Source organism: Genypterus blacodes, unplaced genomic scaffold (assembly GCF_046128005.1).
Source record: "Genypterus blacodes isolate CSIRO-AG114 ecotype Tasmania unplaced genomic scaffold, CSIRO-AGI_Gbla_v1 ptg000017l_1, whole genome shotgun sequence".
NCBI classification, from domain to species: Eukaryota; Metazoa; Chordata; class Actinopteri; order Ophidiiformes; family Ophidiidae; genus Genypterus; species Genypterus blacodes.
In genome coordinates this window covers 525446-668742 of record NW_027466831.1, presented here as the reverse complement: position 1 = coordinate 668742, position 143297 = coordinate 525446, and the positions used below count along the sequence as shown (strand labels likewise).

At 42.6% G+C, this 143297-nt stretch overlaps 7 protein-coding genes across 11 annotated transcripts in view; 4 read left to right on the top strand and 3 right to left on the bottom strand.

The window, feature by feature from the left end:
- The window catches only part of slc12a5a (solute carrier family 12 member 5a), a 108266-nt gene extending 90694 nt beyond the window's left edge, over positions 1–17572 (top strand). The window contains exons 5-25 of the mRNA XM_076141158.1: positions 5016–5070; positions 5846–5976; positions 8621–8868; positions 9073–9284; positions 9454–9621; positions 10234–10332; positions 11375–11432; positions 11587–11761; positions 11940–12058; positions 12682–12780; positions 12901–13020; positions 13519–13623; positions 13997–14165; positions 14267–14462; positions 14603–14772; positions 14857–14988; positions 15227–15334; positions 15689–15814; positions 16374–16570; positions 16973–17106; positions 17450–17572. Coding sequence (XP_075997273.1) covers positions 5016–5070; positions 5846–5976; positions 8621–8868; positions 9073–9284; positions 9454–9621; positions 10234–10332; positions 11375–11432; positions 11587–11761; positions 11940–12058; positions 12682–12780; positions 12901–13020; positions 13519–13623; positions 13997–14165; positions 14267–14462; positions 14603–14772; positions 14857–14988; positions 15227–15334; positions 15689–15814; positions 16374–16570; positions 16973–17106; positions 17450–17541 — 2913 coding nt within the window. The 3' untranslated portion in view covers positions 17542–17572. The remainder of the gene's footprint in view (positions 1–5015; positions 5071–5845; positions 5977–8620; positions 8869–9072; positions 9285–9453; positions 9622–10233; positions 10333–11374; positions 11433–11586; positions 11762–11939; positions 12059–12681; positions 12781–12900; positions 13021–13518; positions 13624–13996; positions 14166–14266; positions 14463–14602; positions 14773–14856; positions 14989–15226; positions 15335–15688; positions 15815–16373; positions 16571–16972; positions 17107–17449) is intronic.
- A 5331-nt stretch (positions 17573–22903) lies between these two features.
- Positions 22904–33026, bottom strand: ncoa5 (nuclear receptor coactivator 5). 4 transcript variants are annotated; one of them, XM_076140936.1, is made up of 12 exons: positions 32899–33026; positions 32000–32060; positions 30656–30930; positions 30332–30439; positions 28146–28209; positions 26150–26386; positions 25947–26065; positions 25477–25612; positions 25132–25334; positions 24840–25044; positions 24577–24668; positions 22904–24435 (listed from the first exon to the last, which is right to left on the bottom strand). In XM_076140936.1, exons 3-12 carry the CDS (start codon positions 30822–30824, stop codon positions 23639–23641), a joined length of 2130 nt encoding a protein of 709 aa, XP_075997051.1. In that variant the 5' UTR covers positions 30825–30930; positions 32000–32060; positions 32899–33026; the 3' UTR covers positions 22904–23638. The 4 variants fall into 4 exon arrangements, with proteins under 4 accessions (XP_075997051.1, XP_075997053.1, XP_075997052.1 ...); XM_076140938.1 differs by having other exon boundaries at positions 22904–24432; XM_076140937.1 differs by having other exon boundaries at positions 25132–25331.
- Positions 33027–33696: 670 nt separating this feature from the next.
- LOC142991234 (F-actin-capping protein subunit alpha-1-like) lies at positions 33697–37544 on the top strand. Its single transcript, XM_076141287.1, has 10 exons — positions 33697–33827; positions 35387–35450; positions 35559–35610; positions 35704–35764; positions 36064–36270; positions 36365–36444; positions 36533–36611; positions 36709–36780; positions 36966–37028; positions 37103–37544. Exons 1-10 carry the CDS (start codon positions 33792–33794, stop codon positions 37241–37243), a joined length of 855 nt encoding a protein of 284 aa, XP_075997402.1. The 5' UTR covers positions 33697–33791; the 3' UTR covers positions 37244–37544.
- Positions 37545–39211: 1667 nt separating this feature from the next.
- On the top strand, positions 39212–49540 carry mov10a (Mov10 RNA helicase a). The gene is made up of 22 exons (XM_076141212.1): positions 39212–39586; positions 39675–39780; positions 39873–40039; positions 40119–40360; positions 40454–40700; positions 40787–40927; positions 41028–41190; positions 41695–41846; positions 42870–43040; positions 43164–43311; positions 43399–43560; positions 45447–45550; positions 45644–45741; positions 46269–46367; positions 46517–46625; positions 46722–46839; positions 47099–47290; positions 47378–47449; positions 47638–47763; positions 47893–47981; positions 48449–48567; positions 49118–49540. The coding sequence occupies exons 1-22, from the start codon at positions 39465–39467 to the stop codon at positions 49180–49182; spliced, it is 3012 nt and encodes a 1003-aa protein (XP_075997327.1). The 5' UTR covers positions 39212–39464; the 3' UTR covers positions 49183–49540.
- On the bottom strand, positions 49302–62621 carry LOC142991181 (rho-related GTP-binding protein RhoA-D-like). Its single transcript, XM_076141213.1, has 5 exons — positions 62473–62621; positions 55635–55792; positions 53903–54023; positions 53451–53581; positions 49302–52525 (listed from the first exon to the last, which is right to left on the bottom strand). Exons 2-5 carry the CDS (start codon positions 55788–55790, stop codon positions 52355–52357), a joined length of 579 nt encoding a protein of 192 aa, XP_075997328.1. The 5' UTR covers positions 55791–55792; positions 62473–62621; the 3' UTR covers positions 49302–52354.
- A 1021-nt stretch (positions 62622–63642) lies between these two features.
- On the bottom strand, positions 63643–76167 carry ppm1j (protein phosphatase, Mg2+/Mn2+ dependent, 1J). 2 transcript variants are annotated; one of them, XM_076140959.1, is made up of 10 exons: positions 75529–76167; positions 69581–69695; positions 68108–68437; positions 67386–67498; positions 67187–67271; positions 66099–66217; positions 65919–65982; positions 65665–65772; positions 65285–65436; positions 63643–65036 (listed from the first exon to the last, which is right to left on the bottom strand). In XM_076140959.1, exons 1-10 carry the CDS (start codon positions 75786–75788, stop codon positions 64889–64891), a joined length of 1494 nt encoding a protein of 497 aa, XP_075997074.1. In that variant the 5' UTR covers positions 75789–76167; the 3' UTR covers positions 63643–64888. The 2 variants fall into 2 exon arrangements, with proteins under 2 accessions (XP_075997074.1, XP_075997075.1); XM_076140960.1 differs by lacking the exon at positions 75529–76167 and adding an exon at positions 75356–75476.
- Positions 76168–80338: 4171 nt separating this feature from the next.
- On the top strand, positions 80339–141487 carry tafa3a (TAFA chemokine like family member 3a). Its single transcript, XM_076141194.1, has 5 exons — positions 80339–80749; positions 115710–115822; positions 132606–132755; positions 133486–133610; positions 140799–141487. Exons 2-5 carry the CDS (start codon positions 115711–115713, stop codon positions 140808–140810), a joined length of 399 nt encoding a protein of 132 aa, XP_075997309.1. The 5' UTR covers positions 80339–80749; position 115710; the 3' UTR covers positions 140811–141487.
- The last annotated feature ends 1810 nt before the right edge of the window (positions 141488–143297 follow it).

Below are 143297 nucleotides of genomic sequence, written 5' to 3'. Positions count from 1 at the left end.
TTCATAAATAGTGTTAAAAGGAAAGAAAAGAAAGAAAAAAGCCTCTTAGATCAAAGCTGGTTCAGAAGCAGTGGGACAGCGAATCATGCAAACACACACAAGCACACACGGTGAAATTGCTTGCCATTCATACTGTTCCAATGCTCCTCAATCTCTCTCTCTCTCTCTCTCTCACACACACTCACACACACACGCACACTCTTATCAGTCACGCCGAGCTCATTGTAGAGCCCTGAGGCGATAAGCTTGAGCGTGAACGGTGAGTGAGAAACCCCCACCTCCCTCCTCCCGAGCTCCTTACATAACACATAACCACCCTATCCTCTGGGGGTTGCCTTCTCCATACCGCAGGAGGAGTGTGTGGCTGCCCGCATGTGTGTGTGTGTGCGGGTGTGTGTGTGTGTGTGTGTGTGCGCACGGGCGAGCGTGCATTCGTCGAGGCTTGAGCCGGCTCTTTCCCTCGCCTAAGTCAAATCCACGGGACTGAAGAGCAAAGAATCACGCACAGAGCCCAGATAATGTGCCGCACAAGTCCATGTTTTATTCACATTAGTGCAAGAAATGCTCATACATAGGTAATCGCACTCTGTTCAGCAGATGCTCCATCACAGCATCATGCATCTCAAGCTCTCCTCCGCTCCTGTTATTTTTCCCTCAAGCAACATTTAGACAGAACATTAACTAGCCGTCCAGCCCTCATATGATCTGGGAAACATTATAAGATGAGGAATGTGTTTCCATGCAGAACAGTTCTAATACGGGATGTCACCGAGCATGAAATTATACTCACAATCACCATTTTATGTCGGCGTATGGCTGCAGCGAGCATTGCGTGGAGCTCTGCGTCTTGTGGTATATATTCAACCGTGAAACATACACTGTGTATGTGTGAGCATGTGCGATGTGTGTGTGTGTGTGTGTGTATTTTTAGCCCAGATAATGAATGCAGGCTCGTCACCGGGCTAAAATGAGGTTTAATATTCCGAGATGGAAAATCGTCTGTTGTTCAGCCTTCCTCATTACTTCCAGGTCTCAAGTCCAAATGCTGTAAAAGGGAGGTGGTCTGCCCTCTGTCCTGACTCATTTAAATGCTAAGGATACTTTTCTCCCTTCATCTCTTTCATTTTGTGCCCTCATCTCTTTCGCCTCCCCAATTTCCCCAACCGTTCTTATTCTACTGTCTCATTATATTCTCTCTCAAAGCTCTCTCTTCATCTACCACCCGTGTCTTGTCGTGCTTTGCCATCCCCCCACTCTCCCTCTCCCACTTTCTCTCTCTCTCTCTCCAACAGCTGCTTTTCATCCTCCTGCCTGATCCCCGATGCATTTGCCACATCAGTCTGAAAATGAAAGCGTGATGTCGACAGATTTTGGGTGATTTTGAGCATCGTCATTAGCAGTATCGTTGCATGGAAATCAATGAACTTGAACCACATGTATGTGATGAAGAATGCTAATGAGGCAGGCTGATGAAGCAGGCTGATGAAGCACGCTCTCAGGCCAGGGGTACAACTCTGTTCCTGTCAAACCAAATCTCTGCTCAGGTCGACCAAAAGCCAAAACAGAGCCTGACAGTAGCTTTGGGATGAAAGAGACCTAAAGTGTCCTTTACAGTCAGCGTTTGGGGGCAAATTATCTAACACACTGTTCTGTTAGATAAATTATAAATTAAAATGAAAAAAAGTAGTAGCAAAGTACAAAATATAATAGTTGGAAGGCGGTGTCTAAATCCTCCGGTTCTGTTGTAAATCCTTACCTTTTAGCCATCATTCGTGCCTTGCGAGCGTTCAGAGCGCTTTGGAAATAAAATGCCTTTGTCTGATCTGCTGTTGTGCCTCACATGGACCGCACAGATGGCGAGGCGGCATAATATGAGGTCTTTTACTGGCAGGCACGGAGGCCAGAGGGTGTGTGGGTACATGTGACTTTGGAGGTACATTTGGAGATGGCACTGAATCTTGGCTTTGCGGAGAGAAAGAAAGGAAACCAGACGAACCTCTTAAAAAGGAGTTTCATATGCAGCTAATTAGCAATAAAGGTTTGCCATTGCTTTACATTACTTTACAGTTTTTTGCACATTTACTTTGTACAGCGGGACCATGTGGTGTGCAGTTATGTCATATATGAATATGTTGAAAGGCCATATAGCTGTATATCTATATGGACATATAGTGGAAACAGGATGTAACGCACCATCGCACAGACCATCACAGTTTTAGGTCACCTGCATTGCCTGAAAGTGGGACAATTAAGCGGGTCACAGGCTCTGGGTCACTGGGAAAAAATATGCTGTACATCCTCCGCCTATAGCAGAGCATCGTAAGCTTCAGAGCCTGTCCTCCATTCAGGCGCTGATTTAGACATCAGGTCATCAGGCGGTTTTGCTTTTGGGCGCATTCTTGTTAAAGTCAGATATTAGATCCACAGATTCATTTCTATTTATCTAAAAGACCAAATGACCAAATGAAATAAGGTTGGAACCAAATATTTCAGTTTTTCAGTTGTGCCTCTGCAATCAAAACAAGCTGACAGAAATGACATGATCTCTAAACAGAAGCTGTTTCTCACCCGTGACAAAACACTAACGGAGGTTCAGTCACTGAGAAACGCCATCTGTCCAATTTATAGACTCAATCAACACAAATATGACATTATCTTATCATTTTAAATAAACCCCTTCAATGCCACTTTACTTTCCTTTTAATGTGCTGGGTAAGACTTAGTCTATAAGAGGGGCTGATTGAAATCTTCAAGGTCAATTATTTGCTTAAGGTGCACGTGGCAAATCAGTGTGTTCGGGTAAGTAAGACTTTGATTTCTGGTCATATTATCACATTTCACCTCACAGTTGCTGGAATAAACAGTTGTCAGTTCTTCCTGGTAGAAACCATGGAGCTGTGGTCTTCCTCCAGGTGCGGCTTTGCCATACACTGGCGTGATAATTTGGTATGCTGCTGTCGACCTCTGGCTGCTGCCCACATCAGATAAAACACTTAAACAATTACTGTCTTATCTGCTGTGGTGGGAGAAGAGCTCATGGCCTCATTATGCCCAGATTAGAGACAGAAACAGAGCACAGTCCCACTCACCCTTCACTCCTGATAGTGGGTCCAGCAGGCCCTAAGGTGACACCACATTAAAGTCTTCATAGACATAGACACAGCAGCAGTCACTCTTCATGTCAATGGGACTCTCTACTGTCGTGTTTCTCACACTGTGGTTTTGTTTAGCTTGTCTAAAATATGAGAAATATCTTTGGTTTTGAATTAATGTCTTGGACATGCAGTACAAAATCACTACACCGCAATAAGGATGTCAAGATAAGAACATTAAAGAGATATGTTGCTGTTGTAAGACTAGCTGATACCTTTACTTGAGCAACATGTTGATCATGTAACATAATTAACATGCAACACGTTTGTATTCACACACCTACACGCCTGGTTAGACACGCCCACCAAACGCGAGGTGAGGGAGCGAGTGTTTAACCAGCGGCTGCCAGCTTGCGGCTGGTCGAGCAGAACAAATCAGGCTTTTTGGAGGGAGGCCAAAAGAGACGGTGGCTAAAATGATCTGTTTTCACCAAGTGTGTGTGGTGGTGCTGCAGCAAGGGAGAGTAGAATTGGAATTTTCAATCTTTAAAAAGGTCACATATCATCATTAGATAATTGTCATTTGTGTGTATTCCTCTCAAAATCATCAGTGTTGCTGATGTTAAATAGAAAAAAAGTGAATAAATAAATATACTGAAATATGACAGAATCTATAAACATAGCCACAAGAAATATCACAATGAAAAAATAATCTTTGATAAGTAACAAACTATAATACCTACAGCATTGTCCTCATTGTAGAAAAGCAGGACGTGTTTTTGTAGACGTTATTGATTTTTGTGTCTGTGTCGCATTCTCTTACTCTCTCTTTCTCTCGCTCCTCTCACCCTCTCTCTGTCGCCCTCTTTCTCTCTCTGTCGCCCTCTTTCTCTCTCTGCCTCTATCTGTCGCTCTCTCTCTCTCTCTCTCTCCCCCCCCTCTCTGTCGCCCTCTCTCTCTTTCTCTCGCGTGCAGCCAAAGTAAAAAGGCACGCTCAGAAATTCAACAATAGCGTTTGAAAGAATGATGAAATCTTAATGCTCATTGTGCTGTCACACACACACACACACACACACACACACACACACACACAGACACGTTGTTTCTCTCTTTCTCACTCACTCTCTCCATTTCTCACTTTGTCATATTCTATTTTTCTGCTCACTGCCTTGCATCTCTCCTCTCGCTCTTCCTCTCGCTCTCTCTGTTCCTCTCAGGACAGTGAAGGCTGGAAGCTGTTTATTGTGGAGTAAACTCGTGATCTCCACTGTAGCATGTCTTTACATGGCCTCCAGTGGGTTTTTTTTCATTCAATAATGGAGTTATTTTCACACAGGGAGACTGACATGTGATCATCGGCCGTCTGAATGCTCTCTGACAGCTGCTGACAGGCCCGCTGGCGTTATTATTTATCCAATCATCAACCAGTCAACTTTTAGCTTTGTTGCATTGTAGTAAATAGCTTTTGTCCTTATGTCCACTCCATGCCAAGATGTGATAATGATATTATTAAACACACATCTGGTTATTATAATGGAATTATAATTCAACTAGATTTTCAATATCTTTACTTGTTAACTTTTGATTGTTTCCAACTATACACCTTGTTAGATTCACTCTCTCAACATGAACCAAGCTCATGAGCATGTGCCTGGTCTTCAGGGCTGGGACCGGCCATTCAAAATAGAGCACGGTACTTGAGTGACAGCATTAAAGAGGCAGACCCCAACTGTGTTCAATCAGTGTGCAGAGCGGTGCTGCAGAAAAGGAGCGTGGAAGTGGATCAGTGGGATTTTTCCACAGTAATAAGTATTTCTGTATGATTCGCCTCCATTTAATGATTATTTGTGGAAATCCACTCGAACAAATGCATAACTTGGGAAATGTGTATCTAATTTTATCTTCTCTGTTTTCTCTATGTAGACCATGCTGACTGCCATCTCCATGAGTGCCATCGCTACAAATGGAGTAGTGCCAGGTGGGTGATCAGACTCTGGCACCACGCAGTCATCACTGTTTGAGGCGGTCCGCTTCTAAATTCCTCGCCTCGCTGATTGCTTTTGGCACTTTGTACTGAACGCAGTGTGATACCCCAAGCAACATGAAAAGACCAAGTCCAGCATGTCGTGGGTTCTAACTTCATGGTTACTTATGTCACTCAGCGACAAAGAACAAAGAACACAAAGAACAGACCTTCGTGTTCGCGCTCATGTGTACATTAGACAATATAGCTATTGTATATTTATGTAATATGAGTTTGGATCGTAATGGTGGCCTTTGTCTTGATAGTTTCTTTGTGTACAGTGGAGGTCAGAGGAAATTACAGGCTTGTTGTGAAATAGGAGCACTGTGTTGTCTCTCTTATAACTCCTAAGCTGCAGCATGCCTGTTAACCTATCTATATTTACTATATATAAACAAATACTCATTACAAATGTATTAACTGATTATTTTGGACATTTGGAATATCTGATGAGTCATTTGATCAAATAATAATTGCTGAATGACACACAGGACATCATATCGATAACGGTGATGCAATGAAATTCAGTCAATTCCATAACAAATGTATTTTCTTAGTTTCTGAGATTGAACTTTCCTTGAATAATAAATAGCATGACAAATGAATGTAACATACAATTGCACTGACATTCCAAGAGTATTTTATGTGACTTTCATATCAAATTCCCACAAAGATACACACCTTCTCACACACCTTCTCCACGTGTTTGTGTTGGTGTTGTTTCATTTAGCTGGAGGCGCCTACTACATGATATCTCGTTCGCTGGGCCCTGAGTTTGGGGGTGCGGTGGGGATCTGCTTCTACCTGGGGACCACCTTTGCTGGAGCCATGTACATCCTGGGGGCCATCGAGCTCCTCCTGGTGAGAAACATCCTCTGCCTGGCTGTGCTTGTCTGTCCCTCTCCTGTTTGGATTTTAACCTTGCGGTCACTGTCAGTGTGTCTTCATCATCAGCTATATTTTTGGTACTGCTGTAATGTCGTCGCCAGCAGTGCAGAGCGCAAATGTGCTGGGATAATGAGGAAATACTATCAGTGGATATGGCTGGTTATGCAAAAATACACTTTCCTGAAATGCTTACTGTACTGAGCAGTGGATTCTGCTGTGTCATTTGACGCCTCAGTACTTAATCTCATCATCAGTTGTACAAAGCATTAATGTCTCATGTAAATTGGATTTTTTGTGTAACATTAAAAAAAACGTCTTGTTCATGAACAGGTATCAAAACCAAACTAAGCAGAGTATTGACACGAGAACAACCGCAACTTAAACCCTGACTATGAACTTGGGAGAGTTCACGTTGATGTATAACTCAACTATTGGATCAGCCACCTTAGAGTGATACATGCAATCTCAGCCAATTCATCCATGACACTGCTGGATGACAATGAATGAAGGAAAAATGATGGGTTAGTTTTGCCAGGCTGGTAGAGGCTGGCCTCCGTCACTCTGACTCAAATCACCTCCTCTCCTGCCCTAAAGTACTGTGGTGCATTGACAGATTTGTGATGATGATGATGATGATGATGATAACAGTGTTGAGGTGATCTGCCAGAAAAGCGTCTCTAAAGAGGAAACCTTGTATATATAAGATGAATGAATCCGACACCTTAAATGTAGATAATTATGGTGGGAAGATATCAAACATGTGGCAAGTATGTTGCTCTGGTGTAAAGAAGACAGAATTTGGGGCATTCACAAATATGCACAGAATGTAAATATTCCCACAGAATACAAGGCTATTGAGGGAGAGTTTGGCCATGTCGTGGTTGGCCAGTCAGAGAAGCGATCATTCTTAGTTTTCTGGCATGTGACAGCTGTTGGTATTATGGGGTAATAACAGCAGATTGCCACACAACAAATCCTATAACTGAGGATTGTGTGTTTATAATGGTCAAATGCATCAGATGTAGAGCTATTTAATTTTGCTATACTGCTAGTGCAGTGACAATAAAGGCATTAGATTTGATTCCATTCTATTCTAAATGTAGCTTCAATGAAAATAACATGACACTTCACATATGGAGTTTGCCAGTAACACGGTGTCCTTTTCTTTCTTCTGTGCGTCCCTGGTTGTCATCTTGCTCCATGTGCCTTTGACCGGCACTGAGCAGGTTTACGTCCCAAAGTGCCAAACCCTTGTAATCCTTGACACCAACAATCCCTTCGCTGCTTGACTGCTGCTGACAGTCCTCTCCTCACCACCGTGTGTGTCCTCACACTTCAACCCAGTAAACTTCATGGTGAATTGGCCCGTGTGAGAAAGCGAACCGACGGAAATGCAGCTTTGTGCCTTCACAGAAACGGAGCACTTTGTGTCTCCGCCATGCCACTTTGCTTCTCCCCTCGTCGTGCTCCGTCTTTTATTCCACACTTTCCACTGCTGTCCCATATTCCGCTTCAAGTATTGGGTAATTATGCAAATACTCCATTAGCGAGAGATCAAGACACTGGAGGAGTAACAAGTACTGTTCCTTGAAGCTGCTCTCCTCACTTTGGTCCACTGTTATCAACATACCAAAGTTATTTTCCCTCCATTGTTCTCCTCCTGGACGCTTTTATTAGATATGCAGAGTTTGATCATGCCTGGAGGTTAATTCTGTCTTCTGGGTCAACGCTGGCTTAGTTTCCATTGTAAAATAACAATCCCTGCAGAATTGTAAGGAGCGGATCTGCAGAAGGCTGATTTGAATATGTTTCATCCTTTCACCCGAGCGGAGAACACAAACTGATGCTATTTTCAGAAGCGCCAACAGTTCACGGTGAAGCAGATTTGTTTGCCTAGTGATACGCTGTTCTTAGTATCATGATCAGTCTCTCCAGCCATACGATCGAACCCAGTTAAGACTCGCTACTTGTTCTTATTTTGGCCTTTAAGGTGAATAAGTTGTAAACCGAAACCCCGATTAAAACTCCCTGCTGCACCATGAATCATCTAAAGCCAACCATTTAGTCACCATTTTATAAATGATGGCACTATTCTTAGATTGACCCGTAATAAGTGTGTAGTAATGGCAGTTCATTTAGAATATTAATACCATGCTTGAGTTCTTTAATTAAGCTGAATTAAAAGGCAGCCACTGTTGTGTGTGGCGCTTCAAGCTCCAGTAGCGTCTCGTTGGTGTGGGCGTCACATTATGTGTTTCCACACATCACAGAGTTGTCCTCCTCTCTCCCTCCCTTCTTCTTCTCTTGTTTTTTTCTTTAATTCTTTGTCTCTTCTACCCTGGGTAAAGTTTTAATTAATTCATGCCAGCAGTAAACAAAAAGGTAAGAGAAGCTGCTGTCTGACCCCGATGTCCGCTAGTTGAAATCCCCTGGCGGTTTGAGGAAAAGTGAATGAGTAACACTCTTTCAACTGCTACCATCAAGTTGCCCTTGAGCAATGAGAACGTATGGACGTGAATGAAAAACGTGCTTGTTCTCAGTTGACATTCCCTTGATAAATTAGGCTGGAAAATAACCTTCCTCATCTACTTTGCACTTCCTCCCGCCTCTCCTGCAGATCTACATATTCCCTAAAGCGGCCATCTTTCCCCTGGAGGGTCTGGAGGGCGCCGAGGCCGAGGCGGCCCTGCTGAACAACATGCGTGTGTACGGGACCATCCTGTTGACCTCCATGGCCACGGTGGTGTTCGTCGGGGTGAAGTACGTCAACAAGTTGGCGTTGGTGTTCCTGGCCTGTGTCATCCTTTCCATCCTGGCTGTCTACGCTGGGGTCATCAAGACGGCAGTGGATCCTCCTGTATTCCCGTAAGAACCTGCACAAACACAGTCCTTCAGACCAGGTTTAGAGGTTCACAAGCAACTAACCAGATCATACGTTTTCATTCTTATTCAGTGAATCTGCCCACTTTTTGCATTTGTAGAGGGATGTCAGTATCAGAATGAACTAAACTGAATCAAATCAACTTGTTGATCAACAGATTTAATGATTATGACTATTTCTTGTTCCAGGGTGTGTATCCTGGGAAACCGTACATTGGTGTGGAAGAGCTTTGACGTATGTGCCAAAACCATTGAGTCGACGAACGGCACCATCACCACCCAGCTGTGGCGCATGTTCTGTGACTCGCCTTTACTCAACGCCACCTGTGACAAGTACTTTGAGGCCAACAACGTGTCTGAGGTCCAGGGGATCCCAGGGATCACCAGTGGAATCCTGGCAGGTGGGTGAATCCACGCAACTGCACACACACACAAGAACAGATATCTTACTTATAGGTTCTGTATAGTCTAAAACTATGCTGATTAGAGGGAAACTGGCACAAAAGCATGTCTGCACCTCTGTTTTAATTGTATACTTAATGTCGACTCTGCATTCTTTCTTTCATCCAGAGAACCTGTTCCCACACTATTACGAGAAAGGGGACCTGATCGCTCGGGCCGACATGGAATCAGTGGAAGGAGTGGACGACCCCCTGACCAACTCTAAGAGCTACGTGCTGGCCGACATCACCAGCTTCTTCACACTGCTAGTCGGCATTTATTTTCCCTCTGTAACAGGTGAGGCCACGGCTGGAAGAAGCAAAATGACCAACCAGAAGCCAAGAAAAAAGTTCAATGTACAACAAATCACATAAAGAGAAAGTGCAGTTTCTGGTGTTCAAGTGTTCTGGCTGAAAAGTGCACAAAAGTCATGATTTTGTTTTAAATCTATGAAAAAAACCCAATTGGAACATATTTGAGTGTAAAGTCTAAAAAAAGAAAAAGAAATGAAGTTTAATAATTTGGGAGGAATGAAAGCGAAAACAATATCATAAAATTAATCTTTGGCACCTTAATTTTGTAATATATATTGATGCATTGTTTCATTGAATCAAAATGGAATCACTGCTGGATTTGGATTTGCTTGTTAAGTTCTAAGACAATGGTTCTCAGATTGTGGTAATGTGGTGCAATTCAATTTTGTCAAAGAATCAAGACAATTAGAAACATATCAAATTTGGTTATGTTATCATTCATAACAAAACAGGTCAATGTTTCATTATGAGGAGGTTCTTAGATGTTTTGTACTCGGCTCGACTTTTTTTATCTTGCTCCTTGGGAGAGAAATGCAAATTCTGCATTTTAACTGTGGATCTGATCCCTTCATCACATTTGCGTCTGTGTATTTAGGGATCATGGCTGGTTCTAACCGCTCTGGTGACCTGCGTGATGCTCAGAAGTCCATTCCCATCGGAACCATTGCAGCCATCACCACCACCTCTGCTGTCTGTATCCTCTTATTACACTGTTGGCACACTGCTGCCAACAGTCTGAAAACAAAATTCTCTGTAACATTTTAATCTCCTCAAATCTGCCCTGGAGAGGTGAGGGCACCACAGGTAAAGGTCGGTCTGTTCACTCACCAAGCCCCCCTGCTGCCCGCACGCTGACAAGGTCTACGTGTCGTGGTCGATGAAATATAAAGGTTGACAGAGTGTGAAATTTCCCAGGAGTGTCTGTCACACAAATCCTAATTATAAATTTTTTTACACTGCGCATGTTAAGAGTGAACCAGCATTCTTCTTGTGGTGCAGCATTCTGTCCATTTCAGCCACATATCCAAAGAAATGGCATTTTAAACTCTGTCTATCACTGACACCATTCGCCCAAATTTAACTTGGAGGCACTTTGCTCTGCTGGTAGAAAAACACACTGATTAGCCCACAGCAAGCACCATAATTAAAGGTCAACATCTTAAAATGTGAAAGGCCATAACTGCTTCAACACCAGTCTAACCATAATGAAATTTGGAAGAGTAATGCATTTCATTTATCCTTTTTTGTGTCTGGAACACTTACCTTCGTGTTCTCTCACTTACAATGTGAGAAAGTCAGATGAACTTTGTATCCTAAAATATCAACTGACCGATTATTTGCCAGGAACATGCCAGGCCGATGCCGTAGCAGGGATCTGCCGCTGTCATTTTCTATATCTGCCTATGTCGCAGATTAATCAGCTTGAAGTCGGCACAAATTTGATTAGGACTTCTAATCACATCATTGTGCTGCCTATGCAATCATAAGCTAATAAAGCAATGAGATATTAGTCACTATGCCATTGATCTCTTAGATATTATCCTCAACCACATTGATTGATGACTTTTTTATGCGAGTTTATTCATTTATTTAGTGCGCCTTTAAAGGAAATGATTGGTGATCAATCACAAATCAGGTCTTGTCTTAGAACATCCGAACAGCTTCAGAGGTTACCCAGCATTGTGAACCATGAATGAATAAATGTTGTGTTTTTTCCTTAAACTGCACCTGCTTAGACATGTCAAGTGTGATCATGTTTGGTGCCTGCATTGAGGGTGTGGTCCTCACTGACAAGTAAGTTCATCCGTTGTCAGCCCAGATGATGACATCAACTCAAATGACCCTGAGAGTAATCACTTATCCCTGTCATAGTGTCCCTGCTATTAATAGGGCATGAAACGAGTCTGGGTCCCTGCAGGTTGAAATGAACCCTGACACTCTCCTTTAGGTTTGGCGAGGGCGTCCACGGGAACCTGGTGATTGGCACTTTGGCTTGGCCATCACCGTGGGTGATCGTGATTGGCTCCTTTTTCTCCACCTGCGGGGCAGGTCTCCAGAGTCTGACAGGAGCTCCCCGACTCCTGCAGGCTATCGCCAAGGACAACATCGTGCCGGCCCTTCGGGTCAGTCTGTTCTCTCTGGTCAACTTCTCATTCACTTACATTACCACTATTGTATCAAATCACATTCCCCTTCCATTCAAATACTTGTTATTGGCCTTCATGTGCGTGAAACAACCTCCTGATGAATGTACATTTGAAAGTGAGTTGTGCTCTAATGATTTCTATGTGATCTGTGCAGATCTTTGGTCACGGGAAGGCCAATGGAGAACCAACATGGTCCCTCCTGCTGACAGCCTGTATCTGTGAGAGTGGCATACTCATCGCCTCCCTGGATGCAGTGGCTCCCATCCTCTCTATGTGAGGGCCGCAGTAACCTCTGTTTTATTGCGATCTTTAACAAACAGCTGTGGGGCCGTAGAGCCGCCTGCACCCTGCTATTCCTTGAATGATGCAAAGGCCAAATTTGATCGATTCTGGATTGAGCTCATAACACAGAATGGCATCTGTATTTTCTGTTTTGGTATTGCACATAAAATTCACATCAGCATTTGAAGGACAGATTGTAAACATGTATAAATCTGTGTATTTATTAACACTAACTCAAATGACACTGTGTGATATGAATGTGTTGCTCGGAATGACCATCCCGACTCCGCACTGCAGCTTTATGAACATTTTACAATCTGATACCGCCCACATTTACACTGCATTCTTCCCTCAATTGTTCTCATCAACCCTCAACTTAAAAACAGAGCTGAAGGAGAGGGAATGTTGCACGTAAACACATCAGGTGGATATACATTTAAATGAAATCATGCCCGTAACGACCTCAGAAGCTCATGGTTTGTTAAGGAGTGTATATTTCTGTGTATTCTAGAGTGTTTCTGCCCCCTTGTGGCCAAAAGTAATGCAGCCCTAAGACTTTTTTGACATCACGGCTTGGATCAAAAGAGAGTTTCTGTGTTCTCTGTGTCCTGCAGGTTCTTCCTGATGTGCTACATGTTTGTGAATCTGGCCTGTGCCTTGCAAACACTGCTGAGGACTCCAAACTGGAGGCCCCGCTTCAAGTTCTACCACTGGTCAGTTTGACAGAATAGCAGACAGAGACAGAACAAGCCATTGAAACCAGCTGTGTGAGAATATGTCCTTCAATCTGTCTGTCTTCTTCTTCTTCTTTGCACTCTTCTCATTCTCCACAGGGCCCTGTCGTTCCTGGGGATGAGTTTGTGTCTCACTCTCATGTTCATCTGCTCCTGGTACTACGCCATCTTCGCCATGGCAATTGCCGGCTCTATCTATAAGTATATCGAGTTCGCAGGGTGAGTGGAGCGCAACCCCAGGGAGAGATTGGATTCGCTGGCTGCTCCTCACGCTGTCTGTCTGGTGCAGGCGTGCGTGTGTGCTTGTGTGTGTGTGCGTGTGTGCGTGTGTGTGTGTGTTTTGACATTTCTCCATTTATCATCTTTGTATAGTGTTTAAATTGAAGCTAGTTCTTGGTTTTAGGGTCCACAACTCTTGTCCTTTGTTATCGTGTCAGAATTGTCATTTCTGTGTGAGCCAGTATAATACATACACACATATGGAGCATAATCTTCTTCTTATTGTGTGTATTTGTTAGTTCAGTGCTGTTTAAGCCGATTGCTTTTGGGTGAATGACATCATGTTAACTTGACATTTAACAGCCTAAGCCTTAATCATTGTGCGTTATGTCACTCTGACATATTTGTACACTTTTAGAGATGAATGCATGGCTGTCATTTTCTTTGACTTCTTACTGGAGCTGCAAACACACGGTTGATGTTTTAACTGTGTCACAGGGCGGAGAAGGAATGGGGTGATGGGATTCGAGGTCTGTCTCTGTCGGCGGCTCGTTACGCTCTCATGCGGCTGGAGGAAGGGCCGCCACACACCAAGAACTGGAGGTATGAGCCACACACACACACACACACAGATAAACAGACAAATGCCATCTGCACAAAGCTCATCAAGCTCTAATTAACAGCAAAATGAACAACAAGTCTGTGCGTGTTGAGATATTCTCTCTGTTAATGTGATTCACTGCATCACAGCTGTCAAACATCCATTGTTTGTCAATTTATATTAACACATGAACCTTTCTACTGTTTTTCTTCATCTCCTTCCCAAATAGTACTTTTATTCAGCTCACTCTGCTGTTTCCTTCTTAATGCCTCTTCAGGCTCCTCTTCTTCTTGTTGCTATCATTGTTACTCCCCTCTCTGTTTCCCTGGACTTTATCTTCCTCTCCCTCTTTCCTCTGCTTCCTTCCGTCTCCAGGCCGCAGTTGCTGGTGCTGGTGAGCACAGATGGCGAGCAAAACGTGGAGCAGCCTCGTCTGCTCTCTCTGACCAATCAGCTCAAGGCCGGAAAAGGTCTCACCATAGTCGGCACGGCACTGGAGGGAACTTACCTGGAGAACTCTGACCAGGCCCAGCGCGCAGACCAGGTGGAGGGTTGCAGCTAAATAAGATGCAAATGTGCTGTTAAATAGAGAATCTGATTAAAGGTTAAAGGTTCTCACTCTCCTCCTCTGTCTCACCTCTCCAGGCACTTCGTAAACTGATGGAGACTGAGAAGGTGAAGGGCTTCTGTCAGGTGACCGTGTCCTCCAACCTGCGCGATGCCACCTCGCATCTGCTGCAGGCCGGTGGGCTGGGCGGCCTGAGACACAACGCCGTGCTGGTCAGCTGGCCTCGCAACTGGAGGCAGGGAGACGAACTCCAGACCTGGAGGAACTTTGTCGGTTGGTCACTGTTGTTTTGGTTAAAGCAACTTAGCATCTGAAGAATTACTTCATTGTCAATCTGCAGCAGGCGTGTCATCATATTAACGCCTCTGTCCGCTCCCCGTCCTCTTCCCGTCCTGCTGTTCTTTGTCCTTCAGAGCTGGTGAGAGAGACCACAGCCGCCCACCTGGCTCTGCTCGTCCCTAAGAACATCTCCGCCTTCCCGTCCAATGGCGAGCGCTTCACTGAGGGTCACATCGACGTGTGGTGGATCGTTCACGATGGAGGCATGCTGATGCTGCTGCCCTTCCTCCTCCGCCAGCACAAGGTACCATGCACCGCTCCCTTCCCCTCTCAAACAGCAGAGACGCTGAAGCAAACGGCCACAATAACGGCTTTTTGTGCCTTTCAGGTTTGGAGAAAATGCAAGATGCGCATCTTCACCGTGGCCCAGTTGGACGATAACAGTATCCAGATGAAGAAAGACCTGACCACATTCCTCTATCATCTCCGTATCGACGCTATGGTGGAAGTTGTAGAAATGGTGAGACACTAGCCAAAGAACAACCTGTGGTATTATCTATCTGTATAATATAATCCTATCTTATCTATATACTACTTTAATTGGAGTGTGTGTGTGTGTGTGTGTGTGTGTGTGTGTGTGTGTGTGTGTGTGTGTGTGTGTGTGTGTGTGTTTTGTGAGTTGCAACAAGCACCATTCCTCCAATCGTTTGACTAAACTGGGAATAAAATGCTTGTTTTTGTTTTCTTTTTTGTTTTAGCATGACAGCGATATCTCTGCTTACACTTACGAGAAGACCCTGGTGATGGAGCAACGGTCCCAGATGCTGAAACAAATCAACTTGACCAAGACTGAGCGAGAGAGAGAGGTAGGAAAGAAACAGCTCTGCACTCGCTCGCTCACTTTACTTCTTTTCTGTTTAGTTTTGTAACATTTGTGGGTTTTTAAATGTGCTCAAAGAAGCATGAAGCGCTCGACTTGACAGGCTGGCTCGGTCAGGCGTGCTTTCACTTGATTTAACATGACACATAACCCCTCTGGACAAAAGCATATGTAGGGATAAATCAGGAGTGGGACACATTTACCCACTCAACCGGTTTGAGCTTACAGCCACAACGCTTAAAACGATGTTGGATGGAAAACTAAAGCTTCAAAAAATTTTGCCATCTTCTTTCCTCACTCTTCATACTCTCCTCTTCCTCCTCCACCTGCGTCTCCACAGATCCAGAGCATCACCGACTCATCCCGCGGCTCCATTCGCCGCAAGAACCCGAGCGGCGTGACCACCCAGCTGAGTGTGACCGAGGACCAGCCAGGAGGCAGCAAGGAGGAGAAGCCTGAGGAGGAGGTAGAGCAGTTGGTAGTTGATGTATGAGCTCACGTATCCAGCCCGCGGTTAGACGCAAGGCGAGCGGGTCGGGGAGGAAGTGAGCCCCCCGGGGGGAATTGTAGAGATACAGGATCTAGATCAGATCAGAGAAAAGCTGATAAATAAAAACAGGGTTGTTTACCTGAGGCGTAGTCTTACCTGTCCTCACCACTAGATGTCCTCATTCATCGTGCACTGCAGGAACGATGAATCAGGTTCATCAGGGGATAAAGTCTGTGTGAGATGTTTGATTAAACTGTTACAAATTCTGGTCAGAAAACTTGTTAGAATTGTAAAGGATTCATCTTCATTTACAGGCTGCTCAACACTTCACACAACCTATAATCACACTTCTGTTTCCTCTCCTTCCCTCAAACGCTGTGGCTTTCTGTGCCTTGACCTTGCATTCCTACATTTCAACTGTGACTCCGGCGACCTTTTCTATGTAACTCCACCTGGGCCTTGTATCATGTCTGTCCTCTTCGCCCCTGTCTCATAGTCAAAGTCGGCCTCTTCCCCTGTCTCCCCCCCTACCCAGGTCCAGCTCATCCACGACAACACCAACCCTGCCAGCCCAGCCACCCCGGCCACCCCGGTGAGCCCTACAGAAAGCGTTCAGAGTCCCGGGACTCAGGTCCAAATGACCTGGACCGAGAAGTGCGACGGGGAGCCGGCCAAGCCACCCGGCGCCGCCACACCCGAGGGGAACATCAAAGACATCTTCAACATGAAGCCGTGAGTGCTTTGACAGCTAATACAGTTGTAAAGGTGTAAACAGTTTGGCTGCTCGTTTCACACAGAGTCTTTGTGAGCTTTTGAACCAGCGAAGTATCTGTGGTTAGAGTTGGAAACAGAGAAATTCAATATTTAATATGAAATTCGATTAGCGCTGACAATGGTGTATTTCTCTTCTTGCCATGCTGCAGTGAGTGGGAGAACCTGTAAGTATTGAAGTCCCCATAAAGCTCATTCAGTCTCCATTCACACCTCATACAGATCCATTCAGCCACATGAGCGGATGATGATGAGGAAGAAACAAATTGTGTGAATGAGTATCTGTCACCTCTGCAGAATGTCTTTGCAGATCAGTGATGGTCACCAGGCTCAATCTGTGGCTCCTCTGTTGTCTTCACACAGCAACCAGTTCAACGTGCGACGCATGCACACGGCACTCCGGCTGAATGAAGTCATCGTCAAGAAGTCCTCGGAGGCCAAGCTAGTCCTCCTCAACATGCCAGGGCCGCCCAAGAACCGGACAGGCGACGAGAACTGTATCCTTCACCTGCGGATGATGATAGGAGACATGATAGCACACACATGCACTGACAAGAAACTGCCTTATTTATATATAAAGATAGGAAATCACAGATATTTTTAACAAACTGTTCCATTAAACATTTAACAAAGACATTGTTCAAGTCAAACTGTATGATGATGATGATGATGTAGGAGGGGTTGCTAAACAGATGGATAAGTGTGGAACATGGACTCGATCCGGGTTTTACTTATTGGAGTTTCCTTCATGTTCCTGCTCGGCACATTTTAGGGAGACACAAACCAGGAACCGTTACAAATGACCCGGTGTGACCTTTTCTTTAACCCTGTCCCTCCCAGACATGGAGTTCCTTGAGGTCCTCACCGAGGGTCTCAACCGGGTCCTCCTGGTCCGCGGAGGCGGCCGCGAGGTCATCACCATCTACTCCTGAGACAGCGGCCCACCGCCATCCTGGCCCTCCCCCACCCCATCACCCCATCCCCCCCCGCCCCCCCACCCCTCCCTCAGCCCCGCCCCTGTGTCAGTCGTATTCCTCTCCTCTCATTCTCACTGCTTCTTCATTACGTCGCCGTCACCATTTATTTCTGTAAGCGACACAAGCCCAGCTCCGCTTCAGCACCTCCTGATGAGCACCATCACATGCTCAGCTACTAAAATACACAGCATTCTAGTCCAATAATAAGCTATTATAACCACTGTAGGCTCTAGACTTATTTAGACGCTCTCTAGATTTGTTCTGTACAGGAGGACACTTTATACTTTGCTGGTCTGTTCTCTAGTGTTCCGCATTAAGAAAATGAGTGGCTCAGTGAGAAGGTGCAGCGGGTACGGGTTGTGAGCTGAGGCGTGCGTGTGTGTATGTGTGTGTGGGTGTGCGTGTGTGTGCGCAGATGCATGTGTGCGCGTGTCTTGGTTTTAAGTCTCTGCTGATGATCCGATGAACTTTCTTTTTAAAACACAACTCTGGCAAAGAGGAGAGAGTCTTGGCTCCGGCTGAGAGGAGCTGAGCGTTGGACGGCGTGTGAGGTTCTGCAGTGGCGAACGGACTCCAGCAGCCTGTTGTTTTGGATGTGAAGTGTAATCTTTGAACTGAAAAGAGAGACTGCTGCCCCGCGGTCGGGACCACCAGCCGGAAGGAGAAGACGCGACCTTATATACGAACTGTGAAATCAGTGCTGCAGCGTATCGCACTCTGCCGCCTGATCTGTAGTGCTCCTGAGCATGGCATCCTCACTACTTCTACCTGTTCCTCTCCTCCTCCTCCTCCTTCTTCATTTCTGTCCCCACCATCATATTGTCTTTTCTACTCATCCGTCTTTCCTTTTCCTGGTTTCTTAGTGGCTGTCTATCCCCGTGGCCACTGTCAGTGCCAAAAAACAACAAGGCTAGCTTAGTTTGTATCGACACGTACTTAAACTGTGAATAGTGTGTTTCCAAGCAGGGCGCTGGAGGAGAGCAGAGGCGTGGCCAGAGAGTGCAGCTTGGGAGATCAGCGTTGCCAGCACCCCCCCTCGACTCGAGCGTGGATAACTGTAAATAGTGTACAAGCTCTGACGCGTTGTTCAGTATGAGTGTAGTATTTTTGTGACAGACTAAAAGCTTCTAGTGAAGACACGGTTCCTTTGCTCTGAGGAACAGCTCAAAAAACGCTTTTTAAAATGTATTTATTTACCTATTTATTGGATGGCTTCGGCCCCGATCACTATGGTAACTGTTACTGTAACCTTGACAAGCACTGCACCTGCACTGTCCGCCACTGTGCAACACGTGAACTTTTAATGAATTCATCCAAGTTCATTAAATGGAAACTAAATGTTATTTTTTCATCTAGAGAACAAATACGTTTTAGGTTTATAGATGGAAGTTATACATTTTATGGAAGTAGTTCTATATCATCTAGTTATTCAAAGATATAATGTTGTTTTGCCAAATTTCGATACGCTAAATGTGCCATATTAAAGTATTTTTCAAAGAGAAATGGTGAACAAAAAGTATATTGATTAAATTGGAGAGAGCAAAGTGCTAAAAAAAAAAGAAGAAAAGCCGAGGTGTCTAAATATAAAATCGCTCTAAAGTGGATAAAGTAATAGATGTTCAACATATCAGCCAGACCTGCTGACTGACATCGGCAGTTGAGTTGAGCTTATGATATCTATTGATTGATTATTTATGGTCTAAATCTATAGTAGCTAGGAAACTCACTTAGTCCATCAGACTGAACTCTATGCAGTAGACTCTCCAGTGAGCTTTTATAACGCCTAGATTGGTTACAATTTGAGCCAAACGCGTCCCAGACTATAGGAATGACTTTTGAGGAAATCATATCCAAGCTCAAAAGTGCATTTTTGGAAGGAATGTGCAATAGTTGAAATCCGGACTCATGTGATCATGTTATTTATTTTTTTACACATATATTTTGTATATGTAGATTTCGTAAAGGCTTTCAAATTCAGAATCATCTCACTCTGACCAAGGACAGCTGTCACTTTGCTTTGATCCGTCTAGTTTCTTTTCTTGAAGGAACTGTTTTTGGTCATTTGCACTTGTAGTAGAATATAAATGAATACGTATATACAATATATACAATATAGGGAAGCAAAATAAATTAGTTTATAGAGCTATTAAAAACTATTAAATGTTTTAGTGTTGTTTGAATGTCTGAAGATATGTTGTGAATGCTGCTAGTATCTATAGATTTATTTGTACTGTAAATAGAGAAGATTAAAGGAATATTAAAGATCCAGTTTAAAAAAAAAGGGTATAGAAATACATATCAGCGGTGGCGGTTGTCTACAGAGACGAGGCTTTACCTGTAAACGTCCAGCCTGCGGTCTCTGGACAGTTTGTTTTCTGTTGTTAGAGAACTATATTGATTACCTTGACGCAATATGAATATGAAGAATTGAGGGCAAATTCCTCCAAGTGTTTTCCCCGTTTTTAAAAGAAACAAACCATCGTTAATCCCATAATTAAATATAATCTATTTTAATGGAACAAAGCGACAGTTTTACAGTCTACTTAGACTAACTGGCCGACTTTCAAAGATGTACTTTAATGTCAGTTTCCTCTGCTAAATGTTACTTTGCAGATTTCTACCACGTTGACCTTTAGCGCCTGTGATGCAGCTCCTGAGGTTGAATGTCCTCACGCTCATCACACGACTCTGATGAGAGACTAGTCTACAATTAATTTTGATTTTACAAGAACACGGCTATTTTGGAATTGTCTCCACAACATTGCCTGCATCAACTGAGCCTTTGAAATTTATTCGACAGATGAGATATTTGGTGTTTATCGGAGAGTTTATTGGAAATGAATTTATTTATTGGATTATAAACGTTTTATAATTGCTGTTTGCATGGTGATACGTGGCAATATTTGTTTCAGTGGTTTCTATAGTGTGATGACTTACATGTTCAAGGTGCAGAGTCGAGAAAGGGATGTTCTCGCTCAAGCTCATGATGCTTTGAGAACCCGGGAGTGTTTGGTTTTACCGCTTTGGTTCGACCTTGAAAACAAGTCTTTTGCAAAAAAAAAGTAAAAACTATGAGTTCATTATATTGTTACTTGTCATATTTCAATCTTGCTGAAGTAATCTTATGTAACGTATTTGAAAATTTGAGTTTTGCGAATGGATGGATTTGGTCATTTCACCTTTGTAAATATATATCACTTCAGTCGGAGACACTGTAAGCTACTAGTGTTGTCTTTTGTTGTACACTGTTCTATCACTGTGGACAAAGTCTTAGAGTTTTGTATGATTATGTGCAATATTGTTAATTTTTTTCACTTCTGTTATTATTACTGTTTTTTTAACCATAGTAACATTTGGTGTCAGCTGTCACAAATTCCATCAGAATGTTTGTGAGCAGGTCTTACGGACCATAAAGCTCTGAAGTGTTCATCCCAAATGTGGCTGAGACAGCAAAGCACTTTACACTGAAGGGGCGGGGCGAGCTGTGACATAATCAGATTGTCTGCAGGCTCTGACAGAAGCCAGCCTGCCTTGGACAGACTCTATCCCGCCCCAGTGTTCTCTGGTGGCACAGAGGTGTATTACAGCCAGTTGTGGCGGTCTGACTCAACTCGGACTATAAAATCTGATTATAATCCATCACCTGCTGCAGTTTTGAACTGCATTAAACTACCTACCTGCTGGTTTTGTTTACATCGTATCATTTGAGTGTACTTTTAGCATGCCTCACATATTCTTTCCTTCGCTTGCCAAACTTCTATAAAAGAATCACAGTAATCGTTCCATTACTAGTGCTTGTCACTCAAGTCTGTGAGGTGAGCCTTTCCCACAATCCCAACACCACTCACCCCATCTGTCCCAGATCCCTAACCCCCCCCCCATCCCAGCCACAAACCCACCCCAGCTCTGTATTTAAATGTGATTGCAGTATAATTCTGAAAAATGATCAAAGAATATAAAACTCGCGCTTCCAAATCTGGCAGTGGCTCTGCTTGAACGACATGAGGTAGCTGCTTTGTTAACCAGCACGTCCCTTTTCCCCCCAGCTGATCGAGAAACTGATCAGAACCTTCGCCTGCACAACTGTAGCATGAGACAAACCTGCCGGTGATCATTACAAAGTCTCCATCCTCAAATGGATATTAAGGGCTCTGAAACACATCTATTACCAGGTTGAGGAGGCAAGACACCAACAGAGAAACCACAGATTTGGTACGCAGGGCCTCAAACTAGCTTTAGGAGGCTGAGGTGTAGATGCAGAGTCTGTAGCTGAGGCGTGGTGTCAGTTCCTAGCAAATACATGATGTTCGATTTGATACAACTGCTGCATTTACATTTATTTACACCATACAATCTCTCTGTGAGGCAGATGAGTAACGCGTAAGAGGCTTTCCGTCCATGCTGTGCAAGCAGAGCCCCAGTCCAGTAATGTCGTGTATCTCAGTGCATGCATGCAGTTACCCTGAACAAGGTGTGTTGAAAATATATTGGGTGTTTGTGGTATAAAGTTTTTAGTTTATATCAGTTAAGCACTTTTCCTTTACAGTAGTATGTTTTCTTTTCACTTTACTTAGGACTGACCAGTGTATCAAACATGATTATTACCGTGTACAAGATTCTATTTTTATGGTAGATTTGTTGACAAAGTTCTGTTACATTGTGTCAAATATTCTCTGCAGAAACTGATTGCCAAAGTATATTTCAGTCGGAGATATAAAGGGTTAAATGGCACTCCAGTGAATTAGACACTCAATTGAAGTATTTTGCTTCATCTGGTATTATACGTCACTCAGAAAATTATTGTTAATGGGGTACGGTAATGAAAACAGTGAGTGCCAAAGTATTAGAAGAGAGAATCTGGTAGGAATTGAACTTAAGACCTTTTCACTCCTCAACTCAACAGCAATTCTAGAGTTTTAAATTTCCCTACAGTAGGAACCAACAACCCATCAGTGCCCATTTGTGCGCCTTAGGAAACACTTCTACCCTCGTGAAGTCTGCTCTGTTTGGGTTTATTAATTCACTGGAGTTGTGGGGCGACATTTTGTACGGATGCTTGAAGTGTAACAGATGTGGATAAACGATATACAGCTTATTCAAAGACACACGTGTCAAATTCACCAATATGGAGATGTTTTTCATGCAGAACCTCTCCTTACTCTTCATCGATACTGTACCTAGTCATATGGTAAAGCCGTAGTGTGTTCTTTTTCAGTTCTGTGGGGGTGTGTGTATGTGTGTACATGTGCACTTGTAACTGCTGGGGGCCGGGGGGTGGTCGTGGGTAAGGGTGGGAGGGGGTTATGTGTAAATAAACCAAATACAGTTAGTGTGGAGGTGTTTATTTTTTGTGTCAGTGTAAGTTAAATATTCTAAAATAAAAAAGACAATATGTATTATTCTCTATTGTGTTTCATGGTACATTAAAAAGAGGAAAAAGTAGTTTTATCTTACCTTTCAAATGCTTATATCTATAGCTTCTGCCGATACCCGTTCCATTTTATAGATTTGTCAGCACAAAATGCAATAAACCGATACCATTTTATTAAAGCAAATGTGTCTGGAGTTTTTATTTTAGGTCTTGCTTTGACAAATCATACACTGCTCCTAAATTAAAAAGACCAAATCACTATTTATTTTGGCCTGGATCGACTAAGCATGACGCAAATTAAATTTCCATCCATTAAATAAAAAGTAAATATGGACAAGCGGTATTTGTCCCGGTTACCGTCACTATAAAACCTTTAAAGTAAAGTTGAGCCTTCGGGTGCAGAACGTTTCAGAGATTTCGTCTGGAAAAAAATCCAAGTCCAACATGAATCCAGTTGTGTTTCATACAGGCGGCATTACCTAAATGACTTCATGGTAAATACACACCTTTAGGTAGCCTCAGTGAGCCAAATGGAACTAACTGAGCTTCAGCATGTAGAATTTAAAAAAAGTTAAAAGTTTACATGTATGAAAACAAAAAAAGCTCTTAGTATAAACAGGCGGCGAATCAGAAACAGGTGGACTTCGCTTCAGGAGAGGGAATTCATTCACTACAAACCAATCAGTAATGTCGGGGGTACATGGACATGGGCGGGGCCTGGCCCATGTTTGGTCTGGGTGGAGGCTGCTGTGACGTCACCAGGTGGTTGAGAGCTGGCCCACTCTGAATCAGGGTGTCCAGAGCTTTCTGGACACTTGGGTCTTCAAAATTGATGCCTGCGGTGGTGGCGGGGGGTCTCTGACCGCCCGGTGTGACCGGCATGCGGCTCGGCGGGCCGCCGTAACCATGTGCTGCGGGCGGGGGAGGGCCGCTGGGAACGGACTGGCGGGGCGGGTTCAGGGAGGGGGTGGGGAGGGCCGAGCGAGGGTGCTGCTGCTGGACGACCATGGAGCCATATGACTGTGGGGGCATGGAGGAGCTGGCAGGAGGCCCCAGAGCCGACGAGCCTGTGCCACTGTTGAACAGGCTGAGGATTTTAGCCTGCAGCTCCTGCTGATGGCTGGGAGTCGCTGGGGCGCTAGAGACAGGGGGCAGGCTATGTAGGCCGGGCTGGGCAACTGTGGAGTGGAGCACAGTGGAGTGGAGCGAGGAAGAGTGGAGCCCGGTAGAGTGGAGCGCGGTAGAGTGGAGCGCGGTAGAGTGGAGCGCGGTAGAGTGGAGCCCGGTAGAGTGGAGCCCGGTAGAGTGGAGCCCGGTAGAGTGGAGCCCGGTAGAGTGGAGCCCGGTAGAGTGGAGCCCGGTAGAGTGGAGCGCGGTAGAGTGGAGCGCGGTAGAGTGGGGAGGAGGGGCGAGCGGAGCCGCTGCAGGTGCAGCCTCGTGGTGAGCGGCTGCAGGGGCCGCAGCACGGGCTGAGGCTGCTGTTAGGAGAAATGAGCAGTTAGAATCACTGCTCTGTAGACAAATGCAGCCTAACAACAATAACAATTCCCCTATAGGTCTGAGTTGATAATGTTAACGATGTTTATTCTGAATGCTGTTTCACAGTGGAAAGAACTTACTTGCAAGAGGTTCTGCAGAGCTTCGTACTAGGCGAGCTCTCTTATCCTTTAGATAAGCTACCAGACCGTCCAGCTCCTCTGGGGTTACAAATCTAGCCAGAAACCAAGGACAAACATTCAACAATCCAAACGTTAAGTGTTAAAGAATGAGTTCATTTAGTTGAACATATTGATACTGTTACTGGGGCTTAAAAGAACATCAACATTCATTTTAAAAGCTCTGTAATTCTGCTCTACAGGTCCAAAGACACTAAAGGTCATACCTGTTCTCTGACAGTAATGTAATGGCGGTCAGCACAGAGACGGGGTGGTTTTCGCTGTCCGGCTCCCTCAGTAAGACGTCGTCTGCCATCTTCGCAGCCTTTCGGGCGATCTCCTCGCGCTCTTTTTCACGGTGTTCCACTTTGTATGTGTCGTAGTTGTGGGCGACCAGCATCATGGCGTCCTGCATTGGCATGTTCCGGTGCTCTGAGAGAGAACGTGCGACTATTTTAGCATGTGGTCATTATTTGCATGGTGACTAGACACACGCTGTGCAGTCTGCGCTCATGTTACCTTGAGGCGTTCCAAACAGGATGTTGACAGTACAGGATCGGTGGACCTGGTGCTGCTGGGTAATGATGATGGCAAAGGGGGTGCGGGCACGACCTACATCCTCCAGCGCCTGGGTGAGGGACACTTCTGTGTTGAGGAAGATCAGGTCCACTACCATACCCAGATCACGGACCTTCCGCCCGACAGTCTCAGCATACTCCCTACAGTTGTTGTTGAAGCAGAGGTACACACAGACAGACACACAAACACAGGAGCGATATGAAATGAAAACATCCCATAGGCCAGTCAAATATTTAGTCCAAAATTACTCCGCGTTCTCTGTCCGTGATAAGAGATTGGACATACTTTTGTGCTTTGTTGACTACAATCACAGAGCAGTCGACAGGACGCTCCGTGTCGTAGCGCCGCTGGAGTTCTTCGTAGTACTGCCGATACAATTCATTACGTCGGCGCTCCTCTGGTCGAGCACGGTCTTCTGTGGCTATGGTGGCGGGGAGAGGAAAATCCAATGTTATTATTTAGTTTGATTTTATTACACATGCCAACTTCATGAATATTCATGGGATTATAGATGTTTTGTTTTTATAAATGTAGCCTGGGTTTACAAGTATACAGCCAGAAAGAAGTATAAAATGGTGCTGCCACGTAGTAGTGCTCACGTAGTCCTCCAATTATGACATTTAACAGGTAAATCGACTTGACTGTGGTCTATTACAACCAATGTCTTTTTTACTACTAGTTATCCAGGTAATGAGTCTTTGTCCTCATTTATTAACCCATGTCTTTAAAGTCTTTCAGCAGCCAACACCACCTACCCTCTGCCTCACGGCGCCCATTCCAGGGATCTCTGTAAGTCTCTCTGTACTGCTCTTCCTTCCTCCGATAGAAGTCGTCTGCACCACTGCCACTTCGGTAGTATCGGTCTAAGTCCTCTCTGTAACAAGGAAACATTAAGTTCAAGCACATAACCTGTCCACGCCGACTGTGCCGCGTCTCTCCAGTGGTGGTCGGGACTCACCTGAAAGCAGGATCCCGAGTGTCACTCCTGGCGTCCTTCTCTCTGCTCCCTGAGCCACGGTAGCGGCTCTCCTGGTCACGGGGATGGCTACCTGTCCGGGGCTCCCTGCCGACATCCCGTCCATCGCGGCTGTCGCGGCTTTCTCTGGGCTCACGGGGCTCTCGCGACTCACGCACATACGGCGATCGGGAGCGAGGTCGAGCCTCCCTGCTGTCCCCGTAACTGCCATAGTCACTCCTGATAGAGAAATGATGAGTTAGTCCAGAGAAAGGCAGAGATCATGGCCCTTACCAAATAACGATCCCCTTTTGAATTTCTAATGCAATGAAATTAGTCTACATGTTAATATTGTGACGACAGCTGGTCGTGTTTTGCATCCTTGAGAAATTGCGAAGTAAAATTCGATAGGATGAAGTTGAAGATAAAATTCCATCCATTCAACAGTTTCCGAGAACGTCCCGTGATCCTTGTACGCGAAAATGTGGAGTTGCCAACAACTTCCGACACTCACCGACCGTAAATTGAGCGCTCAAAATGCACCAGATGTTTTGACTTGGTTGGTTTATTTTGCACCATCGCACAGATGTGGTAAGATGAACCGCATTTCATGAGAATAAAATTCATTCGACCTTTCGTACGGTCGCTTGTCTGTTTTCAGAACCATCACGACCCGACTCCCGTTATTGTTGCTTAACACACAAATCGGAACGTTTTTCAATGATTTCTCGTTAAATTCGTGGACATATTTGCCGAACACCACGGGCGTGAGCTTTTATGTTTAAAGAACCGTTGTATTCACCATCAAAAGTGCACAACAAAGAAAAGATGGACATAGAGCAGAGAAATGTGTCGTGTATCGAGGAGGTTTTAGTTCTTTAAGCGTCAAGAGAAATGTTGTGAGAGAAGGACAGCAGCACCTCTGGTGACCTTTGGTTGTCGCTCCACTTCTAACACCACTTGACCAAGGGGCCATTGCTGCCTCCTATGGTATTTGCAGGTACTGCATCTTGAGGTTCCAAAGTGGTATTTCAATGTAACGCGCACCACCGACGTTCGCACTATGCGGGCCCCCATCTTTGAGTAGTCTGCCGCATCTTTAGCATATAAATGCTCAACACTCATGCAAAGGGACCTTTTGTGATGTCCAGGTAGTTAAAATTTTCAGTCAGTTTCTTTTGCAGAAAAGCAACCAGTGAGTTTCAATGGAATTATTTTGTTTTATTCTGAGTCTAAAGTTCATTTAATTGTATGTTACGTGAAGAGGACATCAGGATACATCAATAAGATTCGGTGAATCCATTTTATATTGCAAAACAAAGACTGGTATTCTATAAAATGCAGTGAAATGTATTGGAGACACCAAAACAATGTGTTCCCTTTCTAAACAAACGAGAATGTCGCTCACCTCAATCGAATGTTTTATATTACCAAACGCAAATGGTTCTTGTTGAAACAAGGACACAAATTTACTGCTTTGCATCGGCGGCTGTGGCTCCTTGTAAGCAAGCAAGGTGCCACAGCCCAAGCAGGAGCAACAATAACAACACAAAATGGAAAAAGAAATGGATAGTTGCTGGTTTAATTGTTGCTTACACCCACAATCAGTTTTAAATGCCTCGGGTCGGGGCTCCTGAAAGCTGGTTTCTTCAGATTAGAAGGAAGCCAACATCAATGAATAAGTGGCCAGAGAGTCAGGTAATTTAGCTATAAAAATTAAGAAATAGCACAAAAACCAAAGTGTTGAAGAGCCAATACAGAAGAATCTTGACAAAGACACTTAAGAGTTATAATAATGTGACTTTTTTAAACTTTATTTCAGACCTGGAGCTTTTTGTAACTGGCTAAATATTGATCGTCACTCAAGTAAACCAATGAAATGGTACTACAGTTTCCATTAAATGGCTTCCACCAATAGCGGAGCAGCTTTTGGCTTTCTTTTTCTAACCCATCCCTCAAGAGGCGAGGTGTTCCTCACACCCATTGCGCGTTACTTTACCTTCGTGGAGGGCTCTGCTGGGATTGAGGTTTAGCATGCCGCCGTTCCGTTGCCATATTAACATCTGAAAATAAACGAATCCAAATGTTCAACATGACAGTGACATGTGACAGCGAATGTGTTGACGTAGAAAGAGCCGGCTGGGTTAACACTTCCATGATCCAAGTGAAATTGAGCTTCCAGATTGGATGAAGGGTCAAAATGCTGCACGGCATGGAGGAGGCAACTCGGCCAGAGTTTAAAGAGGAACACAGAGGACGGAAATCTCAGCGGGAGAAATTCCTAACTACAAACAAATCATGAAGGTGTAAATCACGCCGGCAAATTTATTGAGGAGCAAATCCACGATTGAGAAAATTCCCGCAAACCGGAGCAAACGAGACAAAACCAGAAATCCAAGAGGCTTTGCCGAAATGTTATGTATAGTGCTTGTTTATTTGCTTTGAAGCCAATAATGCAACATGGCTACGTCAACGAAAGGTTGAGGTAGAAAAGTCTGGTTGTCCGTGTTGGACCCTGATTTGCTTTGTCTGAAGCATAATTATCTTACTAGCTGCATCATTTACATCCACAGACGTCATAATAACTGCACTCTGACTAATGGTAAAGATTCATACAATATCTTAACAGAGCAATTTGTTATAGACAGCTGCTAGGTGCCAATGACAGGATTGAAACTTTACAAACCCCAATTCCAAAGACGCAGACTGGTATAAAACAGAATGCAGTGATTTGAAACTATGCTTGGCCAAAAACAGTAAAAACAAGAAGTCAGAGTTTTTACTAATCAATTTGATTGTTTTTTGTAAATACACACCCAATCTAAATTTGATGCCTGCAATTTATTACAAAAAAGTTGACAGGGGCACGTTTACACTGCATTACATCACCTTTCCTTTCAATAACACTCAACAATTGTTTGGGAACTGAGGTCACTCATAGTTGTTTGAAAGTTGAAGTTTCTCCCATTCTTTCTTGATGCGAGACTTCAGCTGCTCCAGTGTCCAGTGTATCCGCTGACTCATGGCACGTCTCATAATGCCCTGTGCAGGTCTGGAATGCAGACAGGTCAGTCTAGCACCATCGCTGTTTCGCTTGTCTCACTGAAATAAGCAGAACGACGTCATCCAGATGGCAGCATATGTTTTTCCAAATGGCATACGTTCTCTTCAGCGTTAATGGTGCCTCCCCAGGTGTCCAGGTTACCCAGATGTCCACTAACACACCTCGCTGGCCTTTGAACCTTTGCGATGGTAACTTGGGATCCTTTTCCTCTTTGGTCCTGAAAAGACGACGTCTACCGATGCCATCAAGCCCAGAGCAGGCGTTTCTGAACAATGACATATGGCTTCCTCTTTGTGTAGTTCAGTCTAAACTTGCGTTTGTAGATGCAGCGATGAACTGTGTTTATCCAAAGCATTCCCGAGCATGTGTACGACATCCATCACAGAAACATGCTTGTTCTTTTTGGTGTGCCGTCTTAGGACTTGAAGATCAGAGGCATTCAGTAGGTAGTTTTCAGTCTTGACCTTCACATGCAGGGTTTTCTCTGGATTCTCCGACTCTCAGTATTATGGACTGTAGATGCCGACATCCCTTGCAAATCTTGTGTTGAGAAACAATGGTCAACGGTGTGCTGTCGAATTGGTGAACCTCTGCCCATCCATGCTCAGACGGCCGAGCCTTTCATCGACGCTCAATTTATACCCAATCATGATTGTATCACCTCTTACCCATTAACCTGTGGAACATTGCATCACCTGTCCCAACTTTTTTGGAATGTGTTGCAGCCATCAAAAGTAGAATATATATATATATATATATATATATATATATATACATATATATATATATATACACACACACACATATATATATATATATATATATATACACATATATATATATATATATATATATATTCAGTTGATCAGTGAAAACGGTCATTGAATTGTATTTGTACAGTTCAATTAAGTTTAGGTAAAAGGTTCAAATCACTGCTTTGTTTTCTATTTGCACTTGACCAACTTTCAACATTTTTGGAATTGGGGTTTGCAATCAGTTTCACACTTAAGTCTTTTAACCAGCAACACTTTTAATTTGCTTGGATTTATGAATTAACATTGTTTGCTTGTTATACCTTAGCACTGCAAAGTTCAGTCAGACCTAGAGCATTAAATGCTTACCTATTTTATAACCTTTATACAGTCGACCCTTTTGGGCGACCTTTGCAGCTTCGGCGTCTTCAACGCGTTCAAATTGTACAAATCCGAACCCACGAAACATGGATACGCCTGAAAGAGGAACATTTTAAATGGTACAAACTTTCCCCTTTCAGTAGGAAAATCATTATAATACGGGCTCACATTTAAGGAAGTGTGAACTGAAGATGTAAATGCATGTAGTAATTACATTTGAAAAATGCATCATTCTGAGAATTTTGCATAAATCCAAGTATTGTGAAGAAGTAAAATGGAAAATGAATCGCTGTTATTAAGTTGATTACTGACCGCCAACCTTCCCGTATGGGCTGAACAGCTCTTCCAAATCCTTCTTCTCCATGTTGGAGGTCGGTAAATTTCCAACAAAAATCCTTCTCTCCAAATCTCGTGGATCATTACTGCTGCAGGAGCGTGAATAACGCCCTGGCGATGGGCTGCGGCTTCTTCTGCGAGACATGACTTGATCCAAAAGATTATTGTCTTCTTTCTTGGGAATGTCTCAAATGCTTGGAAAAATTATATTTCGGTTGCTTACGAGCGTCTTTAAATTGCCGTCCACGATCCTGTGAGTTAGGAATCAGTGAGAAAAGATCAATTCCATTGAAAGATGAAATACCTGTGGAGCAAAAGCTGCAGAGGGCTATAAAATTACAATTTACTGCAAATTAAAATACAAAATCTTGATTACATAGCAAAGCTGCAATCATAAATCAAGAATCTTTAACTTACATTTAACATTTAACATATTTTAAGCTGGAGGATCCTCTGTTTAGCATGGTATCATTCAATTTACGTCCTCTGGACCTTTACATTGTCTTGGATTATGAAGTTACGTGGGATAGAAACTTTTCCTGCTTCGGATTTTAAACTGCAAATACATGCTGGATACTCAGAAAAGTTCAAGCATTTCTGAAAACACCAGGTGGGAAATAGCCCATGCTTAGTCCAGTTTAAACACCATTGGCATGGTTCCGGAATTTCAAATCACGGTAAATCGTATTAATTGCATGGTTTGCCGACTTGTCCGACATATATTCGGATGAACTGAAATTGTCAGACGTTTCCACATATTAAATCTTGAGGCAAAACTTGAGCTTGCAAGATGTCATCTGGCTTCACAAGGCCCGAGGTACGAACATGTTGAGAAAAGAAGCAATACTGAAGCGATTTTCATCCCGAGAGCTCTGGTCTTTCACAACGTTAATATTAATATATGCCACCGTTTATAGGAGAAATTTCTTTAAGGACATCAGCGTTCGCGATCCACTTTTACTTGGCAAATATGCAACAATTATTTAATCCAACCGCAGTTAGGCCTGTACAGTTAAACCGTAGAGACCTCTGAAAGGTACTCCAGCATTTGTTCACATCCTCCTCTTCCATCGCGTTGATGAAATAAAATCAAGCGTTCCAACTGCCTCGAGATCCGACAAAATTCAAATATCAATTTGAAATTGTTGCATGAAATCATCGCTGAAGTTTCCCCGGCGAGTGGCACAACATCAACAAGTCTCAAGAAGGCTTCACTTCACATACAAGTAAAGCATTTGGAAGTGAACGTGATTTAGTAATTGTGCTCATTTTGTGCAACCAATTTATATTAAGCTGTTGAAGAAATAACCCCATGCTTACCTTCACTTGACCCTGGATGTCTTGGGTTCTATGTCCACATAGTTACAAAATTGCCAGGTGTCTAGAGGGAGAGAGAGAGACTTTGTCAGCATTAACACAGCAAATGACACCGAGTGATGGAGCCAAGAAATCTCTCCATTCATTGATTGATAAATTAATCGACTGGTTCTCTCGATTAATAATCAATTAATCAACATTTGTTTATATTAGTTATCAATATCATGTCCATCAGTCTCTCGCTGTTAAAGCCACAAGTAGAAATAAACACACAAAATCCCCAATCCCAAATAATAGCAATTATAATAATAAATTATAATTCTGAGAAATTTAGCAATAAGGGCAAACAAGATGCACACATACACGCATCATTTTGGACATTCTTACAAACGCCGGTGCAAGTTTGAGGAAACCGCACGGCTGCAACATATGTACGGCGACACGCAGCAAACAGTCATCGGTGCGATTGCCGTGTTTCATAAACGCTGCTTTGCTTCCCGTCTCACACACACAGTGGTTGCGCATAACCTTAGCTTTGTTTGCTAAACATGCTAGCCGTCTCTGTCCATCCATAATGGAGTCAAGGACCGCAAACGCGCCACAGCTGCTGCAAAATGGCGTTCCACGATACACACACACGCACAGCAGGTATGTGATGTGACCATACGCCGTTACCGGACATTGTGCCGGCTCAACAACGGCAAATACGAACCGCACTGTGTTTTCCCTTCTAGAAGGATCTGTTGAAGAGCTAAGAATCTACCCGAACCGTAGTTACTTCGCGTCCGTTGGCTTGTCCGATCAAGCGTAACCGGCTGGACCCAGATAGCTTGTGAACTATCCGAACAACAGAAGGCAACTCGGAGGAGCATCTCGCGTGTTTCAGAGCGGGTTCCACTCACCATCAGCTTGTGCGACTGTAGCGACTCGTCACGGACACGAACCCAGCTCCCGGTCTCCCTGACAATGCGGCCACCTAGCTTGATCCCCGTATACATCAAGTGTCTTCTTCTACTATTGTCCACGGCTATCCACTACGACTTTGCCTAATTACCTCCATCTAGTGGCTACATGTAAAATAACGATTAATAATCAAGAGGAAATGGGTCAGACATTCATGATTGATTGATCCCACAGAGACATTTGATAGTCTTCAATAAGCTGAATACAATATGAACTATAATGGAAAACGCATTTTTTTTTTACTCATCTTGGCTTATGACATAAAGATCAATCTCGTATTCATACTAAGAATTAAAATAAGTTTGCACCTTATTGAACCAGCATTACCTTTTTGCACCTGATTGTTGTATGTTTAGCTCCATATTTGGTACTTCAATGATTCGCTTTTTGTGAGACACCACTGCAAATAATATTTCAATCCACCAAATCCGTATCTTGTTTCCAGACATACAGTACATTCAGGACCCAAGTTCTCTCTTGAGCTCAGTTCTGTTACCCTGTAAATCACCTTGGTTGAGTTGACAGAGAAATTAGTCAAAATGACACGAATGGATCTGGATTCGGTTCACTGTGAAAATGTAATGTGTCATTCCTGGATCACGCCCAACCTGCTCAGCAATTTATGTGAAAATCGGTTCTTAACTTTCAATCCCGCTACCAAACAAGCCAAACACGGGAGAAAACTCAACTCAAGCTCCTCGGTAACTCAAACCTCACCGTCAAGTCGTGTGGTTTCATATTCGGGCTGACTGGCTGCCGGGCCTGGGCGGGGGGCGGAGTCTAATACCTGGCAACCCGGGCCGTCGCTTTGTTAAAGCCTCAATGAGCCAAAATGGCAGATTTCGATGAGCTCAACGATGAAGAGAAGGTATTTGTTCATTTATTTACGCTGTTTTTATTCCAATATATATATTATAAATCTCTTATGGACAATTGACCACGTAGCGTTCCGTTCCAGCCGGATCGCTGTGTATGTGTGTGTGTGCGGCGACTGGGCTAAGCAAAGCGCTGTTACAGCTATTTGACAGTTCGGGCTTGAGTTCTGTGCAAGCTGCTTCTGAGCACAAATACAGCCTGTAATTTATGTGCTTCTTAGCCTCTTTGATCAATTACATTAGTACGCGTTAGCTAGTTATAAGGACGGGATTGATGTCTGTTTTTGCGCGAATAAGAATTTGCAGCAGAAGTGCTTAGCTAACACTTCATGGAAGGAAGTGGAGCTACTTCCTGCATTTACAAAACGAGTATTGACAGTAACTCGCACCCATTTGATATTTTATGACCATATTGTATACGGTTAATATGAGAATTTACGCTGTCATGCTACCATATTACATGTTCTGTCTTTTATTTCTATTTACTCGGACTAAGTCGTGTCTGGTGCGCTGTGTTGTTGGGACTTGTACTGACAGGTTCTATGCAGCGACATGTTGTAAAGTAATGCTTCACATTCCTGAGCTCCAAACTTTTGCAAGAGCTAAGATCTAACAACACACTGAGGCTTTGTGATAGCAGTCAGTATAATGAAGAAGTTAAATTCACATTTCACATTTTTTCGAAACGCAATAGGAATTTACAATCTGAAAACACAGTGACAGCCCCAATGACTTGCTGTAGAGTGGGCACAATAAGTCTTTATGCATGAATGTAAAGATTAGTAAATGTACATAAACACTGTACATGCACACATATTTAATTAGGAAAATTGTATTTTTGTTCTCTATTTGTAGTGTCTTTAGGAATCTATGTCTTTCTAATGTTTTTTTATTAGATGTGTGGTTATATAGTGACCCATGTCAAACATTCCAAACTGGTCAGAGAGTTCCTTCTCAGCAAAGTTGGGCACCTGAATTCAATTTTAGTGTAACTGAAAGGAACCGTGACGACCCAGGAACAAAGTTAAACTGGGCCGCTCATAGGACAATAACTCAAGCCCATATGTGGGTCAGGATCATGTTTTTGGACTGTGAAACTCTGTTACACTTTTAAATGTGAAGTATGTTATCATGGAGGGAACATGTAACAGACTGGTCTAATCTATGCAGCTCTTCCCCTTGTCACAACTTCTTCATTTGTGCCTTTGACATCACCTGCTTACACACACACATACTGGCTGCTAAGAAAAGCCTTTAGCCATCACACCCTCATTGCCATGTAAGGAGTGGCCAAAATAGAACCAGAAGCCTTCAGCCAAGAAATTTAGCAGACTGCCCTCTACTTTACTTCAGTGGCTGTTTGCATATATTATCCCAAATTAAACTCATTTGGGTAGAGCTCACCAAACATGGAAACAGAGCTTTTAAGTGTCACCCAGTGCTGTTAATGTGTTCCTTTTTGCTGCTCCTCAGGCTGACGATGTAATGTAATGTACGTACCTTGTAGGCATAGTTTAAACTGCCTACTGAAAAGCCTTGTCTTTATCTTAAGGTCCGTATTGCAGCCAATTTTGTGATCCACGCCCCTCCAGGAGAGTTTAATGAAGTCTTCAATGGTGAGCTCTTTGTGCTTAAAGGACTGTTGCCATTATCAGATAACAATACATGCAGTTTAAAGTCCACGTGAAGACTTGTTAATGCTTTAAGTGTGTTTTTGTTCACAGATGTGCGGCTCCTGCTCAACAATGATAATCTCCTCAGGGAGGGCTCGGCACAGTGAGTTCATTCATTTATTCTCCATCTTGCAACATGATACTTTGGATTTGCATACAACTTAACTTGACTTACTGTATGTGTGTTGTCATGCAGTGCCTTTGCCCAGTACAACATGGACCAGTTCACTCTGGCCAAAATTGATGGCTATGATCAGGCAAGCTTTTTTCATTTTAAGGATTTATTTATGAATGTACAAAATTATACTCTGGCAATTTCATAAAGAGTAATGGTTGCATCTGAATAAAGTCGCTGAAATAGCTTTTTTTTAAGTTGGAGGATTTATGGCGATCAAAAAGAAGTAATTAACCAGCAAATCATTATGTTTAGTAAAATCGCTGGAGTACTTTAAAATTGTAAATCGATATGTATATTCTAATTTAACTACCTAAGTAAAGGGTCATAATAACAGTCTGTCTCTTTCTGTCTCTATCTCTCCCTCTCTCGTCCGCTCAGGTTCTGATAACGGAACATGGAGACCTGGGTAATGGCCGCTTCTTTGATCCTCACAACAAACTGTCCTTCAAGTTCGACCACTTGAGGAAAGAGGCCAGCGATCCCCAGCCTCACGAGGGTGAGGCGGCCCTCAGGCCATGGAGGGACGCCTGTGATGCTGCCCTCAGGGACTACCTCAAGGATCACTTCCCCACTGGAGTCTGCACTGTAAGATCCTTCTCCCAGTCTTACACCGCAGCTGCTCGTGTCACGTGTCGAACACAATCTGACTAACTCATGAATCCTGTCTCATGCGTCTCAGGTTTATGGGAAGACGATCGATGGCCAGCAAACCATTATTGCTTGTATCGAGGGTCATCAGTTTCAACCTAAAAACTTCTGGTGAGTAAATAGACTGAATGGAGTGAACTGTTGTGTCAGACGTTGTGAGGGTGCTTTGCAAATACGTTGTTTTTACATTTTCCCTCAGGAATGGTCGCTGCCGGTCTGAATGGAAATTTAGCATCTCCCAACCAACAGCACAGGTGGTTGGTGTCTTGAAAATACAGGTGTGACAAGTTATTATTACAATGTGGGTTTGGTTATGGAGTCAGTCTCTGTTACTGTTGTATGACGCCCTTGGTCTTTGTTCTGTATTTATTCCAGGTACATTATTATGAGGATGGAAACGTACAGCTGGTCAGCCACAAAGATGTACAGGAATCACTGACTGTGTCTGTAAGTGTTTTTCTCTTTCCAGATTGAAGTGTTGCACAGGCAAGATGCAGATTGTTGCTTAAGCTTGTTTTATGTTCACGTTTCTAAAATACATATCAGTGTGTGAGTTAATCATCGTAATCAATCAGGTTTGATTCATGTTCAACCGGACAAACCAGTCTAACCCATAAAACATATTTTGACAGAATGAGAACCAGACTGCAAAGGAGTTTGTGAAGATTATTGAGGATGCAGAGAATGAGTACCAGGTATGAGTGAGTGAGGCTACCATATATTCCATATATTTATAACAGGACTGAAAAGTGTCCCTTGTATTTTTCAGACGGCCATCAGTGAGAACTATCAGACAATGTCCGACACCACGTTCAAGGCCTTACGCAGACAGCTCCCAGTCACACGCACCAAGGTCGACTGGAACAAGCTGCTTACCTACAAGATTGGCAAGGAGATGCAGACTTCTTAGACTGTAGTATGTGGAGTAAGGCTGTAGAAAAAGAGATAAACTCAGTAGGGGGGATTCTGAAATGGAGGCATAACTATGTCCTTCTTAAGAACAATGTTTGTTTGGGTTATTGCCAGGGAATAATGACTTCTACTGAGCTCTAAGAGGCAAAATATTAATAATTTGCAATCATATTATGATTTAAATAAACAAATAATGCCTTGAGTGACACTGTGAAAGTCTGTCTTTCAAATTGCCACAAATCCTTTTATATACACAGATGTTCCGATCCCGCAGTGCTCGAAACGAACACATTCACCTTTGCAGCCCCCGAAAAATGACGTGTAGCAACTATTGTACACAATTTAATGTTGTGACATAAATCTAATATTGTTTAAGAGCTTCCAATGCCTCATTTCTTATTAACAGAGGGCAAATATGCAATTTATTGTGATCTGATAGAAGAGAGACTCGCCATCACCTAATTTCTAGTTGAGCTGATAAATTCCACTCTGGGTGCAGGGTTGTTATCAACAGGCATGCTAAAGCGTAAATACTTTGTCTTTTACCTTCACTTACTAGATTTTGCCTTTATTTTCCTTCGAATTTGGGGTATTATTGAATTTATTTGTTTGTGTTGTTGAGAGACATTTATTTTACTTTGGTAATCGAAAAAATCCTTTTCGACTCCCCTGAACTGGAAGACTATCTGTATGCTCATACCTGTTATTTGCCTTTAGCTTTTGCTATATTTTTATACAAATTGTAATTACAGACATTTATTATTCATGAAATAAAAGGTTGCACCAAATATTACCTTGAAGTATGTGATGGTTTTTGTTTTACATCATGTTTGAAGTTTTAAGTATCTGCAGGATTTGCTTTTTTTCATTCATTTTCTTCAAGTGGCTGCATGGATTTGTTTAGTAAAAATGTAGCTTGCAGGAACATGGGATCATAGGATTTAGCAGAACAATTTCAGCTGAGGGGGAAAAGCATTACTATGGAGTTCATGAGGGGCAAGTAGACTAGTAAGGAAACACCCCATTATGTCACAGCCTAATTTGTTTGACATCTTATTCTCATTACTAAAATAACCGCAGAGCATGTGCGTGTGTGTTCCTGTCTGTCTGTTCGGAGTTGCAATGTGCACCATTCCTCCAGTCGCCCCCAAACTTGGCAGAAACTCTCTTCAGGGGTTTGGCATCTATATAGGGTTGCTTTTCATGTCATTTACATTTTTACATTATCTTTTATTTGTATTGACAAATTTAAAAAAGGTAGGAGATGGGTTGATTTAATCATAAATGATCATTAATGATGTAACAATGGTTAATGACAACATTGACTATGAAACTTATATTGACACTTATGTCATAGCTGTTGTTGACATCATTATTTAGAGTTGTGTGTCTTCTTTCAAAGTTGTCCCTGGCACAGGGAAGGTTTAAGCAGTGTAGGGGTAGTTTGTCTTAATTTTACACATTTCTGGTGTTTCATATCCAAATATGTTGATGAAAATACACTATTCTGCCATTCCTGTGTTAAATGCGATGTTTTAGTGTTCGCATTCAGCGCATATGTGAACACGGTAATTATATGACAAGTGAGTTAGAATTGAATAATTTCAAGTACACTACATGTGTAACAACTATATTGTACATTGTGGGTAGTTAATTGGCCTGTAGGAGACAGCTGTTTTCATTCAAGGTATTGTGTGGCGTTTACACTGTCAAATGTAGTGAATCCTGCGCAGGGAGCATCAACATGGAGCATTACCAAAGAAGAGTCAACTCGTGAGGGAAGGAGGGATACGTTTTGTAGATAAACATTAATTCGCAGTTAACCGGAGATTCCACGCTGTTGTTGCTGTTGTGGAGTTGTTCGTCTAAACGGGTTGAATTCAAAGTCCCTTGTGTTTTCGGTTTCATTTAGTGCAAAACCTTCGCAGACACTCCCTGGCTCGGGCTGTTGGTTAGCGTCCTACTTGACGGCGTTTCGCGCGACGATGCGCGCAGTGTCAGATCTGTAAACCATCTGCCTGATATTTCCAACTTAAAAAAACGCCCCTGGTCAGGAGATGTCAACGTTCGCTTTATTATTTTGGCTCCGTTCAAATCAGGCGCAGAGTTACGCAAAACACATAAGACGGCCATTAAAGTTAAGGAAAACGAAACTTATGCAGGTCCGAGAGTCAAACTTCCTCATTTCAGTGCATATGAGAAGCCCATAGCTCGCCAAGATGCCGTCGCTTAGAGTGCTGCTTGAATCCGGCCTGGACTTCGTTGAATTCCTGGGCGACAGAGCATCTATCAACGATAAACAGGAACTCCGGGGCATCTATTACTCTGAATTTAAGGGCAGGTAAGCAACAAAAACACGTGTGTGGGTGATATACAGTTGAGATCGGGTAGTGAATGATATACCGCTCTGTTTGATGTTGTTGTTGCAGAGCAGGAATTAAAGACCCGAGTTTTTCCAGTATTTTATATGCCCTTCGAAGATACAACAAAGCCTACATACGCCAGGACAAAGTCTACATTCATGCCAGACCACAGGTAGGACCAATCTGTACTTTCTCCGGTGCTGTTTTTACTACTCAAAGCTAGGAAACACATAAGTCACAGTCTATACTTTTCTCCCTGTGTAGGTTCGAGTGTTTTGTGATCAGTGGAGGGGCCCCCGGGCTCCCGAGGTACTCACCTCCGGACCCCAAATGGCTGATGGGTCTGCATCCTCCTCTGTGGCTCCAACCGCTGTCTTAACCCCCCAAAAAAAGCTGGCCACCGAACTCCTCCGCAAGTTAAAGGTGAACAGGTGAGTTCATCCGGAGTGAATGAATGAGAGCAGTTTTAAAAGGTATTGGTTTTGTAGGTTTATCGTGTCTGTTTCACAGGGAAGAGTTGACAGCTGACAAGGGCGGCATTGCGATCACTTCAGACCCTGTGGCAAGTGGTGACAAAGTCCAGTTCACTGTGGATCATCTGAAGGATTTATTCATCCTTAGGTTCCATATTGAAAATATTGGGACAAACTCTGTTCACTTTACGTACTACACTGCTTTGCACAAGATCCGCTGTTTCACCCTGGAAGACAAAAGGAGAGTGACAAGGGCCTCTCCGCTCTACCTTTGCCCTGGTGAGCAAACTTCCCTTCTCTTTAAGTTCCTACATAATAATACACTTGCACAAGGAAGTAATTAATGTTCCTGTCCTCCCTTTTCTTCCAAAGACGAAACCTATGAAGTTGAGGTTCACTACAGGCTGAACCACTATGGCTATTTCCCTGCCACAATTTACTTTGAGTTCTGTCCAGATGGTCAGGAATCCAAACCCTTCTGCATTGTTAGGGAGATGGAAGCTGTAGCCATGTCTCCAATGGCTATGGAGCTGAAGCCCGTGGCCCCTTACAAGCCGCTTCGGATGCCCATTAACAAGCCCATTCTGACTGTGTTAGATGAAGGAGTCAGACCTGAGAAGTAAGCTAGATCAATTCATTGTCCGTTATGTTATTGAAATTATTCATATTCATGCCGATGACCATGTTTGAATATTCTCTGTGCAGCTCTGTTGTTCAACGTCTTAAGTTGACAGTACCTCTAGAAGACTGCAGGTATTCTAATGAGCTAAAGGAACTGGCTAAACAAAACATGGAGGACTCTGAACAGCTCACTGCTGCTGCCAGACAGTTACTTCCATCCGTAAAGTACTAGAATTAACTTATTTTCTGCAATTCATATACTTTTCATTTTGTATGTGTGTGGGAATCTCATCTCTCTTGGTATTGTGTCTGTGTTTTTGTCCAGGGGTCTCCTCATGTGTCCCTTAGAAATGAAAAACTATGCTGAGCGATTTCACCACCTGCTACACCTGGAAGAGATACAGATGGAGGTGGACATCAGGAAGTACGACCTCCGTGACCAAACCATGACTCCAGACAGCAGCAACAGAAAACTGCTCACACTTACAGTATGAAACTTATTTAAACGCACTGTCCCACCTGTAAGGGTTGATTGATCATGTCTTAGCCAAACATAAAAACAAAACTGTGTTGCAGTTATTACTTTTTCAGAATAATCCTCCAACGCTGTCAACAGTAATGGTGTGATCATCTGTGTTTCACAATACCACAATTATTTGCAGCAACAAAAACTCATGACCTTTGTCCAGCGTGTAAAACACACAAAGCTTTTGGTATTTCTCAAACTTTCAGACATCAGTGAGATCGTCCACTGAGAGAACCATTGGCCAATTGAAGAGAAGATTATAATCTTTTAGCTAAATATCAGATAATTAACTTCTATACCTAAAAGGCTGAGAACTTATCAATCAACCCCTGAACAGCTCTCACCTATTATAAGATTTCATTTTTAGCCTGTGACACTGTGTTGATCGACACAAGTGATCTTTGATTTAGAGAAATAATCAAAAATCAACAGCACAAAGTTGACCAACTAGCTTGTTCTCCATCAGGTCCCTGGTGTCGCTGAGAATCGTCCGTCTGTACTTCGAGGAGATTGCCTGAGAGCGTCCAAAAGTTCCGACACTATGCCGCCGATTACTGTGTACACAGGATACGTTTACAGAGTGGAGCTGGATCGTGTAAAGCTGGGCTTCTCAAAGAGGTGCGAGATGCTCTCAAAGTGCTGTGGTAGCATAACAACACAGTATTTTGTAAAATAAGATGAAACTGACTAAATTGTTTGGCATCCACTGTTTTTATTGCATATTAAATAGGACTGACACGTTGCGTTATGCGCACCACACTAAACAAAGAAAGCAAAGAGAAGGGTTGTATAAGAAAAGGAAGATAATAATTGCCAAACATGAGCAACGGCTACAAGAGTTTCTCAAAGCAGCTTGGTGTTTTTGTGACCATGGTTACTAATATCTGGAGGTTTACGGGCCATGGGACAATAGCCAACCTCCGCACACATGGCCAAAAGAGGAAAATTGAGCCCAGATTTAACCGAGGGATAGTTTGAATGATGACAAAAGAAGCAAGGAAATCTTCAAATCAGATACAAGCTGACTTCCAAGATCAAGGCCCAACAGTGTCTGGTCGCAGGAAGTCCAACCTTTCAAAGAGAATCACAAAAAAGCCTGATTGCAGTTTGCTAAAATGCATGTTGACAATCCACAATGCTTCTTGGGGGAGAGGAGGTGTTTGGTGAGTCCCATGACTTCTGTGTTCACAGAGGCAGAAAGAAGCTATCAAAGAAAAGAACACCATCCCTACTGCGAAATGTGGAGGAGGCACGGTGATGTTATCCGGTTGCTTTGCTGTGTCTGGAATTGAAGGTCAGGGCTCCTCCAGCAGGATGACCCTGGGAGCTCTGATAAGTGTAGACGCCTCATTCAGATCTACAGAAAGGGTTTGATTGCATTGATTCCCTCAGAAGGACATGCTACAATCTATTAGGTGGAGGGGCCCAACTATTTTGTCCAATAATTTCAAGATGAAATGTTGAATTGAAAAGGCAAGTCAAAGGAAAAGTGTCAGTTCTATTAAATATGGAACACAGAATGGTGGATGCCGATTTCATTTGTCAATTTCAATTTATTTCTGAGAATATTGTGTGTTTTGTGAAGATGCCAACACTTTTAGCAGTGAATAAATAACCTCTCGATTTGTCTCCCTGCTTCAGGTTGCTGGAGAGTTTTATCAGTAATATGAGGTTTAATGTGGAGTTTACCATCAACCGCTTCCCCATGAAGCTGCAGCATCGGGCAGTTAACTTTGCAGTCAAACATCAGCTTGGAGATGTGCTGTTTCCGTCTGCTGCTGCAGTGGCCAGCGTCCCTGTGCTTGAACTCAGGTGTGTTACTACCACACTCACCAATGTAATCAACCACATCTGTGATCTAGTTCTGTATCTAAAATGGACTTTCACAGTTTTCATATTTAGGGTGAAAAAAAAACCTTTCACCTTTCTCCTCAGGATCTTCAACCGCAACCTAGAAAGCAACCCACAACAACTCGCTGCAGTCCAGCGTATTGTAGAGGGATCATCTAAACCTGCTCCCCATCTTGTGTTTGGGCCTCCTGGAACTGGAAAAACCGTCACTCTGGTTGAAGCTATGCAACAGGTCATGAAAGTTGTAAACACAAATAATGGACTTGTCACCAATTTAGGCAATATAAAGCAAATATTAAATTTTGTTTTCCATTATCAGATCTACAAGACAGACCCATCGGCCCACATCCTGGCCTGTGCCCCCTCAAACAGTGCAAGTGACCTGCTGTGTGAGAGACTGATGCCGCATGTGGATGCTCACAACATTTACCGCTTGTACGCCAGCAGCCGGGACCCAAAGACTGTTCCCACTAACTTACTGGTGAGCATCAGCTGCCCTTTGTATACGGTATACGTACACAGGATGACCTGGCCAACCGCTAAGACACTAGAGCCTCTGCTACCCTGGGGTCCAGTCAACTATATCCATACTGTACATACTGTATGTAGTACCCATAATGCCGTGGGGCTAAGCTAAAGTAAAGTGCAGTAAGATATTTACATTACATTACATTACGGTCATTTAGAAGACGCTTTTATCCAAAGCGACTTACAATAAGTGCGTTCAACAAAGGTAGATAAAAGAACTTCAGGTCACAAGAAATCGTAAGCGCATTTCCTTCCAAAACCAACAGCTAAGAGCATAACTAGAGCTAGAGTAGAAGTTAGGTACTATGATGAATGAGAAAAAAGGACAAATTAGAAATGACAAGAAAACAAGAGCATCAGAAGAGCTAGGACAGAATAGGTGATGTCCTAAGAGGGATGATCCGGGTAGTGTTTCCTGAAGAGATGGGTTTTCAGCCTGCGGCGAAAGATGGGCAGTGACTCCACTGTCCTGACATCATTCGGGAGCTCATTCCACCACTGTGGTGCCAGAACAGTGAAAAGCCGTGACCGCGTCGATCGCAAGCAGGGGCCGCTGAGTGCTGGGGTAGCCAGCCGCCTGGAGGCAGCAGAGCGAAGTGGTCGGCCAGGGGTGTAGGGCTTGACCATAGCCTGGAGGTATGAAGGAGCTGTTCCTTTCACTGCCCTGTAGGCTAGCACCAGAGTTTTAAACTGGATGCGAGCAGCTACAGGGAGCCAGTGTAGAGAACAGAGAAGGCAAGTTGTGCGGGAGAACTTGGGGAGGTTGAACACCAGACGAACAGCAGCTTTCTGGACGAGCTCCAGAGGTCTGATGGCGGAAGCCAGGGCGCCAGCAAGGATGGAGTTGCAGTAGTCCAGGCGGGAGATGACAAGAGCCTGGATCAGCACCTGCGCTGCCTTGTTGGTGAGGAAGGGACGGATCCTCCGGATGTTGTAGAGGAGGAATCTGCAGGAACGCGTCGCCGAAGCGATGTTTACCGAGAACGACAGTTGGTCGTCCAGGGTCACACCCAGATTCCTCGCAGTCCTAGTAGACGTCACCACGGAGTCATCTATGGTGATGGCCAGGTCTAGGTGCGGGCAGCCCTTCCCCGGGAGAAACACCATCTCAGTCTTGTCCAGGTTGAGCTTCAGGTGGTGCCTCGACATCAACCCCGAGATGTCTGCCAGGCAAGCAGCGATGCGCGTCTCCACTTGGGTTTCAGAAGGAGGAAATGACAGAATCAGCTGGGTGTCATCAGCATAGCAGTGGTAGGAGAAGTTATGGGAGTGGATAACAGAACCAAGAGATGTTGTGTAGAGAGAGAAAAGAAGAGGGCTCAAGACCGAACCTTGCGGAACCCCAGTGGTGAGCCTACGTGGCTTCGAAACAGAACCTCTCAGTGTTACCTGGTAGGAGCGACCTGTCAGGTAGGACGCGAACATGGAGAGCGCAGAGCCAGAGACACCCATTCCCTCCAGGGTAGAGAGAAGGATCTGGTGGTTCACCGTGTCGAATGCTGCAGACAGGTCCAGGAGAATCAGGACAGAGGAGAGAGAGTTCGCTCTAGCAGTTTGGAGTGACTCGGTCACTGCCAGGAGGGCCGTCTCGGTCGAGTGGCCCACCTTGAAGTCGGACTGGTGGGGGTCTCGTAAATCATCCTAACTGACTCTCTTTTGAACCTCAAATGTTGTCGATGCAAAATTGGGATACTTAACTACACGTAAAACATAATTCACTACCCTCATAATCAAAGACGCAATGTTTTATTGGAGAACTGAAAATGTGTTCAGTGTTACTCAACCTTTAGGCTGAACGGTTAAGAATGTTTTCTGTGATATCTGTCATGTCTCTTTTAGAAATTCTGTAACTGGGATGATAATCAAGGGGCCTTTGTGTTTCCTGAAAAAGAGACTCTGATGACGTACACAATCATAGTAACAACTATGGTTACAGCTGGCAGGTGAGAGATGGATATTGGACGCGTATTTTAGCAAAATCTGTCAAACTATACATCAGGAGCCAGGTTTGTTACTGTGCTGCTGTGTGTTTTTAGGCTTGTGAGTGGAGGAATCCCAGCCGGCCATTTTACCCATGTGTTTGTGGATGAAGGGGGCCAGGCAGTGGAGCCAGAGTGTGTCATTGCTATTGCAGGTAAGCATTGAATATTTCATTCAGGACTAATAAACGGATTCAAATGCTTTTAGCTCAATGGGGGATCCTTATATCTGTTCATTCATCAGTCTGATTTTGAACCACCAGCTTGAGTTTGATTACATTAAATGGACAATGTATGTTGTTATTATAATCCAGTGCACATAAGGATGATAAGAATGATAGCAACTGGAATATATTTACGTTAGAATGTCACAACTAAATGTTTCAGTGTCCTGAGCTCCACTTTTATCAAAACTTTCAAGATGAGACAGTATTGTACCTGTTTAGTGGTGTTAAAAACATTACACAGCTTTTCCTGATGGGGGCACTATAATTCAACTCAAAGCCTCGACTATCCTTACAAATGATGTTCTTTTGTTTTGGTGACTGTAATTAAAATGTTCATATTTTTTGAAGGCTGATTTCAGCACCGCAGATCCAGTAACTGAAACCTTTGATTAATTTGTTGCATTCTGTTATTGATCAATCCAACCTGGGAAAATGTGTTTGACTTGTTTTCACAGGCCTCCTCTGTCCAAAGACGAGTCAGCTGGTGCTGGCAGGAGATCCAAAGCAGCTGGGACCCATCCTACGATCACCTCTTGCCCTGAAGCATGGACTCGGTGAGACATAGGATTTGTATCACTGTGTCTTGAAGTGTTTCATTAGTGTTTGTGTTTATTGAGCTCGCTAACAAGGAAATGTGTCTTGCATGCATTCTAAGCGTGGGTATTGAATGATCTAATCTGAATTCCATTACAATCATCTCCAGGACTTTCTCTGCTGGAGCGGCTCATGACAACTAACGCTTTATATCAGAAAGATGGAGACTCCGGACACTTTGACACACGCTTTGTCACCAAACTGCTGCGGAATTACAGGTGAATAGGGTTTCTCTTCTTTGATAATCAGTTGTAGCTTGATCGGAATGCTTTGGTTTAAGGTCTTCAGCTGTCATTTTTGCACTTTATACCCAGGTCTCATGCTGCCATTCTGAAAGTCCCCAATGAGCTCTTTTACGAGAATGAACTGGAGGTGTTTGCAGAACAGGGGCAACGTGAGATTTATTGCAACTGGGAACATCTCCCGAGAAAGGTGCAATAATAATGATCAAATATTAGTATTACTATTATTATTGTTTAACATTTTTATTATTTGGTCCATTATTCTGAGTTGTGATACTTAATTTATTTCTTAATCACAGTACAATTGAAGCTTTAATGTGCATGTGAAATGACAACAACAGGTTAATGATCCACAATAAGAGTGATTTAATGAATCATGCAGAATTGGTTGGTCAAAAACACATCTAACGTGAAGAACTGACCACTCCTCCCTCTCACCAATGCTCCAGGGCTTCCCAGTAATCTTCCATGGTGTGATGGGGAAAGATGAGAGAGAAGCCAACAGTCCGTCCTTCTTCAATGTCTCTGAGATTGAAGTTCTGGTTGACTACATCACCAAGCTGATGGAAACTCAAGGAAAGAAGGGGATTCCCAAACTCCTTGCCAAAGATATCGGCATCATTGCCCCCTACAGGAAACAAGTGAGCTTGCGTCACATGTATTTATTTTATTTTATTTTATTTTAAGGATAGACTCATCACCGTATTTATGCTTTGCTTCTCTAACAGGTAGAGAAAATCAGAAAAGCCTTAAAGTCTGTCTCAGCACGGAATCAGGGAATGGATCTCACTGACCTCAAGGTTTGTAATGCTGTAGACATGAATCCATCTCTCAAAATGATCTATTCAGATGGAACTGTGATTGATTTCCTTCTGACTGTGTTCGTTTTCAAGTGTAATTTCATTTTATGGCGATGTAGCTCACATTTCCTATCAGACACATCCTGAAATGACTGAAGGTAACTATAAGTAAGTCCTGTGTGCATCAGGTGGGTTCTGTGGAGGAGTTTCAGGGACAAGAGAGGAAGATCATCATGGTTTCTACAGTCCGCAGTAGCACCAGCTATGTCAAAATGGATCGAGACTTCAACATTGGCTTCCTGTCAAATGAAAAGGTCTGTTGTCCTTCTCTCTCCCCACTTTATCAGAACAACCAGCTTTAACAACCTTATCTTCATCTTTAATACAAAAACATCTTTCTTTCCACTCATATTATTTTCTCTTCTTCTGTGTCCAATCTGCAGAGATTCAACGTAGCCATGACCAGAGCCAAGTCCCTGCTGATTGTAGTGGGAAACCCTGTAATTCTCAACAAGGATCCCACCTGGGAGAAGTAAGACAAAGCAGAGTACAGAGTGATATTTAGAGTCAGGCCACGACTCTGCTGGATTCTAACTACATAAACACTCGTTCACACACATCGCTGCTAACCAGAGCACGTTATTTATTTATAAGTCACCACTTACAAGATTATAAACAAACAATCGAAAAATCTATTGCACTACTTGAAGATTTATAATTACATTAGCTATAATTGTAGGATAATCAAAACGGGAACCACGCCAATCTCTGCTGTTGATACATGTTACCATAGTAATGTAGTATTTGGTCGAGCATGTCGTTTTTAAAATGTATGAAGAAGACAAAGTTGCCATTTGAGTAAAATATGACCGTAAACATCCTTATTTTCCAAATGTAATATAAATGTTAACTATTACAAATCAAACCATGATGTCTGCCATTTATGTTATTTTGTTATTGTAAGGCTTGTTGTTTTCATTTTCTTTTTTCAATTTGCAGGTTCATCAGCTACTGTGTGACGGAGAATGCCTACAAAGGCTTTGACTTTGCAGATGTAGAAGGCGAAGACGAACTTGTGTCAAGAATTGTGTCCCTGAAAATCACCGTGGAGGAAGAAAGTTAGTAGAGATAAACGACTGGACTGATACTGTTGAATGTTTTTGGCTAAATCCAGACCACAGGGTTGTACTACCAAGCAGAGGTTGTGGCTTATTGAGTTTACTTGGGGTTCTCAAACTGTTCTGAGCAGAGGGTAAGGGATGGAAACTTGTACGAGCACCGCCCTTTCAGCTGAAATGTCCTGGGAGAATGCCGTCACACTCGACGCTCGCATCAAGAGGGTGTCTGCAGGGAGGGGGCGCTGAAATCCACTTTGTTTTCTTGATGAGGTCCTCTATGAAAGATCATGTTTCTTGTCGGAGGAAATGAGACATAAGCAGCTGATTGCTATAACATGCACTTACATTTCTTCACATGATAACAGAATAAGAAAAATGAACCCGTACAGAGTGTGTTTGGAGCTGCCAGCAGCCGTGTCTCAGCTGTTGGCAAACCTTCCTTCGCAGTATATTCAGCCGCTTAGCTAAAGTTATGAGACGTGTCCTCAGCCTTTAGAGTAAACACTTGTGTATGAGAAACTAAACTTGTGTCTTTCTGCATTGGTTGTAGGTCCGGAGACAGAGGAGAGTGCTCTCCAGCAGCATGTGGGCCCAGAATGGAAAAATGAACATTAAGGCATCGCGACCCTTGATACAGACTTGATACAGTTTACAGGAGTTTTCATTCACTTTTTCACTGTCCTGTGTGCTTCACTTTAGAAGATAGATATTCTTTCCATGAACTTTTCAAGTAGTTTTCACACTTTTTAATTAGTGAAAACTGTTTTCTCTTTTTAATTACAACAACTATTGCCAAGCACAGTAATCGTGCATTGAATGTGTTGGGTCTGAAAATGATGACCAGGTGACATTTCTCAGGAATTAATGACCAGGTGTCTTTCTAATTTAGTACTTTACAAATCAATATATCAGTTTTTACTCCTTTTACTTTCCAATCAGAGTTGAAAATGTAAGAAATAAACTCTCGACTGTTTGGGTGTGTGTGTGTTGCGTAAACTTTCCCACTGATCACTAGTTTTTGTCATATACATATAGTAATCCATACTTAATAGCATATTGTGAAAGAATTGACCAGTTCCATAGACATTGTTCTTGTCCCAAAAATATTTTATTAACAATGTTCATGTTCACTTCAAATCAAACTTGCACTACAACACTTCCTTTTTTTTTTTTTTTTACAAAGCATTATAACAATGAGCGTTTATATAAATCTGGATGCTTTATAATTTCAAATACTTCCAAAGAAAGAAGAGTGACACAACAGTGAGCAGAAGCTTTTTCCCTAAGTTTGTGTGAACTTTCCTGTAATGACCCATGATTTACTCGTGCATGCAGTGGCATAAGGACAGTTTTTGATTGAGCACAACATGATATGAAGATACATAACAGCAGTCTAGTACATGTTCTTAGTGATGTTCAACACTAAGAACAAGATCAGTGTGAACTCCTCTCCTTGGTGAGGCCCTTTAATATCATGACACAACTGAAACAAGGAACAGATGGTCGTTGATAAGGATCTGAACCCGTTGACTCTCACCTTGTTTGTGTGCTTGTTGTCCACACAGTCCCGATTTAAAGCCTAGCTTCTGTTGTCTAAAGGTTTGACGTGACGGTAGTAATCCCCTGCTCGTTTGTTTGATTTCAATCAATGCCCCCTTCCTATAAAAACATTCCAAACTGTGTCACATAACTAAAATCGTGTTTAAATACTAGTTCTCTACTGGATTACGCAGTTAAAGCATATTTGTGGCTAGAAGAGTGAATAATGTTGCATTGGATACAGTAGAACCAAACCCCTCTAAAGACTGCCAGCAGATTTGCTACCTTAGCTGTTATAATGGAAAACAAAGCGGTTGCATGTGACATTACAGCTGTGCTTCCATATATTAAGACATACATCCTTTGTAATGACCGTGAGGTGCAAACAAGGAACATGTACACACACGGACACGTTATAGAGATAAAGGAATGCTGTGAGTAAGCTGTGCCTGTGACAAGTCGATAGGCCTTTCAGGAGTTCTACTTCGAGCCAGTTTCAGGTCAGGTTCACCATTTTGAGAGAACATGTGAGCAAGGACGTGGACCAGCGGAGAGGGTTTTATATCACCAAAAGCTGCTCTGATGCAATCGAGGTTAGCATCTTCATGAACCTACAACCTTTGAAACGATACATAAAATGTCAAATATGTTCGCGCCAGAACTAATAATGTCTCCAAAAAGCTGCCTAATTTCCTTTTGAGCATAAATCTAAATGGCTAAAGGTCTGGAATTAGCCTGATGCGTAACTCCAAAGCTTCAAAGAGGAATCTAATTGCTGCAGCCAAATGTTTCCCCAGTTGTTTATAAAACATGCAGCTTTTTACATCTTGGAGTTTTCCCATCATTCATGATTAAACTGTACTGTATGTACAACAGCGCAACAACCACATCTGTCAAGATGACAAAGATGTGACTGTTCCTGAATAAACTTTAAATATTTAGGAAACTAATGACAGCTCTTGCTTCACTGAGCCTATTTCGCAATACACTGAGGAATACATGGAATATTGAACTTTGTGAAACATGTCAGAAAGGTCAATGTTGACCATATAAATCACCGTGTCGATCTAGTCTGGGAGAGAACACGAAAGGCACACAGGTTGCCAGAAAAGTGAAGGCACTAGGGGGGGGACACACAACTGGGCTGAAACATGCCTCAGAGGAAGCATGTCAAGAATGTTGCCTAACTGGAGTCATCTGCATCTGCACGCCATCAGTCCTAACAAACTGAGATTTCCACGACCAGGTTAACCAGTTCAACAAACCAATTCCAAAAGCGGGTGTGGTGAGTTGGCTTGCGTACTCATTGTAGGAGGTGATGAGCTGACCTCACTCACTCAAAAATTATCACACAAAGGAGGGTTCACCAGGCCACAGCCTCTATGCGACTTGTCGGGGCTTTGTCCTCTCCCCGTTGGTCCGAACAGCCATTGTGCATAGTTGAGTCATACCAGCTTGTGTCTCGCTTGACCAATTTTCATAAACTCATCTGGGCCCACTGCACAGTTAAATCAAATATTGCACACAGAATGGGAGGATCGCTCATTCTGGACGGAACACTGGAAAGGTCACGGGAACATGCTGATGTTGGTTGCAGACAAAAATGACACAAGCATTTGTTGTGGGTGATGAGACACCAACAGCACTGAAAGCCTTAGTTATGGCTACACTCAGGTTTCACAATGACACTGTAAAATGAGCTACAGTACATAGGAGAGGCCCTCAGCATCGGACAAACATAAGTACATGACGTACAAAAATAAAAAAGGCACTAGCTCTTATGGCCGTAAGATGTCTTCCTCTCAGTGCTGCTACTATGACGATTAGAAGTGATATCAACAGGAGATTCTGGACTGTTTGGACTAAATCTTACTTACAAAGTGTATACAAGCCAGGAAAGAATGCATGTGGAGAACATATTGCATACAAATATGTGCATCTATCGCTGTCTCCTTACATAGCAAAGAAAAACAAAGGAAACGTTCTATATGTAAAGACAGATTTAAGAACATATGCAAATCAACAAGAAACTTTAAACATCTAACCCGGGTTGTAATATAGACAAAGTCCGATACCTCATGTAGGTACGTTTCAGAACTGCTTTTGATTCATCTGCCTGCCTCTTACCATGAAATGTGAGATACAGTACAAAGATGCCATTTGGTAAAAGTCAGTCCATTTCAGCTTTTTTTCTCCTATTGGTCAGATGATTTCTTTAGTGTCTGGACAGGCCAGTCGCCTCGGCAACTCACAGCAGCAGGCAGCCGGTCTTCTTGCGCTTGCGCACCTGCAGCGCCGCTCTGGTGGCCAACTCAAACACCTCCCTCACACCCTCCTTGGTCTTGGCAGAGCACTCCAAGTATCCGAAAGCACTGATGCGGGTTGCCATCTCTCTGCCCTCCTCTGGCTTCACCGGCTCCTGCACATGAACACGTAACACAATCAAACCAATATCGGGACACTGCATAGTTTGATTAAGTATTGTCATGAAACCTAATAGCCCATCATTAGAATTTGATTTAATATTCCTCTGTTACTGAGGTGAAGGTGATAAATCTAATTTGCAGATTGAATCTCAGAGCTACAATATCACACACTGTCACTTACGTTACGCCACAATGTCAGTTTATACCATGCAAATCCCAAACACTTGAACTGATGACCTGGTTTCGCTCTTTGTCATACAGTTCCTGATCCGTTAAGAAAGGAAAAGCTGACAGTGGAGTCTGATAGTTAGAGAGCTTTGTCACAGTGTTGCTTTTATAATGGCCAGCCGGACCTGGAGACAGACAGAGACGGGCCGACAGTGGCCTGTGTGCCATTGTGTGACACGGCAAACCAGCATGACCAGCATGAAAGACCAGTGACCGCCCTGTCTGTACTGTTACTGTTTCAAAAAAGTGAAACAAAACACTCAATAAAGGAGATAGTGGATGATAAAGGCTGACAACTAGAGTCAAGTGCTTTTCTTCTAAAACATAAATTATATAAACTAATACCTCAAACAGGATTTTGAAAGTTGAGGTACGAGACATAACTAGTATATTTTAAGTCTACTAAAGTGTAAATGAGTGCAAACCTCCATGTTGGCCAACAAAAGCACAACCTCCTCTGAACCCTTTCATAGGATTCACTTTGACAGCGTGCCAAATCTGACAAACGACAAACGTAATTGCAAAAATGAATTACAATTTGTGTAATTGTGTTAGCTACTGTGTTCATTAAGGAGTGTAACCAGGCCAGTGGTAGTGGAAGCTGGATATTTGTGACCGTTGCTGCCTCTTTGCATATTTGTATCTGATTACCCAAAAATACATTCCAGTGCCATTGACTGAGGCTTGTACCTGCTTCATCTTGGCCAGCTCTCTCCGCGTGTGCTCGTCATTCCTCAGGTCCTTCTTGTTCCCCACCAGGATGATGGGAACATTTGGACAGAAGTGTTTCACCTCAGGCGTCCACTTCTCTGAAATATTTTCTGTCCCGGGAGAGAGAAGAAGGTAAAATTCTGGAGAGGGGCTAAAGACGGGCAGGTGCAGTGCAGATGATGGATAGCTCTGCAGACTGCTGGAGGCAAAGGTGCTTTAAGCTGCACTCATCCTACTTCCCATCACGTTCATTAAGCTATTCAAACAGCGTGCATACTTGATATCAGCTATTTGTATTCTATGAAGATTAGATTAATGGACAAGCTCGCCTGCCAATTACATTTCATCCATAAAAGCAGCATACTACCAACCTGGCTTATTGAGAACTATACAACAAATCAAATGATTTAAAATAGCCACCAGTGCCTTACCTAAGCTGTCCGGACTGTCGATAGAGAAGCACATGAGGATGACGTCTGTGTCCGGGTAAGAGAGGGGCCTCAGCCTGTCATAGTCCTCCTGGCCTGCAGTGTCCCACAGTGCCAACTCCACCTGGGACAGAGTGAAAGGAAAAAGTCCTTAAGAATGAATAACAATAATAATAAGCATAGTGAGAATAGGAAAGAAACCTCCATACATAATGTACATATTTCAAGCATATGAGCAGCGGGGAAATATAATTGGTAACATATGAATGAGCCTGTGTTCCCATCTTCCATCTTCCCTCAGAATAACAGGACCTCTAGACTTCTTGGACTGCTAAATGCGTATCGTGTTTTACTCATGATACCACACAGGGTTTGTATTGTGAAATGTTGTACACACATAATTACATACATACACATAATTGCCTCCTTACACTTGTTACATAGCAACTCTGACCAGACTGCTGTACTTTTACGTTATCAATGATCTGGAAAATGAACTCAGGGACCAGCACCCACCCATCAGCACACTAATCAATTCAATTAGGTAAATACGTAGATGAGAGAGCATCAAACCAGATACCATCTATCCATATAGGAGCATTAACAGACAGACATACATACGTCATTTCAACACTGTGATTCACTCTCTGTTTGGGAATAAAACTTTTTCCAAACTTCACTGTATGGTGTACTTCACTTGGTATGAATCACAACAGATCCTGGTAGGCCCGTAAAGTTCGAGCGTCAGTCAGCCGTCCCGAAATAGAGATCCACAGAGGGAAAGGGTGGGAGGTGGCTCTACACTGTTGAGAGCAGTTATGTTCCCATTGGACTCGCTCTATGTTGCAGACTTAAGGGAGGAAAAGAGTTAGGGGGAAAAAAAGTCTATTTATAGAATCTGCCCAAGCCGCTGAAGGTGAGAGTAAGAAAATGTTTTCTTCCCTCAAGGGGGGAGAGAATGCTTCCAAATTTAGGGGCTGAGAACACAAATCTAATCCAGCTGCTTGTATAATGGGCTAATTGGAGCAACCGTCCTCCGGAGGTTTGAAAAAAGGGGACTAAATGATGGAGTCAGTGCTCTTATCTTAGTGGAGATCTTTCCTGTCCAGACCAATGTCCACCGTGGATAACCCGAGTCTGAATTTCCTGTCCAGAACTCATTGCCTCCCCCCCTTAAGTGCGACCAGAACAGGAAATGAGAGACGTTTTATCAGGCAGAAGAAGGATCCTAAGGGGATGGGGATTGCCAGGAGACATCCCTGTTCCCTGTCTGAACAGGAAGCAGGGAAGTAGAGTCATTTCCTGTTTTGCCAACGGTGCTCCTGTGGTGGTGGTCAGCGAAAGAGAACAAAGCCCTTTGACAGAACAAGTCATCTACTGCTATGACCAACTCCCCATGACTCACTCACTCACACACACACACACACACACACACACACACACACACACACACACACACACACACACACACACACACACACACACACACACACACACACACAGAGGAATTACACAGTACACACTAACAGTAGGCCAGTGTTTCAAAGAAGTGGATGTGTTTAAAAACTGTAGTAGTGGTCAGTTGCAGTTTGAGGCTCATTTAACTTGGGACTTCAGTTTAGTTTGTGGCTGTTCATGTTGTTATTTTCAGAACAATGTCGGTTTAAAGCTGAGAGTGTTTCAATTTGAGTGATTACAGACAAACACATCACATCTAGTATGTTTGTACACAAACCTGTTTTCCATCAACTTCGATATCAGCGATGTAATTCTCGAACACTGTAGGCACGTAGACTTCAGGGAACTGGTCTTTACTGAAAACGATGAGAAGACACGTTTTCCCACATGCTCCATCCCCCACAATGACCAACTTCTTCCGAATGGCTGCCATCTCTGTTGGGACAAAAGAGACCAACTCAGAGAGAAAAAAGGATCACCATGAACACAGAAAGCAAAACACATTTGTCCTGTTAGGGAGGTTGGCGTGTACGTGTGTATTTCATAGCGACACTCTGGAGACAACAGGAACCCAACATGAGTCACCAACCTGATGTTATACAGAAACTCAGGGGCTTTTTTCCGATCAAGCCCCTGCAAAGCGTCCATTCTGACATCTCTGACAACACTGCGACACATCATACAGAACTAGAACGCACACGTCTCTGATCTGCAAGCTGCAGTCAAGAGGAGACAGCTGCAGTGGCAGACCTTGAATCCCCAAAGACAAATCTGAACTGCTAAACTACACAGAGAAAGGAGGAGGACAGGAAGAAAGCAGTGAGGGAAGATTGCAAAGATGTGTGTTGAGACAAGCTGGGACTTGGAGGGACGTGCTATCAGCCCGTTCTGCTGCTCCACCCTGCTTGTTTTCCTCTGCAATGTATGTGGAAAAAAAAAGAGGCGTCCAGGAAATCAGATACGCAACTGTGAAGTCCTCGATAAAGCAGACAAAACAAAACCCAGCTTCAGTCACACACCATGACATCATTTTGGAAAATGATCATCCCAGCATGAAATGAACTAAGAGGTACACAGGCTGTCCAGTCAGCCTGTAAAGTGGGCGGTAAAGTGGCATTTATCCCAGGGGGGCCTTCACACCTTTGGTCAGGCCGTACATTACATCATGCGGGCACATCATGTATATACTAACGACTCCAAAGAACCCCACCCTCCCCGACTCCTGTGTGATCCAAGTAGCCACCTGGACTACCTGGACCTGTGAATAACTCGCAGAGGATAAATGACACTTTACGGACTTAAAATCAAGATGCAACTTGGGCAAGACTAAACACTAAGTGTGCACGCTGTAGATTTGACATCATCCTAGTAAACACTCCCAAATAATGTTTAATAAGTGGACAAATATTTGTTTGTTTGGGACTTTGCTTGTATTCTGAGTACAAAATACAATACACACAATGAACTGGACTAGACAGAGTGTCTCTGCGGTTGAGCTGGTGCTGGTGCTGGTGCTGGCTGTGTGGGGGATGACTTTGCCGTGCAGCTGATGGATGAGCGGTGGAGCCCTGCTGCTTGGGAGCAGCTGTGCATATAGTCATTTGGCTCCTCACCTCATCCACTTTCCACCAGACAGTCTTGACAGCAATCCTCTTCACACGGGTACACGCTTATCTGGAGAAATTCATCTTATGGTGCCGCAGGCAAACTTTGAGTTGCATCGCCCCCTCACGCCCTCTTTTAATCACTGCCTGGAATCTGAGCAACGTTAAACACTTAACTTATTTTAGTTTAGATCATTTGCAATAAGTGTGATTAATCTCTCCAAACCTTCTATAGCTGGCTTGTGTCTAACTGTCTCTTCAAATAAGGGTGATGAATATGTGCAAAAATATCTCAACCATAAGGATCTATTTTGACATTTATAGGAACATGAACATGAACATTTGCATAGTAATAACTTATCAACCTAATATGAATGTACATACGGCATAACTGGAACTCTATTACCACATTTTTCTATGTATTTCTGGCATTAACATAACAAACATTATGAGCCAATGTACAGTCAATCTGTGTTCCATGTGTGGCATTTAGCTATAAACAAGATTAGTATGATTAAATAGAAGATAAAGATAGAATGGATCTGACCGCAATGAAATGCAATGAGTATAGATAATAAAATTATTGATAGAAAGACAAAAAAATGACAGAAAAATACTGTATAATTAATGTTTAGATCCTAACCATATACAGGTATAAGCATTATATTGTATGACACGTTTGTATCAAAAGTGTGCCAGAAAAAAAGTGTCCCTATCCAATAGAACCAATTATTGCCCAGCCTCGTTTCCATGGATATCTAGACTTGGCACATCCAGCACTCTCACTGGAAATTTTTGGTGTGTTTTCGTGTTTGGCAGTTTTTTTCTTCCTTTTATGGAAATAATAGTCACAGATCTGATCCTTTCCTTCTGGTTCTGTGTACAGTGTTTCTCCATAGATTATACAAAGACATGCTTTTAGATGTTGCAGCATTGCAGATGAGTCACTCTTGTTATGTTGTTCATTTTTCATGCACCTATTCAAACAAGTAGGACAATCCCTTGAAACCTTTGAGATAGCTGAATATAAAATCGACGAGTTGGCCATGATGCTGAAACTGCACAGTAGCCTTTGCTTTCCAAGACCGCAAAGCGGACCAGAGATTGGCCGAGCGAGATAACAGCTTCAGAGCCAAACAAGTGGGAGACAGGAGCACCGAGGCCTTGAGGCTCACCCTGTGAAACAAAACAATCCACTTCCTGTTCTGTGAAGCCTGGGAGGAGCTTTTGGCTGCAGATCTGTTTGGACAGGCCTCGGCAGAGCCGGGACAGGGAGAGGGCTGCCAAAGATGATCCAACACACACAGACACACAGTTCCTCTCTTTTCATTGCATTATAAATGACTAATAATATTGGAAGTCTTTTAATAACAATCTTGAGACTGAAGGATGAAGTCCTGTATTGCTGCAGGATGTGTTGTGTATGTAGTTGATCAATAACCAATACAGAGACGTAAACCTGGTTACTGAGCTGTCTAACCTAACGTCCTCAAGCAGGCTGTTCCAAAGTCTGGAGGCTAAATTGGCAATGGCCCAGTCACCCTTGGTCACCATCCTAGACTTAGGCACAGCCAGTAGAGCCATGACGGAGTTCAGTGATGTAGCTGGGTGCCAGATCACGAGGAGCTTTATAAGTTAAGAATAAAATCTTAAAATCAGTTCTAAATGTAACTGGCAGCCAGTGAAGTGCAGCTAAGACCATAAAGATGTGCCAGTACCAGTAATAAGTCAAGTGGCCGCATTCTGTAACACCTGCAGGCATTATAGTGAGCTACGGCTCAGACAGGAGTACAGGGCGTTGCAGTAACCTAAGCGAGAACAGACAATGGTGTTAATAACTCTGTTGAGATCGTGAGGAGATAAAAAGGATCTTATTTTAGAAATGTTTCCCAGGTGAAGCAGGCAGACTGAACCGCTCTCTTCTGTTGAGCATCAAAACAAAGTTCAGAGTCAAAGAAAACACCAAGTGGTTTCACATCCGCCAAGGCAATATACTGTGTTTATTGTAATAATAAGAATGATAGTTGATAGGTAGTTAACCGGCAAAAGTTATCCTTGTTCATATACTGTAAAACCCTGATCTCATCCTGATCAGTCACAGCATGTCAATGGTCACTGCTTATCGGCCTCAGGTATCAGCTGTCTGACCTTTGGCTCCACACTACTGCATGACAGCGTCACAACAGTCTGACATCACTCTGCCACCTTTGCATAAAAATTTGTTAGCTCACGTTGCTGTTACTCAATAAAACGGAACCGAAATCTAACCGCAGAGAACTCGCAGATAGAGTGTATTCATAAAGTATTCAATTGTGTTGAACGTTGTTGACTGAGGACCAAATACAACAGTGAGACAGCAGGAGGTCCAGCATCGGCTCTGCTCTCTTGACATGGCCCCTTCAGACTCTCACTTCTTCTCAAACATCTATAAGGCTTCAGTTGTGCCTGTGTTTGGCCGAGTTGACGAAGGCAAAGTGTTGGTAGAAGTGTGTTGAGTCAGAAGAAAACTATGCTGAGAAATACTGCACAAGGTCTGAGGTTGTTCTATGCTAGGCTCAGAACTTATCAATCAACCAATGTTGACTCATGCTTCTTCACGACCATTCAGATGCAAGGAAAGAAATAATGTCTTTTGTCTTATTCTTTGTTCCCGCCTGCTTACTCATAGATTCACATTCAAACCACTTGTGGATTACGGGTGAACCACAGCTCGACAGCCATAATCATTCTGCATATTTCACCCCCTTGGCTGCACCAGCAGACTGTGATGTGGTAGAAATGGATACTGCAAGAGTGTTAGCAGCAGTTTGTATGCTTCTATGGACAAGTTGCTAAGCAATTAATTAGACTTCATCACTGCCTGACTCCAATAATGTTCTCACACTGGAGAGACGACATGAACTTCGGGATATCCAGTGATCCAAAAACAACATGACACGGCGCAGACAGAGCGATTAAAATGCATAAGAAAGCAAAGGACCATTGCTTCCTACAACTATTTGAGCAATGCCCTGGTTAATGAACACACCACCTCACTCTAGCTGTCAAGAGGTCTCCTGTGGCTTAGGGGCCAAGAGGAGTTATGCAACAAGCTAAGCAGAGTACAGATTGGAGTGTGACCCTGCCTGAGGGGGGAAGAGCCGGTGTGCAGTCTTCCTAATCTATACAGGTTTCATATCAACGACAGAGAGAGACAAGAAAAGGATACAAAGTAAAAGCCTTTTGCTTCCATGGCGATCGCTTCTTGTGATTGTGAGTGTTTCGCTTCGGGCTGCACCTCATGGTTTCGATATTTTTAGACCCAACAGAGGTTCAGGTGAAATGATACAGCTATCAAAATGTTATTTCCTTTGTATTAGTTGTGTGATGAAGTATGCAAAAGGGCAATAGAAGTACAGATATAACATTTACCCAGAGATTACAATCCTAGCTTTGATCTCTCAAGGTACAGGACATGGCTTAGGCTTTTATCTCCACGCCATGTCCGCAGTGATGATCTCACATAGTAAACAGGGTGCTGCTTTGTACAAGAGAAATAAAATATAATTTGAAAAAATGTATTTAACCTCTGTGAGTATGTCTGAGAAATGGGCTAAAGTTCATGAGCTGGCCGAGGCTGTGGCTGAGACAGAGCAGACAACCTGTGACACCGGCTGTCTACACCCGCATAAAGCCTCAACCAGAACTTAACCGATAGGAACGACAGACAGCAGGAGGATCAGACGTGGCGGATCAGACATTTTGGTGGACTACAAACTAATCTTCCAAAAGCTTCAGGATGTTTCAAATCAAGTATGTTGTGTGTTTAGGACGTTTGTCCTGAGCACGGGTGTATAAGCTGTGTGCTACGGCTGATGTAACACTGGCATGCAAGAGACATAAAACTGATATACTTGTGAGGGGGGAGCCCTGATACAACAGCGAGAGCACACACAGAGCAGATGAAGCCAGCCTCTCACATTCTTTAGGTGTGTGTTACAAATGCACGAGCTCCTTACTTTCACCCAACCATGGATTTGACAGAACACCCACTGAAATGATCATATTTCCTGTTACACCCAGACGAAGCAAACAATACAAGCAGATATGGCACCTCGACATGACTAAACTACAGTATACAGCTATTTTAATGTATCATAGAAATTCAAATTTAATTCAGATAGAGGTTATTAGATCTAATTAATTGCCTTTCAAGTCAAGATTGTCGTCATCAAACTGGTAAAACTGACAAATGTATTGGTTTCAGATTTTCCAGTGTGAGAATTTGGGGAAATCGAAAATGAATGTCATGAAAAACTGTTGCTAGACAACAGGTCTGTGTTTCTGATACAATGACATCAGAAAACCATCTAACACCATGCTGCCCATTTATGAATGAATGGACCACAGAGGCCGACACTTCACAGATACTCTTATGTGGAACAGCACACAACTAAGGTCAAGACCCTGCTTTGACCCCCCAGCCAAACTCTGGTCAGCCTCTTTGGTTGAGATGCAGGCAAAGGATGCAATGCATTGGTGTGAGCAAACAAGCGTCTCATGACTCATGTTTGTTCAATAACTCATGGCATAAGCAGCCAAACAGGGCTGACAGGCTGGCTGAGAGGGCTCCACTGCTTCACTGCATTTTTCTGGCCCTCTTAGTTCATTACTGGTGCAAATGTGAATGTGTGTGTGATGTGCTGGTATAATTCAAAATAGTTTTAGTATCCAGTATGCATTAATAGACTTGTACTTTACCCCTTATATTAAATAGATAGATAGATAGATAGATAGATAGATAGATAGATAGATAGATAGATAGATAGATAGATAGATAGATAGATAAATAGATAGATATAGAGCTTCACAGGCTGGATGAACAGAGGGGGAACACTATGAGCCTCACAAAGCCTGGATTAAGCACAATATATGGGGGATGCGTTGGATTGTACAGGAGTGCCCGATAAAGTGATCAATTCACACCTTAAATTGAGTTTTATATGAAAACAGCTTTGCATGAATGTCTAAATACTGGCGCATAACTGCATCGCATCAAGTTCACCAAAATGTGTCCTAATTAACGCATGTTTTCCAGTTTCAGCCTCCAAATGTTTTATTAATTTTGAAAAGAGTAAATTCCACAGTGGCAGGTCAAGCGATAAGTCCTGAAAGAATCAGACGCTCCGAGATGGCACATGTAAGCGCAGATCATGCGGACTGTTGAATGAGGTCGCAGCAGTTGGACACACTGTACATTCCAACAGGATCTGGACTTTCAAACTACTAACTGTGTATCAACAGTTATACCGAAACACACCCAGACAAACTACAGCCGCACAGCCCCCGCTTACACCATGACAACACAAACAACACCGATTCGACAAGTATAAATAGGGAAAAGGCAAACACAAGCCACCGCCTTCTCCTCCTTCTTTTTTATATGGGTTAGAATGAAACTACTTATGTTGAGAATACTGAATATAATAAGAATATGTGTTTAAACTACAGAGAATAATGACGATTATTTACCTTTCGCCAGCCAGATGAGTAGATTCTATAAATTGCTATCCACGCTTGTTTTTCTCTACCTCTTGCTCGTGACACACACACTAACACACACGCTCCCACAAACACTTCTTACTGCGGTATTTGCTAATTTTACAGAGAGGGAGCTTGAGAAACGGGGCAGGAGAACAAGATCCTCCCACAAAAACCAGGATTAACAGAGACACGCTTCCGGTTAAGACCTTCAAAATAAATGGAAATTGATGCCCACTTATTGGAGATAAAACTGTTGATTTCCCTTACAAATACCCCGTATCTAATAAAACCAGAGGCAAATTCATTTTCAATTACTGCGCTGTATTGATAATGCACATTCTGTTGTTGCACATACATCTTCTATGAAATGCAGCAACACATAGTTCTTTATCCTTTCTGTTGTAACATTGTAACAGAGGCTTTTTTGAGTAAAAAACTAAATGTGTTAGTTTTATCGACCACCTAGCTTGAGTAAAAGAAATAATTGCATATTTTTAGCACGAAATGCTTATTTTCCTTTCCCCCAGCTTGTTAAAGTCTTGAACAAATCCAGTCATAAACGTTCCTTCTTATTATCTTGTTGTAAACAGCAGTTAGCCTAAGTGGATTTTTGATTTAACGTCTCTACGAATTAACACATGAAAAATACCATAGCGCTCATATTTAAAAGAAACGCATTCTTAAATAATATCTAATCTAATATCCTCATATGCAGTTTTACATCTGTACTTTGCACTGGCTGACTTTGCAGTCAAGTGCCAATGTGTCCGTTGTGTTAGTTAACTTGATGTCTCTCATTCAACTACACCCGTCTCCTCCTCACGCTACGGTTAAAGGTGACGTCATCCATAGTACAAGAAGGATTTATGCAACAGGAGGGAGGGGTGGGTGTGGGTGACTATAGGGAGATACAGACACTCGTCTGGGTGTGCGTGTGTGCTTGGTCATCGTGTCGTATCAATAATAATATGTCTGTACTCACACCCATATCAAAGGTTATAGAATAACAAAGATCTCAAAAATATAATAATAAATTATATCACTAATGACATCATGAGCCGACTTGCAATCAGCTCCTACCACCACACACACACATTTACAAACATTTTGTCGAGAGAACATGGGGTTAATGAAAGCATGAAACACAAAAGGTGTAAATTAGTTTTAAAAAGAAAAAATGATTTATTTCCAAACACATTATCCCTCTACGTTCCATTTGGTAGGTCATATTCTAAGATTAACAATCATGGATAGAGACAAAAAGCTAAAATTTCTGATACTAACGACCATAGTTTTCTTCAAAAATATATGGGCAATCAAATAACGTGACATAACAAAACAATACAAAAGAGGTATATGTTTAAGGGCATACAATGTTTCTTTTCACCTCTACAAAGATCAAATTTAGTGCATCTGAAGAAAACAAAAACTAGGAAAGTCCCTCTCATCTCTAAATAAGGCATATGTGTGTAGTTTCCATATCAGACTACACAGAGACATTTAAGAGAAAACAACATTTTTCTCTGAGGGCTGAACAAAGAAATACATTGAATGAAAGCAACAATTGTATCACGTTGTGCTGTACAAGTGCAATCTTCCCATCTTTTTACTGAAATGGCAAAAAGATGAATCATACTGATATTTTGAGCACATTCAATAGAGACATTAGTCTGAATCCCAAATCGATAAACAAGCTACCTTACAGAGCGAATACGAGAGGCTTCAAGTGCTTCAGGTGTCTTCATTCATTACATCTTTGACATAGGAACTACAGCAAGAGGGACTCAATTGATTTTGTTGATGTCTCCTGTTAACTCAGTCCATTCCCTGTTTCTGTGCGTCTTTAATGTGCAGGTCTCCCAGAATTGGATCTCACATTCTTCCTTTTTTCTTTTGAATCATTTTATTATCTATACACTTTTTACAGCTGTCACTTTGGTTACCTCACATTCTGTACTATAAACCCCTTTTAGTAAATGATTGTGATACTGTGGAAGGCTTTTTACAAAAGGGAGTCACATTTACGGTATGACAAGAACATGAAGAGTTTTTTCAATGATTAGCAAGTCAACATAAACATGAAACTAAAATTCTACAAGGGTTTAATTCTCATTGGCAACTATTGACAAAGCAGGGCGTGACTCATCATATAATGTCACTGAAAATCTGTGTTACAAACCAGCCAATAGGGGCGACTCCTCCTGGGCTAGGTTGAAGGGAAGTGGTGGGACCGGGTCTCATACAGTGGTTGATGAAAGTGCGGCTCAGACCCAAATCTTCCCTATGATGAATGTTTGTTCTTCTCCCTCTGCTCTAGTGGTCCAGGGTTTAGGGGGTTGATGGAGGGACCGTGGGAGGGATCCTAGTAAGTCAGCCCTGTCTCCACGGTGGGTACCTCACCTTGTCATGTCTCTGACTCGTACCCTGCCAGTGGGACGATGAAGACGGTAATGTCATCGCCCGAGCCCAGTTTGTCATTGGGTAGCCGCCAGCCACGCTCTTTCAGCACTCCCCGTGACCTCATCAACAGGTCCTGGGCTGCTAGAGTATATCTTTATAACACACAGAGATGCAATACATAATTACGGCACAAACGCATACAAAATAGAAAGGTCTGCAATAGTCTGCAGGCCTTCTGAATATGTGTAAACATCGCCATCTAGTGGATAAAGTGAGTTCAATTGCTGGTCGAATTACGTTCCAATGGATTTATTAAACTCTGCAGCTGTCATAATTCACCAATCGTGTAACATAAGTAACAGCCATTACATAGCACAACAGCCTCCAGCAGACTTCATACCTCATGGGATCAGTAGGATCACAGCAGGATAAATAGCCTGACACAGCATCTGCGACATCCCTGTCCGTCGTTACGTCCCAGAGTCCATCTGTACCCATGACCAGGACTTCATCTGGGCCATGTTTGTTATCATCCAAGTCATAAACCTTCACCTATGATAGAAAGACACATTATTGAGTGTATGTAGGCTTGTATGGTCAAATTTCCCTTAAAGTCACTTAAAGAACAATATTCTCACCTTGCTACAACAAGTAATGAGAAATGAAGAGGTTATTTAAGAAGGAACCTTTTCTGAACAAATTAAGGTTAAAATGTTTTAAACAATAGTGCCTAAGGTCACTAAAGCAACATGAATAAGACAACTCCTTCCTTGCACTCACCTCAGGGACACAAGAGAGGAAGGGTTTGATGTAAATGTTTGAGTTGTACACCTTTAGGTCATGATCTCCAAGCCCACGGGTCACTCCGATGGTTGCCATGACCCGTGCCTATGTACACCAACATATTCATGGGTAGGTTAGTGGTTTGGGACATGGTAGGAAGGAATACTAAGCAAATATTGAAACCCTCATAGTTAATAGTTAGAGATAGAACTGTGGATTGAGTATCAAACATGAGCTTCTGCAATGTTTACCTTTTTTCCCTCTCCGTATATCAGAGGGAATTTCAGATCATCTTCAACGATTGTCTTGTAAGCCCTACAATCGAACAACAGATAATGGATTTAAGAATAATTTGTAATTTCTCCTCAGGCAATCTTCTAGAACACCTATTACATCAGGAATAAGTAATTAACTGTGAAAAGTCTAATTACCAGCCAGTCATGGTGTGGTCCCGGTAGAGCATCTTTTTGCCCAGCTCACTGTGCTGAATCCTACGAGGGAACTCAATGTGAGTGAACTCGTTTCCCAGGAGCTCTGGCCTCAGGAAGCCCTTAAGTGACACAAGAAAATGGGGCATGATACTTCAAACTCAAGGCCAAGACAAAACAAAAATCCCTCAGAAGTAGTTGCTGTGATTGCTTCTGCTCCTAAATTTTCCCCATATGGCTCGATGTTATTATAGGTTATTTTCAGCTGACAAAATTAATTTAGGTGTATTTCAACTCACCGGTTCTTCTTTATTTTCTGGCCTTTTTGGACCATAGTACATCGCTATGTTCAAAAAGTTCTGCTTCTCACAGTTCAATCCGTTCAGATAGCAGTTTCAGTTTTTGCCAGTTGTTTGACATGTGGTTTTCAGGCATTTCCTGTCTCATATATACGTAAATAAACAATCCGCAGCTTGAAATGATTTGAGCTTTATCTGCCACTTCTTGTTCAGTTCGCTGCAGTTGTCTTATTCCGAATCAGAAGCAGTGAGGGAAGAAAATAAGTAGCTTCAATTCCATCAATACTACAAGCAACAAGCACTATGCAATACACTTATACAATAACATAAGTATACAATAATAATAACAATAATAGTACACTTATATAATAACATCATTGATTAAACACCTAAAAATACCCCGAATAGAGATGTGAGTGCTTGTAAACAATAGACCTATGACGCACACAGAAGGTACAACACAGCTTCCTGCTGCAGCACCCACACCATCCACCCACACTGTGACTCAGATCGAGAAACAGCTCTTAAAAGAGGCGACCGGTGAATATCGATTTCGAGCGATACAGGATATCCTTCCTCTTCTATTTTGGTTGGTGTTATGCTCAGCTGGAGACAGATTGTACAGAGGCAGTAAAACCTCCCTCCACACGCAAGATTGTCACTCAGCATTTTGCATTTGGTGTTCAGAGTAATAAAATCCCACAGGGCAGATTGATTTGTTGCTGTAGTGATTGGAGTGATGTAGTGATAGTGATTTTGCTTGTATTATATTATTTAACACAGAAATAGTACCAGATACTGCAGCCGCTGCCTCTCTGACTCTGGTGTGAATTCATTCGTCATGGGAATAATTTCATCATTTCGTATGATTATAGCCCTGGAGAAAAAAGAGAGAAAAAAGATTACTTTACTGCAGTTTCCATACTGCAGTGTGCAGAATGGACTCCAGATGGCACATGAAGCTCTACAACTCAATGCTGTTCACTCTCACCTGCTATCTCCTGCATTGGCTACATAGAGTTTCCCCATTAGTTGGATAGCAGCTAAGGAACAACACCCACCAGAGATGGCATAGGAAGTTTTTTCCTTTTCAATTAGATCATCCTGCAATGGAAAAGTGGATTTTGAGATCATTTTGAAGTCTTTTGTAGTTAAATCAATTATTTCACCTCTCATCACTGCAGAGCACTCAATACTTCATATTCAAAGCATATTCACTTTCAAAACAACAATGCAGTGGTTATTGTGGATAGAAACAAGCAGCAGGTTTATTTCTGAAAGTGAAGACTACAACAGAGGTGAGAGTCCCGTCAACCTCTCTAACTGAGACCCAGTAGATTCATCTTATTTTTCACAAAATTAAACCCCAGATATTGATACTCATCCACCCACAGAAGACATAAAACTCGAGGGAAATTTTGAGAAGGCAGCGAGTAAGTGCTGCTTGCAGAGAACGCTGACTCCATCAACATTCCTCTCTCCCTTTAGTTTTGCTTGGTATAAAAGCATCACAGACATGACGAGCCGATAAACATTACTCAAACAGCTTATGGACATTATCTTTCTGGGTTGAACTTTACAGGTTCAAAGAGTATTTGCGCAGCTTTCACTGACTCAGTGCAGCTTGAAATATGAATACTGCAGTCTTAACCTTGAAAGTTGCATGTGATTAAATCCTATTCATTAGCAATATCAGTAGAATCTCCTGCTCACCATCTGTCTGAATGCAGTCTCTATGACTCCCATCACCAGGCTCTCCAAACTGACAACCTTCTCCATGTGATAGCGCACTGTGGGGTCGCTGATAGCGTCTGGGTCTTCTTGTTCCTGTGCCGCTCCTTTCTTTGTCTCTGCCTGGTAAGGACTGCCGTTCTTGGCGAGACAGATGGGGGGCGGATTGGACGGGTTCTCAAGCAGGTGAAAGATTTCTCCCAAACGGTCTCTGATCAGGCGGTGCAGAAGCTTAGAGGCCATGATTGCAGCTCCAGACCCTGCGTGGCCATCAAACACCCCCCAGAAGTGAAGAGGGATTCCTGTCCCATCCTGAAATAGAGTGTGAAGTTTCAAGCTTCCAATTAATTCCAAATAATTGAGGTTATAGGTGAAATGAAGTTTCTTGCCAAGAAATGATCACGAAGACATCAAACATCTTCATCTAATTGCAAAGCACTGTGTCCGATATGACACTGTACACATCTAAAAATAGCATAGAAGAACAAACATGTTTAATGACTTTAAAAGTTATTATGCTAAAACTACATCTAGATATGAAAGGTTCTGCAATAATGTACTGCTCAAGTGATAAAAAGAGAAAAATCTCATCAGATGGCGTTCCTGCTGTGCCATGATGTCACAGGACATAAAATGTGTTTGTGTTTGCAGGTTTGTCGATGAGCCGCACTGGACCAACTGACAAACAAGCTTACCCCCCTCATGCTGGACAAGAGTGGGGGAGGGGCACGGCAAGGGATGATGTCATTTTATTTGCGCAGAATGGACCTGCGTACAGTGTGTGTATGTGTGAATGTGTGTAGGTTATTCAACACTGGGAATCCTAAAAACAGAACATATTGACCAGTAGAGACTGGTTTTTGGCCTCTGCTTTAAGGAGGTTATTCCCACCATAGTAATATATTGGCAAATACAAAATCTACGTGTGGATATACACAGTAAATTAACATAACATTATGCTCTTCCAATATTACAAAAATATTCCATGTGGACATACATTCACTTCACACATTCTCATGAAACTGTGTTCTTCCTAATTCACGTTTAAAAAGCATGCTACTTCACCCACAAAGCTGAGGGTGAAGGATATGGGATGTTTGTTATTGTTGTATTGTATTTCTGGTGTTTTGTCTGTAGGAGATTGAATGAAGACAAGGAAATGTGATTGATATATCGGACACACTTTAAGGTCAGTAAAATATGAGAAGTGCTGTTCTGAATGGATCAATAACACACAGGACAAGGAGACTAAACTGTAGGGGGTCAGGTGACTACACAGTACACACAGATGCTGTGAGGCTTTCACCTTTTCAGTGCACTGCTATTAAAGCTACATTATGGTTTTTCCTAAAGTCAAACCCAGTTGACCGATACCCTTCTGTGACATTCCATTCAGGACATAATCTCGGATTATTTATTGAAGCTGCCCGCCTCGCCTGCGTCCTCCTCACTCACCCCGTTGTCCTCCAGCAGAGTGGAGTTTCTTTGTTTTCCACTGGGCTTCTTCACAAACACCTTCTCACAAGAGGCCTGGTCCTCATTCAGCATGCTCTTCCCTGCATTGATCACCCTGGCAGAGAAAAGAGGTGGGGGAGAAGGGTGTGAAGGCAAGCAGGGTTCAGATGATTAATGATCTTTGCTCTCTATCCTCTCACCGCACCATATAGAAACATAACAGCGGTCAGAAAGACAGGGAGAGATGGAGAGAGAGAGAGAGAGAGAGAGAGAAAGTGGAACAGGATGCAGACGTGTCCCAGAGGGAACTTCTAAGAGGATTAAGTGTTTTTATTATGAGCTGATGCCGGCGAATATAATGGCTTTAGAGTAATGCACTTTTTCAAACTCGAGCAGCATCGTCTGTCCTGCTGTGCTGTGTTCACTGGCCAGTGTGCAAGAGTGATGTAAAGGCTGCAGGCAACTGCTTAGAGGGGATTTCTCTATGGTACTTAGTGCTGTATAATAGTAATAAAACCTTAATATCCAAACAATTTTGTCAGATACAATGTCATTTTAGTCTATGTCAGGATGTTGAATACATTTAAATATTCGTAATTTGAATGCTACTCCTAATGCTCAGTGGGCCTTAAATATAGAAATGAAGAAATGAGATGATGAGGTCAGACACATAAACAAAGTAGTTAATAAAAACACCGGAGTCTGAGAGGCTGCACAACAACAAACCAATTCTCCAGCTGAATTCTCTAATTATCTCCCTCCTCTCTGCTTGAGGGTGTTTTGATCGTGAGTTGTTTTCAAAAATCACATTTTGGCACTACTGGTTCTCAGCCCTGCTCCTTGTGCTCCATTTCTGCCAACATATTATTGTTCATTATCATGTGTTTCCTGGTTGCCCCCCTGGTCTTGGTTGGCTGAAATCTGCCATATCGCTCTAAGATGGAAATTCAGTGGTTTGGCCTTCTTGCAGGCATATTATATAACATTTTCCATTTTAGTTAAATATAAATGTTATGTTAGCTGGGTGATGTGACATAACACCTGCTGTGGAATTTAGGTTATTCAAGTGGGAGCATGAAGTTTTTCAGACATTCATCTTTAGAGAACTATTAGTCTGTCATTTACCGGTGCGATTAAGAGAGAGATCAAGAAGCTGACTGGAAGAAAAGCGACGGATGAAAAACAAGAGGGGTGGGAAAGTTAAGATGAAAAAATCTCTCCTGAAAGCAAGACCCATCATTACCAATACTTCAGATGATTACAGTCATTACAGGAAATAGATCCGCAAGCACCGAATATGAGTCGCAAAACACAGCTGCTACCCAATCTGGATTATAAAAAGCTCTTTCATTCTCTAATCAGCTGAAAGCCACTGCACCCTGCTCTCCGCTGCCTGAATTAGAACTAATGACAGGGAGGAATTTAAAGTTGTCCCATTGTCGTCTAAACTTTGGGGCGAGGCCACGATGCTTTCAGAGATCTCAACTTTAAGGCCAATGAGAAACAAATTTTTGTTTCAATGGAATATGATCACAGCAAATACGCAAACTTCTGCCGGCACTTTTTTCTGGCTCCCTCCAGTCTGCTGCTCGGTTCACTACAGCTTCTCATTGACTTACACCAGCTGCTTGGTTGTTTTTAGGAGGACTTGGACTGATCTGGATCTGTAAAGGCTCCCTGAAGCTATTGAGGTTTGTATTAAGAGCTCTAAAAACACTGTGTGCCTTGTTTCTGCTGGTAGTGGATGGATATATTGTATCAGCTGTAAGGACCTATGCTAGACTCAAACTCCACCACAGCATGCCATTCAATGTATTGTATTAGGTTTAAAACCTACTTAAGAGATAAATGACTTACTTTGTTACTCAATTCCGCCTCCTTATTCTGCTTGAATTCAATATGCCTACAATTCCATTACAACCCAGAAATAACTGAAGCTGAATGGAATGTCTTTCACTGTGAAATGATGTCTCATTGACTTATTTGTTACACTTCCTTGGATTTTTTTGCAGTGTAATAAAGAGCAAACCATTCAGCATCATTCTAAAGAATCAGCAGTTATTCTTTAAGCAGTCACATGTGCTCAGTGGGAGAATGTACACCTTAATGAAATATGTGTGGGAGGATGTAGCTCTTAACTACAAGCGCAAGCCTTTCATTCGTTTACGTGTTTCAGTCATATGCTTCAGCCTCTTGTGACATGAAAACCGTGGTCACATTGGGTGAAACCCATGTTTCTCTGTTCAACTGCTCGGCTGTTACACAACAAACATTCAAAAGAGGAAGGTTACAGTTCCAGTGAATTCCCCTATTTCATCTACTAGACCTTTTAAGGTAGGGAATATGATGTAACTCTTTGTATGTTTAGGGATGATTGCATTTTACTTCATTTCTCCTACTTACCCACAACACGCTATTTTTATGATTCTGTGAAATCCTGGTTCTCTAAATGGAGTCACACGGCTGACATAGCTTAGAATGTTAGATTGTTGTAGAGTCCCTGTCACAAATTTGTCCTGTAGTCTCAAACATTTGCACTGGTTTGAACATATGTGATATGATTGACATAACCAGCGATCAATACAGAGTTTCAAATGTAATCTACCAGCAGTCTGGCCTCTTCTGAGTCTGAATCTCACTTCTTGTATTAGAAACATGACAACAATTGTGTTTGTGAGAGAATGTAACATCATATTCATTAGTGGCATGAATGTATTCTTTGTAAACCATTCATCCATCCTGTTCACTAAGATCTAGTGGTCAGAGATGCATTTTCAGATATGAGCTTAAGTAGATTTATCCAGATGTAGCTGGTAGCCTAGTCAAGCCGAGAGCCTAGTAAGGCAAATATACACTCAAATGCACGTTTTGGTTGTTATGGCTGGATTTTGCACACACTGACTACTTGAGCCTCTCAAACTTTGCTCCTGAAGCTCTCTGTCATGGTCCCAGTGCCAATAATTGAAAAACCATTTCACTCAAGAGTGGTTTACAGTAAGGGCACTCAAATGTAAATGCTGACACACCATACAGCAGCGTGATAGCATCACTTAGACTCATCTTCTGTAACATTGGAAACCTGCACAGGGCCAAAATTGATTTTAGGCTCCAAATTCACTATGAAATGTGACCCCATGCATACGTCCTATTGCTGGGACAGTGACGTGGCTTCAAAACCTTGAACCCTGCTGCTGAGCTGTGCTACTGTAGAACATTCTAATGTACAAACACTGTACACAAAGACCAGTGCACAACATCAAACCCCACACTGCACAATTTTTCTGTCAATATGACGCAAAGCCAAAAGAACACAAAGGTGCCAGTGAATCTTCATCAACACCAGAGTGACTGACTGCAAACACTAATTAAGTGTTGAGGTCTGAACCAAAGCCAGCAGAGAGGCCTCCAACTGGACAGCATCCACCTACACTGTTACACCATCATTGTTCATTCTCCTTACAGCACAAGGGCAGCAAACAGCACTTAACAAAAGGGATTTAACTCCTAGATGCTCTAATAGAGCTGCAGGACATAAATCATGCTACACCAGAATTAGAGTTATACAGCTAAATTGGCTATGTTTCTTTCTGTTTAGAGTCATTGACTAGCTTGTTTACATGCAAATTAAAACTTTGATTGTACTGCAATTATTTTGTCAAGACCCATGTATACAACATAATGTGTTTGGAATCAGAATGCATCAAGGTGTGCTTATAGTCAGAGCAACAGACCTAGATTACGCAACAGGAAATCGCATCATCTAGGTCATGATGTGTTTGTATCATAGCCGGGCTAAGCCGACTCTGCGTGCATTTCCCCAACGTGTCATGAGAATTGTGTAATCCTAGTAATTCCATTCATGTACTGTAAATATATTAGACACATTTTGCCTTAACCAAAGTAAAGACAAATGATCAGAGAATGGAGTGCATGCAAACGCAATGGGTGATGGGTAATAAACTGGCATTTATCTTCTGGGAGACGTTCACAACTTGTGCCAGGCGCCTCCTAGGGTCACATGCGAGTCATCTGACAGTTGTTGAAGTCATGACAGTCCAGTTGTCTTGAACTACTACAACTTCTTCTGGATACCCAAATGAGCTGGATGACTGAGAACATTCATAGACTTAAGTGAAGACCTTCTGAAAGCTTTGACGCTGACCCAGAGCACCATCAGCTGCACAAGTGAATAAATAACACATAACTCTACATAAATGCAATGATTTGATTTGGTTTTTTACGAATGGACTTAATCAGGAAAACATTATCTAGTGTTAAATACTAATTTTCAGGAATTCAAATAATTTGTAATGAATTGTAACTTCAACAACTTGTAAGGACCATGATGAATGAACTCTGGCTATTGTGAGTGTAGAGAAAGGCGCAGTGCTGATTGTTTTTTCTCACTCTCAGTTAAATGAGTAGGCAACTGACTGTTGGTGCATGACCAAATTAGTCAGACAGATCAGGACAGCACAGCGAACACTGTCATCATATTCCAGCCACGTACATCAAAGTCATTTGCTTTAGAATGCAGATGGCAGCAGTGATGACAGTGCATGTCCCCAAACCGTAAATCAGCACCCCTTTTCACCGAGTCTCCCCATTCAACCTTTCTCTCATTCAGCCTTGTGGAAAGGGTGTCCAGCGTCCTCCCCTCGTCACGAACCTCTCCTCTGTCCCCTTGAGGCCATGCATGACTCAGCCTTCTTTCTGGCTCCATGCTGGGTCCAGGAGGACAGACGGAGGTGGGCTGCAGTGGTATGGCCCTCATGCTGTAACACTGGAGCTATGCAGCCCTACCTACCCCCCTCTGAGAGAGTGGAATGTCTGACAGTGTTTTCCTCTGTGAGCACTGGCCACACAGCACATCTTGGCTAATAGTGTGAATGAAATGATTGTTTCATGCTGCAGGTTAGTGCCTGCCTGAGTATTGCAGGTATGTAGTATTCTGACAGTATTTGCAGTAGACTTATGAAGGTCTGACATAGATTTAGTCAGACTTTCATGTGAGTGGTCACTACTTCACAACCTTTTGATGAAGACTGCTTACAAATTTGAAGTCAACAGTCAAAACCACAGACACCCACTGATGCAGATGTTGGCACCCTTCATGCATTTTGTTATACAACCAGCAAGACACAGACAAAAGAACCCGCCTGCAATCTGCATTTTTGAAATATCTATATGCTATTGGAATACTTCAGATACACCTACTCAATTAATTGATTACTAACAATTGTTTCAGTCATTTATCTGGTAAACTTCAAATACTCAGTCTACAATGTGATTATTAGAATATTACTGTAAAGTGAATACTGTGGGGGGGGGGGGGGGGTTTAGGGGCTGCTGATTAAATAAAACAAGGCATTTAACCCTTCAAAGTCCCAGCTAATGAAGGAAAGGACTCTATACAAATACAGTATGTGATCATGTCCTCCTTAATCAAGTGAATGATGTGTTGCAGTGCAGCTTTGTAGGTGATAAAGAAATGCCAAAGGCCAAAACTGGGGGAAAGTAAAATACCAAAACACAGTTTAGACACCAGAGGGTTAAAGATATCAAATTGATTTACATTCTATACAATAAATGCAAATAATCAGCAGCTTTTCAAATAGGATTCTAGTAATGATGCATTTACTTGTGGGTGAATTGCATTTCCTGCTTTCACTTCTCTAAAAAAATGACGCTTCTTGTTACCAAGACTGAACACAATAACGTCAGTGTACGATAAGGAGTTTTATCTGTCTGGTGGGAGACCCACAGATCACTTACAGCTCCACTGTGCAGCAAGAACAGGCCATGTTGGCTGCTGCAGTGCAGACTGAGGCTGCAGCAACACAAACACCCCAAAGGCCCTGAAACTCATCAACCAAACACACCAACATGCACAATCTGTGAGCTCTCGATCGTTCCCTCGTGAATGACTTGCGTTTTAAACAACTCACTCTGCGTATCCCGTCTTCCACGGGAGTCTGCTGCCTCTCTTCAGCGTGAGCACCGGCCGCGATGCGTGCTCGGTGGAGTACTGCAGGAGCTCCGGGGTGAGGTCCAAGAAATCCGGCCGGCCGTAGGGGAAACGCGGCGGCAGGCTGTCCTGCGAGCCCGGCTGGCCGCTACCTGAGTGATGGTTGTGGTGGTGGTGGTGTCCGTGGGGCATCATCCCTCCCACCAGGGTGGACATGGCGTTTTTCACTTTGCTTATCATCACTGGAAGAGACGTCCGCGCTGACAATGGAATGCGATGCGATGTGGCGTTTAAGAGGAAAAACAATCGACGACAAAGATCATTTCAGGAAGCGATATGTTGTGCTGGAGCCATGTGACAGGCAGCTGTGCGCGGTCAGACTCACCGTGTTTTTTTTCCTCATTCACGCACGGAGAGCTGCTCCACGCTGAGTGACGGCGGTGCACCGGCAGGAGGCTACATCTCCGTGAGAGGGGAGGGATTCACACCGGGAACTACACCACCTACGGCCCAACGATCAGCCCAGCAGCAACACACAGAAACACATTTACAAAGTAATCAACTGATCACGCACAATGATCACAGCCAAAAAATACTTCCCACCGTAATTGTCATACTTCCTGAAACAGGCTAGACACAATGCACACTGTAAAAACTCGTTTTGTAATTTCAATCAAATTTACATGTTTTGTTTGCAGCAGATTGTACCTGGTGATAATTTGTCAGCCAACTAAAAATGCTTTTAGTTTGTGAGAGCACCCTTGAATTAGTATGATTATGATGATGAATATAGGGTTTTACTGTGAGATTAAACAGAATGACATGCTCCATAGTTTCTTTTCTAATCTGCATGTGCATCAAATATACTTAGCAATGTTCCAACCTACTAGTATTCAGTCATATGTGGATCCTACACTACTTAAATGTCTACCAAAGCTCCTTTAAAAGGTCTAGTTTCACTTCATCTGCACATTTTGTTCTGTAACACTGCATTGTTAATTACAACACAATCAAACAGGGAGATGTTATTTGGCATTAGAGAAAGTTTGAGTTGTTATTGAACTGTTGTTGAAAAGTTGTGTCGAATTATCCCTTTTTAGAGAAGTCCAAGCAGTAAGTGATGCAAACAGCCTGCTGCTGTGTAACACAAGGACTGTATCACAGATCATAGTCCATTTTAAGCTGATAGTGAACAAGGATTGACGTCACTCAAAAGCACCTATTGATTGCTGTCAGCAGGTAAACAAATCCAGTTAGTCACCCACTATGCATTCTTACCAGGTCCGAATAAACGTGTTAATAATAAAGAAGTCATATTTGTCATATTGTCCCCTTTTTATAGCTTTTCTGTGAATGCATTCAGCTCTTTTGTTTTGAGACATTTTCTCTTGAATATCACATCTAGACTAAAAGTGAGTATTTACTCATCTTACTTCAGGACTGCCATTGTCTTTTGGGTTATTTGTCCTTCTGCAGTCCTGTGGGTAAAGTAAGGTAAAATAAAATAAAATAAACATGTTAAAAATGTATTGTGCAATCATTAGTGTGTCTAATCTGGTAATAACGGAGCTAAATGCCTGCACTTATGAATATTCTCCACAAGATGGAACCAAAGTACAACAATACAAGAAAAGCTGTTTTTTTTTAAATATGTTTCAAATAATATACTAGTCGTTTGTTAACCTCTGATACAGAAGAGATTGTGTCAGTTTATGTTAGCAGCTTTTTCTGATAACCACTTGTGTGTGACCTTTTATACAAACTGTTTCATTATTGTGAGTGACACCATATGCTATCAAGTGATAAAAGACATTTCCTTTTCTTCAAATGATGTTTTTTTTTTAAAGTTTGCTCTCTCTTCCAAAGATGAAGCACTCTCACCAGCCAGTAGCAGTGGATGACGATGTAATCTCTCTCCTGACAAATGAACCTCTCTGCAACAAGGAGCCGGCGCAGGGAGCAACAGGTTCAACATGGCTTTGAAGCTGAAGGAAACAACTGAAAAGGGCAATTGAATTGGTTTCGTTTGTCAGGTTTCTCTAGTTAAACGCACAGAAAATCCAACAAACACTATTACACTACTACAAAATACAAGATGGTGTTATGAGACACAGACAACAACAAGATAGAGCACACTGGTTAAAACTACCAAATCATTTATTCATATCATCACAAAAGCATCTCAAGAGTGAAAAGATCATCATCAAAAATCATCAAAGTAAAGGATTTATGCACAGGAGAATTGGTAGTTTCTGATTTATTGTGTGTGTGTGTGTGTGTGTGTGTGTGTGTGTGTGTGTGTGTGTACTAAGGGAAAAGAATACATGAAATATGCAGATCGTCAGGAGATAAAACAACACGGGAAAATAATACATTGTGAGAAAACCCAATATGAATACACAGTAGTAAGATATAAGGTGGAACTTCATTCATTTTAACAAAAAAATATCCTGCATGTCTGTCTGATATTTACTAAATCAGGTAGATGATGTCGGCCACAATTTGAGAATGTGTCAACCTAGTTTCATCAGCTTTAAATACCTCACATGTGACGAACAATTGATATGAGTCGATTTCCATTTGAAATATTTTTTGGTCAAATGTGTTAATGCTGTTATTTGTTCCATCTGTTATTTGTGCCCCCTTGTTATTAAGCCTTCAATGTTCTGTTGGGTTTTTCCCGCTCTCCTTTGTGTGGACATTATTTCTGTCATGCTGTCTCTATCCCTCATTATTTGAAAGAGCTGCTGAAGTTGAATCTCTGTTTGGGTGGGCCCTTGATGAAAAACCCATTAATGCTGCTCCTATCGGGGCTGAGGTCAGGGCAAAAACCTGGCCACGCAGCCACACACAAAGCCATAAAGTCTAATGTAGCAGCTTCTCATCTGGCATCTGTGGATGAAGTGACGCTTGAGAAGAATAACTGTCCCGGTGTCTGCAGACCTGTTGAATTAAAGGGGGCATTAACTGCTTCTTCCCCTGCATTATTGATGCCCAGCTCCAGTGCTGAGGCCATTATGCCTCCGCTTTTTTTCCTCTCGCAATTTTCTGGTAGACGCCCCACTGTCTTCAGACACACTTCCGTGGTGAAGGCGAGGGAAGGTTCAGGCTGAGGGCTTGCCATAATCCCTACTGGGTGCTGTTATTTTAAGCTGATACACCACAATCAATGCCTTGTTGAGGCATGTAGCGCCCACAGCTCTGCTGCCTTGTGTGAAGAGAAAGTAATCACTACATGACAAGTGCAGAATGATGATTGTTATGCAAAGAACCACCCTAAACCTTAACAGGCAGCAATTTTTCCCTCTGTAAGGTGTCAAATCGCACAATGCAGACACGTTCTCTCATTGGTGCACATGAAAGGGTCCTCTTCATGACATCAAAGAGGCTAAATCTATGTTGTCTTTTATTAGATTTGGATGCTAAAGTCAGTCACTAGTCAGGATTTCCGAGTCACTCCCGAAATCTGTCACCTACCGTGTTTGCAGCCGTTTTCTTCAGTTCTGTAACACAAACTAATAATATTGGCTTTATCTCCTCTCCCACAGCTTGAGACACCTTACCTCACGGTTGACCTCATCCTGTCATATGATTTAATGAGCTGTGCTGTGTCACAAACCACAGTGTCAGGGGTATGACAACACGGGTCTATTGAAAGCACTAAAGATTAATGGGGTCATCTCTACTCGCTGTGTGTCTGCGTGAAAAAGCGAGACAGAGAGAGAGAGAGAGAGGGAGAGAGAGAGAGAGAGAGAGAGAGAGAGAGATAGAGAGAGGGAAACTTGATGAGTTGGTAGACAATCATACGACGGTGTAAGCAGAATCAAAATAACAGCTTCTCTGTCCGTAAGCAATTATGAAGCTATGCTGGCTTCTAAAGTGATGATGCCTGGTTCAGGTCAACGTATCTGCTCAGACTTTCGCAGCACAGACTGCTCAGTGATAATGGCCTGACATTTTTTGGATTCAGTCTCCTGCGATTTGTTTGCTCTGCCCTTTGATTCTGCTTGTCTGTGTGTATTTGTGTGACTGTGTTTACTGAGCTGTCTATAAGGGAGGATGGCTTCGGGTTTAGGATGATAACACTCACTGGGTGTCCAAAATCAATCAAATCCAAACCCAAATGTTTGCCTCTCATCTCCACAGGCTATTTCGTAGCCTTGTATTGATTATTCCTCCCATTCCTCCCTTTTGGGGGACAGACGAAAGAGACTGCTTGAGAAATTGAGAGATGATAATGCAATTACAGGGGGGGGGGCTTTTTAGATCAGGCGGTAATGCTCGAGGAAAAGAGGAAGTTTGATGTTGGAGGAAACAGATAAATTATCAACCTCAAGAGTGCTCAGGTGGCTAATGCATGTCATAACACCCAAGGTCTCCTCAGCAAATCATTCTATGCAAATCCACAGAGCCCGTACAGCTTCCAGTACCCCTTCATCTAAAACCACAGTTTCCACTTCATCGCAATACATTTCCTTCAATTCATTCAATACAGAGGCCACAACGAGTAATAGTGGTTACATTTATAAACATATAATGGTCTTCAACTGAAACTGGGCCCAAGAAAGTAACGGTAATTGTTTTTGTGTCTGATGCTGACCCACTCAAGTGGACACAATCATCCGGTTATTAAGTGAAGTCGGTGTGAAAAAAACAAAAAGAAGTGGCTGATACTTTTCTACATGGCAAGATCACCGCCGACCGCTAGATGGCGCTAATACACCAGCGCAGCACCGGCTTGGCTGAGCCTCCAGTCGCTCCTCGGACGCGTCAAATCAGCTTCGAACCGCACGGAGACGTTGCCAAAAAAACGCCGAACAGCAGCAGCCGGTGTGTGGACGGATCGTAAGCCGCGTCATGCCTCAATCCACAAACTATGAGTGAAAGTCCGGCCGGTCCAGCTCCCGAGGCGCCCCGGCGGATAGGAAGTTCCGAGGAAGAGTCGAAGGAGCAACTTTTATAGACTTTCAAGTCCACTGCGTACAAGTCTCCAGCAGCCCCAGCAGCCAGACTTGTGTGACCCCGGGATTGTGCGTGTGGAGTGCGGGGACACCGGGCCAGGGTTCGCTCGCAGGTTATGTGCGGTTCGGAGCTCCACGGAGCACCGAGGAGAAGAAGAAGCGCTCCCTGCTTTTTGTGGTTGATAATGGAGAATAAATGAGAGGGACGTTTACCTGGATTAACTGACAGCTCAACGACAGGTAGGTCACGAAACACACTTTACTCTCTCCTATTAGTGTATAATTTAGTAGAAATTGTTGATTAATTTATAGGAGGTAAACATTTTTTCTAGCAATGTCCAAAAACAGCCCGCGTGACTGCGAAATAGCCAATAAACCAATTATATCAATGAACTAATATGATTAATCAGACATTAATCCTTGAATATTAACTTGAAAGACAGTGAGTGACTGGAAACTATAAAGATGACTCGCGTCCGTCTACTGTAGGCTGGCTTGTTACATTTTCAACTACAGAGCAAACAGAGTGTCAGAGCCTCTCATGAAATCTCTGCTTATAATGGAAATGAAATGAAATAAAATAACCTGAGTTTTGTGGCAATTTTTTATGGCAAAGTTCATGCACAGAAGTTAGAGAAGAGGGGATATAATCAATCTATCTATCTATCTATCTATCTATCTATCTATCTATCTATCTATCTATCTATCTATCTATCTATCTATCTATCTATAGCACATTGCATCGCCTTACATAGCAGTATATTAGATCTATTTCTGACTTGTCAACAACGGTGCATAATTCAGTCTGCACCTGATGCTGTGTTGTTGAAAGCTGTGACGGTGGCACCAAACCTAAACATGGCTCCCCCACATCAAGTCATGATGTGGAACTGGAGCGGATCTCCCAGCATGTGGCCCTATGTCCTCCTTCATTCCCTGTGATTCCGCACAACTCCAGAGAGCTCCAGCTAAGCAGCTTGTTTACCACTTCAGAAAAGCACAATGCTGGGTCTGCTTGGATTATGCAGGAGACACAAATGGTTCTGTAGAAAGGAGCGATTATGATTACGCCACCGTGAATCCTGTTCTTCTCTCCCCCCCCTCCTCTCTTTTTTTTTTATATCTCACTCCATCTCCTTGTTCGTCCCATTCTTTTATCTGCCCTTCATCCCCTTGACAAGCATTGTGCGGTCAGCTGTTTTTTTCTGCCCCTCAATTAGTGCTATCATCGCATTTCATCCTGCGGAATACAGGGATGGTAATAACCTTACCGCTCCTATTGCGTGGTGATACAATTCTGCAGTGATTAATTGAAGTCCCCTCAGAGAGTCAGAGGAGGCGTAGATCTTTCCTTTCACACTCACTGACAGGCAGCCCATTATATTGTTTTATAGATTGCCGTCAGTAGCCCTTGAAGCTGCCTGCGGCCCACTGTTGTTCTGGAGGGTTTTATTGTGCAGTGTTATTGGTAGGTATTGCTGACAGGCAGAGCAAAGGCCACCGTGGGATTAGTGGAGATGGGGTCCCCGTGACAGTTCCACTGTATTTGACAGAAACACTTGAAACTTGGAGAGATTTTCACGCTCTGCAGTGGCTGTTGTGAAAAGTGGAAAATTGTAATGGAGCTAAAGGCTTGAAATGCTCCTGCACCTGTAAGCGTTACACCCTTGCCATATCGCACTAAGACATATTCCATAACAAGTGGGGAAATGCAGCAAAACACTCAGCAGCTCTGCAAAACAGCCATTACCCAACTCACTGCTCTCACACGGAAAATAGACACATTACCTTACAACTCAGTCTTCTTTAAAGAAAAAACGCCATCACATCGATGAGGTTGCAGAAGGAAGGAAGGGTGCAGACTAAAGCCTGGAGTAGGCACTTGATATGCACGAACCGCCAGGTGAATTCCAGAGCAGGAGAACAGTGTGGATAGAGGCTTGTTTCTAGTTTTAAGGAGGCACCTCGGGCAGTATTTGTGTTCTCCGCCAGCGTTTTGCTCGCCCTGTCAGATCAATATGCCATAACATGAGAGTCTGGCTTGTGTTTGCAGGCGTGAGACAAGGCAAATGCAGGCACTTTACTTTTTTACACACTATATTTAGGTACAAGCTCGAATTGGCCCCTGAAGTTCGGAAGGTAATGGGAAACTGTAACTCAAGAGTGTTGTCCGACTCCCACCTGACCCAACATATACCATCATGTCTAGGATCTGAACCGTAAGTGTAACCTGAAAACACGCCATTCTTATTATAGCATCTGTCATCACCAAAATCAGTAAGAATCCTATAATCCAGAGTTGTGTCATTCTTTCATATCAATGCCATGTACGGCGTATTGATTGAAGTGCTTTATCACGGAAGCCCTTATCAACAGAAGCCTCATGTGTATCTTATAAATTCTTTCTGTATCCAGCCTAGGCCTGGAATGTGAAATCCTGTGGTAGTTGCGGTCGTACGAGCGAGATCACAAACTGCAGCCCTTCCAAAAGCCTCACATCTGTGCCTTCAGTGTGTTTCCGACAGTGTGGGCATGTCAGACGTGTCGCATGTATACAGTGCGTACGAATATGACGCAAAACACTGCAGCACCACGAGTGAACCATGAAATCCTGGACATTGCATCATTATAGAAACTCCATATTCGTCGCCAACCCTGCAGGTTTGGCTTAAGCGGAACAATAAAAAGTCAGCCATCTATCTACATGATTACACCCGATTTCAGCAACCTAGGATTCCCCGCTCGGCGGCGTTCACAGGCTAATGTGTTTAGAAAGCACAGTTTGTTCCACCTCTCAAAGCACCAGCTAGAGCTGCTGGGGTGAATCCTTTAAGTGTTTAAAGGGAATTTTCAAAGCCTCACCATAGCGAGTGAAATGCAGCAATGTGACGGCGGTGTGGTGCTCTGCCATGTAAGGAGGCGGAGGACACGGAGAAGAGCACATCCCATGTTTTATAGATGCCATTTATAGGAGCATGCCCAAGATAGGCTGGCTGCAATGAACTGTAACCACGACAAAACACCAAGACAATAAACAAACAAATTGGTTTCCTGCAAGCCAGCAGTGTCCCACTCACTCGCGACCAGGCTGATCCTCGCCCGTTGCGGCAAACAGTTTTTCGTCCCTTGAGAGATTAGGCCGAGAAGAAGAACCCCGTGTCTTATTTGTTTGTGCTGATTTGTTGTGTGTTTGCTTGTTTGGTCGTATGTGAAAGTGTGAGGGTGTGTTCGGAGTAGTTATGCACACATGGAAATGAGTTGGAACTTCATTGTTCCTTTAAAAAGAAATGTTTCTCAGCCTTGCACATATTCCTATAGCTATGTTACACCCACATCCTATCATAACAATATGTTTAGAGGGCTGAAAGGTCAGATGCCATCAATAGGCTGATATTTTTCATGGATTCCCATGAGGATGCAATCTGGATTTCAGCAAATACCAAAAACTATTGCTTCCAAAAATGACATACTGCTGCTTTAAGATTGTCTAAACATTTTCTTAGAATTCACCAAGGATCCAGTGTGTCTCTTGTTGAAGGGTGGATTAGGGTTGAGCACACACAAGTGTTTGAACATGATCTAGTTCACCATATGACATAGTTTCTTCTTTTTATTTTGAAATGGAATATGACAAATTTGCTTGTTATAATTTTGTTTTGTCAAAGTATAACACAAACAAGCAGACTGCTCACTTTCTCCGAGTAGATGCGAGCCTGCATGACGTGCGGCGGAAGAATCAGGCGACTCTGCCAGGGAATCTGTGGACAGCGAGGTTTGAGTGGAGCGAGCCCCTGCAGAGCTTAGGAATCCGCTCTTCCATGGAGGTGGCTTTTAGCTTTGTCTGGCATCTCGCTCCCCCACTCTCTCTCTCTCTCTCTCTCTCTCTCTCTTTTTCCCCCCTCTTTCTCTCTCTCCTCCATTCCAGCTTTCTGAGGTAGTCGGTATCTGGCAGCCTTCACTCTCAATACTGTGTCATTGCGTTACTGAGTTCCCATCAACTTCTTCGCCAGCGAGTCAGCGAGGAACTCAATCCTCCAAACCCTCAAGCATCCGCCAAGTGAAAAGGATCTGGAATTGCAGATTTTGAGGAGCCCACTTCTAAACCCTGTGTCCCATGGGAGAAAGGGAGGAAGCTCTCATTTATGCTCAGAAATTTCTCCTCCTCCCTCTTGCATCGAGTCCTTGGGAATGTGTACTTTTTTTGTACCCCTCCTGCTCTTTCCCTGGTGTTGTCAAGCTCCACCTCACACCTGCAATTATTAGGCTGCAATTTGAATATAAAATTGCAATTACAGGGTTCTAAAAATGACTCTCCTATTTTCCCCGCTTGTTATTTCTTTGTTGAGGAAGAAAGGAGGCGAAAACGCAACCGCGTCGTGATTATAATTAAAGGAATCCGAGTCGATGAAACTGGCTATTATGGTGAAGTCGCCTCCATTTGCTTCACAGCCGACGGAGGCTGAAGTTGAAACAACGTGACTTAATCAATGATTTTTCGGTGGGCTTGTCTCGATTTGGTGACCTGGTGGAGCAGTTGCCCCGGTTATTCTTTATCATCCTCATCCTCATCATCATCTTCAGATTCAACAATGGCAGAGACTTCAAAGAAAGCTTCTATCTTCAAAGAAATGCGCCCGTGTCATTAAATCTATTTGCGAGAGGCCAAGATCTGCCACTTGATCTCAATGTGCAATATAGAGAACGAGGAACAGAAATGTAGATAGTTGTGATATCTCCCTGCGAAGGAACAGCTCCAGGGTACAGCTGCAGTCTGCGCGGCTCTTTCATCCGCTCTCAAGCGCCTCCCCCGTCTGTCACACAAGTGCACTGTGTGTTTGCTCGATATATACATGCAGAAATGCTGTAATTGCTGTAATTATAGTTTTCCCTGTTTGATTGATGACCTCTGCTTTACTAATGGAAGAAGTGCAGTCTTATGTGAGAGCGGCACAAAGGAATGCAAACAAGTCACATTTTTATGCAACTGCCTAATCTTTTGTTGAGTTTAGAGTTTAGTGTTTCTTTTCTACACCTTCCCCCTTGTGACTGCCGCTGTGTGTGTGCAGTACATGGAGGCGTTTTCCCGCTGCTGCATGTCTCTGATGCTGAGATTGTTGTCCTTTTTCAGGCCACAAGAGGCTTTTTTTTTCAGCTCAACATCAATTTTCAGATACAAGGCGGAATTATAAGCCTTGGGATGGAAAACAATTTTGTTCGCTCGCTGTTCTCCTTTTCTCCTCGCACACACACACACACTCCAAACAGGGAGCACGCGCGCACAAAACACACTCCTTCGCCACGCCGCCCGGGTGACTAATTTCTCTGGGGCTTTGGACTTCGGTGCGAGAGAGGGCGAAAAGGAGAAAATGAAAGGGAGAGGGGAGGCAGCGGTGCACCGGCAGCTTAGAGGAGGCCGCCCACATCCAAAGGAGCCTGATAACTCCTCTCATCTTCCTTGTTTGGCTGCCTGTCTGTTCTCTCTCAGCACCGACGTGATCCCAGAACACACAGCAGGCTGCTAGCGTCCTTGGGACTGTGTCAATTTGATCACTGTTTACTTTCCACTTTTCAGGTATTGGAGACAAATCACAAGCAATGTGCCCGTTGCTCCCATCTGTGAAGAAAAAATGAAATCCAAGTGTGCTGTTTTTGCATCCAATTTATGTCCTCTGCACAGGATTCTTTGGAGAGGAACGACTGCTAATCAGTAGGGCTTTGTTTACGCTCGGTGTCCCGTTGACAAGTGGTTGTTACAAATATCAGCTGTTGTGGTGTCACACACTATGCCTTTGAAAAATGCATGAAACTGAATTACGCTTCGTGACATTTATGTACTACAAAGCTGCCATTTAATGCAGATGTGTATCCAGGTATTACATGGTCTGTCTGACCTGATCATTACAGGGGAGGTTGCGGCTTCTATCTCTGATATCTGCTCATAGAAACCTCTTGAAAGTGTAGGTTGCATGACGGAAAGGAGCGCCATACAAACACTTTCATGAAACTTTAATGATGAAAGCTGCTGTCTGAAATGGAAACATTTTTCACTATTAAGTCTTTAGTCTCTCCCCTCTGAATGAGCTTTGTCCTGATGTGCCTGACGGTGTGAGGCAACAGTGTGAGGGGTTCAGGTTTGTGTTTTTGGTGGGTGGGGACCCGCCAGGGTGCTCAGACTTTTTGACAGCACGGCAATAAACCTGAGTGATGGTTTGGTGAAATTGTTAATCAGTGTGACCTGAATTGTCGATGTGCAGGACATTGTGGTGTGTGAGTGTTTTTACTGGCATTATCTGGAATTTCAAGGCAGTGTGACAGGAAGTGTAAAGGTCTCATCTGTAGAGATCTGATGGTAATTCTACAGTGTATTCTAATTCTAGCTCTGTCCTGAAATGTTAAATAGCCTTAGAATTCTAATATTATGTTAAGATTATTTGTTAAAATTATGATTCAATATTAAAGATTATTATGTAAGACTACTTAAACCAGATGTTGCTATGGACACTCCCTCAGTCCCTTGAGATTTCTCTCCATTGATGAGGAATTGAGTTATGCTTGGATTTACTGTGAGGGGTATCAAAGCCAACACACACTGCATCTTCATTTGCTTGAGGTTTGAGGCAGAGAGTTGTGTGTGTGTGTGTGTGTGACCACAGGCCTGCCCACTCCAACCTAAACTCACGGTCCTAAAAGCACGTAAACCTTATCGTTCACTTATTTAACCAAATCTAATGACGCGACGTAGCAAGTTGTCCAAACCGACGCCCTCCTGCTTCACGATTAGAGACAAAATGGAGATATTTTCCCATTCCCCCTCTTGTTCATCTCTTAACACCACTTCCCTTGGCACTAATTCATTTAAACTTTTAAAACAGGGACCTCAATTATTCATGTCCCCCAGCTGTCTGCGGCCCTGGACCCCTGCCTCCCCCGCCACCCTAACACAAGAGTGTGTGTGGATGGACACATTCCCAGGCTGCTCATTAATTGATGCTTCGGTTGACGCCAGAGGTCTAATGCACTCCTAGAAGGTGGCCCCCGGTCCCTCTCTCACACAGACGGCACGAGTGTATTCACAGAAACAACACGCTGTCGTGGAGGCACGCTGGAATGGTTCACAGTGTGTTTTCACCCCACCGGCTAAGAGCAAAGTGTGGATTAGATAAGGGGTCAGATCTCAAGGAAAACTCCATGGTCATCTAGCAGGTGCCTGGACTGTTATGAGTGGACAACACACATTTATTTCTTCTGTCCTTCTGTCCTCCTTTCATTTCTCCTGAGTCGAGCCCCACATTCTCCCTGTCAGCCCAGAGTGTGGGTGGCGGTTACCTCCTCTGCCGGTGCCTAATTTAAAGAGCAGGCGCGCTGTGGCAGAAAGGGAAGGTTCAAGAAGGTCACCCTTTCTCGACGTTCGACACAGAGCAGAACATGAAGGGTGAAGCAGGATGAGAATTGAAGTGATTAAGAACTGCAGAAATCACGCAAGAAAGACTTTCTGTCGTTTCTGCCGTTAAGGAGGGGAGATGACAGGAGCAATTGGCTGTCTGCTTTTGCTCAAGTTCAGTCTGTATCATTTTGTAATTGTGTTGCAAAAGAACGATAATAATTCAGGATGGGAATGAAGCGCAAATTTCAAGAAATCGTTTTTGCTGACATGCTGAATAGAAGGGATTTACTAGTCTCTCTCATGTACGCCTGAACTCGGTTGTGGCTCGAAATCTTCTTAGGGTCTTTCTGTTTTGAATTGGTAATGTCCTGACCCTCATAACAAGGTGTGGAGAAAAAAAAGGAGTCTTCATTCTTAAGTGCTTCATTCTGAAATACAAAGCCTGAAGTCCAGAATCTGTCATGCCAGCCTGACCACTGTATTAGAACTCTGTGAGAGAGAAATCAATTCAGGAAATATAGAGGCAATTATTTTGTCTCCCACATTCGCTGACAAAGTAGCAGCGAACCGAGCCAAGAAGAAAATACAGAATTAAAGAGAAGAGAATAAATACATCTCCACTGTGGGGGTTTGGGGACTGTATATAGAACATGTGGGAGATTTCAAATCCTTCATTCCCCTGCACAGCATCAGTTATTAATTTGAACTGTGAATGTTCTGGATTTGCTCAAAACTGTACTTATATTTAAGATTCTGGACTCTGACGTGTGTGGAGTGTTGAGAATATCAGTTTACACTCGTCTGTTCTCTGTAATTCATCTGTAGATGTGTATCCAGGCCCAGCAAGTTCATTCTGAGTTATCTTAGCTTAGACCATAAAATACTATCTGGTGCCCAAATTGTACAAATGAAATTAAAATGTGTTAGGCTCGTTTCCACAATGGTGTCGGCTCATCCTGATTAATACAGCTAACCGCACCATAAATAAATAAATCGACTGACTACTGTGAAATCACCTTCATCAGTACATTTTTATTATTGAAAACACATTCCTAATTAATTTCATCTGTCGCTTTTCCTCATTAAATGTGTGAGATCTGGCATTTTCTCCCTAATTGGATCTGAAAACATCATCCCATGTAGGTCTCTCATGCAGAGCCTTTCCAGCTCTTATTTTCCTCTCAAATGAGGTGTGCCAAGATCAGCTGTAAGCCATCAGCAACAGAGGCCAAATGGAAGGGTAATATACTCCTCCTTATGCAAAGATGCACAGCTGCCATCTCTGTATTAGCATTTGGGAATGACTCAAGCCTCATAATCCTCGGGATAATTAAAAAGGGCATTTTCCCCTGTATGGCCTATTATCTGTAAATGAGGTCTATAAGAAGTGAGAAAGAGAGTGTGTGTGTGTGTGTGTGAGAGAGAGAGAGAGCAGCACAAATCGAGAGGGAGCCGATAGCTTGACAGTTAACAGTTTGTGGAGCCTCCACAGCATTAATGGTGTGTGACTTGACAGACAGTGATTCAGTATTAAGATATGGCATATCTTGGCCTGCGGGCCCCTTTTGCACAACTGGGACAACAGAGTCGAACATACAGTTGGACATTTGCATTACACAGAGGCTTATAACGGCCTCGTGTTGGAGCCCAGCCAGCTGGAGCACGTCCTTTTTCTAGAGTATATTCTGTGACATAACTGTACTATTCTGACAGATTGCAACGGCATGAATAAATCCTCTCTGAAAAGGGAAGAAAATTAAACAATTCTGCTTCACTGGTAATGAACTGGCGGTGTTTTGTAGGTGCTTGTATCTCTCGCGTGCCTCCCTTCTGTGCTGTATGCGCGTATGGTCGTACTTCTCGCAGGCACTGTGGTGCAAAAGACGAGCCGCTCATCCAGATCACAGTGGACAAAGGTTAATACATTCAGTGAAGAAGCCTTAAAACCTGCTGCTGTACATCACACTGCATCACTGTCCAGCGCTGATATGAGACAGGATCCAGTCTAAGGGGTTCAGTATTTCAAGTCGAAAAAACAATCTGCAACTTTTTCCGTGCTCGTTATAAAGTTCTTTCTTCAAAATGAGTGAAGTTGGGAATAAAATAATAGAATATAACAGAATCTAGATGTAAGTGAGGTATAGAAATAACACGCGGAGCTACAAGCTGTACTTTAACACCTCCCTTTGTTGATGCTCTCTTTGTTCTCTTTATTTTTATCTTATTACTTTCCATTTCCATAATATGGGCAGTTACGGCTTATTGGATACACGGGGAACAATAAACCAAATGAAATTAACTGTAAATCAATTCTTTCCTTTTAGAACAGAAAAAATCTGTAGGAAAATCAGTTAGAAAACCATTCGCCTTTAGCACCAATACTTATTTACTACCTACATATTTTTCATCCTATAAGGAAACTTCACATCTTGTTTACATTTACAGTGAGCTGAAATCACTGTTGATGCTTTATATTCTGCAAGATTTCTGTCTTTGTGATGGATGTATTTTTATTTTAAGGAACATAAGTGTTTTTTTCTTTCATAATTGGCCTTGGAGGCTGTGCGGTGTGTTTGCGTCGCCTCTTTCATCTTTGTACCTTTCTTATCTGCCAAGTATTGCACGTTTTTGATTCTATTTCAAGAATATGTGCTCGTGTGTGTGTAGGTATGCAGTATTATCATTTGCTTTAGAAGTGTTATTAGCATGTATACTGTGTGTGTGTGTGTGTGGGGGAAGTACAAGGCTGTGCCCAGAGTGGCCCGGTGGTTGAGCCCTGTGGAGGGGTGGAGCAGACATTGAGTGCAGACACACCCATTCATCACTCTGAAGCAGGGAGTTCATTAAAATAGCCCACGCAGCCTGAACCGCCGCAGCCTTCCCTCCTAAACAAGCAGGATTAAGACAGCATATCACCACACATACACACACACACACACACACAATATTCATACTGCAGTGCCAAAAGCCAAAAAAATACCTCCATAAACTCCTCACTTTTAAAAATAGAATGCGATTGGAATCAGTGTTGTCAAATGTCAATGTCTTTAAGTTTGCTTCTTTTCCATACAGGAGCTAAAGGCCTTCGTTTGTTATTTTATGTCATATAAGATCAGAAAACATCACATCACGTCAGATCACATCATGCCACCATATGTAATCGCAATGAATCGCTCCGTGTCATGTAAGATGACATTTTGTCACATCGCATCAAGGTAAGATCACATTATGTTGCATCACGTCAATTCACTTCACATCCAAACCGCTGAAGCTGAAGCTGCCGTAAAGCTTCTGCCATTCTTCCAATTGTCACAAGATTCTTAAAGAGAAGTACAGTGAGCTGTGCTGATTGCCACTCGGTTCTCCCGTCACGTTCCACACAGGCTTCCCTCTCTTCTGCACAACATTTGGATTTGGTGGCTCAGCTTGTCTCGTCACGTTACGCCACATGAGAAGATGCTGCTGACAACTAACGCAAAAAGCATCACACACACACCAGTTTGAGCCAGTTTTCCACAATAAAGGACCAAAGAAGAGGAAATGCGCATTACTTTGCTCCCTAATATAAGAAGCTATATTAACCTATAAAAAACCTTTGAACTAAAAACCAAAAGTACAATTATATTCCCCTTATATCAATATAGAAACTGCATGTGTGTTTGCTTATGAAGCTGTTTGTATACTTTGGTGTTTTGCATTTGTATTTTGTATCATCTTTTCCTCGCATTCTTTCAACTCAGCATGTAAAACCACTGAGAACCACTGAATTAGTCCTTGAATGTGTAATCATACGGGGCCAGGAGACTCATTCTAATTCTGTGTATACCCAAGAAATACATTCTGCTTTGCATATTAATATTAAATGGGAATGTATTGTGAAAATTAAAGAAACAATGTAGTTGCTCATAGTTAAGTGGCTGAGATGTTATTTTATTTTCACTAATGTAAAGTAGCTCATGTAGATCTGTTGTGGGATGGATCTAATATACGTACATAGACTTCCAATTACTTTTTCGTAACTGAAATGTTTGATAAGGCACATTTTCTATTCGTCGGCACTTCATTTGGCTTCCTGTGCTCGCGCAGACAGACGGCGCAGACAGCACAGGGAGTTATTTTCTCCAGTGGTTGTTGAATGTTATTATGGAAAATTGAGGAAATTACTAACTGAAGTAGAAACAGATGAGCCACAGAAGTGAGAACATTTTTAAAAGTAAATTACTTTTTTTTGTCTCCAAACTCGAACTGAACATCACGCACAGATGATATCCAGCAGTTTGAGATTATTCAAGTGTGTGTGTTTGTGGAGTCGCGTGCTCTCTTTGTCTCTCAAAAAGACAATTAGCTGTTATTCAACGGAAGGAAAGGAACACAATGCCAATGTGTAAATGGAGAAATAAAGCAATTTATTGGATTGTAGGTTGTTATAACCAGCGGAATCTGGTCATGACAAACAAAAGAAAAAGAGGGAGTGGTGTGACTCATGGGCTCCCACAGGTGAAGCCTGAGCAGAAGGCAGAGCAGGAACTGAAAGAACAATAGATCAAATACTATGAAAGCACAATGCCCAATGCTGTCAGTGGGTGATGAATGATTTAGAAACAGAGAATGAATTAATTACAGAATAAGAAAATAACCAACAACATCAGTGTATTTCCTGTCAGCTTACATGTGTGGAATCGACCTACCTGTCTGAAGAAACAAACTTAAAACTCCAGCTTTCTATCTGTCTCTATCTGGCACTCTTGCCTGTGGAAGTAGCCAAGCATCAGTCTGAGCAGGTAAACTACAAAAGGGGCAGAATCTATAACATAATGAGTTCATATTGGAAATGGAAGAGACACTGATTGCTAAAATTAATGAACTGATGTCCCTTGGCACACCTCTCGCATCGCTTCCTGTTAGTACAAGTCAGAGCATTGTTTGTCTTTACGCGTGAGCCCAATGACACAGCTTCTAGTCCAACACGGTCTTAAGCCTCCCGGTGGGGTTTACCTCTTGGTGCCTCGCCGCAATCTCTGACCTTCTGCTTGGCCATTGCTAGAAGACGGCTGTACCTGCATCATGTGATTCCATGTGAGTTTCTGGGAATAAAAACATGGTTATGTATACATTTATTTTCCAGGAGGCCTCGTGCGTGACGGTGCATTTATATTTGCGTCGGTGGGGAATCTTGTATGTGTTCTGACTTTGTGATACTCTGATGTTCTGTTGTGTGTTTGCGGGGTTTGCGGACGGCGGTGCACTGGAGCAGATGTGGCATTTAAATGGCCTTGTTTTTGGGAAGCAGGTGGCTGAGTGTGATAGATCATAGATGTCATCTCTTGCCTCTGCTTTGTTCTGTATTAGTGCCTGCAGAATGACTTCCTGTCTGTAGTGCTTCAGTGACACCCACACGGGCGCGACAGACACGCACATGCACACACAAACGCGCTCATGCAAGTATTAGTGGTGTCATACAGATACTATAAGAGATTTACTCAACAATGTACACACAGTCAAGGGTTGGGTGTCATTTGGATTTGATTGAATCTGACTAGTATTATTAGTAGTAGTAGTATTCACTGGCTTTTTACAATTTGTATTTCCTTTTCATCTTCCTGTCCCCTCTTAATGAAACTGTTTCACTGATCTGGTTCATGGTCGTCAGTCACCAATCTGTCCTGCTCTCTTCTCTGGAGCTCTGGACTCGCTCACACACCAGGCTGAGACATCAGGAACTGTGACAGTCAAATCAACGAGGAATTGAAAGGGGAATAAAGATAGAGGAGAGATGAAGGTAAAACAAATGTTGTATTGTTTGCTGTGGATTGTCAGGGTAGTGCGTTACTGATGCAGCGATGCGTGGTGTTGAGGCCAGGGGGACTGGTGCGGCAGGAAACAGTGCCCCCTACTGACCAGGCCCGGAGCAGGGAGTGGTCACAAATGAAGATTGAAGCTCGACTTCCTTTTGCTTTTGTCTCTCTCTCTCACCTACATCTACATGAATTAGCAGACTAGCAGAAGTACCGTTCACATGCAACTTTGTTGATATATTTTGCTTCCATTGACCGACTTTTTTTGTGTGAAACCAAACAGAACCAAGCAACAAAAGGAACAACTCAAATATTGATTGGGAGCAGAGCACAAAGGGCTACAGGGTTTTAAATCAACTCATCAATTCGTTTGGAGACACACAGACATGCAAACACATGTAATTCACACACACACACACGCACACAGAGAGAGAGAAAAAAGAGCGGAGCAGATATGATAAAGGAGTGTTTTCATCTCTGAAGTCCCACAGCAGCACAGCGTTGGACCTTTCCTCAGTCTAATGACCTACAAAAGCCCACTTGCACAAAGAGGCGGAAGAGATCAGAGAGTTTGATGTGGAAAATGTTTTAGTGGGATGTTCGCCGCGCCAACGTTTCCATTCAATCACGTGAGTTTAAAGCCCTCAGAACACACTGGATCAAGTTCCAAATTGATTCTTTGATGAAGGAACTGAATTATGTTTGTGTGAGATATTTCTAATGACGCGCTCACCTGTGTGCTCGGGTCTGGCTCTATTCTCTATTTCTTATCTCATTGTGCCGCTCTTTCTTCCTTCGGAGGAGAGAGGGCGTTGGAACCAGCCCATAGCAAATACAGGACTAAAAATAATGACTCTGTGTCTGTGTTTGAGCTTTGCTGCTCTTTGCCTTCCCCTCAGGAATAGCTCTCTAAATACACACTACGCTGAAGCCGCCGCAGCTCGGGGCCGCCTGCCTGCCTCCTCAGTCATTTTCTTCAAATATCCAAACGCTTTATTGATCTGGCCTCCGTCGGCCTTGGATACACCAGTGTCTGTCCGGTGCCATTTTCAGTGTCTGTGCGTGTGTGTTTGTGTGTGTGTTTGTGTGTGTGCGCGCGAAACGCCGTGTTTGATCAAACTTGTGAACACGAAAGAGAAACAAAGCAGGGAGCTGAATACGAGCAGCAGAGAAAGTGTGTTTAATTATTGTTATTATTAGCCTGCGATGACATCATGTCTCTGCGGGACGGAGAACGGAGTTTGAGAACAATCGCTAAGTTGGGTTGGGTTTTGTTTTAATCTGCTGTTTACACAGACAGCTTGGAATTCTGGGAGTAATAATGATGAAACATTAAACAGTGAAATGATCGGCCAAACAAACACTAATTAGTATGAATGAGTGCGGTGCGAGGTGATGTATCCGTGCTGTCCAATCACAAGCAGGGGAAGAATCAGCGGGAAATGTGGATAATTGAACCCCTTCTGTTCAATCTGTTCCTATAGATTTGTCAGGCTCACGTACATCGTCTCCTCTTTCTCGTCAACTGTCTCTTCCTCTTTCCAAAACACGTCGATCCGCAGCTTCGCCTTCTGTCTTCGTCAAGCGCCTTCTAATAAAAAGACACTCAGAACCTCAGTCTGGTGATTTGCCTTCACAATCGCCGACTACATCGTTCATTATTGTGCCATTTTAATTCACAGCTGCAGCTTCTGGGGTATTTTTGCAGACACAAAAAGGCCAAGCTGAGAGAATGTTTTTTTCTCAATTTGTCTGGGAAAGAATAAACCATATGTGTGTGTTCAAGACCTGAAGCTGCACTTTTAGTTTTGGCTCAAAGTGTATGTGCTGCCTAGACAAACTTGTTTAGCTTTAGTTGGATCATTTACACCTTAGCATCAAAGGATTTGCTTATTAGCCGTAGTAAGCTCGTATCTGCACTTGGTATTAAATTCAGCTGTAAGATTTAAATTTCTAAGTTTGACCTTTCTAGTGAAATTAATTGCTGCAGCATGTTTGTTTTCAGGAAACATTCGTTAGGCGTTGTAGAAAAACTGAAACTTGGTCCGTCTCTGGTTTAAACTGAGGGGACAATCATGAAACGTAGCTTTAGGAAAGCCAGCTAAGGCACTCACGTCATGCCATTGATTGTCTGATTGCGATATTAGCCTGGCTGACAGCTGCTCTCGCTATGCCTTAAATAGCAGGAGGTAAATCATGCACACCATCGGGGGCTGATTGAATATGTTTATTTAATTCTTGCCTAGAAGCCAAATAGGCAGCAGGAGGTCTTATTATTGTAACTGCAATGTATACCCACAACATGGTGTCTACAGTTGGAAAATTGCCGGAAAACGGTGGCTGTCGTTCAGGCTGAGGTGATGAAGATGTTCCTCCCAGTGGGTTTGATCCCTCTGAGGTGCAATTTATCTCTCTGGTGTCGGCGGTATCTCCCACTGCAGGTGATTCACGGCTTCAGATAGGCCGAGCTCAAACTTCCTCTCTGGGCACTAGAGCAGGACCAACTCCCTTTGACTGATTCTTTGCACGGTAGATAGTCGGCCGGCGAAAGTAGATATCCTCGGCCCGAAGTCGCGTTTTGTCAAAGATAAAAGCTTTCCTCCCCTCTATCTCCCGTTTCATCAATATAGAAGAACACAGTGTGGAGGCAAACCCCAATTTCTCCTGCACGCAACGTGGAGGGTGTCATTTGTAATGAATGGCCTCGAGGTAATTAGAAACATGCTGCTCTTCCCGGAGAAAAACAAGATTGTGAAAAAGTGATGATGAATAAATAGAGAGGAAGGGAAACGGGAAGAATGAAGCACTCCTGGCTGAGAAACAGATGTCAAGTCTATGTTGTTGGTACTCGGCTGTTTGGCGCCGGATGCAGGGGGCTTTTGCCAATTCATTGGCCAGTCTAGCAAGGAGGATTCACAGCATCTCCAGCAGCACTCCACACACACCGCCTGCTTGCCTCGGCGCTCTGCATGTTCGGGTAGCGATGGGGGCGCGCGCGCGCGCGCGCGTGTGTGTGTGTGTGTGTATTATGTCTGTGGTAGCATCGTCTATATTAAGGATGGATCTCAGCCGCTTACAGACCAAAACCAATACAAGCCTCAGTAAGTAGTGATTGAAAGTGGAAAACATTCCGAAAGCCTTTTCCTGTGCAAGTTTGCCGATAATTATGGAAGATGTGGGTGACTACTGACATGTGAGAGTTAATAGCATTTTCTGTCAAAATACTAATTAGTCCTCAGCAGCACCGAGGCTCATTTCAAGAAGCAGCGAGCAGGACTGCAGACATCCAATAGGGAAATCAATATTCGCCATTTTGAATGTCCGTTCGGGTTTCTTGGGTGAAAAGTTCTGGACCCTGTGCTGATATCTGCTGGTTCGGCGTCATCTTGAGTCGGAATCGAACAGATGAAGCCCCGTGCTTTCCGTATGGGCTTGTGTTAATGTGTCTTGAGTGCATTCCTTCCTGCGTTGGTGTGTTTCCGTTTCGGGCGTACTGGTGTTTACGATAAGAGAGAAAAGAAGTATATGTGAGAAAAATGGGAACGATCTCATTATCACCCACCACATGTCTGTGCTGCAGCCTGTCTGTTCCAGTCCTGTGTGTGTGTGTGTGTGTGTGTGGATGTATTGATGCTTGTGCAGCCTTGGAAAGGTAGTTGATTGACAGGCCAGTTAGCAGGTTCACAGATTTTGTGGCGTGTTATGTGTTAGAAAGATCATTTGTGGATACCACTCCTCCTTATGTAAGCTTAGCACAACATGAAGGTCTCAATACAAACGTCTTGACCTTTCTCGTCCTTTTCCTTTCCGCTTTGCCTTCTCGCCACCAGGAGCGAGATAACTATGTATAAGAGATCTTATAGTTTGTTCCAGCCTTCAGTCCCTCTTCAGTTGATCACAGCTCTCAGCTTTACCGCGTGGACAGTCGCACTGCTATTTCAGTATTTCTATAACTGTTCTTCATTAAATCCACGTGTCGCCATCATTTCAACACCTTATTCACACTGTGACGTTCAGGTGCTTCACCACCTGCACCTTCATATCTGGAACCCGTTTTCACCTAAACCCTGGTGTTTGTCAGAGGATGACTACCAATGAGCAATTGCAGCTTCTTGCCATCGCCACCCAGCCTTTACAAATCCCCAGAACTCTCCATTAGAGTTGCCACAGCATCTCCGGCATCTCCACATCATCCCTCAGCCTCCATCTTTAGGGGCTCTGGCCATCGCAGCATTACAACTGTGACATTGGTTATTGGTCACTTAACCACATAAAGGAGAATGACTTTTCAAAAAGTACCAAAACATCTGGAAAGTCCTGTCCACCTTTATGGGAAAAAGACCACAACCTGAGCGACAGGCGCTTGGACGTACACACAACATTGTAGCTCCACGGCCCCGGAGCTACAATATTGTGGGATTCATCCCCTTGATTGTGTTATGCACGTGCTGTCGTTGCAATTTTCTAAAAGTATGGAGCTTTTGGGGATGACTACATCCAAGCCCGTGTCGCTCAGGTTGTGGTCTTTTCGCGATAGAGGTGGACAGGACTTTCCAGATGTTTTGGTACTTTTTGATAAGTCCTTCTCCACTATGTGAGAAATGAGGTTGGAATACATTTTAACTGACCTACAGCAAGTTGCATTAGTTACTGCTAAAGCGATAGAGATGGATGATATTATACACCTGAACGTTCCCACAGATATATTGACATTCATATGAAAGCAGGAACACACATCAGATATTAGTGAGATATATTCAATTTGCTCAAAAATCAAAAAACAAAGAATAACTAATTCCCTTGTCAAGGCAGCTGAGCAATCATGAGGATCAGAAAACAAGCAGACAAAAATGATGTACACATGAGGGATGGTTTAATGAAACACATCACTCAACAGACAGCAGGGACATGAAAAACAACACTGCCAAATGAACCATGCGAGCTATTTTGGTTCGTCTAATCTCAATTTCCCCTCCTGGGTTTGAGCGTCGTGCAAGGTCAGAGTTGCTGTCCAGTTTGTATGGGTGTTTATGCCCGCGCGTCCGTTGACACATTTCAGCTGTCCTCGGCAATTTAACATGACAGATCCGAACATGAGTCAGTATGACAAGCCTCTCAGGTTGCAGGCTGATGTCAATAGCAGATTGTCACTAAGCTCCACTTCTGGAAGACGACCAGGAAACGTGCCAGGAATCCGTGAGGGACAAATTACTCTCAGGCACAAGTCACTCACTTTTACAACAAGTCTTATTATCTTGTCTATTTTTTTACTGGAGGTGATCCAGGGCAGAGTTGAAAGGAAAATCAAGCAAAAATTAAGCAATCTTTCCCTAATTGAGACCAGAAGGCTTTGAAATGTTTTTGTTTCCTTGTTTCCCAAACCTGATCAATGCTTTGAACGAGGAGAGCTGCATGTCAATCAATGTCGGATCTTTGGTTTCCTTTGGGAAAGTGATCATACTAGTGATATTCAGTATGAGACTGATATGTGCAGTCTAACCACACAACGTCAGCATGCATGGATTCATATTTTCTAAACATTTCACATTATAACATAGTTGACTTAGTAACAAAAATGTGTTGACATGTGAGACAACTTAACGTTTTCGCCAAATCAGCAAAGTTTGTACATATCCTATACTGTATGAATTAAAGTTAAAAACATAATCTGTGTTTTGATTTAAATACAGATCCAAGTACAGATGCAACACTTATCCGGAGTAAACAATTATCTTTAATACAAAGCGTTTTCGTTTAATTTTCCTCCTTCTGTTTTTTTTAATGATACTGACTCGTGTTCCAGCAAATTAAACTACTTTTGGACTGCCGACTGATGATCGAGTTTTTCCATCTTCATTAAGAAAAAGGAGACTGAATCTGAAATGAAATGGCTTTTAAGAGAAATATGTTTTACTGTGGAAGTTAGTTTTAGTTTTCCTGGATTTCAGAGGCTAAAACTGAGCCAGTCAGGATCAGCGTGGGCCTCAGTGATTTCCCTTGCTAATGCAGCCAGTATTATTGCATTGTGACCTGCCTGGATTGTCAGTTTGCTTATGCATACAAATGTGCTGCGGGTCATCTGAAGTGTGACTTTATTATTCAGATGATATTCAAGAAGAAGTGCAGCCTGTTTATATGCCCACCCGAGCTGAGAGAATGTGATTGTATGCTGTTGTTTTACAAAAGAATTGAATGTGAGGGACAAGAAAACAGAATGTATGTGTGCGGAAATGCTTTGATCAAATCCGAGAAGAAAAGGAGGTGAACTCTGATGAAAGAATACAAGCAGGAAAACAGACAAATGCTCGTTTACAATGAGCTGTGACTTCAGCGATTCCTGCAATATGTCGTTCCTCAAAGAGGGAAAATATTCATTGGATTTGTGGAAAGTATTTTCTTTGCATATTTCACATTCGTGCTGGCAGATTGTTCACCTGATCCATGCTAATGCTCTGACATGCATTTGTGAAAATATTCAGTCTTCAATAATATCTCATACAAACATGCGGCAATTCAGGCTCTTTCCTTTTTTTTTTGTGCACGGCCCCGGAGCTAAAATGTTGTGGGATTCATCGCCGTGATTCTTATTGGCCTAAATATCACTAGAGAGATTTCATCACCGGTGAGCTGAAAACATAGAAAAACGCGTGAAGCTTCTGCTGCAGTTCGCCGTCTACAAGGCGATACTGTACCTGCTAAGCAGACAGCTGCCAGTGCGAGAGGAGGATGAAGATGAGAGGGGAAATGATAAAGAGAAGGAGCAGAGGAGATACAAGAGAGGAGGGAAGGGAAAATGAGATGAGAGGAAAGGAAAGTAGAAACAAAGGAGGTGAAGGAGACAAAAAAGCCTCAGCGTCAGCAGTCAACATGTCAAACGGCTCTCCAGATTACCCTGCACTTCCAGACCTGCAGAAGCTTTAGTAACACACACACACACACACACACACACACACACACACACACACACACACATCTTGCAATTTTCATCGATTTTGTCTTTCATTTGCCATCAATGGAGCCGCACAGCAACGGAAACAAATACATAAATTGTGATTTGAACTTGTGGACTCCTCTTTTTCCTTTTTGAAACATTTTGATTTGGAAATTCTTAAAAACCAAGGAAAACAAATTGTACAGAAAAAGTCAACATTTTCCATGTATGTACAACATTTAAAAAACTCAAAAGTTCAACAACATTCTACCAACATTATGCTAGTTTTCTAGTAAAGGATTTCTTTCAAATCTGTGTCAAATTGTAACATTTGTGACATTCAGACAAATTTGTGGCCTATAAATGTCAAATACTGTGAAAATGGCCGTAATGTGTCAGAGTTCAGAGAGTGAAGGAGCTTTCAGTCAAACAGCCAAACAGCATTGTGTCACTGATTGAACGTGTCAATACAGGCCGGATGTGACAGCAGCTCAGTGTGACTTCACATATGGACTCAATGGAGCTACTTTAGTAGTTTAGTAGAATATTGCTGATGGGTAGAAAAATGTGTCACTCTAACTGCAGGTTTCACACATGCTGCCATCTTCCAAATGTATAAACCTGCCCACAGACCGTGACGCTGTGACTGTGTGTGTGCCAGCTGACTGTGCAACACACAGTACTGTGAGTTGGAGGTGTGTGTAGAGTGTACTGTTGAACTGTTGTTTTTACATGACAGGGATCAGGTCGATGCACAAACACACACAAATCTCACTTCATTAAAGCAAATTGCAGGATGAATCATCAAAGAAATATTCTGACATGCAGAATTCAGACGATTTACATGTGATTGTAACAGAACAGTTACCATGGGAACACAAGAAAGGGTATTTTTAATCACAATGGAATAAAGAAACACACCAGCTTATTGGTCAAGTGAGCTCATGTTTCGACTTAATATTCAGTGTGTGTAAGCAGGGAGAGAACGGGAGGCGACGCTCACACTCCTGATTTTGTGCTAAGAAAGCTGAGGCATAAAAGCTGTAATAAAGTTTTAACAAGCACAATCACACTGAATACTTTCTGGATCCTTGCACTGTTTTAGTGGCAATATGGTGAATTATACAGCATTGACTCATATTAAATCCACTGTTAAGGTTTTTATTTACTAAACGATGTGAAGTACTGAGCTAAACCATCACCTTTATCCCCATTTCATTCTCAGTGTATGTGTGTTGTATGATCATAAGTCAATCATCCGTCCTTTGACTCTGTCGACTCGGCTCAGCTGTTGTCGCTGTCTTGTGAAAGCTTCACACACACTCTGTCACATTACACAACTTAACGCACCAGTTCTGAACTTTATGCCTGCAGACTATCCTCCCCTCTGTTCCTGTTCACCGTGCAGCTCGTATGTGATTCATGACGCGTCGTTCATCACATTATGGATCATAAACGACAGTGCGGTGATGTGGTATCTAATGCAGGGTTGCCAGGTGCTGTGTGATAACAGAGGACGGGACGCACATACTGTACCTCTCTGAAATGTGCCGAATAATAATTCTGTATTCATTATTCATTCATGCATAATGAATATTAAATCAATTTTCAAAAAGATTTTTTTTCATTTTCCAGTTTGACAGCCCACATTGATCTAAATACATAAGCGTGCCATACTATCAAACATAAAAGAGGCCCAACCCACACAACAACAGAGGCTCGTCCTTAAAGTGATGTAAAGGGCAAGTTGCAATGCGGTCGAATAGGAATGAGTGTGTCTGTCACTGTGTGTTCCTGTAACACACTGACTAGAGCTCAAATACACTGTAGGCTCCTTATCATGTGCAGGACAGCAGGAGGCACAGTTATAGATTTGGTACGTTCACAACTGCACACATATCTGCTGTTGTCTCCATGTGAAGAACCCGCTGAAGATCCAGGAGCCCCGCCTTAGACGCACAGTCATGGGGTGCTGTGTTATGTGTGTAACTCCGCCCCTAATGTGTGGCCCTACCCCCATTTTTGGATCTAACTGGGAGCAGAGGGGAGTTTGTTAGGCTGCAGTGTTCGTGGAAGGGAAAGTGTTTATGTGTTAGATTTGTCTTCACATGTGATATGTCGGTGTCATCAGTGGTTCTGGTTAAGTGTGTACCGACCCGAGGCCCTTTTATTCTTACCCAGTAATCACAGCCCAGGTAACCAAGGTAACGTCGGCCTAGATGCCGTTTTGAACCCGCAATCAGTGTGTGTTTGTAGTAACTTTGTAGAAGCTGTTGTTTTTCGTAGCCAAATGAATTCAAGCAAGTTCCCTCTGAAATGGTTCAGTCAATAAGAAGACAGACACTACAACAAATAAATCAATTGGAGGATGTGAACATTTATTTAATACCCTCTCTCTCTCTTGCTCGCTCTCTGTCTCTCTGTCTCTGTCTCTCTCTCTCTCTCTGGCCGCTACATCCAGTAAGCAGCATGTAAACAGGATTGATTAAAGCTTTGTTTTTCACGGAAACCCATCTGCCAAGCCAATCAGATCTTTCCCTAATGTGTGACCCAGTGTACATCTCAGATCTGTATTTAATCCAGCAGTTAAAGAGCATTAAAAGAGCACATGTGCAGCCAGCGGACCAGGTCTTCCAGAGTTGCGGTTAGAGGAATTACCGAGCGTGTGGCTGAGATCCCAAGTAAAGTGGACTCCTGATTGTTATATCTAAGAGCCTGCACTCTGCACCCCTCCACACACACACACATGCGAGGCTCGTCCCTGGAGGGGGGGAGAGGGCCGGCGTATATGGGTGACGCTAAGTAGAAAAGAGTGTTAAGTGTGGTTAAAAGGGATAGCAAACAGGAAAAGAGAGGAAATCGGTTTGGGGTGCATGGACAAAGCTGCTCAGTGTGTAAGGTAATATTTTAATGAGCCGTGGTTACCAGATCATCACGAGAGCCCCAGCTGAGCCAATCCAGCTCTCAGATCAAGGCAGGAGCATTAGAGGGAAACGCTGCTGCTAAACTGTCACTCAGGGCAGCTTTTTAATGCTCCCAGAGCCAGAGAAACACTCCTCACGCTGGCTTTTAAATAACATGTTTCCATTTCACTAACCCCAGTGTTGACTGACACTCGGCGCATCCGAATCGTTCATCTCTTCCCATAAATGTTGCAGCACAGCTCAGGGGATCGGTGCAGTCATTACATCAGTGCAGCCTTAGTTATTGTCTTTAAGGAGGGGTGTTGTAGATCTTCATGGCTAATGGGGCTGATATATAGCAATATACCACCGCGGTTTTGGAACCACAAACCTACACGTGTATCCAGAGTTTGATTCCCATCTGGACAACAAACAGATTTACCTTTTATTTTGCAGTTATTTGAGGGGAGTTTCAGAGACAAAGCCTCCAATCCTCACATTTCTGGGTTAGATAGGAACCATAAATCTTTCTTATTGAAAATGTCACGTCTGCCCCCCGTCCCACTCGCTCCCGTCTCCAAGAGAGGCAAAGAGAGAATGAAGTAAACACAAACAGAGAGTCTGGACATATGTTGTTGGAATGCAGATAATTGATGCTCTCCGTCCTTGATCTGGAGATTAAATATTCATTTACAGAATAAAGTACAAAGCTGAGAAAAATCCTTCAAAGGGTCTGAGTGAAAGTGATAACACAGCACATATCAACATTCACCTGACGTTAGGTGGAATGCCATTATAATATGTGCTGTGCTTTCATTCCGGGGCCGAACGCAATGAAAGCAGTTTTCAACCTGGGGGCCTTGAGCTCGGCTTGCAGGCTGGCAACCGAGCCACCAATTATTTCACCACAATGTCAAGGTTGAACCGTAGACTCTCCACATTCTGAGCTCATGTTTGCCACTCCACATCCAAACACTGAAGCACGGCAAAGCAAAGGTCGTTGTAAAAAAAAATGGTGTCCGAGCTGTTGTCCCGCAAGTTTCAGACTGAGACGGCGATCGGGGAGCAGGGAGCGGCTAATTAAGCCAATCCAGTTTCATATATCAGTAATCCTATATGACCTCAGCCGCTGGAGAGAAAGTATTGTTGGCTGGTACACAGAAAGCTCGCTTACATATAGAATGATGTCATAGATTTCACTTTGTCCATTAACAGATCATTTGACACTGTAATTAAAAACACCTCACGGTGATGAATTAATCAATTCTCCCGAGAAGATTTGTAAGATAAGCTGAGAGCAGATTTTCCTCACACGGCAGAGCGGAAGGTATGTGTGGTATTTAGTATTCAGATACTTTGGAGAGGAAATAGATGGGCTGCCTCTGGAGCTGAGTGGAAAGGGCAAAGGAAAGGAAGAGTCAAAGGAGGTGGGAAGAGGAGGGAAGCAGTGAGTCACACGATAGAATCTTCATCTTATTCTGGCTGTTTCATGTGCGAGTCCTACAGGTCTTATTGTCAAGTCAAAATCAACTTATTCAAGAGTTTCCTTTTATCCAGCATCAGTGCACCAATCTGCCTTATTCTCTTTTTGGTTCTTTCTCATCTGCTCAGGCTCCCGCACAGCAGATGATCACGGCTGGAAACTCCTCAATCAATCAATTTTGACTGACTTTAAAAGTCAGCGTTACTGGCTTTCCTCTGGATGATGTTATTGACAGTTTCAGCACATAAACTGAACAGGACGATCTTTTATTACTTTTTGACCTAAAATGGCAGCTAGAGAAAAAACCGAAACGTGTAACAAATTGTAAAGCAGAAATTGCAACAGCTGTGATTTTAATACTCGTACCAAATCTGAGTTGTAGATCCTGTTAAAGTTCCCCGCTGTCATCACTGTCACACACACACACACATACAGAGACACGCACGCCACCTCACACTGCCCATTTGGCACCATATGGACGGCCTCAGGGCTCTTTGCGGTCGCCGGTGCCATTGGCGTGATGGTGCTGTGACGTGCTCAGAGAGAAGCTCATTATCACTAAAGGGTGGCATGTGAGCCGCGGGTTACCTGGGAGGGATGAGCCGCCGAGACGCAAACAGGGACGGGCCGCTGAGACACCGACAGACGCTCTGTGCAGCACTGCTTCTCTCAAACTATGCTGCAGAAATGTCACATAGAGCCGTTTGGGATGAGGTTTTTAGATAAGAAATAAACAGTTATGCTGTAATGGTTGGATGAATGACAGCACACAGCAGTGCATGAACTTAAATAACGGACAATATTGTGAATATATTTTGACCGGATTGTACCCAAGGTAGGCAAAAATATGTTTACATTTACCCCCAAAGATTTATCAGGATAATGCACTGTACACTTCAGCATACCTGTAATCAGTCAAGCAAGTGTGTGCAGACTTTGTAAGACGAAACGATATGATTTCATACATGTACAGCAGGTCCAGTTTTCCTTTGAATTGTGTGATTCTATGCAGCAGCACATTCTCAGGAGACGCTGCATCCTCACTTAGGCAAAACAAACAAATAGCCAACTCGCCTCTCTGCACACACGCCACAAACACGCCCTCATTATTACTTTAGATTAGCTCGCATAAATGCCTGTAAGTGTGCCCAGAAAACCCAAACACACGAGCCCCTGCAGCCAATCCATAGAGGAGCAGTGCAGGACAGAATCAGTTGCAAACACTCCAAAAGGGAATTAAGCAGGTCAGTCAAAAATTAAACTGGCTCTGAAAAGGGATTCTTGCAGCATCATGTCTGCATCGTGTCCAGAATGCATTGCAGGGGTCAACAGTGCAGATATGTCAGCCAGAGAGGAAAGATGTCTTCGACCTCTGATTTGACCATATTATATTAAAATATAAATGTATTATTAGCGGAAGTGTTTGTGAAATGATCTATAGGTTGCTATGGCGATTAATGATTCCTGATTGTCAGTGCATTTACCAGCGCAGAACCTTTGAACAAGTGGAGTGGACAAACCCCCCCCACCCCCCCCGTCCCCCCGCCTCTTGGAGTGGGTAAGTGTCCTTCTCCTTGGCAACGGCTTTGCTCAAGGGTACGGAAGAAAATCATGTATGTGTGTGTGTACTTTCAATTACCTCTGCCAAGGAGTTTTTGATGAACACTTACATTTCGTCAATAACGCGGAAATAATTTGAACTAAATAAATAGATGCATAAGGAGGACTGCTCTACCTTGGCGGAGTATTGCAGACATATATATTTATTTTGCCAAGTAGTGAATCCAGATGGTTGTGTCAGAGATGGATGTTTGCCACAACACATGTGCTGCTCCACAGAACGCTGCTGTTGTCGGGGGGAACACTAACAAAAAGAACCTCTCCATGCTCCAGTAAATCAGCTCGTTCGGCTCCCTGTATGCTCGTCTGCTCTGATAGTCGTGTTTTAATGATGGAAATAACATTATTTGCATAGCGGTTCAGTAAAATAGGTTAGAAAGTGATGTTCAGTTCAAACAACCAAGCAAGCAGCATATGACAAAAGCATGACAAGATAATGAAACAAACAAAGTGAAATGATGAACAGTGAAAGTGCAGTTTAGTCCAAGTGTTAAGTGTCTATTGACCCCCACACACACACACACACACACAAACACACACACACAACGTTCTCAGACTGCATGGTGGCTCATAAGAGGTTGACACATCTGAAATATAACTGGGGGCCCGGCCAAGAAATGTCCTAAAGGTTATCAGCAAAATCAATTCCAAAACTCCCAGGCAGCCAGTGCAGGAGGCAGGAATGAGAGGAACGTGTTCACCAAGAATTTGTCAAAAGTTTGCAGCTAGATCTCGGCTGCTTCCTCAAGTTAAAAGCAGTTCAATACTCCAAACTAAACTACTGAGAAGATCCACCCACCACAAGTGGCTCTCTCACCCTGCATGAGTGTGGAAGTGTTTGCGCTGCATAATGTTCCAGTTTTAATTGTCTTTTCATCACACCTCCATGATGAAGTTTCTGTAAATGAAATGAAATGTTTCTGTTTGTGTGCCTCCATTGTAATTGCACATTTACTGCACAATGATCAACTCTACCATCAAATAAGCCCTCAGTTTACACTTGAGTCCTTTGGATATCCGGTGGTTTTATTTGGTGGGAGTGTGCATACATTACAATATAATGAGGAATTTGGGAAAATATGTTAGAATAAACTCTGAAAACAACACAAACACAGCAATACGAGTTCAATCACTAGAATAATATTTGCTTGAAGATCGAGGGTTTTCTTGGTGTGATTGGCTGTTGATTTACTTTCATGATGACCGTGCTTAGTGTGCTCGCTTGTTTTGGATTTAGACTAAATGTGTTCTGCGTGTTTCACGTGTTATCAGCAGATTCAGTATCATGTACATCAGCGCACATGTGAGCAAGAGTGGAATTGGTACATGTGCAGTCTTAACCACCCTGACCAGAGCCAAACACCACTAATTACAGAATTAAAGCACTCTTTTAGAAAGAGGAGTATATGGCTGCCATGGTAACACAGGAATTTATAGGAAGGATGGGTAACCACCGAGAATTGGCTCGTCAAAACATGTCACAGGACTCTGACATCCAAATTACTGCTGCTTGTTTCCCAAAGCTAGTGGCTGTAAAAACCTTTATTAATTACTGTTATGAAAAATGATTCCAAACATTCCACATATCCTCAGTAGCTGAGGGTCTGAGGGTTGACGTCTAATCCCACATGATAGGTTTGTTCAGTTTTAGGCCACCAGTCACCACAGCCTGGGTGGAATCCTCCGTGCAGCTGACAGGTGGGATTAGATCAGCGGCAGGTGCATGGAAACACGCGACTGATAAAGTCTAAAGTGTGCTTCAGCTTCGATGTCATAACTGTCAGTGAAAACCTCTCATTGTACTTCATAGTACATGAAATATCTGTCTCTGTCTGCTTTCTTTCCCCCTGCCAGCTGGTGATTAGATCAATGCAGCCCAGTGGCACTGAGCCCAAATGGTGCCAGAGATGCAAATGTACTTTTCCTTTTGTGGTCTGCTCACCCTTGTTGTGTTTCTGTCTGCATTTTGTCATCTGTCTTCATGGCTGATTCACTTGCATAGAGGACATTCTGCCATGCTCAGATTAAGCTTCATTCTTGTCTTCTTTCATGCTGTGTGACTGGGCTTCTCTTAAGGCTCGCTCTTCCTCGTTCCCACGCGTTGTTCTGCACCTTTATTATTTATGAATGCATGCAAAGCTACTTCTGGAACGGGAACCCTGCATTGCTCCAGCGTAAATAATACATTTTGCACGAACCTGCAGTCTTTCAAAGATATTGGTGGACTTTAAGTGGAGGAACTCAGCGTTGTCCTTGACTACAGAGTTGGTTGTTTTTATGGACTGTACGGTTATTATGATGCAGAATTGAGAATCAATCAGTTTGTGTGCATGAGAGAATCACATTATTTAAATGGAACTGTGATTGATACTGACAGAGAGATGCACTGGCAAAAAGAACAATGTTTGGGGAATCAGCAGTATCAAATACAAGTAAAATCTTGCCAAGAAGTAAGACAGTGAAAATAATCAGATATGAAGTTGGTAAGTCAGTCAATCCATCCATCAATCAATCAATCAATTAAATTATCTGGAAATAAGTTGAATAACGTTTTGTATCTAAATGATAATCTAGAGTTTTAGAAAATGTTGTAAATGTGAGAAGAAGTGTAATTTTGCATTTTCAAAGGAAATACAAAGGGCCGTACATAAGTGGGTAAACAGACTTCACAGCCAAGTTAAATAGGGCTGAAGGGAGCAATCAAAAAGCACTGTGTTGTTAGGCACTCAAGTCGCTGGTATGTGAAATGTGAAGTGTGTGTGTGTGTGTGTGTGTGTGTGTGTGTGTGTGTGTGTGTGTGTGTGTGTGTGTGTGTGTGTGTGTGTGTGTGTGTGTGTGTGTGTGTGTGTGTGTGTGTGTGACAAGAGCGTGGTAGAAATGGCTCCCAGTTCACTTGTTCCTGAAAGCGGTAGAGGGCCAGCTTCAGCCACACATACAGGGGTTGTCGGTGGGCTGCTTTAGTGGCGTCATCAGTCATTTCACCCGGGCTCCATTTTCGATCGTTCTTATCTGCTCAGTCAGTCGCTGGAGCTTAATTGTTTGAGTCGGAGGACCCGAGTGAACACTGTTTATTCTGGAGTGACTTATATTGCTTTAAAGCAGCAGAATAATTTTCTGCCTCAGCAAACGCATTGTTGGATGAAATGTGGAAATAAAGCTTGAAGATCCACTTAGCATTACTTTGATCTTATTACAGCTTAGGCCTCGCTCACGCATTGGCTATATGTCAAATTTATCTCCACAGCTGTGAATATTCATTTAAATTCATGAACACATTACGTTACAGAAAATATTGTAGTGTTTCAAATGCAAATTATTAAGTATCCACACACTATAAATCCTGCTAGAACTGTTGATGCATCCAACACAACATTTATAAGCATATTTTTGTGTTTGAATTTTGTATATCTCTTGTTTTTATATACAGCATGTGATTATGCGCTGGCAGCCCAGAGAGTTTCTGTGAAACAGCTCAAAGGCAGAAATGAGCAATTCTGTATTTTGGTATATTTTAGCAGTTAATAACCTGGAGTGCCTCCTCGGGATCAAACAAGCATTATATTATATTTTATTACTACGTGTTTGAGGCCAGAATGTGTACAGTAAGTTCTAGTACAGCTGCTGTAGATGATGTCTGTCTTTTTCAGCTTTTCAATAAGACACATTATGTAGAGTTTTACAGTTGTAGATGTGTTTACTTTGTAGCCTTTGCAATGATTAGAAATGAGCAAAACTCACTCAGCTGCACTTTGACTCTTCCCTTCACCACTGTGCACAATTGAAAACAGGGCATTTTTTCTGCTTTTCTATAGGTGTCAACCTCACGTTTTGCTCAGTACACACTTGCTACTCTGCTAGGTAACACTACAAAAACGAGGGGACAGAACAAAAAGCACAACAGCCTGTCATGGATTCAGTTTACGTTTTGTAAATCCAACTGTAAACCTCATTATAATGACGGATGCAAATTTCCAGTGTGGCAAAGACCATACAGTGTTTATTTGCATTAAATTTGGTTCAGTGTAAAAACAAAGGAGTTGTTTGTGCTTTTGTTGCCAGTGGCGCTGCTGCGTTAAACCCACAGTGTCTGACTCTCCCTCTGTTCCCCTTGTCTGTGCGGCGTGATGATGCAATAGGACAGCTATCTGATCCCTGCTGCCTTGTGCCGTGTGTCCGGTGGCACAAAACATGCTGCGAGGACACAGGATGAGTCAGAAGCAAGCAGACCTCGCTGAAACACAATTTCAGAGGTGGAGATAGAGATAGAGAGCGATAGAGATGGACAGAGTGACAGAGAGACTCGCTGTGTGGCAGAGAACTCCACTTCCACTGAGATGACCTCTGCATCCATACCCGAGGGGACGTTTCTCAACAGGTCTGAGCTTGGCTTCTGGAACTAAGTACTCAGCTTCACGTAGTCTGCCACTTCTAAACGAACACTACAGCGAGCCCAGCGGGGAGGAAATGCTAAACTAAGGCCACAGTCTCCCACTGCTGCCCAGTAAAGTCTCTCACCATTGTTTCCTGTGAGCATTGGACATACCTGGGACACACTCTGAAACTCTGAAAAGGGATTGTTGAACAGTGTGACCTAATCAGTCATCGATCACTGTTGCTGCTGTTGGTGGACATTATTTACAATATACTCATACAGTTTATGGCCACTTTTGGTGCATCAGCTGAGCACAAAATGGCTGAAAACTGAAGTAAACAAGTGGCTAGTGAAGAAACCTGAATGTTAAATAGGACACAAATGTAATGCTGATGTTGTTGAATCATCTGTTGAAACTCCTCTTGATGATGCATTCAATGAAGCTCTGACATCTCTAATTCAGGATGCTTTAGCTACTTAATTACATCGGATTAATTAGCTTTGATGTCAGGAACGCAATGGATGGAAGATGAATGTTTCAAAAGGAAGAAAATATTTTGGTCATTTTTTACATTGTGTCCCAGCCTAGATAAATATAATGATGTAAAGTCAATAATGTATAAATGTAAATGCGGTCCGCTTTGGTTTTTCACATCCATGATTGGTGCTTTCAGATTTTCTTGTGCCTCTCTTACTTAATTGCCAGTCGAGCCATATGCTGCAATGTTAATTTTGCATTTGATTACATGCCAACGCTGCTCCCCAAGAAGTTTCGAATTTTGTCAGGTAATCAGTCTTTCTGCTGACAGGCTGTGTGAGGCTCGTCTCTCACTTGTTGGTCTCTGGAATCTGTGATTTCACCATGGTAGTCAGTTGTGTAATGTGCAAATCTTTTCTCTTGCTTTAAGTTATCTGCAGGATTGCACAGGATTTGCGGATACGAAAACATTCCGGGAGCAAATTCCATCACTTTATGGAAATGGCTATTCCCTCCATCCATTCATCTGGGGACTTAAGTGGTGCTTACTGGCCCGTCCTGTCATTCTAATTCCTTTGTAAAGCTGTCACTCCTGCCACATTTGGATTTGCTGCGTCTAAGATCTAAGACGCATTTGATTTTCACCTCAATATTATTATCAAGAGAAGTGTTTTTTACACAAGGAGCAGAAATAAATGTCAGACGTCTTCCCACATACAAGGAGACTAATTAGCACAATGAGCGCATGCTGTAAGATCCATTCAAAACATTGAGCTATTTCAGACGTACAAGACAGACAACCTGATATGATATCATTGCCACTTCATCTTCATCACCCTTTCTTCTGATGTAGCACTAATAAGACAAAAGACAGAAGAAGTCACTCCAAACCGATGATAGATGTATCAGCGATAGTTTCAGTGGATTCTATCTCTACAATTTTCTTCTTGCAGTCTACAGAAGCGATTTCAGTTATTTCCAGAGATTTGATTCTGGTGTTAAACATAGCTGTCAAACACTGAATTGAACTGAAAGAGATTTGTGTTTTGACACATTTCTACATTTATCTTTTTGAGCACCTCCTTTTACAGTATAATCTCTGCACTGTTGTGTTGTGCGTGCCTCAGGCAGAGCTCAAGTCTGGTGGCCTTATTCTTAGCACACTTTACAATGTTAAGTACCTTTCTTTGATTCCAAGAGAGAATTGAGATAAACTATCACTTATTCAGAGGATGCGTTACCCACAAGGCAGGTGCTCTGGTTGAACTTGGCCTGTTAACTGCTTTAACAGAAGAACAGTCCTGCACTAAAATAGAATTACCTGCTTAAAGTAATTTCAAGAGTTTTGTAAATACAACATATTGTATTTATGCTGTTTTCACATTCGTGGCTTCTATACGTTTAAGTTTGAGCTAATACTTATGACATGTTATAAAACTGAGCATTGTTTCTTGATCTCATTACATTATAATATTCTATTAAACTCAACATCTGTGCCTTAACTTTTTTTTTTTCTCGTGTCGAAATATGTCAGCACCGGTCACCATGGCTACTGTGTTCCATTGATATTCTCTGCAACGCCACAATAGATTTAAAGCACCTTTTAAATTGCCTCTGAACTGAAAGATTAAATTCTGTTTGACTAATTAGCTACTTTTTAATTTTCTGTGTTTTGGGCGTGAGTGTAATGGTTCTTTATGTGAACTAAGCGAAGTCTTGGCCCTGGGCCTTACTGCCCCAACACAATCAGTTGTGTGTCACATTCAGATAAGAGGTAAATAAAAATGTCTAACATAAACAACAACAACATTGGTTTTGTTTTGCCCTCCAACCACAATAGCCATCTTGACCTTGTCCACTCAGCTGTAAACACACTTTTCTGTCTTATTGGTCCCATCGACTCACTGCAGCTATTAGGCAATAGACGCTGTGGGGAAAGTTTATGATATGGGAGATGTGCGAGGGCGTACTTTGCACATTGTTGTGGTGATATTTCCATCCATTAGCAGCAATAAGAAAGGATGTTCTTTCCATTTGCTTTGATGGAAGCTTCTGTGAGTATTAATACAAATGGAGACCGTGTGAAGTCAAGGACAAGGCACAAGGATCACCAACTGTGTGATATCTTATGTAAAGTCCTGCCTTAAGTCAATCTTAGAAAACAAGCTTAATTCAACCCATAGCATTGTTATATGATGAGTTTTATGCTTCAACGTGAGGAGCCATTCTGTCAGCCAAAGGGTGCAGACTGACTCATACCCAAATGTGAAAAGATAATTCTCACTTTTTACCAAATGTGTTTCGACACAAAGCCTATCAGGGGATTTTAGTGTTATTCATAGATGGAGGTGACAGCTCATGGTGCATAGTCAGTGCTGCAAATATACACGACACATGGCCATACTTGATTCATGCCATTGAGTTATAGTGAAGAACTGCACATGGTGTCACCCTAACTGTCCATTAACTCTGTCCAGAGCCTACACACATAGATGAGCTACACCTGGAGAGCAGCTTTAAAGGGTACATGTGCCTCTCATGGGTCAAAATGAGCCCAGTCCAAACTCAAATGAGTTTCCTCTCTTCATGATTCTCTTCTGATGAGCCACCTGGTCTCTGCGTCTTATCCATCAGGTGGAATAATTTTCCTGTTAACTCGCTTCATCAAGCCACCTGAATACTTAGTAAAAACGTAAGTAACGTTAGTCAAAAAGGTAGATGTAAATTCTACTTAGACAAAAGTTATGACACCGCAACTGTTAAACGATAAACTGGTAAGAGATAAAAAATAATTAGATGAGTTTAGTGTGCTGCTGCACGTTTCATCTGCACTGTGTCTGCGCCACAAAAGCTAAGTGTTGAAAACAGTGTGAATCATGTGCTTTAAAATGCAGCTTTTCAAATGGCCTCTTTGCATATGATTTTTTTTATCACAACAGTGTATTTCCCTTCTTCAGATGTGTGCCTCAGGGTGAAAGCATTATTCTCCAGCACACTGTGTTATGATGAGTTTACCTTGACTGACAGTTGTTTCATATTCAGCTATACTGGTAGCTGCTTGCTTGTCCTACATCGGCTGCATTCAGTTCTAATGTTGAACTCTTACACTCAAACAAGATGCTGACAATCACACCCCCAAACTCTTGGCTCCTCAGCATCCTCTCAGAAATCTGCACATGATGTTTCTCTACAGTCACATGCACCCCGACTGCCTCAGCTGTCTAATACTGTACAGCACAGAATTTGAGCCTACTGTTAAGATCTCAGGCAGCTCTGGCTGTCAGTACAAAGGCAAACACTGCAAACCAGCCCCCTTTCTTCTGCTTGCCCCTGCCAGATAAGCAGGAGTTGTTCTCTTTTCATGAAACCAAGCGTTTCACTAATTTGAGTAGCTGCACTGGAACAGAGTTCAAAGGAGAGCTGTGATTTGTGACTGCTCCTCTCATGAGAGAGGCTAGTTCTGCTGGCAATAAGATGAGCCACTGATTGCATTGTTTGTTCTGCTCTCCACGGGCCCCTCAGATGGAGATGGAGAGCAGTACTGGACAACAGCCCGCTGAAAGTACATGAAGATTACTGAGCTGTGCACAGCCCAGACAGAGCACATAAACAGCATTACTCACCTCCCAGGTCGGGAGAGAAGACAGAGACGCTAAATAGGCTTTGTTTGCCCTCTCCACTACATATCACATTACATATCAGTTATGTTTGTAGTTTCTAAGGTTGTACTGCTTTTGTTAAAATGCAAGTATGTTTTGTAGAAGCTGATAACACAGAGAAAACATTCATGTACCACACATGTACACATGAATGCAGACTACAAGAGAGCTGAATTATAATAGTTTGTTTTGCTTAAAGAAAGCTGCTTACAAAATATGGATATCTGAATTGGATTAAAATTCAAAGGGAGCAGTATGGTAATCAGGCTCTTGCTTGTGTTTGTTGTAATGGTGCTTGGTATTTAAATGACCTGGCAGCAGGTAAGCATCATGGGGGAACGTGCTCCACGTGGCCCTCAGCAGGCTAATCCGTAACACAGCAAAGGCGGCTAGTTAAAGCCTGGAGATCCATGCTTTGTGATTTCAGGAGTCGCTCTAATTGACCACCACTGACTGCCAAGCCGAAGCTGTGGGACCTGCTTGGCTTCAGCCCAAGCGAGCCAGGAACCTACACATCGGACTGCTGCAAACACTGGAAGGCTGACCACTGTTTATTTTGCTTTTTGCTTTTTCAGAATGTGGGAGAGAGACCTACGGAGCATGTGCAGAAGGGTGCTGCTGCTGACCATCTGTATGGTGTCTCTCTGGGGACAACTGACCAGCGCCTCATCGCACAGGAGTCACATAGGTAGGACACCGCACACGTCTGTCTAATGTCTCTCACAAATGGATTGGTTGCTTTACATGCAAGTTTCTGAGATACGCTGGTCGACACTGTGTTGTATCTCACCCAGAGCAACACAAATCTTCTTCTGGGCTTCTGTATTTTTCCATGAATGTTTATTAAAAATGATGGGATTCTATATTTTTCGATCAACATCCAGGAGGCAAATTCGCATGCCAGACTTTAGCGTGTTTAGATTGTGCAGCGTAGACCGGTGGGCCAAACGCTGGAAGTTTCATCAGCATAAATGGCAGCAGGAACAACAACAACAACAAAACACGGGCATCATCCATTAACTGCCTGGCTGACTAGACTTTAATGGCTCTTATTGAGGGAAGGGAGGAAAGAGGGAGAGCATTACTCATCGACTTTTCCTGCATCCATATTTTCAGTCGGCTCAGGGATTTCAAACAACAACCCCTCAGTCATCGTCCACGCAGAATCATTAAACAGACCTTCTGCTTTTTATAGTTTTTAATGAAGCTATGTCAAAAACAGATCAGCAGAACATTTGAGGTGAAAATGTTATGTTTGCTCATTTACTGTCACTGATCGATGTGTCCTTCTGTAACATGTTGACGTCTCCATTTCACATCGGAGTTTAACAGTTGACACAATAACGTTCATTCCGCATTCTGTGGGTGTTTGCAGCTGTCGGGAAGCCAGATGTGAGGACTCAAGCTGCAGACAAAGTGTCAGTCTGTTAATATTACTCATGGTTATAAAAACAGTTGAGTTTATAAATAAAGCGTAAGGTTCCGAAAGAAGGCAAGGTAGGCTAAGAGAGTCCAAACGAGGGCGAGACAAACTCTATAATGAGTCCAAAAAAAACACATGCACACCATTTCAATACTGAGAGAAAAAAGTACAGGGTAACAGGAACACATAACGCTCACGAGGAGATGCAGCGAGCAGCACAAGAAAGCATCAAAAGTAGGAAACGCACAACAGGAAGATTAAGGAGGACAGAGAGGATGTGTGAAGTGGGGAGACTAATGAGGGAATCGGGATCAGGTGTGCAGCGCTGGGAACTGGGATCGTGAAACGGAGAGAGGCCGAGGGGCGGCACGTGACCGGAGAGGCTGCAGAGGGGGAAACAGGGACACACTGGGCAGAAACACTGTTTAATAGCCAGGTCAGTCTCTCATCAAACACATCCACTTGCCAGTTCATCTCCTTTTGCAAAACAAACATAATTAGCGGCCTTGTTTTGATACTCAGACCAGCTGTAGCTTAGCAACACTACTACACCGCTACAGCAACAATGTGCTTATGTGTGGTTCACAAAGTCATGTGAAGAAACGCATTAAACAATACAGTGTGTGTGTGTGTTTGTATGCATAAGACACACAGGGCAAGACCTTTGAGAGAGATTTCCTGTAACAGAGAGATGTCCTGATCCCTCAGCTTAATGGTAGAAATTGTGACTCTACATATAATAATAATAATGAGCTTTTATCCAACTGGAGGAAGTACAATCAGCACGCTGTGAATTTTCTCCACCATAACTGGAGACAAAGACATGACCACACTCTGATTGCCTCAAATCCCAACAGAGCGACACCAGAGAGGCCACAGGGAGAAGATATGCATGTATGGAGACTGTGGAGACCTGTAGCATATGTGTGTTGTTTCTTATCTGGATACGTTCCAAAACTCCATTCAAGCTCCACTAAAACTTCAATAAAGCAGAAGCGGCAGCAGCGGCAGGATTAACTCCGTCCACTCCACAGTTTTTGCTTCCTGGCTTCAACAGCTGCTATTCGTCTTAGATCTTAATTTCAGATTTACCTGCAAAACCGTGCGGATAATGTTTCTCGTCCCTCACAATGCAATCATGTAAAGACACCGTGGAAGGAGGGAGGCTGTGGATTTCATCCGGCCATCTGTCACAAACAAGCAGGACGCCGTTAACTTGAAAGATTGCGTAATTATCAAACGCCTACTGTCAAAATTGCACCGATTGACCCGAGGACGATGCCATAACATCCACGAAGACAACAAACAATGGCAGTGAAAAGCATATTGTCTTCGATGCATGAAATCAGGAACATTTCCACAAACGCTATTTATTATGGTTGTACAATCTGTTGGTTTGACTGGAAACATGGCAGGTAAAGCTCTTAACGCTGAGGCTTCACCCCCTCCGTCTCTCCGGTTCTTCTATTGTGGTTTGTGTGCTTATTCCTGTGATTTATTAGGAGAGAGGGGGGCACCAACAGGAGTAGACTGGCCCCGTTCTCCCTGGGCTGCGCTGACACTTAGGCAATCACGTAGCCTGTCCCCCGAGCTACGGAGGTCAACTCAAGGTGGGCCCAATAAACAAACCTCTTTAGCCCCTCTGTTTATTGAGGTGGGGGGCTTTCGTGGAGGCAATTGAACCTTTCACCGTACCCCGACGAGAGCGCACCGAGTCCACATCACCCACATAATAAGGCTACTGCATCCCCTGGAGCACCATCTACATTCATTAGCTAGTCATGAAAGAGTCGAGGAGGGGAGAGGAAGGGGCGAGCGAAGGTGTGAGAGGACGGCGAGAGAGTGATAACAAGTACCTTTCGGCCGTACCATTTGTTTTGGTCCCATCGATAGGATTTAACTGATGATGTGAGCAGGTCAAACAGGAGGCTCATTACTCAGCTATTTCCAAAGCAGTAACTCACTCGGCCTCATTCTGAAACCAGTAATCAACTTCTCAGTGGCTTTCTTTGCTCCGTTTCTGCAAGGGCAGTTATTGAAATGGGGTGGAAAGGAAAAGGAGTAAAAAACACATTTCCCTCTTCGGCTGTGTGATGCAATGTGGCAGCTTCACTCGATTTTTGTGAGGGGAAAAATAAAATAAAAATGCTCCAAGCGCCACACTTTGCAGCTCGGAAAACTGTGTTAGGTTTTTAAATATAATGCATTAAGCTACAAGCTCATGTGTACAGCTCCACAAATTGGAATCAAAATGACTTTGGAGCTCAGGTTTACGTTGGGTTTAAATCAAGGTCCCGTTCTACATTCTTACACACTGGGGGTTATGATAGCTTATTAATAAGATGAAACTGCCGACTGGCTCCCATTTGAAATCAGTGGAATAATTCTGTGTCTCCTTATGGCGTAGACTTTATAAAAAAAACCCCACAAAACTGTCAAGCACTCTAATGCCTCTCAAGTTGCTTTTCATGCTTCAGGGGATTTTTTTGTATTCTACGCAAATTAGCATCTTCACGGTCTCATATTAGCAACAAACTGATTCTCTGAAGCCCAAATTTAAGGCAGAATTGAACATTAACTTTTTCCGTGACAATAACTTTTTTCCCACTGCCCCAGACAGATTAATTTTTGAGAGGACGTATATAAAGATGTGGCATATTAATAAGATGTTAAATTGAAATATGCTTGCTCAATAAATTAGAATAGTTTCTCCGTTCTAGCCTGAGGACCAAACAAGCTTCCCGTGCTCGATGGCTCATTTGGAAATGCGTGGAAGAGAGAGCCTTTAGTGATTAGAGGCTTATTTAGAATATCAAATATAAGACAATATGTGGCAGTGCAGTTGTGGATAGTAGGATACATTATCTCTTCATGCAATCAAGCCTTGGAGTTCAGGGAAAGCCGACTTCCAACATGGAAGAAATTAACTGGAATGATCATTGAACTCGTAATTCCCAGTTGGAAACATCCACTTATTTGAAAGATGTCGCAATACGGTGCACAGTGACAGATTCCCCTTTCCACCATTTTGTGTTAAAAATTGACTTTACTTTGATGAGTAGCTTTTGTAGTTTTGCTGTAGACCATGCAGTTCACAATTGTAATGTTAGTTCTAGTCAGATGTTACAAATACATGTTGTGCTTTGGACAAAATGTGATAGATCATAAATGAAAACATCTTTGTGTATGGCAATGCAGTGATCCAGGTGGAAAGGAAATTGGGAGACTTATTTTGGAATTTGCCGTTTTCCGAGCTCAATGGATTAGCCATTGTGTTTTTACCAGTGAACAAGAAGCAGCTGTGAGAGAAGAATAGCTGTAGAGGGATACAGATAAATGATATTACTTGTGATTGAGAATTCATACCTCTTACCAATCTCTGACATGTTTTGAAAAATATGGATGAAGAGAAAAACAAACAGCATGACTCACAAGAAGTGGACACGGCCAGTGGATGGAAGTAAAGAGAAAGTAAGAAATCACAGAGTGCAAAACTGTGTGTGGAATTGTGCTGAGCTGCCCACTGACCCACACTGTGCGCCTCTAACATCAGCTCTCATAACGAGCTCTCTGACCTTAGGAAATCACATCACAGGGTGGCTGGTTTTGCTGATTGGGAGGAGAAAAGACATACATCTTAAAACCAAGCAATATTTGGTTGAAAGGTTTTTAAATGTCTGTCGTTCCACATAAAACTGTTGTTTTGACAGTATTTGACTATAGAACATTATAGTCAGAGTCACTCGAATCCCATTTAGCTCATTTAAACTTGCAAATCACCATGCCTGCTTGTTTAGCGCAGTAAACAGTGTCTGCTCACTGGAAATCCTTGTCCCATAAATCAACAGGCTCACGTGAAAACACCAAGGGGGTCCACACGCTTGGAAAGCCATAAACAAAACAAGTTAATTTCAATATTCATTGGCAGACATACAGTGTGTTGTTTATTGCTGTTCTCAGTGCTATTCAGAACTGCCAAATGTTTGCATAGTAATCTCTCAGCTTCACAGACATGCACAGCGAGCCGGCATGGAGGCCCTTGCCCAGGGAGAGCGTGACAGCCAGAGTGGCGGCGGAACCGGTCAACCGCACCCTGGGGATGCGTGAGGACGGCTGCTGAGCATTCGTCCTGACATTTGGAGAGCAGGTGGACGACACAATGGTGGACGGAGATAGTGAGAAGAGGAAGATTGAGATGGAGATGTGGAGCTGTTTGAGATGCACTGTGGGGATGACAGAGGTCATCTAGCCCCATCTCCCCGTGGCAGCTCCCGAGATTAGAAAACCATCAAACGTCCCCTGCTATACGCATCTGAATGGCAGCTGTATAGATGAGCTGTAAACGGCGGCTTGTGGCCTCAGTTGTATTCCCAGTGTGTGCGGGCGTGTCATCTGAAGCAGTTTGGAGTTTTGGTTTTGTTCACGTGCTCGGAGGGAAATCAAAGTTTGCTCATGGCCTTATTCTTTTTATCTTTGTGTAATGTAACAGTGGTTTGAAAATGTAATCTTCTCTTCACCTGTTACCAGACAAAATATAATGTGGATCTCTGCACTCTGCTTGCACTTACAGGCAAATTCATACATTAAGTCATTAATGTTGCATTGAAGCACAGGACTCGTACCTGCTTCCTTAAAATTAGATACGCCTGTAGTTTTCCATCTCCATTCCCACTCTAATTACAGCTCAAATCCAAACCTATTATCCCTTCCCCACATTCTGGCTCACCTCTGGCTACTTTCAAACTCAAAGAAATGAGGATTTTGGGGGATTTTGATTGCAATTGAAGGAGAACTCGGTGATAACGATTTGATCTGATGAATGCAATTAGTGGAAGGTTGCTAACAGCGTGGCCATAATTGGGTCTTACAAAGTAAAAGCCTGCCCTTACCCAGTAATTAGTGCTACCTCTTTAAAGTTAGTCAATTACATTGGTGTTAATTGTCTTTGCTTGGTTGAAGCTTAGCAGAGGCAGTACAGTTGTCTTTGAAATTGGCCACTGTTCCATCTCCTTACTTATTACAGCACCTAAGTGCTTCTTGTTAAATTGTTTATTTCTCAACAAATTTTGCAATACATTTTAGTGATTTATATAATTTTAGTTATGAGGCAGGATCTCTGACAAAACACATCATGCTGATAATGCACAGTTCCTTTTCCTGATCCAAGCGTTGTGAGTGGTGAACAGCAGCACGGCAGCACAGACTTTGCTTCTGTGCTGTTTAGTTTTATAGCCCACTTCAGGCTCACACATATTGTATGAGCTGCCATAGGCTGTAAGAAAAGTACATGGTAATGCCTAAGTTGAGTTTTATAATGCTAAATGGTCTCCAAATGGTTTTGAGTGAGCATTTTCCAGCGGCACACTTGCAGTATAGAGCCTATAGTGCATCATAGTGGGCTTTAATGGCTTCAGAGGAGAAAGCAGGGACAGCTGGATCATTACGAAACAGGACTAGACAGAAGCCTGTGATGTGTTAGTGCAGAGACGGCCAGGTGGATGACAGAAGCTACAACACAGCATAAAGCAATCATTTAATTGTAAACTTGCTCAAGTGAAATGCTTAAGTACAATAAAAAACACATTTACACGTATTAGTAATCCAGTCATTTCCAGTGTCACCTGTGCAGTCATCCATGTGGGCTGCCAATTTTCACACACACACTCCACATATGCTGTACATGACCATTTGCATGTAATCATACCAATGTTTCCCATGTAAATTACAGGGGGGTAGATTTGGTTCATTCTCTGACACAGATTGGACACAGAAAGCCTTGCATTATTTAAAGCAATAAGGATACAACACAATGACTGTAATGACATACAGTATCCCCATCAAGGTACAACAAGCAATCAGTCAACATATAACATTTTAAAAAGACAAATATTTCCCTGATGAAGATAATTGATTGCACAGTAACATAAGTGAGCAACATCCTTCTACAATGATCCTTAGCAATTTCACATTAAAACTGGTGAGACAATGGAGAATCAGAGGTTTTGTGTGTTTGTCCGAGTATATTATCTGGTACAAATTTAATTAGAAACACAAAAATTGCCTCACAGCCACTGGGATCTTATCAAACACATCTGATATTTACAACCTGATATGGGCCCAGATCCTGTGTCGTGTGGGGATTACAGATTTTAAAGAGCATAGACCACCAGAGATGGCTGAGTTGACAGCGAGCGAAATGACAGGGTACATCCATTGATTTCCATGTTCTTACTTTCATTTTCCGGTCTATTTCAAAAACACAAGCTTAACTTTTATGTGCAAAAAACACATGGATCTCCCATGGTGCAGCACTGCTGTGCACACTGATTGAAAGCAGGTCTGATTAAGGGTAATTTACAGGTAGAGGACTGCAAAATTACATTATTGTAGTACTTGGGTAGATGCTTGGCTTGCTTGGATGTAAGATATGCTGTAATGATCTTTTGAAATTCACCTTTTACATTTTTAAGGGCCAGTTGTGTCTTTACCTTTTATTAAGACGAGTTTACAGCAGCTGAACTTCTGTTTCTGAACTGGCATATACTGTTATTTTAAGGTGGCTGACAGCAGCCCGGACAGCTTAATGTTCTCTCTAAGCACTAATTCCCCATACTTATTATTAAAGATGGGTGGCCACCGATCATAAATTTCACGCATTTGCTTTAACAACTGTCCCCTAAAACCACTTTTCTATGCAATTAGATTATATAAATCCTGGCAGACATTTATGAGCGCTGATCTGTAGTCAGGCAATGTTGGGAATGGGAGAGAAACATGTCAGCCATTCAGCCTTGGGTTCTTTCCTCTTTTTTTATTCAAAGTAATGCTACACTCTGGCCTGGTAGTTATTCACTAGAGGCTTGATACAGGCTGAATAAAGTGAAATATAAGCTTCTAAAATGCGGCCTATCAATTGCTTCCTTCCATCTCGCGGCTGCGATCCATGACTTTTTGCCTTCTGGCTCACATTTCCCCAGGAATGAAGTGATGCTGAGTGTCCACATCGGGCCATAAAAACAGTGACCAAGGCTGAGCATCAAGTTTATGTGAATGGAGCTGGAGCATAAAATGTAATGGGTGGAACCATTGGAGTTCTCCTAAAATGGCTTTTTTAAAAGGTTTGTCGACATATTTTTCACCAAGATGGTCTATTAAAAATAGCCACATTTATATTTGTTTGTCAGTGGGTGGACAGGTCAGACCCTGGTGTAATAGTGTCCTCATCCTGCCAGCAATGCAACAGGGGAGCTGTGCTTTCTACTGAATTATCAGCCAACTCTAGCCGGCGACTAATATAGCTTTCCTGGGTGAGATAGTATCTAGAAAACAAATTCACCCCGTTAATGTAATTATCTGTCAGTTAGGAAAGATTAACTCTGTCTTCAGGAAGTAGCCATTAGAAGCTAACTATCCTCTTATTTACAAACTGCATTTGGAGTGTGTTTTCTCCCTGGTGTGTGTGTGTGTCTGCATCTCAGATCGCTGTGCTCCTGTCATGGTTACAGATATGTGCTATTTACCAGGCGTACTTGAAGGGGAAAGGACCATCATCCCCCTGTCATTGTGCCGGTCCTCTGCATTTCATGACACTGTGTCTGTCACTCTGTCCTGAAAGGCACCAGTGGAATCTGCTTAAGCTAAAGAACATGGGACTACAGGAGGGATGGCAGCCATTTAGAACAGACATGACATCCCTTTGACAGATAACCGCAACGTGTCCATGTCAGATGAGGGAGCAGATGAAGGACAGGGATCTCGCTTCTCTGATGACTGAATCACAGTCATGGTGGAAATGAGCATGGATGAGGCTCTGTCCATGACTTTCAGACAAGTCTTTTCTATCCACAGAGAGTCTCAGGGATTCCAAATCCAATTAAAAGTCAATTATACTTGTTCGTATCCCTCTTTTTCAAATGTAATATAGTATCGAGTGTGTGTTGGGAATTGTCACTGTTAAATTGCATCTGGAAAAAAATCTCATAGATCCCAAAGTCCCAAAAAGCGTTGTTTCTGATTTGTTATTTACTTAACATGTTGATGTCAGCTGTGAGCTATTGACTTACCCAGTGTCTCCATAATGGCAAATATTCCGGATATAGTCCCAGTTTGATCAAGATGGAAAACAAACTCATATGTCATATCATCTATTGTGCATTTATCTACCTGATGGAATGAGACCATCTGCATATTACTCTTACAACTAAGTAAACATTCATGTATTTACAAATCAAAGTTAAGTAGAGTTGAGTTTTGTAATGCTTGAGGTAACAAGACATGAGTGAGAAATAATAATGAACCATTGATGATGACTCATCTTTGTTACATTTAGTATGCATGACCACATCAGGGAATGTGTTCTTTCCAGATTCCTGAGTGTGTCTTTTTCTGGCTCTGCTGCTTTTGCCACTCTTGCCGCCCCTGAATCTAATAACTTCAGTAGCCATTCACTTATAAAGCAGCATGATTCCTTAAGGGACTTCAATTGATCAGTCAGCTGTGGGCTCTTACATGGTGGCAGCCAGATGAATGCTACTGACATGGACTTCATCTAAACCACTAAAGCATACACTGGGGGGATGCCAGGGCCCACTCATCTGTTTCCACAGCCTTTCACTGTAAAGACAGTCCTCAGTGAGCCAAACTAGAGAAGTATAATTCTGCATTTTCTAGCAGGATCTAACCTATGAGAATAAAGAGCAACCAGCAAGCAGTACTCACACCATTATAGTAATTAAAAGCCTCCATATTGCTCCCATACGCTTGCATCTCACAGTTTCATGTTGCATTGGAGCTCCGATTGGCTTTGAGTGTTGCTTTGGTTGATCTCACAGGCGCATTAAACCAGCATATATCAGCACAATGCAACTGCCCCCTTAAAATCCATTTCCTGTGTCAATCTCTCAAACGTGGGCTGATTTCTTGGGCGTTGCTGGGTCTGATTGTCAGCTCAGCAGGTTTAACAGCTGGGCAGAAATGAGTCAGTCTTTTTCCGAATAACAATCCAATTAAGCTCTGCTCTTGTGAGAATTCACTTCATGTTTCGCACCAGGCGGAGGAATGAATTTTTTTTATCAACCTCAGTAGTTTGTGTTATGTGCGCCCTATTCTATTGACGGTCGAAACGGAACATCTTTAGAGCAGCGCTCTGTAATGTTTGAAGCCCCCCAGCATTGTGTTGTTGTTATTGCGGCCGTTAACATTACATTACATTACATTACGATACATACATTACATTACGCAGACGCTTTTATCCGAAGCGACTTACATTACATTTCATTACCACCCTTCGCAGAGGGGGGAGCAAGTAAGGTTTCGGTGCCTTGCTCAGGGGCACCTCGACAGGGGCTCGAACCGGCGACCCTCCGGTTCCAAAGCGGAAGCACTACCCACTGAGCCACTGCCTCCCCCGTTAAGTCAGCATTTCTCCCGGTTTCACTCTTCTGTTGGACCCAAACACACAATATCTTTCACAAAGCTCCTCTGCAGTGATATTTGTCATATATTGCGTAATATTAACATCATATTGTCTGGTCAAAAAGTTGCATTGTTCACTTTTAACTAGTTTTGTTTTAACACCCACCCATATATATCAGTAATGAGTGTTTTGGGCTCTAGCTGTAGGAAAAGGGCAGCTGTGGTTGTTAGTATCAAGTGCACAATTTTACCAGGAAAAATGCTGCAGTGAGTTGTCTGCCGCCTGTAGAGGCTTCTGAGTCTACCGAAATGGATTATGAGCATCGTGAGCGAGCTGTATGATTTCAGTCATTACTAATTCACACAGTGTCTCTATTACCTACCACCTTTGTTTTTATGGCTGCCGCTCTTTTTCAGGTCAGGCCTTGCTGCCAGGAGGTGACTTTGTTTTCAGTGTTCTGCATTTGCAGGCTGAAAAAGGTCGAGCTGTCAGCACCATGCATGAGGCAAGCTTGAACCACAAACATGTACTGTATATTTGCTCTTTTACCTTGTGTAGTGAAAGCCCACTGAAGCTAGACTTGTTGCTTTACGCCTCAGTGGACGAAGAAGTTTGTTCTCTGTCAGAGCAATACATCTGTTCATGTCAACAAGCCAGTCAAGAAATAACATTTGATCTGACATTAATTCAACAGAACATTTTCAAGGCACTCAACTTGGCCCTCCATGATTGTGTGCCAGCGCCTGTCAAGTGTGCTTGTTTGATCTCGGCGCTGAAATGGTCTTTAACAGCTAACTGGCTCACTTTGAAATGCTCTGCAAATGCCTAAATAATTGCTTTGATTCTTAAAACATTTGCTGCAAGCACATAATGTACCTGCAAAATGCAAAGGGTTTCGTTAGTTTCCGTCTTGTGTGCCAGCTGGAGGACATGCGGATGTCAAGGCTGATAATCATATAACCAGATTAAATGCTGTCTGTCATTAGCTGCGTATTGATTCTCTGTGTTGCATAAGAGAGTCTTTAATAAGCCCTTATCACGGCCATACATTGTGTTTTCATGGCTCTCATGAATCTCCATCAAAGTGGTGTAGAAAAGCATGAAATAGTCGTATGTAAGTGGTTTCGTGTCTAAAATAGATTTTTATGTTGCAGGTGCAAGTGCTTGAATTTTGGGGAGGAGGTGTCATTTTGGTATTGTTTGCTACATTTAAGGTCTACGCAAGACCTAAACATAGGTCAGAATGTGAGCAATATATCCTATAAAAGCCACTTGAAATAAGGCGAGTTTTAATGTCTTACCCAGCATCTGAGAATCCCTTTATCAATCAAATAAAACATCAAAATGTAGTTAGAAAAAACCCTTTTGATTGAGTTGTATTGTTGTTACCGTCTATTTCTGGTTATACGTAGTGTTTCAGGAATATATTTAACACAATATGTTTATTTTCCCTCTAGCTCTCAGAAAATAAACAACTATCATTTATTTAATATAGTCTTTTAAATATTTACACTCTCTGATAATGAGGAGAAACACAGAAAACCCACAGTGTCATGGTTGCATAATTTCAAGGCTGTTAATCAGCCTTAGAAATCAGCCTTTTATCAGTCCAACACAACTCTGTCCAATTAGTCTCGACGAGTGTTTTTATGACCCATAAACAGGACGGATACAAAGACCATAAAAGGAGCTCATTTGACAGTTAGAAGCTTTGAGATATGTCCCTTTGAAGGCGTCCAGATGGCAGGTTAAGTCCTCCCTGCAAAGTGAATCGTTTTTGCATGATGAATCTGTAATTCCATTAAAAAATGTGTATACATTACTGAAATGTAAAGTATGTAATTATGTTAATCACATTTTAAAGTTGATGTATTGTTTTTTTAACTTGTGGCCATCACATTTTCTATGTCATTGGTGTTATTCAACGTAATTTATAATCAGCATATCGCAATTTGTAATAGGCAGTTTTGCATCCTTGTTGAATTCACAGACAGGTCTTCCTGTTTGATTTTCTTGCTTCCTTTTGTTATGATGAAGATAATGCAAGACGTGTGTGTGAGAGCAGAATGCCTCCTAAACACCAGAGCACAAAATAAGCCTGTGAACAGATTTTCTAAATAAAACTCACAGGAGATGGCTGTCCTCTTCCTGTCACCATGTTAGCAAATGTATGAAAAATATATTGCTTCAAAAGAAAGCACTTTGAGCAATGTGACAAGAAAATAAGTGAGACTTCATCCGTCAGCTGTTTTGCGTCAGAGGATTCACACATTGCTTATTTATAAATACCCCATAGCCTCATAAAAAAATGACAGCTTTATGTTTTTTTCTCACTCATCACCATAAGTGCAAGTTCACATTGTTTGTCACACACACCTGCTTTGAGTAAATGAATGCTTCTTAGAATTATTTCTCTTTCCTACCATTTATTTTTAACTTTGCTCAGCTGGATTGGTTGATGTCATGTATGCAGCTGCTGCACTTCAGATTGAACATTTATTGCTAATAAGAGACATAGAAGAAATGCTTGTATCAAAATAGCACATCAGACAGAGCTGTTTCAGCTTGGTCAATATTATTGGATGACATTATCTGATTTCATACTGTATGTGTCAGTGTCAGTAGATACATACGGTCGGCAGGCCCTGTTCTGTCTCTTTGTAACAAACACTGTTGTACTGTTTAAGCAGATGGCCCTGAGGTAGTCTTGGGTATTACTTGCTTGGCTTTTCCAGCCTGGATTGCAAATGTATCTGAAAAATGTTGGATATTTCAGAAATGAAAGAGAAGAACAGCAAATGTAATATCAATAATTCTTCCAACATCTGAACAGTTTGACGCTTGAATGATGTCTGTAGGTTGAAGTATGCGGAACTAGTTGAGTACCAAAAAAAGCTATGGAAGGAAAAAACAGAAGAACAATACGGCAATTGCTGGAAGCAATCGCAGTAATTAAATGTGCATCTGTGACACGCGTTGCAGACTGCGAGGCAACCATTACATCATCGCGTGTGCTCAGTGTGCAGCTTCAGTTTCCGTGCATGCATTCCTGGCCAATCACAAGAAGTAAAGCCTTAATGCTGCAATCTAGTGGTGTTGGAAATTGGAAAATAACAATTTTACAACTTGGAAACTGCAACATTTTGTTGAGTGTGTGTATAGTTATAAGTTGCAATTTATAAATTATAAGCTTTTCAATGTATTTTTGTTTTAGCTATGGACAACCTACTTTTTTTCAAGCCAGTGTATTTTGTCAGCATTGTTCCAGATTCTGATTTCAGAGAGTATTTTCACTATTTTAGAGAACAGCATGGAATGTTATCCAGCACATCCTTATTTAAAAGATTATTATTCACTGACTTTTTAAAGTATTTCCCTCTAGAATACTGGTTGCCTTTTCTTCTTAAACTCTGAAGTACCCCACCATTTCATCTCAGGGCAGAAACTCACTTTGCAATTCTAAACAGAAATCTAACATGTTTTTAATCTTGTAAGGGGTTCTTTGTTCTTTGTTCTGGTTTTTCGTGTTGTTTGTTCTGGGAGGAGGGGTCACATACGGGGAGTGCTTCACTTTACTACCTGTAGCAGCATTATGTTCTATCTCTTTGTTGGTGCTTGTTGTATTTTGTGACTTATCAATCAGGGATCAATGAATATGATGCAGAGCAGAGTGCTGTGCTTCAGAGTGCTATCGATCGGCTGAAGTCTTTGGGTTCAAGCCAGTTCTCATTAGTGGTCTCTGTCCTATCTGCTCTCTGTTCTCTCTCTCCTGCTGACATAGGTGACTGCTGATTGGAACGGATGACGGTCCTAAGTGCTTTGATAGAAATATATTGATCACAGGTCATTTACACAGTCGCCTGGAAAGACACAAAGCACCCGTGAAAGCAGACAGCTCCTCTCAAACATGTGAAGTGTTACTTTTCAGGACAGGGTTTGATCAGTTGCTCCCGGTGCCCCTGTGAATGATGCCACACAGGGCAGCTTTCTACTGTGAATAGGGTGGCAGGATAGTGACCTCACAGCGAGACTGAATACATCACAACCAAGGAGTCAGAAATTCAATCTCCATCATTTCCCCATTGGCAGTGTCCTTGTGCAGAACATTGACCTCTTACCTGCATTGAAATGCAAACATGAATGTATGAATGTTTCTATGTATGTAGGTGTTGGGTTATAATATGATTAATGATGATGTTTTTCTCGCTTAGCAAAATTGTGATCTGTTTCCATTTTCTAAACCTATGAGTTTAAGTATAATATGTATGAAATTCTTGATCAGCAAAGTCACAAGTAACCACAGTCATCAAAAACACACAGTGTGTAACGTAAAGTACTTCTCTCAGAACTGAGATCTTGTATGAATGGGCAGGTGGTTCAGGGTTGTTTCCCTGCTGTCTTACCTCTGGACCGTTCCACATGGTGGCTTTAGGCCCGGCCCTGGAGTCACTGACCCTGGCTGAAAATCCCAGTTTTAATCAGTGCTTCTCTTCACACCTGCAGCACCATCCCCGCCGCTTGATGCACTTAATGAGTTACGCCTCAGCCCAGACCAAACCACAGCTCCTGCTGCTAGACTCTTCACACCACAAATAGCAGAGTGGTGGTACGAACAACAACCACCATCCTGGCAGACGAGGCTGAGGAGTTCTTAAAGGCTTTGGGGGAGGGGGGGATATCTCTCCCCTGACACTGTCTTCTCTTACAAGTTAATGGAATTATATTGGAGAAATAGAAGAAATGTTATTGTTATTGTTTTGTGGGCTTTTAATTTGTCACGCATGCTCGATGTTCTTTGCAGGTATCGATAGGAAAGGTTAGGTTATTCGTTTTCCTTGATAATCAGGTGTTTTACAACGATTGCCTGTGCCTGTTTGGTGTCTCTCCTGATTGCCTATTTTCCACACACACTGCTATTTCTGAAAGTTTGAATATTTTATCCAAGCTATTCCAACTTTGAAAATTAACTTTGACTAGGGGGGCGTGCTTGTGGCTTAAAGATAATCACATCAAGGGCAAAGACCCCGACCTGTTTGTGCATCAATACGTTTCTGTTAAGTGAAAAGCACTCGATCGGCAATTGTTGTCTTGCCTTTTGTGGGCATGTGAATAGCTCCTTATTGATTGGAAGCAAAATGTTTTTAATGTTGTAGATGAGATTTCTGGATTGCCAACTAATGGGAAGATGGAAGCTCACTGCAATCTATTTTCAAGTCAAGTTCCAAATTGAAAATCTTTACAGGCATAATTAAGGCTTATTTGAAAGCAATGCCAAAAGTTTTCCAATGCTTCTTATTTTTTTTCCTCCCGTCCAATCCTGACTGTTATGTGTAAATACGCAGACACACACAGAATGGTGATGAGTCTATGCAGAAAAGTAATGCATATAAAATAGAGAGCAGTATTGATGTTTTATCTGACTAAGAGGCAATGAAAAAAGATGTCAATGAAATTAGGAATGTAATGGTCTTTCACAAAAGTAGGCAGTTTAATAATATTTACTAAGCCATTTTTCACTGTCTTTTGTGTTCCACTTTCATCATATCTCAATGGACAATCTGTCTGTCTGTCCTCTGGTTAGGGTGCAAGGTCAGTAAGTATCTTGCTCAAGGACATGTCAACATGAGCGACCATGCTGGGGTTCAAACCCGGGTTCCTCCAACTGGGGGGATGACCTGGATTTCACATAGCATTGTATGTGGATGTTTCAAAGAAGGCTGCACTGAGATATTATTCAAATGCCCTCACAGGACTCGGCAGAGGCCTGGAAACAGACTAAAGGAACCTTGCTCGACCTTCTGTGGAGCTTGCTTTAGATTTACTAGATTAATGATTAATCACTTGCTTTCATGGGCATCATAGTAGACAAATAGCAATCTTTTACTCTCAGTGATGCGTATTAACATTTTCAATGTGTTTTCAATGCTGTACACCCACACTTGAAATCAGCTTCTTTGGAGCTCTATGCATAATACATGACTTGTTGTCTCCTGTATATTGAACAGTTACCATGAACATTTGAGACTCATATGTGAAGGGAGTTGAGGGTTTCTTGGATTGCCAGTAAAGATGACTATTCTTGTTCGCTTCAGGCAGTCCAGCCATGGCCTTTACGGTTGTGTTAAGGTCATACAGTTTTGATTATAGACTGTTCTGTGCTTCCTGCTGCAATACCATTAAACAGCCGTCCCTCCGGCTCCCGGGACTCAAAGGACTGTTTTCCATCCCTCCTGGCTCTGCTCATACCTCATTAGCTAATTCACTAGTACCTCTGGTATGTGAACCACCCATGGTATATGCAGGGCCCTCTGGTTGTTTGCAGAATAACTCTTTAGTTGAAATCTATGTATATTATGTTACCATGGCAAGGGACATTTTGAGCTCAGCCTCTGCATTTCAGTATCATAGTATGATGTTTTCCAAGATAGCCTCTGAGCCTCTAAATCATCTTTGAACAAATGAACACACAAGTGGAAGATTGGATTACACTATTTCTCTGCTTTTCACAATGAAAACAATGAAGAAAATGCACAAACATGGGTTGATAATTACAGAGTTCCACAATGTACCGTCACAGTATTGTGCCGAGGCCTATAAACAAAAGCTAACATCTTGCCGTGTTTGTTTTCCCAGTTCATGTGAAAGCTGGAACCTGTGAGGTAATTGCCGCACACCGCTGCTGCAACAAGAACAAGATCGAAGAACGATCCCAGACTGTCAAATGCTCCTGCTTTCCTGGACAGGTGGCGGGAACAACAAGAGCTGCTCCATCTTGTGTGGACGGTATGCCAGGCATTTCATTATATTGTTTGGTAATGATCTGAGACTGACTATTGATTAAGCCAGATATGTAGCACAGGGCACACAGCAATGTCACACCTGTCACTGAGGCTCAGTCCTTATTTCTGTCATTATTTCGCTCCAAGTGGTTTATTGTAAAAAAAAAAAAAAAAAAGATCATGATTCTGCTGAAGTGCGTCTTTAAAGGATTTTTAACCTTCAAAATCAAATCACCCACAGGTTCATTCATTCATCCTCCCCTCTCACTGTTGTTGGCCATGAGGCGGTATCAGACCTTGTGTGCAGTGAAGAAGAAAGCAGGCCGGGTCATTTAATATCATGTCAAAAGTGGACTCTGTTACAGGTGAATCGATCCCCGTCGCCTCTTATCACTCTAATGGCTCTGACAGGGGCTTCCTCTATTTTGACAGGCGTCCTTTCACTTCAGAAATGTCAAGGGACATTGTCTCTGGCCTGTAGGCGTCCCCCGAGCAACTTAAGACCTTAACGTGCCAACCTGTGCTGGGCGCTTTATTACCCGGCCTACATACACACATACACCCTCCTCACACCGATAACACCTGCTCAACGCCCTGTAATTCACTCCTGAAGGTACATTGGGTTGGAGTGACGGTTCAGCTGGAGATCAAAGGAGGCTCCTCTCGCTCACATCCACAAAGATAATTGCCCGCGGTCCATTCTCAACGTAATCCTGCTTTTATTTTCCTCGCAGCGTCCATAGTTGCACAGAAGTGGTGGTGCCAGATGCACCCATGCATGGACGGGGAGGAGTGTAAAGTGTTGCCAGATCTGAAAGGATGGAGCTGCAGTACAGGAAACAAAGTGAAGACAACCAAGGTGGGTGACAAACATTTCTGTGGTCCTTTTTAAATAAGGCTTAAGAAAGGATTCACAAGTTTTATGTTTAATTGGTGTTATTGAAGCAATTGTCTTGTTTTACACAATTAAGAAGACACCATTAATCAGTAATTAATCATTAATTTAAAGTCATTTAACCTGCAGTCATAAATTTAAGTAAGTTATCATTGAATGGAATTTGATTCAGATCCACTCCAACCTGGCAACCACAAATTATTATCATGAATTAGTGAAAGACTGATAAATGATTGCATTGAACAATTACCTTTTAGTTCATCTCATAAATGCTTTATAAAGTCTGTCTGATTTTGAATGTGTTGTGTGTGTACATGTAAACATTAAGCAGACACACACAATTATGCTTTTACTCAAGGATCAACATTAGAAGGGGGTAATGTTCAGGTCAGGGCGCTCAGTAGGTAGAAACAGATGGAAGTATTGCAGAGAGAATGGAGAGGCTGTTTAACCGTGAGACAGATGGAGAAGTAAACACCATTTAAATGGGAGGTTGTATGTATGTTATTGAAGGTTTTTACTCAATGAAGGTCTCACTCCAGTAGAAAGTGTCAAGTTCACTTCAGGTAATGTTTGACAAAACTACTCTCCATAAATGTCTGAGAGTATTTGGTTGATTATATTTGACGTAAATTGAGGTGGATGGTAATCTCTCCATTTATAACTTCTGGATGCTTTTTTGTATCTGATCCACTTCCACATGTTAGAGTTGAAGCTCTTTTTCAAACGTTTTAGATTCAAGACATTTCGACCAATTATCTCCTTGTTCGTGTTAATTCACCCCTTTTATGTACCGCCGTCAGTCTGCTGTGATTTATCAATAGCACTCTGTGTACAAATGGAAAGCGGCGTGCTGTCTTGGCTTGAATACTGTCTCTTCTGTACAGACTCTCAATAGTAATTAGCTTCTCAATGCCACATCATGCCTTTCACACAAGCGCACATAATTATTGAAAAGACCCCAAAGGTTAAGTTTGTACAAGAATCAAATATCTTTATTAGTTAAATAGCTTTTCTGTAGATGGCCTGAGACAAATTATTCAGATCACAATTTCTTCTGAATGATGTCTTTCTAAATTAATGTGATATATAATACTTCTGTCAGTTATTGCATCTTTTCAATATTTTCCTAGGTGTAGTGTTAAATTGATAAACTATATAAATAAGTTATTTTTCCCGTCAACTAAACTGAAAATTGAAGAACTAATTTTCATAATACTGCCATCAGTTTTTGCTTTAATAAGCAAAGACTGATGTCAGTTATTCTAATTAACAGGGAGTCAAGATTTGATCAAACTATGATGAGACTCTTTGCTCTCTGTTTGTGGCCAATGTGTGAAATGCAGAAGTATGAAACAACTTTGTGAATGGAAAATCACAAATCACCTGTGTGCGCTGTGAGACAACACACTGTAGAAATGACATAATGGTTTGTGGCTGTGTGAAAAAGCTCACTTGTGTAGAGCTCGTGGTTTGGGTATGAGGGTGAGAGCGGTGAGAGAGAACAGGCCTGGGTTGGGTCTTGCCTTTAGGAAGTCAGAGCAGGCTTCTCATGACTTCAAAAGTGTCAAGGAGAAGCAAAACAAAGGCAAGTGAAGGCAGAACACAGATAACGAAAAACAAACAAAAATCCCCCCAGGAAGCCAAATTGTTGAGTGGGATGTGCTGAAGCAGCCGAAGAAGGTTTCAAACCGAACCACTTTTAAAGATTAATAGAGGTTATTCGGACTCGTGTTCTGGGTTTCAGGGTGTGGCAGACCTGAAGTGAATGGTAGGTAGGAGGCTGGGAGGGTGACACAGTGGGCCCTGAGCCATCCATCACGGCCTAGTGTTTGACTCACCAAACGCCTGTAGTTGAGCTGCCTCCTCCATAATTCATAGATACAGGAGACCTGGACGAAGCAGAGCTTTTTATTTTAGCCGGGTTAATAATTCATGTCCTCTCGCACAGCCACGGGAAGGCAGAAACAGTGGCAGAGACAAGTCGGGGTCCAGGTGGCTAGTAGAAGGCGTCAGAACTTTGACTCTTTTGATATGCTGGTCCGCGGGGGATGTCCGCAGCCCTGGTGCCTCCCATGGAGAGCCAGCATGGGACGGTGTGTGTGTGTGCATCAGTTTGTGCCATGGCTACCTGCACAATTAACAGTAGCTGGTCCTGAAGGAGATCAGGGTCTTGAGGATGACTGATGTGGCATTGGTGCAATGTACTGACAGAAGGTTTGCTGCAATGCTTCACTGAAGTAAGAGAAGCAATGCTACAATGAAAGAATAATTCATTACAACTACAAACAGACAGGTATTTGAAGTGAAGTCAACAGGGTTATCAACTATTCATTGTGATGAATGGTTCCTGTCATGAGAATCTGTAGAACTGGAGATTTGAAGTTTCTGTGGGAATTTATAGACTACAAGTCTTGTTTATGAAGCCTTATGTGTAAGTGGTTTAGTCATGTTGAATTTGACTCAGGTATGTTTACCCCTTGGCACAATGGATTGGTCTAGTTTTAAACACAGTAATCACACTCATGTGGACCAAGCCAACCACACCAAGAACCTTTGGAGGAAGGGGTCTTGATAGAGTCCCTAAATGAGTCAATTGTGGTGTGAAAATACACTGCACTGCTTCTGAATCAACTACAAGGCGATCTATTGATTTGGTTGTAGCATTGCAGAGGTGGAGTGAGTGTGTGTGTGTGTGTCCATCACCACGGCTTCCAGTCGTAAAAAATGCACAAATTCTGAAAACTAGCTCATAAGATCTGGCATAAGAAGACATTGGAGCTGACACAAGTTACTTTCACACATCCATATTTTGCACATTTCACATTTTGTGTGAAGCCCTTTAGGAACTCTAAAGGGGTTCATCATACACATTTAATTATATGAAAGCATAATTTATGAATGAAAAGGTTTATTTGTAGTTAACATAAGTTTCAGGTCATATTTCCCCCTGTGTGTGTGTGTGTAAACAGCTGCAGTACACACCACATACAGTGCTATAAATCCTTTCTTCTTTGATGTCCAGTTGTGGAATTGCTGGTAAAAAATGATGACATCGTCTCACCTCATGATAAAGTCACATCAATAAATCAGAGGCCTTAACGCCTTGCAGGCCATTCTCGGACAACTTCACTCATTCCCTCTTTCTCTCCATGTCCAAGAGCTGCTAGTTTTATAGTCCTGCTGGTAATGTCAAGAATTATAACCCCAGCAGCTCCTGCTTTTCACTTCCAATCCATCAGAGGGTTGAAGGCAAAAGAACCACAGAGGCTTTTCCCTCGACAGCTCCTGACATTAATAGACAATGTGTTGAGCTTTGATGATGGATCGTCATCTGCTGCAGATATTTTTTTAGGACATAATGAAAACATGCTTGGAATTTATGTATCACATATTATAATGAATCAAGTATGAGGGCTCTTACTATGACTTGCATGGGAATGGACGACTGCACTGTTATTTTGATGAATGAAAAGGACCTTTTCCATGCGCCTGGTAGGCTAGTGCTCCATTATCACCTGTTGTGTAATTCGCATTGTCCTTCGCATTGTCCTTCTCTCTAAAAATGTCCAAAGGAGTTTTGTGAGACAAAACTGAAACCCTGTTACTCTCTTGAACTACTGAACTGTTGGATAATGCAAGTTAATTGGTGGAGTGGATTTATATGCATTTCCATTGGAAAGCACAACAGCACTGGGACACTCTGAACTATCCACACATGGATCAATACCAGGACCCAACACCCCACTTTCAGCAGTTGGCATGGTTGCATACAAATCATTAACCGTAGAACCAAATGTCACCATGAACAAAATAGGATAACAAGCAGCAAATACCGTAGCAACCACAGACTTAACACTGCCAAGCATAGGAGAGATGTCATGTGATGCTGTGACGCAGGTGATGAAGGTCTGCGATCATCTCAGCATCAAAGTGCTTAAATTAGCAATAATCAATTTTCGCCCACTGACCAAACACTGTGATTATGTCCAACTAATCAGTGTGAATTCACTGTTATTGCTTGTGCATGTCCTCAAGAAAGAGTGTGTGTGTGTGTGTGTGTGTGTGTGTGTGTGTGTGTGTGTGTGTGTGTGTGTGTGTGTGTGTGTGTGTGTGTGTGTGTGTGTGTGTGTGTGTGTGTGTGTGTGTGTGTGTCTGTGTGTGTGTTTGTGTGTGTGAGAGAGATGCTGCCTCTTCTGTTTCTGATCTCCTCAGCTTTGGTGCAGAGGAGGGATTATGTTTTATGTTTCTATCCTCACATTGCGCCCTGGTGGCTCCAGATTGACAAAATATGCACCACCACCTGCATAGCAACAGTGTGCAACAGGCATTTGCGTCACGTGTAATCCCAGCCTTAAAGTACCACTCAAAAGAAACAACTTTGCTGTGGAAAACCGAGGCCCTCAGAGGTTGAACTGTTCGGGTTTTGATCACCTGCTGGCATTTCCCTCCTTCAGGTCACATTGCCAACTTCGTCAACAAGATGAGATACAGGAGAGACGACCACGTTAATGTCACTGACACTGAAGCAACTGCTGTGCTAGATTAGATTTATTTTGACTTTATACTCTCAGACACGCGCTTCATCAAAGCATATTTTAATAGTTAAATGGCAGAATTATTGTGTGGAGAGGCTGGAAAGAGCTAATTCATTCCATTGATGATTGATTTGTTTCTTATGGCTCATTAAGACGTTACTAGAGGCTGAAATTGAATCATTTTCAATTTTGAATTTCAGGGCAACGTGACAGCTTGATAATGTGTCTAATGGTGTTGGAAAACACATGGAATCAAACATGTAAAATGCACAAGGTTATAGTTTTCCTCTGTTCTGTATCTTTTTAATATTGCAGTCGCTTTTCTGTTCTGTGCATGTTGCCTGTCTCAGCTCGTTTGTTCTTCCCCTCTGTCCCCGGTGTGGTGACTTTCCTCTTTTAAAGCCGTCCTTGTATTTATAGGATCTGCTCACCTACACAGGTGTTCCTAGTTTTTCACGATAATTAGACCTTTTCTTGGGGTTGAAGGTGGGTGGAACTTTGATGGGAATTTGCTGAGGTCTCCATAAAGTCTATTTTTTGTCCTTTTCTCTCTGGATTCCATAACACATTGTCTGCAACTCTTTAGATGCATAATTAGATCAGCTGATTCTAAATTTGCAGGTCCAAATTGGCCATTAATGAGAAATTGCGCAAGAGTGATGCGGACAAGTGTGAAAGATTTGTATAAAAGGTGCAAATTGCCCTAATAGGTGTAACAGGGTGACAGGGAGAGTCATGAAGATGTCCAGCATGTGTACATGGCCACACACACACACACATGGCCTAAAAGAGGTCTAATCAGTAAAATAAGCAAAACAAAACAAACACCTGTGTAACTGCTAGGTGGAGTGCAGTGATCAAAACATATTTTCTTTGGTGAGTATTCCATGTAACCCATGATGCATGTAAATGAGTCTGTATCAACAACTGCAGCAAAATCAAACATCATCCACATTCACACCCATGGTTTTTCACACTGAAGTGAAAATTAATATGTGGCTCCCCAAACAGCCAGCAGCCTGTGTTTCTACTGCAGCTCAAAGGAACAAAATATCTAAAAATATTCTAATAATTCACCCCGGTCTCTTCTTGTTTAGACTGTTGAGACCTGTCCAACTGCTCACTGAATGACAAGTTATGGGCAAATACTCACACATGAACGTGTGTGTGTGTGTGTTTGTGTGTGTGTGTGTGTGTGTGTGTGTGTGTGTGTGTGTGTGTGTGTGTGTGTGTGTGTGTGTGTGTGTGTGTGCGCGCGCACGCACGCTTTGGAGGGCAAGTCAAAAAGTTACTTGCGTTCCACTTTTAAAGGGCAAACTAACAAGGAACAACATTCACCTGCTTTATTAATAGAATATGCTTAAAATGAGACTCACACAAATGTATCATGTACAATCTATCAGATTAATATTCATGCTGATGTCTCAGAACATTTATGCCAGCAGAACTCCATCATGAATAATAATATCCACCATGTTTGCATGACAGTCATTGAGTGTGACATGACTGCATTAAAACTGACTTCTGGCTGCTCACTGTCTTCACACTTTTGCTGTGTAACTATTTTTATTACTCCAAAGATGTATGAATGATGGATATCCCGATTGGGAATTTACACCTTGAATGTGTCACACTCGTGACATGCAGATGTCTTCCGGTGTCACTTGTGCCGCACCGCAGAAAACAAGGTGGTGTTGCTTGTTTTGTTTTTTTCCAGAGTTAATAATGATTGATTGCAGATAGAAGCAATTTATGGTAGCAGCAGGTCACCTTAATCCATGTTGACAAAACTGTTGTGCTTGTCAACGGGATCCTCAATTCTTTGGAACTTATTGAATTACTATTTTAGTATTTTTTGGCAAACTGGATCTGAGTGTATTTAATGTCTAAGTAGCTCTTTATAGATATAAGGAGATTTATTTCACTCTCAGTGGCCAGTGTCACACTATAGCTCATTTACATCTTCTATTATCGTGAGAGCTCTCTCAGGATATGTTATCTACTGTTACCGACATAAGGAAAAACGATAATTCATTCAAGTGTAAATGCTCGTAGAGGACATAGGATAGAAGGCAGAGGATAAACTTATTGCCCCCTCAGGGTAATTTTGGCATAGCTGCATTGACATACTTGCTCACATCCCATTCAGTCACATACAGTTGGTACATTTAGCTAAAACACAATAAAGGAAGGGACCAGAGTAGAATAAACATTTAATCAAAGATGGAGTCAGACTCATCAAAATTTGGTGAAGAAATAAATGTAAGATCAATGAAAACCACATTGGACAGGAAATTATTGGGTCTCAATCACAACTATTCTGGTGTAAATCCATTCTGTCAGAGGTGAGACACATTAGTGAGCTAAAATCAGCCCTGACTGGTTTAGAAAACAGTTTTGAATCATGATTTGTGACTTGCCATACATGCATGTACATGCACCTGTTGTAGATGAACGTCATCCTTGGAGCAAGTATCCAGTATGTATGTATCCAGATTCAGAGATCTCATCCTAATCAATGTGCAAAGGAAGGTTTTTGAGAAATAATTTATGCCTCTGCAACCATTTGCACATTCTCTTTCCTAACCCTGTTTTCTCTCCCTCTCATCTACAGGTCACCCGATAGTCCTGCGTTTCCAGGATCCCCTTGTTTGGAACGTTACTTTGACCAACACCGTAGGACATTTGGAATATGATGTGTTTTGTGGATTGGTGGAAGCCAGCGACCAATAAGGACAATAATCATGGACATTCCACTCAAGGATGGGAAAAATGAGCAGGGAAAGATGTCTGACTTTAGATCCTGCGTCAACAGTAGCTGTCTCTGGACCATACTGCCCACCAAATTCCTCTTTGTATAATAGTTTTATTGCTATGGACTAGAAGACCTCAAAGCTATTTATTGAGTAAAAGGCTGTGGATTACAAACGTAAAAAATACGAACAAAAAAAGAATCACCCTTAAAACAAAACCATGTGACGTGAAACTTTTGTGTTATTTTCCTGCCACAAAGAGCTACAGGACTCTTGATGCATATCTGTGTTGGAGATCTAACGAGATTATAAGCATTTTCATTCCTTTTAGCCTTATAGAGAAGAAATCTCATCTTTTTGAATCTATCTAATCTTTTGGCTTTTTCTTAGGCCATTATGTCTTCATTTCAAAAGCTGATGCATTCAAAGTTAGATGCCATGACAACAAAATACAGAAAATTAAATGTAATCATATTGGACTACAAGTCACCGCGATTTAACACAGCTGAGTTCTGCTGAGATGTTTTAATGGTATCTGTTGTTTTCAAACCCTGGTGACAAACATTGATTTTAAATGTCAATATTATATCAATAAATCTAACTAAATGGAAACAGCTGCATTTACAAATTTGGGTTCTTTACATGGTCAGTAGTACTTAAGAAGGGCCGGTTGGGGCAGTTGAGACACTGTTTAGCTCTCAGGCTAAAACAACTGATCCATTTCATTATCAACCTTTTGAGGGATTCAGGCAGTAATGTGAAGAAACAAGCAATGAGAGGAACAAGAATGCAGTGGAGGAGGATTAGGGAGCCCCGGCGTGATGCTGGTGACTTTCCCCTATAACCTGCGGGGGTCAAGGACAAATTACATGTCTGTCTACCCTGAAACATACATTATATGCACCTTGGCTGTCATTACTGATGTCGACATGCAGCTCATTTTCCCTCCCTGCAGAAGCCAAACAGGTTAGAGGTGTATGGCTGTGAAGAGGCAGGAAACAGTTGGAGACATGTTTATATTCCTCCTGTATGTGACATTTTCACTTTAGAGACACGAGACATGGTGCAGTGTATATAAGAGGAGGACTTTCCTCTGATGTAAGAATAAGGGACATATCTGAAATGTAAATTTTCTTTATACCTGTCACCTTTGTGCCAAGACATCAGCATAAGAATTGCAATCAAAGAATTCTTTGAAAGTCTTGCTGAATCTGATTTAACATAAAGTATAAATTACATAAATCCACACGGTCGCAAGCAGAGAATATACTTGTTATGAGGTTATGTCTAAACAAACCACAGCTTTATGGGGGATTTCATGTTTACTCAGTCAAATTACGTCTGTAATTGAAACAGTGCATTCACCACAGAATGCTCCTCATACAGAATGTAATTAATTAAGGAAAAATGAAGAAGACACGTTCCCAAAGATCAGACCCAGGGGAGCAGCGCTGTAGGGGAAGAGCGTAGAGGACTTCCTATGGTTAGTGATACAGGTTGCCTCTTGTTTGGTTAGAAATCATTAAATTACAGTAATGACTAATTTCTCATGCCTGCATGCAATTCGCCGGAGACCACCGTGGATTTAATAAAGAGCAAGCGATGAATTACAAACACCGAACGGCTGAGGAAAGGCTACGTGATTTTACAGAGTAATTCAAAAGTGCATTAATAAAACAATACAGAAACATTGCTAAATCATTTGAGATAAAACCTATTTGCATAATTCATTAAGATTAATCAGACAAGCCAATCCACCACGGTGCTCCAAGGAACAGGGGGAAGATATGAAACCAATCCCTTGGAAAAACCTTTTCTATCTACAAACAATGATAGAAATCTACCCTTAGATCAGAAAATTAACCTCTTTGCTCTTTACAGCCCCCTGATGTGGAAACACAATCCTTCAGTCAGTCACCTTTATGTGGGCTAATATTCTATTAATAATGAAGTGTCTACTCAAACAATAGATCCTCTGGGCTTTGCTGCTCTGCCATGAAAGGCCTTCAGAAAGGTTTAATGGCAATAGATTCAGCATGTTTTGGAAACCACAGTGAGAATGCAAGAGCTAGTTGATTATTCTGTGTGCTGCTTTTCATATTCAGATTCATATTCTGTAGTTAAATAGATGGATTGGATTGGGGTCATACCTCACAGATAAGTCACCTGTTGTGAAGTCTGATGCCACCTGTAACCTAAGCTTGAAATCTGGCTTGAAATTCTGATCTGAACACGAACCTTTGACTTTGACCTCTGGAATTCCCTTTTGCTTTCGGGTCCGAGCCAGTCCGTCACAGTTGCTTATGGTTTAAGTGAGGAACAATCTGCTTGGTGCACACACGCTCCATCCGCCCCTTACT

Bases quoted from the DNA above. Each gene is read 5' to 3' on its own strand.
- ncoa5 (XM_076140936.1), bottom strand. From the start codon at position 30,824: ATGTCTCGCAGAAGAAGCCGCAGCCCATCGCCAGGGCGTTATTCACGC. The intron at 30,440-30,655 runs GTCAGTAATCAA...TTCCTCTTTCAG, and splicing joins CCCATACGGGAAGGTTGGCG to GCGTATCCATGTTTCGTGGG. The intron at 26,066-26,149 runs GTGAGTCCCGAC...TCCTTGTTACAG, and splicing joins ACTCGGGATCCTGCTTTCAG to AGAGGACTTAGACCGATACT.
- tafa3a (XM_076141194.1), top strand. From the start codon at position 115,711: ATGTGGGAGAGAGACCTACGGAGCATGTGCAGAAGGGTGCTGCTGCTG. The intron at 115,823-132,605 runs GTAGGACACCGC...TTGTTTTCCCAG, and splicing joins ATCGCACAGGAGTCACATAG to TTCATGTGAAAGCTGGAACC. The intron at 132,756-133,485 runs GTATGCCAGGCA...TTTTCCTCGCAG, and splicing joins TGCTCCATCTTGTGTGGACG to CGTCCATAGTTGCACAGAAG.
- ppm1j (XM_076140959.1), bottom strand. From the start codon at position 75,788: ATGATAAGCAAAGTGAAAAACGCCATGTCCACCCTGGTGGGAGGGATG. The intron at 67,499-68,107 runs GTGAGCAGGAGA...TTTCCATTGCAG, and splicing joins AGACTGCATTCAGACAGATG to GATGATCTAATTGAAAAGGA. The intron at 67,272-67,385 runs GTGAGAGTGAAC...TTTTTTCTCCAG, and splicing joins GCCAATGCAGGAGATAGCAG to GGCTATAATCATACGAAATG.
- LOC142991234 (XM_076141287.1), top strand. From the start codon at position 33,792: ATGGCAGATTTCGATGAGCTCAACGATGAAGAGAAG. The intron at 36,445-36,532 runs GTGAGTAAATAG...ATTTTCCCTCAG, and splicing joins TTTCAACCTAAAAACTTCTG to GAATGGTCGCTGCCGGTCTG. The intron at 37,029-37,102 runs GTATGAGTGAGT...TGTATTTTTCAG, and splicing joins ATGCAGAGAATGAGTACCAG to ACGGCCATCAGTGAGAACTA.
- mov10a (XM_076141212.1), top strand. From the start codon at position 39,465: ATGCCGTCGCTTAGAGTGCTGCTTGAATCCGGCCTGGACTTCGTTGAA. The intron at 39,587-39,674 runs GTAAGCAACAAA...TTGTTGTTGCAG, and splicing joins TACTCTGAATTTAAGGGCAG to AGCAGGAATTAAAGACCCGA. The intron at 40,361-40,453 runs GTGAGCAAACTT...TTTCTTCCAAAG, and splicing joins TCCGCTCTACCTTTGCCCTG to ACGAAACCTATGAAGTTGAG.
- LOC142991181 (XM_076141213.1), bottom strand. From the start codon at position 55,790: ATGGCAGCCATTCGGAAGAAGTTGGTCATTGTGGGGGATGGAGCATGT. The intron at 53,582-53,902 runs GTAAGGCACTGG...CTCCCGGGACAG, and splicing joins CGACAGTCCGGACAGCTTAG to AAAATATTTCAGAGAAGTGG. The intron at 52,526-53,450 runs GTACAAGCCTCA...GTTCATGTGCAG, and splicing joins AGCTGGCCAAGATGAAGCAG to GAGCCGGTGAAGCCAGAGGA.